The 142,950-nt window shown below is 40.4% G+C and overlaps 5 protein-coding genes and 1 long non-coding RNA gene across 15 annotated transcripts in view; 4 read left to right on the top strand and 2 right to left on the bottom strand.

Moving 5' to 3' along the window:
- Positions 1-11,934, top strand: part of LOC122177598 (OX-2 membrane glycoprotein-like) — a 14,860-nt gene extending 2,926 nt beyond the window's left edge. For all 7 annotated transcript variants that reach the window (XM_042867161.1, XM_042867159.1, XM_042867164.1 and 4 more), the window contains exons 3-6: positions 729-1,055; positions 1,685-1,951; positions 3,545-3,661; positions 9,924-11,934. In XM_042867161.1, coding sequence (XP_042723095.1) covers positions 729-1,055; positions 1,685-1,951; positions 3,545-3,657 — 707 coding nt within the window. In that variant the 3' untranslated portion in view covers positions 3,658-3,661; positions 9,924-11,934. The remainder of the gene's footprint in view (positions 1-728; positions 1,056-1,684; positions 1,952-3,544; positions 3,662-9,923) is intronic.
- A 23,191-nt stretch (positions 11,935-35,125) lies between these two features.
- Positions 35,126-47,342, bottom strand: LOC122177895. Its single transcript, XM_042867697.1, has 5 exons — positions 47,171-47,342; positions 38,692-38,727; positions 38,031-38,165; positions 37,095-37,141; positions 35,126-35,992 (listed from the first exon to the last, which is right to left on the bottom strand). Exons 1-5 carry the CDS (start codon positions 47,238-47,240, stop codon positions 35,666-35,668), a joined length of 615 nt encoding a protein of 204 aa, XP_042723631.1. The 5' UTR covers positions 47,241-47,342; the 3' UTR covers positions 35,126-35,665.
- LOC122177896 lies at positions 42,961-54,231 on the top strand. Its single transcript, XR_006178192.1, has 3 exons — positions 42,961-43,092; positions 44,428-44,472; positions 53,901-54,231. It is a non-coding gene; the product is annotated as an uncharacterized LOC122177896 (long non-coding RNA).
- Positions 54,232-54,635: 404 nt separating this feature from the next.
- CGGBP1 (CGG triplet repeat binding protein 1) lies at positions 54,636-61,100 on the bottom strand. 4 transcript variants are annotated; one of them, XM_042867693.1, is made up of 2 exons: positions 61,041-61,100; positions 54,636-58,825 (listed from the first exon to the last, which is right to left on the bottom strand). In XM_042867693.1, the coding sequence occupies exon 2, from the start codon at positions 58,794-58,796 to the stop codon at positions 58,293-58,295; it is 504 nt and encodes a 167-aa protein (XP_042723627.1). In that variant the 5' UTR covers positions 58,797-58,825; positions 61,041-61,100; the 3' UTR covers positions 54,636-58,292. The 4 variants fall into 4 exon arrangements, with proteins under 4 accessions (XP_042723627.1, XP_042723630.1, XP_042723628.1 ...); XM_042867696.1 differs by having other exon boundaries at positions 61,075-61,090; XM_042867694.1 differs by lacking the exon at positions 61,041-61,100 and adding an exon at positions 59,818-60,849.
- A 607-nt stretch (positions 61,101-61,707) lies between these two features.
- Positions 61,708-98,181, top strand: ZNF654 (zinc finger protein 654). The gene is made up of 9 exons (XM_042866981.1): positions 61,708-61,840; positions 71,152-71,297; positions 78,983-79,064; positions 81,669-81,804; positions 86,075-86,277; positions 87,035-87,174; positions 91,902-92,043; positions 93,384-95,682; positions 96,108-98,181. The coding sequence occupies exons 1-9, from the start codon at positions 61,709-61,711 to the stop codon at positions 96,113-96,115; spliced, it is 3,288 nt and encodes a 1,095-aa protein (XP_042722915.1). The 5' UTR covers position 61,708; the 3' UTR covers positions 96,116-98,181.
- A 2,212-nt stretch (positions 98,182-100,393) lies between these two features.
- On the top strand, positions 100,394-108,342 carry CUNH3orf38 (chromosome unknown C3orf38 homolog). Its single transcript, XM_042866982.1, has 3 exons — positions 100,394-100,604; positions 101,661-101,881; positions 106,907-108,342. Exons 1-3 carry the CDS (start codon positions 100,472-100,474, stop codon positions 107,504-107,506), a joined length of 954 nt encoding a protein of 317 aa, XP_042722916.1. The 5' UTR covers positions 100,394-100,471; the 3' UTR covers positions 107,507-108,342.
- Positions 108,343-142,950: the final 34,608 nt, after the last annotated feature.

Below are 142,950 nucleotides of genomic sequence, written 5' to 3'. Positions count from 1 at the left end.
AGTTGAATTTCGTTAAATCTGCCTACAGATGTTTGGAGAGTTGGTTTCTGACTCCTAAGCCTTCACCAGTCAGAGTAAAGAGCCAAAAGACATGAAATAAGATCACTGGTGCCATTTGACATGCATTAGACAGCTGAGGCGTAGGCAAGTGTGACATAAAGTCTGCTGGATTAGCATTTGGAAATTGGGACATACAGCATCCCATATCTATGGCACTATTTGAGAACCTTTGTTCACTAGAGTTCAGAGCTTCCCATACTGGAACAAATTACAAATTTCTTTTGGTCTCTCTCAAATACACTGCAAACTCTGAAGCTTTGTAGTCTAGAAATTGCCTTTAGCTAGATTTACCCTTCGGTTCTCTGAGAATGGACTTGCACGTGCTTCCTTTGTGTATTGAATCTTCCCCTGGCTTTTAAGAAGTAGAAATTGTTCGTGACTCCACTGAGACTGGGAAGGCATGAGTTGGTATAATAAAACTGAGGTGGGAGTATACAGGGATGGGTACAAAAACAGATATGTATTTTATGTAGCTTGGAATGCACCATATCTTCACCTGGTATAAATCAATGTAACTTGATCTCTGATTCTGGGCAGAGGAAGCTCACATAGAAATATGCTTTAGCTGATGGCATTGTTAATTCTGTGGGTAATCCCAGACTTAAAACAATATCAGGCTTCTGCATGCTTGTAATATTTGCCCATTTCACTATTTCATGTTGCTGCAGTGATTACGCAGACTGAGCAAAGAGCGGTGAAGGTGGGTGACAGCGTGACTCTCAGTTGTGCCCTGACAGAGCCTGAGGACATCGTGCAAGTGACATGGCAGAAAGACTCTGTAAAATCACAAAGTAACATAGCTACGTACAGCAAGTCAGCAGGATTAAAGATTCAGAAGCCCTACCAAGACCGGATGAATTTCACCAGCCTGTTGCTCAACAACACAAGCATCACTTTCTGGAGTGTGGGAATAGATGACACAGGGTGTTACCTGTGCTTGTTTAACACCTTCCCGTTAGGCTCCTTTTCGGGACGTTCTTGCCTTGAAGTCTACGGTGAGATTCTCTGCAAGGATGTGTCTCCAGTAGAAAGAGAGGGGTTTTCTCCTCAGCATTTCCTTGAGAGTACTTAGAAACCTGAGTGGTAGGAGTATCCCTCGGTGGGGAGCGGTTTAGAAGTAGAGCTTTATTGCTGTGAGCAAGACTTTTTTGGTGTTGTATTCAAGCCTATCGTGGTGGCTCTGGTGTTGGGCTGTCCTTGTTTGCTATTTTGTGAGCAACTGCTTAAAAAGTGAGAAATTGAATCTTTGTAAGCCCTAAGCAGTCCTATCTGGAATGTGAGTAGTCCAACACTGCTGCAGATTCCTTTGGGTATTGGCTACACCTCCAGCACTGCGAGCTTTCCTGAGCGTTAGCAGACAGGAGAACAGAAACGGCAAAAAAAAACTGTTTTTCTTAACAAATCATTGCCAAACCTAGACTTTCAGATAAGGTGAAACTTTTAGGGTATATCACTTCCAGGTAAGAGGGGGAGCATTGGGTCTTGGGGGTGATGGCCTAACAGTGTTGCTGTGCCATGAGGCAGTGTGAGAATCCTGTCAGCTTTGATAATAGTTCATCTGCCACTACTATTGCTGGCCAGGTGCTCTTTGTGATGATGGATTGTCTTGTTTGTGTCTTGGAAGGTCTCAATGGATCTATCCATTACAACATTTCAGAAGGTCATCTGATAGCCACCTGTAATGCTATTGGCCTACCAGAGCCCACCATTAGCTGGAACAGTGTGTTCAATTATACATCTACACAGGAGAAGTTCACGTACGATAATGGGGTCGTGTCCATCACCAGTCAACTGAAGGTCTATGACTCTCAGAACATCAGCAAGGAGGACTTGACCTGCAGAGTAAGCAACGAAAATGAAGAAATGGAATTGCCAATAAGTATGAAAAAAAGTAGGTGACTGAGGCCCTTGTTAGCATTCCCTCAGCCTCTGCACTTTGTGTGGTTGGATTGGAGTCTGCTGGGAAAGAGAGAGAGAGAGAGAGTGAAATGACTGTGTGCCAGAGGAGGAGGAAGGGAGCCCTACACTGCACTGTGGGTGGCTTAGATGTTGAAGTGGAAGTTTTGAAATTAATAACAAATTCTCTGTTAGCAACAATTAACCAAATGTTTCAGTTAAACTGATTACAGGTTTTGTTGATACTGCATTCACAGAACCTGTGCGTTATGTTTTAGCTTCTCTGACATTTTTGCTAAGAGACATGCTTATTGCAGTAATGATCAAGGAGAAATGGTATTCCCAGGCAGATAGGTAGGCGATCAGTTCAAGATGCTTATAGTGATGTTATAGGGCAATATTAAATGCAGCAGCGTAACTTCTGAATACTTGATAGCACTGTTTTAATTCTTCTTCCAACATTCTGTTCTGCTGGAAAGGTTTCAGCTCCAGCTCTATGGGTGAGAAGTAGGAGCATGAAAAGCTGAAGTGCCAGCCTCAGTTCACAGAGAAGTGTTAACATAGGTGGTTTAAAATCTGTGTGTGCCCAAATCCAGAGCCTCAAAGGAAAGACCACTTTTCTATTTTGGAAATTAGAAAAATAGGAAGGGCAGATTTGGACTGTGGGTTAGTTCCCGTATTACATGCTTGAGATAAGATTGTTGTATGAAAAATAATAAAGAATAGCATAGGACTGACTTCTAATCTTCTCTGAAATTTCAAAAGGAAATTAGTCCTTAATTCTGAGTGATTAATAAATTCTTTGTTGTGTCTTGAATGCAGTTATTTTGTTTTGGCTTTTTAAAAATTTGTACCTCTGAAAGCAGGAAACAGATATTGCTGTTATTCCTCACTAGGAGAGTGGGAAAGCCCAGCAATAGCTTGTTGCTTTAGTAATCTTTCATGGTTCAGAGGAGATATTCAAAAGAATAGCTCAACCTAGCTGTTTGAAGACTTAATATTTTTTGCTTGATTTGAATAGCTTTTAGTTCAGTGAGCTTTCTTACTGTTATCACTGAGCACTGAATTTGGGCTGTTGTTATTTTGATTAATAACAATCAGATCATGTGGCTGATACCTAACCAGAGAGGGGCATTTACACTAGAATGCTGTTTAGAACTTCTCACAGGCAGTAAAACACATCTGCCTTCTTTTCTGAAAGTTAGTTTGTCCTTTGCAGCAATGTTATATGTCTAATAGTGAAAGAAATCTTTTATTTTACTAACAAAACCTCAGATTCTGGATGAATAAAAGAAAACTTTCTAAAGTTTTAGGACGTGAAATTCTACTTGTATTCCAACTATCATATTGACGTTTTCTGGAAAGCATTGGGCAGTATATTCATCTTTGAAGACAGTGCATACTCTCTTCTAAGAAATTGCTGCTTGCGTATAGCTTAGCCACAGCTTTTGCAAAATCTTAATAAAGAACTGTTGTCATTGAACAGGCATTTCTCTTGGCTTTTTTTTTTCCTCATTTTCTTGGTTAAGTTAGCTTTGTTTCTTGTTTGTTTTCTGCATCTATTTATTTCTTTTGTTGCTCATTGCAGAAGAGGGATTCAGGTTCTTGGGTCTGGCTATTGCTGTGACTCTTTCACTTGTCATCTTGGTCCTGATTCTCATTGCACTGCGTTGGAGGAAGAAGATATGTAAGAGGAGCTGAAGTGGTGAGTTAACTGTGGCATGGAAACCAATGCTTTTCATAGAGCCATTATAAAGTCTGGCTGTCAGCAGGGAAAACTGAAATTTTGCTGAGCAATTGTTATGGACAGTGGGTGGTCATCTGCCAGACTTTACAGTGTGTTTACAATTTAATCAAATTTGCCTCAGTTGTATGTAATTTCAAGAGCTGCTTTTGCACTGTTACCACTGAAAACCAGTACAAGACTACAAGTTGGGGGGGGGGGGGGGGGGGCCGGCCATGGGCAGAGCAAGACATACTGACTATGTTTTGCTTTCTAATGGAAGTCTTTTCAAGTGTATTTCAACAATTTTCTTCATTGTTGTAGAGGGACAATAAAGAATTGAGCGCTTGTCTGCTCAGAATTTTTGGCAGGACACTGAGAATCCAGCTCATGAAGAGTTTTGTGCTCTCAGGGCATGGATATTTTCTACCGTAGCACCTTGATGCATTTTAAGACACAGTGTGGGACGATGGAAAAGTTAGCTCAAACTTGATGTGTGAATCTGATTCCTGAGTAAAGGAGATAATGCTGTGCCTGTAGGTGTGATGACCTTACAGTGAATCAACTCTAGGCATCGCTACTAATAACAGGATAGCAAGGGAGATATTACAGAAAGGGAAGAAAAGACTTCAAAAATCACATGAATTATGGTCATTGCTAATTTTGCTTTTGCATCACGAGATCAGAATGCTGTGCTTGGCTTTAAATTCTATGAGTATGTTTAGAAATACTTTGAGGAGCCAGCAGGCATTAACTGAGTTCATTCTGGAATGTTTAGACACGTGCTTGGTGATGATAATGTGATATAAGTTAAAGAAGTGTTTCCAGGGATGTCAGACCTGTCTATTTTGAACCTGAACCTATGGTGCTTACAGTGAGAAGGGGGTAACCTAGTAAACCTGCTACTGCCAGGGACACACAACTTTTTTGAGGAAAAAAGATAAATGAATACTTTTTAGACCCCTTGTACAACTTCCTAGTTTTATATGGTGTTTGAGCTCTACATCATTCCTATAAACAATTCAGATAAGATTTTCTGACCAATCTGGAAATGAAAGGGCAAAGAGTCGGCTCTGTATTTTGGTTTTGTTTTCAAGGGTTCAGAAAGAAAAGATGGGATGGTTGTAGAAAAGGTGTATCCCTGTTTTAGAAACACCACTTCCAAGCACCAGTGAGCTTGTAATCAAGCAGACCTAGGAGGAGACACTGTGAGGCAGGGTGACCTGACAGGGGGCTGTAGTCATCCTCTGGAGTAAGATCAAGGAGTGATGGCTCATGCCATATAAGGCCAACTTGTTACATACCTGCACCCTTATGCTGTGGCTGCAGCAGGTGGCTGAAGCAGGAGTGTGAGTTGGACCAGGTTGCTTGTGTTTAGATGAAGCTGAAGTTGCTAACTTACCTTCTGCTATGATTTTGGCCCTTAGATATTAGCAGTTCCCTTTGTGGTTCCAGTGGTGATGTGTAAGGGGACCACTGCAGCAGGCAGCATGGTTAGCTTCACCTCAGGTTCCCAATGCCCTACACCACCACAGGTTCCCTACCTACACCATCTGCTGTGCATCAGAGGGGAAACTTACTTCAGCATCATTTATCAATGGATGCAAGCTGGTTGTATTAGGGTTTATCAACTGCAGCAAGATTTGCGATCTTCATTTGTTGGTGTTCCTTCTCATTTATGATGGGTTTGGTTAACTCTAGTGCCAAGATGTAACTTATACAGTGGAGCTGGAAGTCTTACATTCTCTGTTCTTTTAAAGTACTGTGCCTTGTTTAGAGCGTTACCACTCACAGCTACCAGGTTGTAATGAGGAAATCCATTCCGTATTCTTACCTCAGCTCTCACTTCAGCCCCTTGTATGTTTTTGCACGGGCTTATTTTTTTCTTTGGTGGTCTGTGAGGTCTGTGTATGTTCCTAAAGCACAAAGATTTGTATGAAAGAAAGTGGCACCTTCCAGGTAGTAAGTTTTATCCTCTGTTATCCTCAGATGGTGTTGGAATGAGGAATAGTACTTACACACATAGTTCTGACCATGCTTCTGTTAACAGTCTAGCAGAGAGCTGAAGTAGCACTGTCTGGAGGATGCCAGTGTCTGGGGCTTCAATGCTTCTTTTCATTCTGCACTAGCTAAAAAACAAGGCCTTTCCAGTTTTATTAAGATGCCTTTTTTTGCTTTCCACTAGAACACTGACTTTTTATCTGTGTGGCTGGGGACTCCATCAAAGTTTCTCCTTTCTCTTTCTGCTTCTCTGAGAGGTTTTTTTGCTTCTTTTTTTTCTCCCTTCTCCCCATGGCAGACACTTGAGAATAGAGTGAAGAGATGAAGTTCAAATATGTCCCATCCCTCAGATAAGCCTTAGGTACCAGTTAGAAAGTACATATGTATTTTGGTTCTCTGCAGAAGCATCCTGAGTGAAACTTCTTCACAAATCCTTTCATGTTTCTGAGTAAGTGACTTTTTGACAGACAATGAGCAGCTTTGTGATAAGAATCAATGCCAGAGCGTTGGAGAGCTTGCGTCTTCACCCTTGGCTAAGCACAGAAGCAAACTAGATGTGCTGTTACTCTATAAAGGGCAAAGAGCAGGATGTGGTGAATCACCTTTCTGCAGATGGAATTCTGCTCACACTAGTGGTTTGTCACTGCCACACGTGTATGTTCAAAAAAAAAAAAAAAGCTGCACCTTTTCCTAAGTGATTCAGCTTACTGTAGAATGAACTGTAAAGCAGTGCAGTCAACAAACCAGCTCACTGGACTGAAGCAAAATAAAGGCTCTTAGACTCAGTAAATTCCTGTGGCTCACCTACCTCATGCATGTCTCAACCTGTATGCTTTCCTCAGCATCCGCTTGTTTTTCCAAGACCTGCTGGATGTTCACATTTCAGCCTGGCCAGCTGAAGCTTTACAGTCAGTTCTCAGGAGCTAGCAGTCTCTGGAGGGGATTAAATTCCATGCAAAGGGTTCTCCGGAGATTTGTGGCTTTCTGGGGCTAAGTCTGTTTCACATACGTCTGCAGATACCATCATTGTTGTTTTTTCTTTTAGCATTGGTATCTATGTAGGAAAATTTGAGCTCCATTGGGTTACAAATGCATGTTTTGCCACATACAGAGTTTTGGAAATAGTACATTTGTGTTTAAAAAGCCATAATAACAGGACAAGAATTCTTGGAGTTTGTTATTGAAAGGTATGATGACTTAAGAGGCTGAGCAGATTAGGAAGGCCTGGAAGAATAAAACATGAAGAGTCATAGAAGAAAAGGCTAGATCTGATTTAAAAATCTGTTCTGTAGAGAACTTTTGCATGGTAATGAGGTTCTCTGGTTTGGAAATTGAAACGTTGAAGTTTTCCTTTGTGTGAAAATCTTATGAAATTTATATTTCATACAATTATGTACTTTATTAAGTATTATAATCCTCATTTCAAAAGTAGTGCTGGTCTCCCCACTACAAGAAAGAAGTTGAGGTCCTGGAGTGTGTCCAGACAAGGGCAGCGAAGCTGATGAGGGGTCTGAAGCACGAGTCCGATGGGGATTAGCTGAGCAAGCTGTGATTATTCAGTCTGGAGAAAAGGAGGCTCGGAGGAGACTTTATTGGCCACTACAACAGCCTGAAAAGCTGTTGTGAGGTGGGAGTTGGCCTCTTCTCCCAGGTAACAGTGACAGGACAAGAGGTTATGGCCTTAAGTTGTGCCAGGGGAGGTTCAAGCTGGATGTTAGGAAACATTTCAGGAAGAGTGGTGAGGCATTGGCCCAGGCTGCCCAGGGAGGTGGAGGTGTCACTGTCTCTGGAGATATTCAAGAACTATGGATGCAGCACAGAGGGGCATGGTTAGGGAGGCATGGTGGTAGTGGGTTGGTGTTTGGTAATTGATTCTATGATTCTGTGACAAACCTTTGTGAGAATATGGCTAACAGATGTTGAAGAGATGCTTTGGCTTGAAATGCCTGGAATGTTACGTGAGCACTATAATACAGCGGAAATATCTTTGAAGCACCAACTATAAATTACTAACCTGAATAGGAATTAAAGGTTCCTTAATTATTATTTTTTTTAATTTCTGGAGTTGCTGAAAATGATACAGATTCAGCCTTGTTAAGCTGCCAATGGTATCTTTGCTGGTCAGATATAATACATAGTTAATAAAAAATCAAATTTTGGGGGCTGAAGGTATCCCAGAAGTCTGGGAAATATGGAAGTGTTGTGCATTGGATTCCAGTTATTCAGGAAACTTTCCAGCAACAAGCACTTGTACAGACTCGCTATTTTTCTGTCGTGTTTCTGTTTACAATAAAGAGAATTATTTTTGGAGTATTCTCAAGTACTTATTTTTGGGAGGGTTGTGTGTTGGCTTAAGGTTATGCAAGTTCTCATTTAATTGGTATGACTTGTTTGTTCAGTGTGCTTTGACTCACTGCTGTGCTTTTTTTTGTAAGAGTGGCAAACCTGATAGTTATGAACAACATGGGAAGAGGTTGGTCTTAGGAGACTTCTCTGAATAGTTTTCCTGAACTGACAGCTGAATATCAGTCTTTCAGAGGATGCACAGCCAGCTATGCCCATGGGAATGGTCTCTGGATACTGTGGCATTCCGGGGGGGAGGTTAGTCTATGGTCACATTGGTTCCCTCTCCTGTGGCTTCACTGTGAGCAAAGGATTCTATTTGCAGCTTCATTCCTTTTCACTTCTTAACACTAAATAAAAACACAAAACAAAAACCCCCAAAACCACAGCTTAAAAAAAATACAACCAAAATACAACGTAACCAAGAAGACTTAAATAGCCTTAAGAGAAAAACAAAAAGGGCCAATACAAACACTCATCAGCAGAGTGGTAATTTAGAGGCCATCATGTGCAGCTGCCCAGAAAGTTTCATGACATAGCTCCTGTTTGATAGTAAGTCATTTTAAAATTGTTCTGTTCACAAAAGCGCACCTGGCTGTACTTTCCAGTCTGCTCCATACAGAGAGCAGGCTGTGGATGCTCTTTGGAGCATCCCATCTTTTAATATTCTCTGCTTAAATCACTATGGGCAGGAGAGCTGATACTCTCTCTCTTTCCCATCGTGCTTTCCTGTAATGTGTTCCTTTTGCTGGAGGAGCACAATTTTCATCCTGTCTTCCATCGTGGAGAGCAGTGAGCAAGGAGACCTCTCAAAATTGTCTTGCCTCACTGGAGGAGAGGTGCTTTGGCATGTGCTGCTAAAAATGGCCCTCTGTCTGCAGAGGCCTTTGCTAGGTGTGACTACCAGAGTGTCTATTCCATGCACCATATCTGCTTTTACTTCCCCATGAAATGATTTCCCAGTCCTTCCTCCTTCTTTTATGCAAACAGTAGAGCATTGTGTATAACCAGAGAATGGCCAGCATTTGAAAAGGCTGATAAATAGCATTCCTGTGAAACATCATTTGGCTGCTTGAACTTCTTGTTCTTGGGGAATCAATTTTAAATTCTGAAATGTTTTTCCTTTTTTTTTTTTTAATAAAAAAAAAAAAAAAGCAATTTTAGCTGTAGACAGTGTTATTGGACAAGGAGGTGGAAACCTTTCTTAGTCCTCTACGCAGAAAGCAAGGATGGCAGGGCTTCTATGTTTCACGTCTCTACTAAATCTGTTAGCTGTCATTTTCTAAGTAGGTTGCTATGTTGTCTTGTCTTTTGGATACATTACTTGTCACTGAAATGAGAGCAAGTGGTAGGCTAGCCATAAGCCCAGTGTGTTTAAAAACTAAGTAGTTTTGCAAGTCTTTTCCATTGTGATTTTTCTAAGCGTTGTTATTATTACATGTGTTTAATAGAGCTGTCCTCTGATTCATAATCATAATATGTACTTCAGATCAATGTTTTGCAAAATCTGCAATATTGTTTGAATGGGTGTTCATAATTTTAGTTTAACAAAAAGGAAGTGTAATAATTCTACCTATTCCTTTGCAGTTGTATTTGTAGGAAATAGAAAATATTTTTTTTTTTCCCAGTACTTAGTTTTATAATATGCAAATTGATTTATACTAATCCTGGAAATTTATCATGCTGTACTTGCTGTGTCTTGCTTGGAAATGCTTGCTTATTTATGGTCTTCTGTTTAAACGTGTAGTAAGACCTTGCATTCAGGTGCCAGTGTGGTCCATCCAAAAAGGGTTGTGGCAGTTTTCCACTTTCAGAGTGATGCAAGCAAATGACTCTCAAGCCATACTTACTATGAGCCTCTCTGGTTCATCCTTTTTCAGCTTTTTTCTTTGTTTTCTAGGATTGCAGAGGATTTCCATTCATCTCCTGGATCATTACAGCCTAGCATCCTGAAGTCAACACTAAAAGCAGAGACTTGCATGACTGGAAGGTAGCAGCAATGAAAGGAAAACACATCAGGACCAAAGCTCTGAGCTCTCTACTCAGCATCTTCATTGCTGAAAGACTGGCAGGGTGTTTGATTTCTGATCTAAAGACTACATCACGAGGAAGAGGACCAGAGGGAATGCTTAGTCCTCTCTTCTGCTGCCAGACGATATCTGCTCTGCTTATGCTGTTCCTGGTACTGCTAGTCTGCAAATGTATTTGCTTTCTTCCCATGGAAGCTGTGAGCAATCTGGAGGTCCTCTTCAGTGTGTAACTGCTCTCAGTAAAGAGCTGGAGGGATTATTTTACTAATAGTTTTCTGCATTGTTACGCTTTGCGACTCAGCGATTCATCATTTTCTTCCTGCCGTCTCCTTTTCTTTCTTACCCAGCTAATGCAGCTCCTTGCTCTTCATTGAAAGTGTCAACAGCTGTATTTCTGAGCTACCTCTAGAAAGATCTGCTGCTGGAGGTCTCAAACCACACCAAATCTGCCAAAATTATTGGTAAAAGGTCAGAAGGATTCCAGTCAGGCGACAGATTAAAGGCAGTAGCAGTCATGGTTGGGAAAGAAGTGTTTTCAGTAATTTATTTTATATGGCTTTCTTTCAAATCCTGTTTTGGTTTGTTTGTTAGTTAGTTGATTATTTAATATGTAAATGAGGAGAAGATTGAAACAAAGCTCAGTAGTGGAACTACTGTCATACCTTCCTTTATGTCTGCTTTGCTGTCATTCTCTCTGCCTTCTCATGCAGTGCTGTTAATGCCCCAGCCTGTTGCTTGCTTGCTTGTCAAAAAGCATGGACTGGCCTTCTTGATCATCCTCGTGGTCATCTGATACGCTGCTCCATCTCTTGTCTCTGTCTATTCTTGTTGCTTGTATTTAAGCAAAGACAAATTGTTCTGTTTGCCAAAGGCAATTATTCCTTACGTAGACTTGTGTGGGATGTTACACCCTAAGCTAACTGTGCTATGGCACTGTGGATTTAGCAGGATCAATGGAAAGTTTTAACAGAAGCTGAATTTGTTGCTTTGCTATGATTTTGATGGCAGAGGAAGGCATTGTGTTCCTCTTAGAAACTGAGACCTGACTGCTTCTGCTGCAGGTAGAATCAGAGCCTCTCCAAGTTTTTTTGTTTTGTTTTGTTTTCCCCTCTGATTGCCAACCTGTGTCTGAAGGTCTGATCATTTCCAGGCTTGCTCCCATGTTTGCCTGTCTCACTTCCTCTCCCTGCTGCAGCATGGCTCTGGGAGCATCGAGCTCCCTGCACTGCCTTGCACCCGTCTGATTTGCAGGGTGTCAGCACTTAGGAATGCCTCTGCCTCCCTGGGCCTATCGTGTACCTCTGGCTGTGCCAACTTCATGGACCATGTCTCTGGCAGAATGGATGGATAAAGGGACTGCAGGGGTCCTCTATTAATTTCTCCTCTACTGATGAGCACTGACGTTTAAAGTCTTGCTCAGTCTTTGTTCTGTCTTAATATTTGTCTGTTCCTCAGGATCACTGCCAGTCTTTTGGGTTTAAGTAGTGTTTGTGCATCTGAACTGCTCTATCTCATGAGACATGTGGAGGTTAAGACTGTGCTTCCTCACACGTGTGTGGAATGGTTGGGGCTAGAAGGCTGTGGAGGGCAGCTCTGGAGGTGTCTGGCACAAACCCAAGTGCACAAGCCGGCTAAAAAGTCAACAGAGAAGTTTAGCAGGAGCTAAATTCTACATTTCAGAACAGAGTTATTATTCTGGCTGGACTTCTACAGAACAAATGACTTATAGAGTGGCTGCCTCTCTAGGGCCAAAAAAAAGTGTGTGGTTATGTCTGTGTGTATCACTGACCATGAGTGTTGATGTTGACGAGCTGCTGTGCAGGTGCAGTATGACTTATTTATCTGTATAAATAACTTCAATAAATTTACTTGGTAAAAATACTTGATCCAGTTCAAACACCAACTGCTCCATAATTTTCTGCTTATAGATTTGCAATACCTGAAATCTTCATTTTTAAATCCTAGATCTGCTGAGGTGTTGGTTGGCTCACCAGTTGGGCTGAGCTGTGCTCATGGGTGGGGTAGGAACTAAGCAATTGGGGCTGCAGGGTTAAATGACCTTAGGGAAACTAGACTAGCCACCCTGCACTTCACAAAAGTTAACAAATGCAGAACAGCAGCCTTCCTGAGGTAAACCCCAAGGTCGTGTATAAGATGCTTTTTTTGGCTGACAGCCCATTTCTCAGAACCTTGTGAGACATTTGCTTTTATTCTGAAGTCACAATGAATGTCATTCCTCCAGCTGTGTCCTCTCTTTGTGTGCTTTTGTCCCTGGCATGCAAAACGAAGCTACTATTCTAAGTCTTCAGTTGTGCTAACTGAAGGGACAGGAAGGAGCAGGCTGTGCTAGAGATAACAATGTGCATGTGTGACTGATGATGGAAACAGTAAAACCTTAGCAGGCAGAGCTTGGCTTCTAGGAAAGAGAGTTTGTGAAAAAAAAGTATTGCATTTGTTGAGAGTACTGGGCTTTTATTCTTGTTCTTGCACTGACCACCAGCCCGACATCAGGCCAGCTGCTTGAGGTGGCTGTACAACTGCATTTTGCCTGTATCCTAACATCATTTTTCACTGATCCATTTGCTTTGTAAGTGTGCTAGTAGCTGTCCTTCTCATTGTTCAACATAACAAGATGTTATGCTGAGCAGGAGGAAATGCAGGATAATTTTAGAAGCTAAGAGGATGTATGATTGTGTGTGTGTGTGTGTGTCTGGATTTCTTTTTTTAAGATAGGCTGAAGTTAGCAGGAAAGTTATGTGCATTCTTGCTCAGTGCCACTGATGAGCAGTGCTCAAAAGGGCTGTTGAGCTGAAAGATCTTAATGTGAATTTCTAACATTGTGTTTAGAGAGCCGTGTTCACTTCCTGCACATGGACAGACAGGCCATGGCTGTCTCCTCTTAGGGACCTTGTGCCGTTTTTTTTATTCTGAGTGAGATGTTACTATTTCCAAGGCTTTAATCTCATGCATCAGTCAAACATCAGTCTTCTGCAGATCTTTCTGTATAGGCAACCACATAATGGCTCACTGGTGTGTTGGAAGAAACTCACTTTGCTGGTTTTCCAGCAGTTGGAAACTCTATAGTGTGGTGTTGGTGCTTCCTGGCACCCAGTAGCTCTGCTTGTGAGAAGGAAGTATGACCCCCTGAATGCGCTGAACCAAGGGGTAAAGAGCAGGCCAGTAGCCCAGACTGCTAATCAGTTTCCTTAAGGAAATGGAGGAGTTGGATTTCCTTGTTAATTGCAGTTTAGTAAATCAATGCAAAACAATGTATTTCAATGTGGTAGTCTGATTAAAAAAAGGAAGTAGGGGTTTCCCGCTGCTGACTTACAAGGGGAGTTAAGCAGCGCAGGTCACTTTCTTGCTGTGTGAAGCATCTGCCAGGCAGGTTGCAGGCAGACTGGGTGGAAGCGGAGGTGACTGTCCCCACCCTGAGCAGCTTGAGCATCCTGTCAGGACTCATGGAAAAGAAGATGTGCTACTGTGGGCCTGTGGAGCACTGTGACCTGTGCTTTACTGGGGAGGAAAAGGGAAGCACGCACTCTCAACTATTGCACTGACGTTAAGCTTGATTTATGTCAAGCAGCTGGGGATTTCTGCTAACTGATTTTTACTTAGGGTGACATATACTGGCATAGTTCTGCCTTCCTTACTGGCAGCACAGAAGAAGATTAAAAAGTACAACATCCTCTCAGTATGGTTTGTTTCCTTTCTGCACTCACCAACAGAGAGCCAGTGCTCTTTGTGCCCTGCAGGCAATGCCAGGAAAATGCACCAAGCTTTGATGGATGCATTGCAGAGTATTTTCTCAGACATCTCAGAAGATATAGCAAGGAGAAATGCCTGAATGTGAGAGAAGCTTGGCATATCTTCATGGCCACTCTGAGCCATCCTATGGCTGCAGCTCACTGTGGTTTTGCAGTTGAGGTGATTAAAAATCAGTTTGGCACAAAGCTAAGGTAGCAAAAACTGATCCCTCCCACATCAAGCTTTTAAAGAAAGGAAGTGAGTGCTAAGTGAGGGAGAAGGACTGGCCTTAGCTGCTCTATTCCATGTGAAGTTTGTGCTCTCAGAGTCTTCAGACTGTGCTGTGCAGGACGAATCCGTGTAAGAAACTTCAATCTAATGTTGAATTTAGGCAGAATAAAATTCCTTGTTAAGCTTGGTGCTTAAAAATCAACATGGATATGTTGTTAAGTGTTTATTTTTATCATGTAAGCGACAGTGTGCAGAAAGGCTTCCCATCTATGGAAAAATCCCTATGTTCCCACAGGAATTGGAGCTGCGTTTCTGCCAGACAAAAATGTATTTTCCTCTGTCCTTTCCAAGACAGTGGTACTTGTCAATCTATTCAGTGCAAACAGTGGAGGGGCACAACTAGCCATAGAAAGCAACAAGCGCACCCCAGAAAATTGTTATGCTGAATGCAGGGGAAAGAGGGTCATTTGAGAAAATCAGGGCTGAAAGTCTCAAATGGTGTAAGTAACTGACTTCACTGATGAGGGCAGAGCTCTGGTTTCTTGGGAGTACTCCTCAGGATATTTCCTGTTGTCTTTAAAATTAAGTTTCTGCTGTGAGGTCTCTCTTCCTCAGTCTTTTTTGTATTAACTGAAATATCAGTATTTTAATAGAAGAAAGGAGATACTCCTAGAAACTGCACAATTGCCCCTTCCCTTCCCTTCATAACCTTCTGGGGAAATAAGTGGTAAATAAGAGGCATGAAATATTTGCTATTGTCTTAATCTGTTTCATGTGGATGTTATGATGATTTCTTCAACCCTACAATGATTTCTTGAACCCTTCATTTCTTCTTGGAGCCCTGGACAGCCTGGCTTAGTATTAAATGGGGAATTGGTGGCCCTGCATGTGGTGGGGGGGTTGGAGATCCATGATCATTGAAGTCCCTTCCAACCCTGGCCAACAGCAACTTTGACAAGTACTCTGCCGAGTGGATTTACACCACTCCTGGGATAGTGAAAGTGGACTTAACTCCATGCCCTTGCTTCATTTGTGTCTATCTTGTATAGAAAGGCTATTTTAATGGTGTATGTATAATCCAGTCCATTACAGAATGGATATGGGCAAGTACAGCTTTCATATGTTCATATGCTGATATATAATTACTAATCATTCCTCCTTTGGGAGGTAGTTTTCAGCTATGTTTGGAATTGACAAGCATTTGTGCTCTTTTGAGGAAATACTTAGGTTGGAGTACTTTCTCACAGAAGAAATGCCTCTGAACAAGCACTCTTGAGAAGTGGGGTTGTTAAATGCAGCCAATGTCCCAGAACACTGTCTGTCTTCGTTCAGATGTTGTATGACTTAGACGTTTAGAAATGATTCTTCTATTCTGGCATGCACATATATGGTATGTATCAGTGTATTTATTTTCAAAACAAAGCTTTTATAGTCATCTTTTTACAGTATAAATAATAAGTCAAAAAGAAAATAGTGCTTCGTCTTTGCTGCCAGAAGTTTGCTTCCAAAAATAGGGTAGAAGTGAAAAATTGCAAATTTTGCCTTTCCCACTGAAATGGTGGAGGGAGCCTTCAGTGTTATTAACAAATATTTTGTGGGAAGTATTTCAAGGTTTGATAGATCTTTAGTTCGAAGTGTTCTGTAATGTTTCAGTTTACCTTTATAAACTACTATGAAAATGTTTTGTGTTAAAGGATAGCTTACAAATAACACTAAATTGGCATTTTACATTACCACTTGGCTGCCTTGATGTGAAGGAAAGCAATTACAGTAATTAAAATGTCCAACAAACCAAATAAACTGTGCTGGGATTTCAGGTAGGTGTTGGATTTTATATGAATTTCTTTTTCCATTGGTATTTCCAAACCAGCAACTATTCAGAAATGGAGTAGCTGCAGTTTCTCTTATTTGTAAGGAAGAAGAATGATCTCAAAGGACAAGCAGAGCAGAAAACAGTCTTTACTTCTCATTCTTAACTTCAGAGCACTGGGTGGTAGTTCCCTCAGACTTAATAGAGGTATTTAGCCTGCCCTCCATTGCTGAGGTGCCAAAAAGTATTGGGCTATTGACAGAGATTACAGGAAGTAGCAAGCATGATTACAGGATTAATGAAGGATTATAGGATTACAGGGAGGTGTTTAACTTTGTCAAGAGAAGCTAAAGGGGCTGATTCTTTGTGTGATTTGACAGGAGTGCAGGTCAGAGGCCAGCTGCAGTTCAAGGCACTGTAGGAGAGCCTCTGTCCATGGAGACCCCACACGTGCACAGATTTGGCATGGGACCTTGGTGGGTTTTGTTTTGTATATGAATTCACCTGTTTCCGGGAGAGCTGAAATTAGACATTAGTGGAGAGGGTGGTCTAGCATCGTGACAGGCTGTGCAGAGAAATAAATGTTTCCTCATCCTTGGGGGTATTTAAGAGATGTGCTGATGTGGCACTAAGGGGTATGGTTTAGCAATGGGACTCAGGCTCTGGAGCATGTCCAGAGAAGAGTGATGAAGCTAGTGAATGGTCTGGAGCACAAGTCTTATGGGGAGTGAGTGAGGGAGCTGGGATTGTTCAGTCTGGAGAAGAGAAGGCTCGGGGAGACTTCATTGCTCTCTACAGTTAACCTGAAAGGAGGTTGTGGTGAGCTGGGAGTCGGCCTCTTCTCTTAGGTAACAGTGATGGGACGAGGTAATGGCCTTAAGTAGCATCAAGGGAGGTTCAAGTTGGATATAACGAAAAGCTTTTTCTCTGAAAGTGTGGTGAGGTACTGGAACAGGCTGGTGAGTCACTGTCCCTGGAGGTGCTCAAGAACCATGTCAGTGAGGCACTGCAGGACATAGTGGGCATGGTGGTGATGGGTTGATGGTTGTACTGCTTGAACTAAGTGGTCTTTTCCAGCCTTGATAATTCTATGGCTCTGTCCAATGCTGATGTTTTTGCTGATAGACCTTAAAAGAACTCCGACATGGCAGAACAGTTAATTAACTGTTGCTGCCTCTCAGTGTCCCTGCATGCTGGTTCTTGCTTCTGGTATTGATTCCAGACAAGTTGGTGTTTTTCTGCATTGCAGAAAAATGGCACAGTACCTTCTAGCACATGTAAATTTATCTTCCTGCTTCTCATCTGCACTCAGCTCCTTTTAGTGCTCTTAGTTGGGACCCTTTCCACATAATAGCTTCTAGGTTGCAGCTTTTACTTCTGGGACAGGTACAGTTACTTCCAAAAAGTAGATGATTTTTTTCCTCCTTCCCAAGTGCTAACTAATCACTCCTCTTCTAACGGCACATGCTACCTAAGTGGAAACAGAAAACCCTAAAAATCACACCAGGAGAAATTTTGCTCCCATTGCATCCATGACATTCATTGGCTCTAGCTGAATGTTTCTGGAGATCAAACAGTGGATGCGAGCACGGTGAGGTGATGGGTGGTTCGTTTCGGCAGTGGTCACCTCCACTGCTGCATGTTTTTATGAGCACTGCATGCAGGCTTTTGCTTATAGATGGTGAAAACACGTAGCTAATAGTGGTGACTGTGTTGAAAAAATAGTGTTTTGTAGCTTAGAATTTACTCTCTCAAATGGTTATTTTGCTCTTTGTATCTGTTGTAATTTCAGTGGAAACAAATAAGCCATTCTTTCAGAGCATCCTACGTATGACTGAAGTAGTGTACAGCAGGAAAAATAAAAAACCCTAAAAATCGTGTCTCTATGCCTTAACTCTAAAAATAAACGAACAACTCATTTGTCCCATGTGAGTAGGAATTAAAACTTCCCACTGAATCTTAATCTTGAGCTTATATTTTCTTTCTGCTTCATAATCTCCACAGAACAATCTGGCAGTGATCCTTGAGCTTCTTAGCTCCACATCCTGAGAAAGTTCAAACCACTTTCTTCGCACCGTGTTTTTTTCCCTTTCCAGCAGTCGGGCAGGAAGACGTTGAGGCCCACCAAACCACAGTTTGCCTTGCTCTTTATGAGCAATGCTGTTGATATAATGACCCAGCTCAGACAGGGAGGGTAAAGGCTGAACTGTTGCTTTATTTTAGTAGCAAAACTTATTCTAAATAGATGACTTCCATCCTTTGTTTCTCCTAAGGGTTTCTGGTAGCTGCTACTGATTTCCTACAGGAGGGCACTGCAGGAGGGAGGACAAGAGGTGGTAAACATGGGTGTAACTCAGTTGGAAACTGAGTTATTTCTCTTAATTTTTAACCTTCACTGCTTGAGTGTCTGAAGATTGTCACAGAAGAGCAAAATGTACCGCCTTGAGTTTTAGCTCACAAGAAACAATTAGGACAGAAGGGGAAGGAAAGCCATAATGTGCTGTTGGTGTAGGTGGGATGAGAACATACAGCAGCATTAACAGGGCAGATTCACAGATAGACACTCACTGGTTTTCTCTACTTCTGTGTATCTTGTATCTCCCCTGTTCTTGTGTCTTAACTTTTCTCACTACCCACATACTCATTCTTCTTTTTTTCCTTTCCACTTCTCTTTTCATTGCCTTCCTGGATGTTCACTTTCCATTGCCTTTGTACCGTCATGCTCAAAGGTTAGACATGGTGCAGTGGAAAGAAAAGCACATTCTGGCTCCAAATTAAATGCGTTTTGGCAGTACTGCTGGGATGCCTATGGATCTTTATGGACAGATTTCATACAGCTGTGACTGTGAATGGAAAGCAGTGCTTTGAACTGAAGAGGGGTGTAGAGGGTCAAAGGAAGGCCTCATGCTGTGTTTTCATCAATAGACAAATAGGCTGTGAAGGTGTGTCCTATAAACGTCATTGCTTTTGTGAACTTATCAGCTCACCCTTTAAATGAGGACTTGGGGGGGGGGGGGGAGAGTGGGTCAGAAAATATTTTTACAATTTGAAATCAAGGGCATCCTATTTTTCCAGTGCCTATTACTATAAACATGACAACTATAAAGGAAACAACTGCAGTCTGTACATCCTGATATTTCAACAGACAGTTTTATGAGTGACTCAAATTAAAAAGCGTGGCATTGCTTATTCATTCCACTGTCAATATCTTAAAGTATTCTACACTCAGTTCTGAGATTAATGTGATAAGCTGTGACTCTTCCTGTTATTTCTTCCAGTGCTTTTTTTTTTTTCCTCTCTTTTAATCTGAAATATATCTGTTTTGTCTTATTTTTGTACTGAGAGCCGTTTAAAGGCTTTGAAGATAAGGGAATATTTTGCACCAGCGCTCATTGGGGTTCAGGAGTATTCTGGAAAATAATTATTTATAGAAAACCAATTGATTTTTTTTCAGAAAGATCAAAGTGCTTTCAGAGATCTGCAATAGTGTCGCATTCTTTCGATTACGTGAGTGCAGCTGTGCTGAAGACCTGGAGCAGCAGTGTTGGCGCATGCACTGCAGCTACTCCCTTCCCTATTCTCATAGGAAGCTCCTGCATTGAGGTAGGCAGAGTTATTAGGTTTTCCAAAAGTTTCTTGACTTCTGACATCACTATCATCTATAGCGAGGGAGAGCTGCAGAATGGAGAGGATGGGTTACCTGGAGTCTGTATTGCAGCAGCCCTCTGCTGCCAGCTAAGCCTGAGTAGTCACTCACCTCAGTGGTGCCATCTGTTCTGCATTATGTGGTATAAAATGCAAGGTGTTCTGCCCTGCCAGCCTGAAGGAAGTTCTTAGTTCATAATAGTTGGTGATAATACCAGTCCTTAGGTTTTGTACTTCTGTGTACCAGGCCAGATTTTTCAGTTTTGTCCAGGAAGTTATTCAACAAGTTGCTCTCAAAGGTAGTCAACATCTAATTTGGGAGTTGTGCCTCCAGAAATATCAGGCTGATATTATCCAAGTGATATTTCAGGAAAGAATTTCAAACTGATGGATTACAGGAAACTGCATAGAGTGTTAGCATTTTACTGGATCATAAGGAGATGACAGATCAATGAGTCCCTGTTTTGTCAAAGTTACAGACACACAACTGTAGCTAAAAGTAGCTGCTCTACTGTTACTGTTTTTTGTCATCAGATGGGTTTAGATAAGATGTAAACTTGCTGCATATTACTCAGAAGACCATCAGCTGCCTGCTTCCAGGAATAGTGACAGACTGACAGTGGGACTGGCCCGTGTTAGGAGTGCTTCATACCCTCCATAGAGCCTGCTGATAGTGAGTAAAGCAGTTGGAAGGAGATCTGCCAGCGGCAATGTAATTAAACCAAATATTAAATGCCAAGAGAGTGACAGGATCTCTGGATTAGCTCCATATTTGCTACAATCCCTCTCTAATCAGCCACAACAAAGAGAAAGCAGAGTCTTACTTCTCTTGCTGAAAGATGCTGTCTTATTCCATAAGTCAAGTTGCAGAGACATCTGTAGATCCCATGGCTGTGGGAGCATGTACATAACATGTATCATCAAGTAGTCTCTCAGCTCTGGGGATAAAGGCCTGCGGTGACAGTTTAAGCTTTAGCCTTCCTGATGTTTCATTTTGTGTAGAGCTTGTGGTTGCTGGGTTTTAAACTGACATTTTTAGTTCAATAAGATTTCTGATTGGTTTGTTTGTTTGTTTTGTGTTTCTTTGTTTGTTTGTTTGTTTGTTTTAATGGGGTGGGACAAGGCTAAGTTAAGTGTTAATTCCTGGCATAAAACAGATCCATCTTACATTTTGTGGTATTATGTTACCTGGATCTATTGTTCAACTCATACAAAGATGAGGACAGACATTGGTGGAGGGACTATTGTAGTACTGCTGTATAGCTGTGCAGTATGGTTTAGACTGGATTTCAGAGGTTCTGAGCTGATCCTATGAGACTATACTCTAATTTGCCTGAAGTAAATGATTTTTTTGAAGACTTTCACTGTGTCTGCTTGCAGGAACACCTACTGGACACCTAGTGCCTCCTAAGCAAATTGATAACATTCACCTGCTTGCAGGAACACCTACTGGACACCTAGTGCCTCCTAAGCAAATTGATAACATTCACCTGCTTGCAGGAACCACTGTAGTAGGTCTTCCAGTTAGAGGCTAAAGTTCAAAAATACCAAGCTCAGGCAGGTTGGGTGTCAGTTCTTGGTTATGTCTTCTGTCCATTTGTTATTTACACAAAAGTACTTGCATGGAGTGCTTGCTGTACTACTGCCATACTGCCAAAATGGAAAGTTTTGAAAACTGATCTAATGCAAGAGAGGTAAAAATAAAAATAATTTAAAAAAAAAAAAAAAAATGCTTTTTAACTCCTGAGATTCATATGCAGGGTAGGGTTTTGTTTAAAAAGGATCTGAATTCAAACATCTGCTCAAGTTACAGACCCTAAGGAGCACAGGACTTTTACAGCAATTATACAACGTTTTGATGAACAGTGTAGAACTCTTTAGCAGTTTTGTTTAAAAATCTCTGGGGAAAAATATACATGTGTGTGATTACACAGATGAAGCAGAAGCTCTTTCCATGCTTGAATGGGAAGACGCAGGGAAGCAAGACCTCCTGCTGCCAAAGAGAAGAATTATCTTGCCTGTTGGCTGGAACTATCTTTGCCTGAGACATCTCTAGTGTTAAAATATTATTCATGAAATACTCACGTAAGTGTTAATGTGTTCAGCCTCAAAGAACCCCATTTTTTTAATATGGAAATGCATACCTGAGCTACCTCATGCAAACTGCATCGTGTTTACGTGATAAGAGTCTCTCTGACCCACAGAGATGTCATGTCTGTGGTAACAATGACAGAAAGTGTGCAAGAACTGAGTTGGAGAGGAATGAGTGGCATGCAATGCCCTAGCAGGGAGGAGGTAATGCATGGGAAAAGGGTGTGTGAAGTCCTTCTGCACTTGAGGGTTTGAACTAATTGCATAGAGGAAGGAAAGGGCTGAGGCATCACCAGTGGCATCTGCCCTTGGTATTAAAAAGCGGAAAGGAGGTCCTAAGAGAAGGAGGCTGCCCAGATAACAGGATAAATAATAGGAAAATCAGCTTTATACCTTTATGTAAACAGAGGTTAAGAAATAAATGATAGGCTCAATTACAAATGTTATCTATATCTGGCTTCCTTGGGTATGTGAATGAGCAAAGTCTCAGTCTGCATTTTTCCCCATGGGACTCTCCCTCATTCAAAGACTAGATGTAGATAGCACGCCTAGTTTTGTTTGTTTAAGATGTGGTTTTCAGTCATTTCCACTGCTCCCAATGCTTTTAAAGCCCATGCTTTCCGGTCCCCTGTTCCTCCTCTCCTTCCACTTCCTCCTCCCTCCTCTTCCTATCAAGGACAAACACAGATAGGTGTTTGCTGTGCTACTGTGAAGGACCTGAGGAAATGAGTAACGTGCAATCAGACTGAGAGGGCTTCCTACCTTTGTCTTCTCTTTCTTAATGGAGCATGAGCGACCATGGAGCAAGTTGGAGATTTTATTATGATGCAGAAATGGTATTTCTTGCTAACCAAACAGCCCAATGTGCCCTATCCTTTCCCTCAAGTTCTTGTTTGTTCCTTAACCAAGGTAACCACTCCTAAAATAACAGCTAGCTGATTTTGCGGGCTGAGTGCTGATGGGTGTGGAAAAAAACCTGCGAGCTTAAAAAGTAACTTTTTCAAATGAATTAATAAAGTATCTATTCAAATAGAGGCAAAATGAATTCCTACAATCTTTCAGAAATATTTTTATACTTAATGACCTAAAAGCTGGAACTGGAGGGGAAAAAAAAAAACAGAACTTTTTCATCAGAAAACATTTTTTTCTTCTTTCAACTTTCTGAGAGAAATTTTAATGTACACTCTATGGAAAAAAAAAAAGTCAAAATATCACTTATGATGATCACATTAAATGTTGTAGGCAGATGCCACTGACCTAAGCATCCTTTCTCCTATGGACTACTTCAGAGCATGAAATTTTCAAGACAGAGCTGCAAATGCCTTTTGTGTTTGTTTGGACAAAAATGCTATTTGTGTGCTGCTGAAGATTTTTCAAGCTCCCCCACACTGAGAAACTGAGCCCAGTTTAGCAGGCCAATATCAGACTGAGGTGCATCATTCAATCTCAAGCTCCAGGTATACGGTGACGCTTACCTGTGTCCCAGCTGCCTCATGCAAGTGACAGTGCCACCTGTCCTTTTGCGTCTCCATTCTCTGCCTGTGTCTGTTGGCAGGGCCCAAGCCTGTGGTTTCAAAGAAGTTAAGCAATTACTGTGAGGTGACACACTGTCCCCCGATGCCGTGATGATTACAGGGCATTGCTTCATGTGCATCATGCCCTGAATGCAGCCCTTTCATCTGCCACAGGTGCACCTTTCCTGTTGGAAATAAATATGCATTTACATACATATGCATTTACAACAAATACAGGGAAAGCGTAGATGAAATGGAAGAAGAAAAACTTTTTTTGTTTTTTTTTTTAAACTATGAATGTTAAAACCTCTATTTGGCACCTCAAAAGCTGTGTTGTTTTTCCTTGCTATCCCAAAGACCTTTGCAAGTTCTGGACAGTCTCAGAAGACACTAATGATGTTTATTTCTCCTTATCCTAATTATTCCTCTCTGGGGAAGTTCATAGGGTAGTGAAGACTCTGAGGAGGATTTGTTTGTCTTGGAAGTCCAGACATAGGGCCCAGTAATCCCATGACCTGTTCCCTGCTCTGATACCCTTCCCACTGTACTCAGCTCTGGTTGTTGATTCATGACCCTTGAGTAAACCTGAAGAAAGTCCAGAGTTGCACCAGTGCTGTGTGCTGGGTTGGGTAATTGAGTGAGAGTTCTTGAGTCTTCCAGAGAGTTCTACCTGCCATTGTCAACAGAGGTGCTGCTGGATGTGGCCACGTCAAGCCCGGCTGCCTTGGTTTCCTGGAGAGCAGTAGGTGTCAGCCAGCAGAGCCCAAATCTTGCATGGGGTCATGGCAGCTTTTCTGCATGTGCGATGTGCTCTAAGGTATCAAATGGCTCCTATAATGGAAAATTTGCTGCTGTACTGACATTCAAGCAGTGGTGGAGTAACCAGTAAGAAATCAAGTCCTAATTAAAAACCAGGAACTTGTTAAAACACTACCTGTGATAATATACAATTTTCCAAACAATTTTTTATGTATTTAAGTTAGAGACTAAGCCATTAGAGGGCATGTCTATGATTTTGAAATAGCAAAATAGAGAAAGAAAGAGTCAAAAATTAAAGATAATCTAATCTCATGCGGCTGTTAATCAGGAACACATAAACTGGTAATACTGCCCTCCTTTGGGAGGAATAGCTAGGAAGATGTCTGATTATGAAAAAACAAGTAAGGGAATGTTAGGAAGATTAATTTTTGACATCTTGTTAAAATATCCAGGCTTAAATTTATAAGCATTCCTCTTTTGTATTTGGGCAAATTGCATTTCTATGAGGCCCTGCCATAAAGTGTATTTATTTTTCTGTTCTTCAGAAGAAGACTGATAGTTAATTGCCGTAAGTATATTTTCTGCTTATGGAAAGTTGTACTTCATTGCACTGGCTGTCCTCTGAGTAAGGCATTTTATGAGAATCAGAGTAGTAAATTCAGGGTGGGATATTTCATGTTCCAGTCCTTCTCAGCTCTCCTGCTGATTTTAAATGCCCACTACAAACCAAAGGCTCAGCCTCTCTTTCCTGTGCTTGCACTGATCTGCTTGGTGTACCTTGAGTAAATATTCTTCTCTTCATATCCTTTCTTCCTTGTCTTTCACCTTTTTCACCTTTATCTCTGTAATTTGTAAAAAAAATAAAAATAAAAAATAATAAAAAAAAAAAGGCTTGTGTTAAGTGATCTTTTGACTCTGTGGATGTTGCTCTGATGGCTATGGCAGGAGCTCTGTGGCTAAGTTCAAGTTTTGGTATGGTTTGGTATGGTTTTCCTTTGCTCTCTACATTGACACTTGTGTGTTTCTCATGGTTCTCTTTCAGTGACTTTAACAGAGCTGCTTTAACAGTAAATCAGGCCTGGGAACGTAACCTTCCTGACCACACGTATATAGTGGAATTGTCCTTCTCCATGATGGAAAGGGGTTAATAGCAGTTGCAATGGCCTGTGTGGTATGTCTGCTCCACTTGCTTCCGCTACCCTGGAGTGCTCTTTATTTGGACAAACACAATACCATAAAAATATTCTTTTATCATTAATTTTCTTCCTTGTGGTTTATCCACCAGAAGTTCATCTCAGGAAAAGTTTATGCTGAAATATGTTGAGGACAAACTGTAACCGAACTCTTTTTTCTGTGTGACAAAAGAGAAAGCTGGGATCCAGTCTGTCACCACCACTAACCTTTGTACTCACTTTTATCTGCTGTGAAAACTGTTATGTCAGACACATCCTCCTTTTCCCTGTTTGTCTGAAAGTCTGTGATCGTGCTACCGAAATCAGCGGAACTGAAGCCTTAGGACTAGACTGAAGCTTTGCAGTCATACAAATTTTTGATTTCCCTTTACTGCTACCTTCATGCTCAGCAGGAAGAAAGTGACTCTGTTTTACATCACAGAGGGGATTCCTCCACTTTTCATGCTGGCTCCTTCCTCTCATCCATTGTACTCACCTGGGCACCACACCGCAGCACAGTTTCACTCCCTTGTGTCTGAGAGGCGGAAGCAGATACTTTGTGCAGTAGCTTATGGTAACTGTACTCTTAGTTTTTATTCACTGTTGTAGAAGGATGTCCACAAATTAATGTGAATTGAGGATCTTTAGTCCTGGATCTAGGCTCAATGGATCAAACTCAGAGCCAGCATATTGATCAGGTGAGCAGATATCCTTCTTAGACCTGCTTTGGTTTATCCAAGTAGAAGTACTTAGCTGCAGTTGGAAAGGAGGCCTGTGAACAGCAGAAAATAAGCATATAGCAGCAGACCAAAGGAAGTAAAATTCTCCCTGGTGAAACTCGTAGGAAAATCACTGAGTTCCTGTTCTGTGTGTGGGAAGGTTTTCTTCACATTCAAGGGGTAAATTACACTCTTTATGATGCAATTCATCCCATGCCCACTTAACAGTAAGTGAATTGGGACGTGATTCATTTTTCTTTCATGAGTCTTAAGGAAGCCTGTTACTGATTAGCTCATGTTGTGCTCCACTTCAAGTGTCTGCAATGGTCTGTATGCTGTAGGAAGGGTACAAGCTCTCTTGAGGAGTGCTTAATTATATCCTGTGTGGCAGATATAGATTTTTTTTTAATTAGTATTATTCATTGTTTTTTTTTAAGGAGAAAGAAGATGAGTAAAGGTGAGCACATTTTGAAGCCCTGTACTTGTCAGAGATGGATCTGAATGGGAGCAGGGAATACCCTGGACAGAACTGTACTCAGTTTTCCCTTCTAAGAAAACAAAAAAAAAAGTCTATTCTGCTAACAGCCGGTTTGTGACAGCTGACCAAAAGCATTTCTTGCAGTGAAGGCAGCTCATGGATAGGATAGGGGTTGGGACCTATGGCATCCAGCAAGTCACCAAAGTAAAAGATGTGCAGTTCACTTGGATTCCTGTGGCCAGGCCCAAGCAGGGATAGTGATAGTGATAGTGATGGTACAGTAGGCAATTTTTCTTCCTTGTGTAGGGATTCTCTGAGTCAGGAAAGGTAGAAGTTAACAGGGACATGGATAAGAAGAATCTTGCTCTTTTTCTGTTTTGAATATGAATTTTTAGTTGGCGTGGTCTTTCACTAACACCAGAGTAATTGAAGAACATATACTTTGAGAAAATATTTGAAACTCAATCCATACTGTAAAATGGATTGGTCACCACTGTCTGTGTTTGGTGTTCTACTGTGTCAAAAATTCAAATACAAATGTTACTCCAACATATAGTACTAAAAACTGATCTGAGTAAACTTTCTAGCCCAGAAACTTAACAGTTTTTTTGGGCTTTTCTCTTTGGACATGCAGTCCTGAAAGAGAAGAAGGCACAAAAGAGTGAGCAACTGAGGATGTAATTTAAGGAACATGGGTTCTGTTTTGTTCTTAATCAATGAAAGCCACTTTTGGTGGTGGCACGTCATCCTGTCTTCCAAAGAACTGCAAAAAAGCACTCACTCTTCCCCAAAAGATCAGGCTCTGTCCATGCATAGCTCCCATGCCCCACTTTAAGATAAGTGTCATGACTTTTTTGAGCAGTATGAGAACACAACGCCAGACTCAAGGAACACCCAAAATATCTTTCCCACCCACAGTCCCATCCAAAAAAAAAAAAAATAAAAAATAAAAAAAAAGAGGGAGAGAAAGAGGAAATTAATTTTGAGGGTTGCTGACTGTAGTGGGGGTTGCTCCTGTGCTTGGGTGGGAGTTGCACCGATTGAATTGAGGAAGACAAATGAGGACTGCTTGGCTGGCAGCGGGCACAAGGCTGGGAGAGATGGGGATCCAGCTGGACGCAGCTGGTGCTCAATCCCTGCCGCTTCCTGCCACCTAGTGGTTAGTCTTCTGCCAGTCTTCTACCCAGCAGTTTGTGGCATTAGAAAAGATGGTCGGAAGAGAGGCAGGATGTTGTGTGCTCCGGGGGGGAAATGGGCGAAGCCCTACAAGCACTCTGCTCTCTCCTAGCCAAACGACCCCAGCGCTCCTGCCCTTTTTAGTGAGAATTTACCCTCGCGTAACTATCTGGTGACAACTGTTGGTCTAGGATGGTGAACTTGGGTGCTATTGAGTATTATAGGAGAAAATCTGGCTCACAATTGCAGATGAGCAGGTTGGCCTAACACTTAGGTCTCCTATTTACCCATTCACTGGAACTGAATAAGTTGTTCTTTGTCTACACTTGTGGTACGCTGAATGGATTTCAAGTATTATTTTTTGTTTTTCGGGAAGAGCTTTCATCTGCATTCAGCCACTGACACTCAGTGCTGCCTATTCACCATATACAGAAAGCAATCCAGCCCAGTTTCAGTCTCCAGGGTGTTGTTTTTGCAAGCCATTTCATATTACCAGGGTTTTTAATGCTGTAAGAATGGTTCCCAGAGGAAATAAAGTGCTTAGACACACTCATCCAAAATTTCCACCCATGCAGAAAATGAAAGACAATAGTGTTCTTTACAAGCCAGGTACTTTCCACCTTACCCTTCACGGTAATGAAATAAAGCAAAAACAGGAGATTGACATGTCTTGTTAATTTGTATTGTCTTCTGCTCTCCCTGCCCTCCACTCCCAGTAAAATCAGCACATCTAGCAGCAGAGGTGTAGAAAGGCAGGTGGTTTCCCCTGCTCACTTCAAGGCAGCATCTGGCACCTCCCTGGGGACAGGACATCTGTCTATGAAGAGTCAGTATGCAGGTGTTCAAGGCACAGGTGTTTACTACACCTGCCAGGAAGTGGAGAGGATGTGTCCTTTTATGGCCAGAACAAAGACCTCTTGCCCATAGCAGCTCAGGACTGTCATAACTCCTGCCAAAATAAATGCATATTCTTTGAAAATTGGCTTTTCTCTGCGTGAAGGATTTTCACAACCCATACCTCCACTGATGTTATGGCTTTAAAATTGATCTTATATACTATAGTCAAAGCTTGCTAGCGTAATACCTGTTTTCTGGAGCAAGAATTCTGTTTCCAAATCTTTGAATTCACAGTCTTTTATCTAGCATGGATAAAACAATAAATAAGGAATTATTTGAGAGATGTTTGCAGATCCAGAGAAATAGGATCTTACAAGGTAGCAACTTTGGGTTTTCAGGTATTGTACCTGAAGAACATCATCAAACAATCTGAGAGCACAGAGAACAGAATCAAGATTGTTGGTGGGTCTGAGGATGGGCTGAAAGATCTGGAGTCATTTAGTTTAGAGTGAAACGTAATGTCTTCAAATGTGCATCTGTAGAGAGTATAGGAGTAAATATTCTCTACGCCAGCTTGAAATACAGTAAGAAGTAATGGCTTTAAGTTAACAAAAAATCTCTATTTGTTGTCATGATAAGATGCTGAAAAGATGAGCTTGAGTGACAAAGGAATGTCCATCACCAAAGGTCTTGAAAAATAAGTTAGAGAAAGCATTACTTGCAGTGTCTTTAGTATTGTGTCACGTCTTCTTTCCTACACTTTTTTTCTCTTTTCTTTTACTCTATAAATAAGTGATTTCCTTAATTTTACAGATGGAGATGTAAAGATGGAGTGTTAAAAAGCACCCAGCCCTGAGCATTCTCATGTGCTTCTGAAGTTGACTCCAGCTGAAGTGCTGACCAGAGGGCCTCTTGCCACTGAGATGTGAGATCCTAAGCATAGGCCTCAGTGACTTTCTCAAGAATAGATGTATCATATTTAGTGTAAGAGCCAAGAATGTGTGCACATGGCTTTCAGGAAGGCAGTTTTGTTTCATTATTGGAACTGATAGCCAGAAATTGTCTAATTTCCAGGCAGTTAATGCTCATATTTCCTATATATGAAATGAGTGCATTTTTGTACATGTCAGGCTATGTGTTACAAAAGTTACTTCAAGAATGAGCTACATTTCTTCTCTTTTTTACTAGGGAAAAAGTTCCCAGGGCTTTCTGTACTGGTGAAACATGCAGCTGTGCTAATTCTGATACCGAGTATTCTCTTACAAACAGATGCTGCAGAACTCATCAGAAGAGCAGAAAAGAAGACTTGCACCTCTGTGACACAGTTCAAATCTCTCCCTGTGCATTTATCAGCTTGCATATCTCTGTGAAACTCTGCACTTCAGCAAGGGCTTTATCACTAGGCAACTATTGCAAAGAAACATGAGTTCCATAGGATTTCAGGGAAGAGTTTTTCCTCTACTTTTGTTCACTTCTATTCTGAGTTTGCTTCCTGGCACCCTCTTCCTTAATGTGAGGTCAGCCAGAGTACTTTCGCAGTTTTTCTTGACTGTTTTGTCATTTGTTTCTGTTTCACAGGCTTACATCTCTGAAGTCTTTCCAAGAGAGAAGAGAAACCAAACTGGAAGATGAGAGCATTGCACAGGCACCGAATGCTGTTTCTGTTCAACCTTTTTGTTCGTCGAGAAAAGTGGGTGTCTAAAATCAAAGCACACATTACTTCCCATCACATACTTCCAGTGTGAGACCAGTGTTTTAGTAGAGTCTGCTGCCAGACTACAGAGAAAAGGAAACTTGGTGGATCACCGGGTTTTTCAGCCTCTGAACATGATAGCCAACCATTTGAGGCAACTGTGACGTCACCAGCTGGGGTGCTGATAGTGCCTCTGTAACCACAGTCCTCATTAGTTGAGTGTTCCTCTTGCTCTCCTACTGTGACAGAGGCTTCATGATTTTCTTGAGAAAATAGAGGATTTACTGAAGTTACCACTTCTTCCAGAAAACCCCGGCTGTCAATGACTAAGGCATGAACAAAGAAAGCTAAAAGCTGTTTTTTTATTTTATGTCATGTTATTAAGTGTAGAGGAAATGATATTTCCATAAAGTTTTAGCCTTTCTGCAGAATTTGTGAAAATGGTGTTATATCTGCAACATGAAGTTTAGGTGGGAGATTTCTTATTGATAAACAGCTTTAGAAAGGAAGAGAGTGATTTAGCAGGTGTCACCTCTGCTTCACCATCCTTACTGTAATCCACACATGCCAAAAAGTAGGTGAGTTGAGTTTCCCAGTGCACACTGAAAGTCAACAATGCCTTTTTAAATTATTTTTATATATATATTTTTAAACCAAGACTGAAATTGTTCTAGTGTAGGTTAGAGAACAGAAAACAAATGTGATCTGTTCAGTCTCTGAGACTACAGCCAGAAATCTGAGCAGTGGTTTTATGATTTTCCTAAGCTCTGTTTGAGGAACAGCTAACTGTAAGACATACACACTTACTCACAGGCAGGTATCAGATGAAGTAGCTCCACAGATTCTGGCCATACTGAAATGAATGATGCTGAGATCTGATGAAATATGTCACAGTTCCATCTTTCCATCATTAGATACATGTCAATGCATCTGGCTGCTTGCAGAAATGTTATGCATGCAGTAGATGTGCTTTCCTATGGATGCTACCCCAACTGGGGGGTGTGGGGGGTTGGCAAGTAGTCCACAGAAGATATTTTAAGCCACAATTTCAGATAGAAAGAAGTAAAGGATGCTCTCATCTGCAAAGAAAATTTGGTTTACCTGTAAGTAAAAGCCACTCGGATGCAAATTTACCTGCCACATCACTAACTTAAGGCAGAAATGTTACTCTAGAACTGGCGCAAAATGATCACTCCCAGATGAGGCTGATGACATTTCATGCCCAACATATTTTGTGCTCCAAATTTCAAGTGACCAAGTGAATCACCTCTCAATATGAAGACTAAAATCAATCATACAAAACATGTATAATTAACTATACAAGTTTGTGATAATATGAAGTCCTCTGTTTCACAAAACAAGATTCATAATAGTTAGAAGCTAAGTCTCTTAACAATGTTTCCAGTATTGATTTTTTTTCCCCATTTATTTAATCCTGCTACAGTAACTATAGAATCATAGAATCAGAGAATATCTTCAGCTGGAAGGGACCCATAAGGATCGCTGTCTCCAACTCCTGACTCCACATGTGACCACTCAAAATCCAAACCCAAGGTCTGAGAATGGTGTCCAGAATGGTGGCAGCTCTGAGCCATTCCCACTTGGCAGCCTGTTCCAGGGCCCCACCACCCTCTGGTGAAGAACCTGTCCCTAACTCCCACCTGACCCTCCCCTGATGCAGCTCCATGCCATTATAGCATGGAGATTCCTGGAGATGTGTGTACTTGTGGGAAGCGGGAAAGGGAATAAGAATTTGAAATTAGGGTTCAGGCTAGGGAGTGAATTGCTGCTGTTAGGAATGTAAAAAGGGCGTGGGAAGATCACCTATGTAAAACTGAAAGGATATGTATGATGTTGATGGCATGCCACTACCAACTGACCCTTGCGGTTGGAAATATTCAGCCTGAGGGCTTGGTTCAGCTGGTTCCTAAGCATTTTCTTTAGGCTTTTTTTTTTTTTTTTTTTTTTTTTTTTCATTGAAAATAGTAGTTGTTGCTTAAAACTCACCCAAAACCAAGGGTTGTTCACCTTGCAAATCACTGTCCGTACTGAGGGGATGAGGCTGGTTCCATATAAAGCTCTGTAGCCAGCTCTGCTGTCCTCTAAGCTCTGGTGGTCTTCCTTGGGAAACCTATTCTGTGCACCCTCTCCTGCCTCTCCTGCTTTCCAAGACCTCCTCCTGACTCATTCCTGGCACCATCTGAGCACTTCTTCCTGTATCTGGTTCCTGCTATCTTTGGGATAGCATTTTTGATCTGAAATGGACTACAAAAGCAGAGCTGTGGAGATCACAGAATGGGGAATCTGCTGCAAGGAGCAGGGTGGAGAGCAGGCTGGGCATGAAAATAAATACTTTCCTCTCCCCTCAACCTTTTTGTGCACATGGGCTGGTGGTGTGGGCTGGTGCCAAAGCTCAGCTCTAGGTCTGTGTTCCCTGTTCCTGACAAGGATGTGGGATAGAGGGAGACCCAGGAAACATTAGCACTTGTCTGGAAGGTGGGAAGGTCCTAGCTGACAGCAATGTCGCGGTGTGGAGCTTGGTGCTATATCTCAAAACATCCCACGTTGCCATCAGTCTGTGCAACCCCTCTTCTTCCAGAGGACGTGGCCTTAGCAGTGCTTGCAGTGCAGTCTCAGCATGCCCCAAGAGGAGTGACTCAGGAGAACCAAGGAACAAACACACTGTACACCTTGTTTCTTTGGGTTTGGGCAGACTTTTCTTTGGGCAGACTCCTATCATTTATAGACTCATAGAATCACAGAATGGCCTGGCTTGAAAAGGACCACAATGATCATCTAGTTTCAACCTCCCTGCCACGGACAGGGTTGTCAACCACTAGATCAGGCTGCCCTGAGCCACATCCAGCCTGCACACTCTTTTAGGGGGGTAACAGCAGGAAACCAAGTGATGCAAGGTGATGCCTTTTTCACAGAAGTGCAAACTTCAGATTTCATGTAACTATTGCTGTAACTCTTCTTTCTGCACTCACCTCACTGCCTGCTCACCTTACGATGCAAAATGGGCCTTGGGATATTTGTGGTGATGTGGGTGAAAATATTGCAAAAACAGATAATTAGAGAAGCGGGGCTTGGCAAGCTGTTGTTTGACCTGATAATATGGCAAAGTGTGTGGTTTGCCAAGAGCAGTCCCATCTGATAGACTTTAGGGACCAGGAGCTGACAACTTAGTAAGCCTCACATGATTACCTTTATTTTTGCCTCATAAACAAGCAAGATTCAGAGGTGGAGGGTATAAACAAAGAAAGTGAAACTAGGAGACTTGATGTGTTTACAGCCCAAGAGCCCACTCCTTCCATCAAGGCTTGTAAGGGTCTTATGTGCTATGCAGGTTACTTTGGGAGGTAGGAACTGGATACCACGGCTGCATCTGCCTCCCATACAAAAAGAATGCTGCTGGATCATGATGCAACATAGTAATTACTATGTGTAAGTAATAGACCTTCAGCTCCACCGACTTTACTCTTTTCCTTCCCTTTGGGTGTGTGGGTCTAACTGACAGACACCCAGCTTTGTATTCTTTGGGCTTCTTGTATGACTGTACCCATGCAACGTATTCAGTACAAAAATAGCAAAAGAGAATCAAGAAGTGGCAAATCACCTGGTAAAACTGGAGGTTATCAGACCATGTCTTACAGAGGGCGCACAGGTGTACATTCCCCATAAAGCAGGTTACAGCTATTTGTTTTCTGCAGTGTGCAAAGCCCATCCACTGGGCTTTAACACAACTGCTGTTAGGTGTGATGTCTCATGTGTAACATTACTGAGAGGGGCACTGGGTGATTGGGATGAACATGCAAGTCCTTTTATGAAATTACTGAATCATAGAATCATTAAGGTTGGAAAAGACTGCTGAGATCATCTTGTCCAACTGTCAACCCATCACCACCATGCCCACTAGCTGTGGTACACAGACCTTCTATCCACCGAGCAGTTTATCTGCACTGGGAAAAATATCAATTCTTCTATTTCTTTCAAAAGACTATGAAAACTGTTGACCTGATGGGATTATTTGTGCCTAAAGTGGCAGATGTCACACCTTAAATGGCAGTTTCAGTCAGCACCTTTTGTTTCTTTACTTCAAAAGACATAGACTTTCAGTGGTTTTGATTTAAAAAAAAAAAAAAAGCAACTGTAAGCTCCGGTGCTTTGCTTTTCTATACTGGCACATCTGATAGTGAGGTGGCGAGGTGCTTCCTGTTGATCTACAAAAATCTCATCTTCCAAACCAACCCTCGATCTCTGAGGACCTCTTCTTAAACCATGGTTTGGCCTTGATCTGAGAGTGGAACACAGCATGTTCAGATTTTTTTTTAGCATTGCAGCTGGTGGCTGTGCAGTATTTCTCACAGCTGTGCTTGGCCTCCTCTAGCTCTCAGTCACATGGGCATAGTTCTGGGGCAGAGTAGAGTGCATGATGGGTGGAAGACAAGTGTGCAACAAGCATAACAAATGATCTTCATTATCAACATAGCAGGGTTAACGTGTATCTGATAAAAACTTTGGTGTTAACTGGAACTGTGCCAGGGTAAGAGATGACGAAGCTTGACTTCCTTCCATTAACTGCAAAGAATCTGGTGCATTATATGCACACTGAGAACTGATCCTCTCTTCCTTTTCAACTGTGGTCTGAATTTTTAACCATGTTGAAGCCTCTCTGTTTGCTTCTGCAAATCTCTTGGTGCAGACAATGCTAAATGTAATTTTTCAGAGTATTGAGCTGCAGGAGCAGATGCATGATATCCAAACTACAATGAAATGAGTGCTGCAAAAGAACTGCATGAGCATTCTCCTCAAAATTCAAATGACACTTTGATCCTTACTTCCTCTTTATCTTCTTTCCCTGAGCTTGAAGCATAATCATGTTCTTGTGCCAGTGATGGGAGGAAAGCTTGGCCTGGCGCAGAACTCATGAACAGAATGTTTTTATTTTGACTATGGTCAGTCACTGCTCAGCATTTGTTATTTCCATAGACTCATCGTGGACAAAAGCAGTATGCATTAACTTAGCTTATCAATCATCACACCAGGAGGAAAAAAAGAGAACACTCTATGTATTTTCACACATTATTTGTGCGAAATATTTCTTAATATTTCTTATTTCTTAATAAAAGGACAACAACCTTTTATTTTCCATCTTATTGCCTGTTGCCCACAAGAAGCAAACAAGCAAAAGTATTTACATGATTTCAGTTAATAAGAGGATTATGTCTTCATGATGTTCAAGGAATTTTGCAAGGAGATAAACTGGAATGAGAAGGAGGATCTTGGTAAGGGTGTTCTTAGAACCTCAGAGAAAATTTCTCCCCCGCGTATTTTTAGTATTTACTTTGGAGGAATTAATTTGGCTCATTATCATCTTCCTCATGGATTCGTTTTACAAGTTTATGACCTGAGAAAGCCCTCCCTTCTCTTCCCCTTTGCCTCTGTTCAAACCACAACAAAAGGTCAGGCTGGAAGCAGAATCCTGAGCAAAGGAAGAACATGAAAGCTGGCTGTGTTTCCTTTAATTCCGCCATTTAAGAGACGAATACCCAGTGCAATTACCCAGCCATCTGCATGACACAGGCTGTGTTTTGAATTCCTGTCTGCAGTGGGGGAGCATTCACAGGTTCTTCTAAACAAAAGGAAAGTTTTCCTGCGAAAGAAAGGAAAGGTATTCTGGAGGGAAGATAAACCTGAGACTGCGCACAAAATGGCTGTTTGGTGAAGTCTGCCATGTTTATTTATTTACCTTAATAGAGGCATATTCTATAAATTCATTTTCTATAGGGAGTTTCCTTCTCTGGTATTTATTTGTAGAAGCAGAATGGTTTAGTGATGCATATATGAGGACATCTTGGTTTTCAAGTGAAGCTGGGATGGAAGGATCATTATGAGGTGAGTTAGATGCTGTCTCCTGAGCATTACAGTGAGGAACGCTGTCATAAATCTTGTTGACAGGCAAGAGCTGAGGTGGGCTACACATGGAGCAGTAAAGTGAGGAGCTTTCATCTGTAGCTGGAGTTGTCCCAGCAGCATGGGATGGAAAAGCTGATGGACTTCTGACCTGCAAAAGACAGAACAGGATACAGCTCTATGCATGTCTGGCTATGCCTGTGCTCCTGCTAGATAAGAAGTGGGTAGGATTCTGTTGGTCTTGTATTCCTTTAAAACTGCTTTTAAAGATGGGTGCATTGGACTCAACTGATCATTGGATTTTCTTTTGATCTTTGAAATAAGCTAGAAATCATACTCGTGTCTCCAGTCTTCCTCCACTTCCCTTCCCAAACTCAGTCGTGTCTTTCCTTGCATGATTTCAACTTAAGGCAAAACTGATTTATCCTCTTGAAAGCTCTTCTATGACACTCATTCAGCTCTTCTTTCTGAGCCTAGTAAATCCTCATTTTCCCCTCCAAACCCCAAAATATCTTTCTGATTGCCCTTATTTTCCTATTTCCAGATCTCTGACCTATTACTTTTTTTTTTTCTTTTCTTTAAATTATTCTCCAAATAAATCTCTCTTCTCCCAAATCTGCAAGTTCCTCTATAAATCTGTCTCTCTTTAAAGAAATCCTCTTTTGCCATCCATTTTTTCCAACCACTTAGAACATGCTGCTCTCAATTTTCTTTCCCCCACCTTGTCTTTCGGGAGCACTACAGTCCATTTGGTGCCTTTTGATCCCTACCACAGCCTTTTTTGTGAGTGACTGCTGCCAGTGCCTGTCGCATCTTTTGTGTTCTCCCTTCTGCTCATCTAATTTTCTCGGTACCTATTACAAGAATTGTCTGAATTTGTGCTAGCCACATAGTAAAGCCCTTCTTCTCAATCATTTTCCTGACCCTGCGGGTGACTTTTTGTCTTGTGCAGTCAGAACCAGGTGAACAGAGGTGCTTTAGATGCCTAAATTCCTACTGGAATGGTTTTACAAATTAATGCACTTTAAAAGGAGTTCAGATGCTTGAAGAACCTTTGTGGCAAAAACACTGAGTTCTTTCCCTTCAGCTCAGACAAGGTGATATCTCATGCCAGGGAAGCCATTCTTTCCAGGCACCACAACTAAATCTGTCTCCAATCCTACTCCACATTTTACACTATCCAAAAATTTATTTTCAGCATGTGGTTATACTGGACATTATCAGGTTTCAGTGTTGGCAGAATTTAAGCATACCCGGCTCTCTTGTCTCTGTGGTGTTGATGGAGTTCTCTTATGCTTTCCTAGGAAGAAAAAAAAAAAAAAGATGTTTCAATCAATCAGCATTGAGAAGATGCCTTTCTGCTCACAGAGGAGTATAGATTACCAAAGCAGCCCTTGCCTTATTGAGTGCCCCTCAAAGAATAAAAATCTATCTCCACAGTATATTTGGGAATTGTTTTACTGCCAAAAGATAATCAGCATAAAACGATGTTCTTATAGAATGTGTTTCTGTGTTCCTCAGAGCTTCTCTGAATAGGAGCAGTTAAATTCCTGCTGTACTTGTGGCTAGTTGTCTTATTTGCAGTGAAATGGCAAGAAAAGGTATGGAAAAATCCTTAAGCCATTCCATGAGAAAACAAATAATTGATTGCTTCACTTAATAAGATGTGGGGGACTCCAGGATCCCCTCTTGACTTAGAGCATGGCACCTGTGTAAGAGTTCCTGTAAAACATGAGAGATTAATATGGTAACTATTTGATAGCTCAGAGGGAAAAGTGGGAATATAAAATGCAACTGAATAGAATTTGACAGCATTTATGTGGCTAACAGCCTTACTCATTTATAACTTGATCATTCAAAAAAGAAACTACAAAAAAACAACCAACCAACCAAATTTAAAAAAAAAAAAAAAAAAAAAAAAAAAAAAGAGAGAGAGAAAAAATTCCAACGGTTATAAAATCTGTATATTTTATTTGCTTTTTACTTTCACACTTGTCTCTCTGGAAGGAAAAAAAAAAACACCATGAAATAAGTAGAACTTTTTGAAGATTCATTATTTTAACCAGCACACTTGACAAGGACAATTAATTGGGATAATTATTAGCAGATTTTCATTAAACCTTCAGTGAAACTTTAAGCTATGGAATCAGATACACAGTAAGAAAATATTGTATGTTAAAACTGCTCACCATAGTACCTCCTTAGACTCCAAAACACGCATATGAAGATGAATGGACAGCACAGACCCACGGGTACTGAAGCATAAATAATGTGCAATGTCTTGTTTTTTCCATGTTCTTTTGACTTAGTAGAGGCATCTAAAACTGCATTAACATGCATTAGCATAGAGTAATATTTGACTGGAGATTTTAGCATTTGTTCTTTCTGATGCAACTGGCTTCCTAATGTAATTAAAACATTCTTTAGCTTGGTACAGCATGTCATGAGATAACCATCTCCAGGGACATATTAGCAAGTATGAAGATACTCGAATGAAAACTGCGTGGAAAAGTGTTGCTGAGGAATGATAAATAGCACAAGGCCGACAGAAACAAACAAAGGGTCAGAATTAAAGCATAGCTATAAACATCCAATGCATTCTAAGATTAAGGTCTTTTTTCCTCTTCTTTTTCTGTAGTATTTGCACAGTATTCAAAAAGAACTAAAAAGCTTTCTGATTGATTTATATGTAAATCTAGAGTCTAGAAATGAATGTTGTTATGGATTATGCCCATGGCATCATTAGGAAGATGATCATTTTAGGGGTCTAGCTTTAATTTAAGACTGAAACTCATAGCAGTACTGGTTGTTTTGTTTCTGTTAAAGAGGAAATAAGAAATCAGAACTTACGTTTTGCTGAAGGTGTGGTGATGTTTGCAGACTTTTCTGAAAGAGAAAAATAAGACAGGGAAATGAAACTGCAACCAGACATTTTGCACTGCAGTTGTGTTCTCTGCTCCACACACTGAAGTGTCAACAAACCTCACCTTCAAACTAGTGATGGAAGAGGAAACTAAATTCAACAAACGAAAGCTGCAGTGATTTGTGGGAGGGGGAAATGAAGTGTTTGTCTTCCACTGCTGACAGAGTGGTTCTATGTTTCAGAACTCCTTGGTACTCATATAAATACATTAATAGAGCATGTACACTGAGGTCTATTTCACCATTTATTTATAGTATGATATTTGTGAATATGCCCTTCTAATACTCAAGAATCTCTGTTCTTCTTCCTTCAAATGAAATCTGTATCGTGGAATCTGGGAAAATACTTTGCCTTACAGCAGATTATAGCCATAAATTCTGTTTTTTCTATTTCTGCTGTGACTTTTCCTGTTGCAAAATGTAACAATGGTTACAAGTCCATTAACTTATCATGAGAAGATGTGGCAGCAGAACAGTTTTATAACTGTCTTAGCTGGACATTACAGATGTGCAGACTTCTTTCTACCAGCAGAGCAATGTTGAGAAGGGCAGATGTGGTTCAGACTTCACAACTGGCTAAGTTAATATGAAAGTATCACTTGTCCTTTACTCCTTGAGGGTACTTAAAGCACAGAGATCTTTTCTGTTCTTGAACTTCTTGGGTACAAAATTATACTTTCTCTGATCTAGCAGGTGGCAATTCACAGGGGGGCTGAAACTAGATCATCCAAGCCAAGCCATTCTACAATTCTATGACTCCCTATTGCAAGATCATTCTCAACAAGAGGCTTGAACTGCTTTGTTTTCTTTACTGTTGTGTTGCCTCACCGACTATGAATACATGCCTATTGGCATTCTGTTTAGTCATACAGCATATAACAAGCCTGTCCTCTCATGGTCTTTCTTCATTCCAGATGATAATTTTTAATTATTGAATAATTCACTAAAGGCCATTTAGTCTTTGCTTTTCAACTCCAGATCCTCCTTTTATTTTTCTCTTCTTCTCTTTCCCCATTACCAAGAGACAGGACTGAAGCATGAAGGTGGTAATTACCCACACAGCTGATTTTGGACTGTTACTATGCTACCAGAAAAACATGCTGGGAGAAGCCATCATCCATCATGAATGGATTTTCCTGTAAATGGAATACACTTGTTTAATAGTGATCTTTTTGAGACTCAATGGGACTCACTTTAAACAATAACAAAATCATAAAATCACGGACTTCTAGGAGTTGGAAAGACCTCTGGAGATCATTGGTTCTAACCCCTTCTGCTAAAGCAGATGCCTACAGCAGGTTGCACAGGAAAGTGTCCAGGTGGGTTTTGTATATCTCCAGAGAAAGAGACCAGACAACCTCTCTGGGCAGCCTGTGTCAGGGCTCCAACACCCTCACAGTAAAGAAGTTCTTCCTCATGTATGTATGGAACTTCCTGTGTTCCATTTCGTGCCCATTGCCCTAGTCCTGCCACTGGGCACTGCTGAAAGAGACTGGCCACATCCAGTTGACTCCTGCCCTTCAGATACTTATCAGCTGTGATGAGATCCCTTTCAGTCTTCTCCAGGTTGGATAGTCTCTCAGCCTTTCTTCTTAAGGGAGATGCTCCAGGCCCCTAATACTCTTTATGGCCTTTCACTGGACTCTCTCAGGAAGATCCCTGTCTGTCTTAAATGACGAGTCCAGAACTGGATGCAGTAATCCAGATGTAGCCTCACCATGGCAAAGCAGATGGGGAGAACCATCTCCCTCAGTCCGTTGTCCACATTTTTTAATGAACTCCAACTTTTAGAGTCCTACTGGTCTCACTATCATTCTGGCAATGAGGAAAATCTCCGGAGTGAAAATATTGGACTCAGGTCATGCTTCGGTATCATTCAGCAGCACTCATCCTTCCACCTCTGTCTTGAACAACAGTGTGACTGGCCTTTCCTCGCAGTAACAAACTAGACAGTGCATAACCAAGTGGTTACCAACACAAATTTTGCTCTCAGAGTTTCTTTGAACTTTAGTTTCAGCTAGACTATGACTGGCACCAAATCCAAGAAGAGAAGAAAAACATGAGGAAAAAATCATGATTTGTGTTGATTGATTATATATTCGTAAAGCCACTAATCACAGTTTCTTTTCTCTCTGATTTTTGCTAGGCTTTCTCTGTCTACTTTCAGGACTTATCTCTATATGGACACTAACAGCAGATAAATCAAGACTGCAGCTTCCTTCATTTTTAGGAGTTTTGTTAAAATTGACTTTCTCCCTCTGATACGAGTATCAGTTAATCTCTCAATCAAATCTGGATCTGTAGTTTAGACAGAAAATACATAAAATTTGCATAGAATATTTTCCTATGTCATCTTTGTCACAGACATTTTCTGTTACTTTTAGATTTATTTCAGATTATTGTTTACTTCACAATCATTAATAATTCACAGAAGTAAAGACTTCTGTTTGGTATTGATTTGTCATAACTGGAATAATGAAAATAATTATGTATATCTTATCTCTGTTTCTTCAGTTTTGTAAAGTTCTGCTAAACTCAGTGTTCAAGCTCCAATATATCAATTTTACTTTGGGTCTTATCATTGATGTCCTGACATCAATAAAGATTTTTGTTTCCTATGGTGCTTGATTTCTTTGGCTAAGTAATAAAAAGTATGTGATACCAAGAGCTTCCTACTTCCCTACCCTGCCTTATAGTACAGTGCTTATGTAATGAAGAGTGATTGCTTGCAAGTCCAGAGAAAGAAATCCTAAGTATGTCTTTATCTTCCAGTTGATGGGTATAGAAAAAACAAATAACCAAACTGTCTGTCAGTCTCATGAAGATAAAGAGAACGTAACAGTCTGGATGAATTCATCAGCAACAAATGACAGTAAACTTGTCTGATTTCCCCCTGTGACCAAGTAACAGACATCATGAAGAGTCAAGCAGCCCTCTCTCTCTCTCTCTCTCTCTCTCTCTCTCTGATATATTTTGACTTCTGTGGTATTTTTTGAGGCTGCCTTTGACAACTGTTGCCTAGATATGTTTTGATAACATGCTACAGTTGCACATACAATACTTGCAAAACTCTAAATAATTAGACCAGAACAAAGTAAAAATGAAAGGATATTCGTATCAGAGGTTATTGAATTGTTCTGAGTCCAGTTTTTGATTTTAACCAATGACTCAGTTGTAGAAAAAGAAGGTATCTATTAAATTTATACACATTAGAAAGCTGGCAGAAATTATATAAGCACTAAGGGACAGGTTTTGACTTATGTATGATCTTGATAAATTAGGTGTTTTGTAGAAAGACAGATGATAGTTCAAGAAGACAAGTGCAAAATACTAAACTTCTATGGCAAAGTGATAAGTAATGCAAAGACTGAGTAACAACAGCCATGTACTTAATCCTGTCAACATCAGATGAAGATTAGTGGTATGGGATCTTGGAAGCAAAAATGTCTTATCAGTGTTACTTCTTGTTCTGAAAAAATGATTGTCTTGCACTGGTCAGCTTAACGTAGAGTAACATTCAGCAGCAGACCCTCTCAGAGAGAACAGGGTTCTACTGTCTGTGCAGAAAGGCTGAAGTTACCTTCTGGCTTTAACTGGGGACTGGAATCACTTATGCATTTTCTTGCATTGATATCAGAAGAAATTTCCCTCCTTATGATCTCTTGCACTGCCGCCAGTTAAGTTGTAAGGAGCTAAGTCCACTGCTGTCAAAGGATTTCCTTCATGACAATGAGACTTTAAAAAAATCTTCCACTGCAATTGAACTTCACATTACTTTTGCTGATTTGGTACGTTTTCAAGAGTTCAAATGACATATGCTAGTCAGTTTCTCAGCTGGGTTAGCTTGATTAACGTTTCCTCTTTCTTTTTTTTTCTTCCCCAAATACCTATGCCAACATGTGCCAAAACTGTGTTCCTTCGTCATCTGATGGTGAGCATTCTTCATACTACTGTAATTACAACATAATCAGATTTGTTAAAATTGTATTTCCAGAGGAATATTCCCAGCCACTACTGGGTCTGAATCCAATTTTCTGTCTTTTTTCACAAACTGACCTGTGTAAAACATTTTTTAGTCTTCATTTCCAGCTGCTGCTGCTGCAGGTGAAAATGTTTGGCAACCTGCTGCCAATTAACCCTAGCAAATAAAGCCTCATCTCCCCTCCTCCTTAGAAGGACAAAACATGAAGTAGAGAGAGGGATGGAAAGAGAGTGGACTGAGAGCAGTGTAGTTGTATTCTTATGACAAGAGGCTTAGCTTACTGTAAATTGATATAGTTGTCATAGTTTATGTTTGTGAATCCCTTAGAAGCAGCCTGTGAATAGTAGGTAAACACTATTACTTCATTGAGTAAATTTTTTTTCTTTTTTTTTCTGTTAGTCAAAGAGGAATCTTTTGAACTTGTTAACCAAGCTACTGGTTACTTTTTAGTGCACATAAGAGTTTGTAGGCTGTCCTATAAAAGGGCTCCTCTTAGAAGGGTGAGATGATTGGGCTTTAGATTGCTTTTTTTCTTTTTTTTTTCCTTCCTTTCAGTTGCAAAGCAATGATTGGAGTATAAAAATAACTGCAATTTTTTTTTTTTTTTTTTTTTTTTGGTACTTCTGTGACTTGTTAATGATTGATATTTGAGCTATTTGGTTTTGTTTATAAACTTTTACTAGAAACAAACCTAGTACTTTACATATATTGTAAGCCATAAATTTGAGGACCTTCTAGAAAAGAATCTTTAAAAAGAAAAGAGGACACTCATTCAGCCTTTAGAAAACTCCTAGTTGGAATTGTTCTGAAGCTCGATAAAAATTAGGATAGCAAAAGAGTTTTTTTATAATCCACCATCAACAATTAACTGTGGGAATTCATAATGAATGTGCCCTAAAATATCCTGTTAGCTTTTCCTCTCTCACGAGTCATCCCATTTGTAATTAAAAACAAACAAACAAAAAAACCTTTAAGTAGATAAAAAGCAGTGGGGGAAAAAATTGTCTAAAACCAAAATTCTTGGGACTCTCTATACAGAGTAAGATATTTAATGGAGACTTTAAAATATCTTTCCTAGGTATAGCTCTAAGGACCACTGAAAATGAATAGGTCTCAGTGAAGATCTCGGATTTAAAAAATAATATAAAAACATTTCTTAGACTGTAAGGGATGTCTTTAACAGGCAGTGGGGGAGAAGGGAGAATCAACATTTAATTAGCAGATAACCTTTTGTTTTCTATTTATTGGTTGCTATTAGAAAGAAACACTCAATAAATCTCAGTAAATGAGAGTAGATGTGGCTCTGAATACTCTTCCCCTGACAATGTGATTATTTATTTATTTTTTTTATCTTGCTATGGGGTATGAGAAGTCAATCTCAGGGAGTTGTAATCTTCCCATTAAAGACTGCATGTGATTTCCAAAAGAAATTGAATTGTTCTTTCTGGAATACTGTTATGAGCTGAAACCAATTAGAAGGTTTGATATCATGTCTGAAATTCTCAGTGTTTTATATACGTGGGAGTTCATGATGAATATTTGAATGGGTGGTTTTTAAGAGGGTAAAAGAATCTGTAATATGAAAGTTCTATAGATCATTTTCAAGCTTACAGAACTTAGAAAGGTTCAGATTGAATAACAGCAAATTTTTTTTTGGATCGCTTCACTGCGCTTCTGGATAGACTGTGGCAAGCCAAGCTCAACTGTGCCTAGAACTAATTTTACAGGTAAGGAAAACTTTCTGTGTAGTGAACAACCATGATAATGTGCACTCTAAACTTATATAATAATGAAAGATGTGTGACAATAATGTAATTTTATAAAAAAACACTTTTTTTCTATTATTCTTATGGTCAAGGGGATGACATAGTAGTCATGGTATTATTTATTAAGCGAAACCAACAGGGATAATGAAGACACCTTTCTATTTATGTAACTCAACTCACCGGAGAAAAACAACAGCTAAAAATTGAGCTTTCTAATCTTTCGTTTCTAAAAGATGTCATTCACACCTCATCTAAGAATTTGAAAGAATTCCAGTAAATTAAGAATTACTAATTGAAATCTTGTTTTCTTCTTCGCCATTTTAAAGAGGACCAAGAGATGACATAGTATGCCATATGTAGGAATTAACAATAAAAAAACACAACAACAAGAAAAAAAACCTGTGATATATTTAAAATGAATTAATTTGTCATTTAGCTAATAGAAACTTAGTTTTGGCCCTTTTTGCTTATTTTTCCCCATGTTCTAAATACAGCCATTTACTTTTTATATTTGCTTTGCAAACAATAAAAAGCTGCTCAATTTTGTGAATGTTTCCTTTTCTTAGTGGTGATAACATTTGTGAAGCTGACCTGTGTGCCAAGGCAGCTGTCAGAACTGCATCTTTATTTATTTATCTAAAACAGTTCCTTGATGAAAGTTGTTATGTGATGTAAGAGCAGAGAATATGTCTTTATGTTTCAATGACTGAAACTTAAAGATGGCAAATTTCAGTATAGCTGAAATGTTAGAATGTGCCAGCTGTCCTGCAGGGAGGGCTAACAGCAAAGGTGATGTTTTAGGACCAGTGAATTTGTGTGCAGAGACTGGCTAGGCTTCTCAGGGTGGTGGAAGCCTTGCTAGGTTTTGGTTTGTTTTGATCAGTATGAAATACTGCATCAACTTTATATGTTCCAGACATCAACAACCACTGCCAGTGCAACTGGATGGGAATAGCCAATGTTGTCATGTTTCAAAAGAGCCAGGGTTTGACTGAGCTGAAATTACTGGGGCTGTAGAGAAGAGAAGGTCCATATGTAAACTTATCAAAAAACTTGTGTTTACCTCTTCTCTAATTTAGCAAAGATTTGTTTGCCATTAACTTGGTATACAAAATCTGTCAGCGTCAACTTTTGTTAGGAGTTTAGGAAAGTTTAGATAGATTGGCAGCAAGCAAAGCTTAAATAACTTGCCTTCAGCTTTCATCTTTAAAAAAAAAAAAAGTTGAACAAGCTTGGAAAACTTGTCTAAAATGTAAATACATTAAAAAAAAAAATATCAAGATTCTGTAGAGACTAGTGTTCAAAGACTTCTGCCTGTAATGCTTTTGTAAAAATGATTCCGATACTATATAGTAATGTAAGATTGTAGAAGGAAACAGTATTGCTCTCAGTCTCCCACATAATTTTGGTGTAGGTCAAAGAATAACCTGGTGAAATAGATTCTATGTAAGCAGGATTCATGCAGTAAGAAGTGCAATAAAATTAGTTTTAAAAACATTATCTAGGAACCTGGCAGATGAGTCTTGGGGTTCGCACACATAATAATGAGATGGACAATGGAGGAAGGTGTCTGTGAGAACCTGATAGCTCAGGCCGTCATAATGAAGTGAGCAGAAGTAGTAGTTATCTCTTACAAGCTGAGAGGACTTTTGCTGAATATGAAAAAGGTTGTTGCTGGATACTTCCCTTCAGAAGCTGTTTACGTTTGATTTTCAAATGACTGAAGAAATTTGGTAGCCTGGCTGAGCTCAGATAACATTCCAATTAAGAAACATCTGCATCTAATTGACCTGATGATTCATGTATTCTAAGCCAAGTATTTGAGTCTCCCTTTCAGGGTACTCTGAATAACCACTTAACTTTTCCTGTAAGTATTTTTGATGTATTTTGTTCGTAAAAACGTTGTCTGATGCTATAGATCTGCAGAATTGGTCATTCATGTCAACTAAGCTTCACATAGCCCATACTGAATTTGTTATTTTAGCAATGCCTTGTAACAAGTCTTATTTGGATAAATGTGTTGTTTGAAATACCTGAAATATACTGAGAGCAGATGAGAACATCCACTCCCATAGCTATTACCCTTAATGTAAGACTACCTTCCTTTCAATAACAACATTTATGTCTCCTGGATGAGAACAGCATGGAAGCTCTAAGAACCAAAATAAAGTCTGCAGTAAAATTAATAGTACGGGTGGATTGAGCACATTGTGCTTGCATCATTTTGAACTAGGAGGGCTTCTCTGTTTAAAAACTCTGGGGGTTCTAAATTGAAAACAGGCTGAAAACTAGTACTGAAATAAGCTAAATGAAGAAAGATGCATGTATTTATGCAGTAAGGACAATCTGACTGTAAACCAGGTTGCAGCTGGTAGAAATCCTAGATTTCAAGCAGAGGCTTTGAGTACTGTCACCCCGCTTGAGGGCAGAGCCCACAAAGAAAGATGTGTTTGGTCCTCAGGTGCTAGACCAGGTACCTAATATTTCTCAATTGTTGCCAGAATTATCCTATTTAATTACTTTAGGAGTGTCAGACATAGTTATAAAATAAGACATAAGTTATTTATAAGGTACACTAGGAATTGGTTTCTGTTTTTTTTTTTCTTCTCTCTCCCTTTCAGTGTTCAAACATACAATAAATAATAAAACCACAACTTACCAGAATCCTGATTGTTGCTCTGAGCCAGCCTTACTAGAAGGCTGCACAACAAGATCCACCTTATCAACATGACTGGAGGAGGCTTTGTTCTCAGGACATGGTAGAGGAGGGGTTCCTGTGGGTTTGAAAAGTGCAGCTCAGATGGCCTCTTGCATCCTGTTAGGTTCACACAGGAGACATATCTGAACTGATTTCCTTTTCTAGTTCTTCTGTTAAGATAACACTGAGAAAAGGGGCAGGGAAGCAAAGTATTATGCAAAAACATGGAGGGTTATGCCATAGCTTCATTGTAGCTGAAATGTGAACTGCTTGATTGTTTTGTGATATGTCAGAACTGCTCTGTAATTCAGAGTAAAACATATTTTACTTTGCAATAGAGCTGCACATTGTTTTGAGTAAGATTCTTCTGCATTTGAGATTTTGATTTTACAAGCAGCAGTGCGCCAAGAAAAGAATGCAAAATAGTATTTTTAAATTGTTTAGTTTTTATGTATTATTATAATCAACCTTAGTTACATAGAAGATTAAAATTAGGAAGCCAAACAAATCAGCTGTTTGCAGGCTGTTAGATAAAGATCTGTCGCAATTTTCATTAATTCACAGTAGTCTGCTCAATTCCAAATCTTAGCCTTCTTGTGACATAGAGACAAGAAATCTAGATTTGGATTTGGGCTATTCTTTTAAAGTACATATTATTATTATTTTTTTTTTTTTTTGCTCTCTGAATGTTTCTAAAATATCTGCTCCTCAAAAATCCTAACAGATGGAGAGATTCTTCATAAAATTAGAAGCAAACTAGAGTTAAACAGGAATTTTGTGCAGAGCAGCGATCACTTTTGCTTATAATGCAAATACAACAGTTACAGATAGAAACCAGGAAAGAAAAAAAATGCAGTTATGAAATTCTATCTTAAAATGTGTTTATCATAGAATGATTTGGTTTGGAACTGACCTTTGAGATCACTTCATTCCAGCCCTCCCTCCCACTAGAACAGGCTGCTCAAAGCCCCATCCAGCCTGTCCTTAAATGCCTCCAGGGAGGGAGCGTTCACAGCCCCACTGGGCAACCTGTTCCAGCATCTCACCACCCTCACAGCAAAGAATTTCTTCCTAATATCTAGTCTAAATCTACCCTCTTCAAGTTTAAAGTAATTTCCCCTTGTACTGTTGCTACATGCACTTAAAAAAATAGTCTCTCCCCAGCTTTCCTGTAGGCTCCCATCAGGTGCTGGAAGGCCGCTGTAAGGTCTCCTTGGAGCTGTCGTTTCTCCAGGCTAAAGAGCCCCAGCTCTCTCAGCCTGTCCTTGTAGGGGAGGTGCTCCAGTCCTCTGATCTTCCTCACGATCCTCCTCTGCACCCACTCCAACAGCTCCGTGTCTTTCTTGTGTTGGGGGTGTCAGAACTAGGCACAGTACTCCAGCTGGGGTTTCATGGGAGCAGAGTAGAGGGGTATGTTATACTTTAGCAAAAATCTAAGTGATATTTTGGAGAAAATAATGGAATAGCTTTCCAAAATTTAACTGTTAGAAGAGCCTAGCACAGTTCATAAGATTGGGAGTATCATAGAGATGTTTGTAAGGATATGGTCTTACAAATACTGTAAACCAGCATAACTGGAAAACAGTTAAGAAAGAAAATTGCTGGAGTCTAACTATCCACCCACTCACCAAACTTCCACTGAAGACAAAATACTCGAACTGCACGTTGTAATTCTGAGTTGTGAAGACACCTAGTGGTGGAGTCCATAGCCAGCATAGACAGTAAAACTGATCATTAAAGGGATGTGTTCTGAGCGCTGTAATTTCTGCTTGTGCTAATGTTGAGTTGCTCAAAGTTTATGCCAGGAACTTGTGCTATAGTAGTAGTTAATACGTAATCTTTGTATCCTCATTATAAAACCGAAATTTTAATGAGAGAGCGAAACAATGAGAGAGAGAACAATCACTCAAAAATAGGTAAATAGAGTTAAAATTTCATGTTTGTTCCTCCTGATTTGATGAGCACAAGGAAGGACCTTGGGAAATGGGGAGGGGTTTTGTTGCTGTGGTCAATATCGTCGTCTTATTACAAAACCCTAAAGCATTTCTAATGTCCTTTGACTCTTGTAAAAAAAAAAATTTATTTTTTTTTTTGGTGGGGGGAGAGGGAGGGGTCAATTGTGCTTTGGATAACTGGTGCATGTGATCAGATCCCTCATTACATTGTTTATATTGTTGGACATTAGGAAATACTGCTTCTCTGAGAGAGTGGTCAGGCACTGGAATGGGCTGCCCAGGGAGATGGTGGAGTCACCATCCCTGAATGTGTTCGAGGAATGTATAGATATGGTACTGAGGGACATGGGTTAGTGGGAAATACTGGTGGTAGGCGGATAGTCAGACTACATGATCTCAAAGTCTTTTCCAGCCTTGGAGATTCTATGATTTTATAACAATTTTGAGGAGCTTCCTTGACTTCCTCAAAAAGTGAGAATGTTATGAGGTCATTCCAAGCAAGGTGAAAGGAAGACTGGCAACTGGTTTGGACGGAGTCTTTTCTTCCTTACTTAGTTTAACAAAAAGTCAAACCTTTGACTGTTCTCTATGACATTTTGATATTAGCTTTCTAAACTCACAGTTTCTTGTTGGTAACTTTGTGAAAATGTTTGAACTTAAGATAGGAGCTGCCATCTGCAAGTATTATATAAAGGGATGGGGAGAAGAATAGGCCCTGCATAATCCACGATGAGATGGTTTTGGGCCTGCTTTGAAAGCTGGATGCTCACAAGTCCATGGGACCTGATGGGTTGTACCCTAGAGTGATGTGGGAGCTGGGGATGTTGTTGTCAAGCCACTCTCTATCATCCTTCAGCCATCCTGGCTACCTGGAAATGTTCTGGTGGACTAGAATCTGGCAGATATGACACCCATCTTCAAAACGGGCTGGCAAGATGATCCTGGTAGCTACAGACATATCAGTCTCACCTCAGTGCCGGGGAAGATTATAGAACAGATAATTGCAGGAGTCATCATGGATTAACTAAAGGTCAGCCAGGGGATCAGGCCCAGTCAGCATGGGTTTATGAATGGTAGATCCTTTTTGATAAACCTGATTTCGTTCTGTGACAGGGTGACCTGCTTAGTGGATGAAGGTAAGGCTCTCGTTGTGGTCTACCCGGACTTCAGTAAAGCCTTTGACACTGCCCCCACAACATCCTTGTGGAAAAGCTGGCTGCCCACAGTTTGGATGGATGTATGCTCAGCTGGGTAAAACACCAGAGTTTTGGTCAGTGGAGTTAAATCCAGTTGGCAGCTAGTCACGAGTGGTGTCCCTCAGCGCTTGGCACTGAGGCCACTTCTATTTAACATTTTTATTAATGATCTTGACAAGGGGATTGAGTGTAACCTCAGTAAGTTTGCAGATGACAGCAAGTTGGGAGGGAGCGTTAATCTGCCAGGGGGTAGGGAAGCCCTTCAGAGGGATTGAGATTCTCCTCTATTGGTTCTATTTGTTTGTTATATATTCTTTTAAGATCTTAAATGGTAACTTACATCCTAGCTTACAAATAAACAAAAATCTGTCCCTGAGTTTGAGACACTAAAACACAGTGTTCTGTTTTAAAAATGTTGTAAAGATTTTGCTGTATATAAAGCACTTCAAGTAAATGTAAAATAACTGGAACTTAAATATAAGAATAAAAGTAAACATGAATACAACTATTAATATATTTAAATATAAAATAACTATTTACCAAAGAAGGAAGGCACAGTCCTAAACTGACAGTTATGCATCTATTCAAGTCCTTACACATTCAGTTTAGGCTTGAGAGTGTTTGAAGGTGACAAAAAAGAGATGTCGCTAGATGGCACTGACTTCTACTATATGCAGTGTAGTAGCTTCTTTGCTACGTGCAAATCAGGCTGAATCCTTGCAGATACCAATTCTTTAAAGAACTAAGAGTTCAATACAAAGGCAACAACTAGCATAATCTGGTGTGTTGGGAAATATTTTAAGGAAGAGGTTCCAAAAGTATTGGAATAAAGTTAGTTCAGTCCCTGGAGAAGGCTCAAAGAGACCTTATCACTCTCTATGACATCCTGAAAGAAGGTTGTGATGAGGTGGGGGTTGGCCTCTTCTCCTGAGTGAGAGCAATAGGACAAGACGGAATGGCCTTATGTTGTGCTGGGGGACATTCAGGTTGGGTATTAAGAAAATTTTCTTGTCTGAAAGAAGGATGAAGCAATGCAACAAGCTGCCCAGGAAGATGGTGGGATTACTGTCTCTGGAGGTGTGCAAGGGTCAATGTGACACTGAAGGACATTGGCTAGTGGGCATGGTGGTGATGGGCTAGGTGATGTTAGTGGCGTTTTCCAACCTTGATGATTCTATGATCATCATATGACTACTGTTAACTTTGATGGACATAAGTGAGGGAAATATTTATGTAATGCTCCTTCTGTTCTGTCCCAGTTTCTTTCTAATGACAAGACAAAGCTGTGTGTTCTGAGGACTGTGTTTTCCCTGTTTCCAAGTTCTTAGGCATTGGCCTCTAACTGCATTAAGGTGGGAGGTGGTGGGCTCAAGTCTGCTGAAAATTACCCTCCTAACACTATGTGTAGCTTTATTGACTTGAATTTATTGAATAATCTAGTCTCTCGGCAAACATCTCTCCTCCAGAGACTTGCCTGTCAGTTGTGATCATACAGCTTGCAAAGTGTGCTGTCCCATGGACTATGGGGTGGTCCTGTGGCCTGTTCCCATCTTGTATTACTGTAACTCACTGATAAAGGAAGAGTCAGTTACTTCTTGTCTGTGCAAGCTCTTTCCTTTATCACAGTGAAGTTCTCTGCATCTCCCTACTTTTCCTAAGCAATTTCAGTTTAATCAGATGAGCTGAGTCTCGATAAATCCACCAGCATGTATCTTGCATCTGAAGTGCAGAATGAACATGGGCCTGTAAGTGCAACGAAATGTAGGTTAAAAGCCTGCTCAGGGTTTTACTGCGTATAAGCACTTAGCAAAGTGGCTATTCTAATTATTTGATTCGTTTTATGGCAATGATTGGCTTCAGAGATAAGGGGAGGGAGGAAGCAATTTAAGGCTAATTACAGAAGATTAAGGTAAAGAGGTCTCATTTACTGTAGTGAAATCTAATACTGAATATGGGAGCTGTTTTTTTACCCTAAAGGACAGAAAGAAAAATGCTTGAGACAAACTAATGTATAAGAAAATCTTAACAGCCTCAGAAGCTTACAATTCTTTTTTTCTTCAGCTTTGAACAGAATTGTTGAATGTACCCTATCTCTCTTCTGCATTGCTATAGAATACTCCACTAATGAACTGAAAAAATAAAAGAAAAAAAAAAGAAAAAAAGAAAAAAAGTAAAAAAAAGAAAAAAATAGATTATTTATTTTCCTCAGGGACACAGTGGTTCTCACTGAAGAGAAAGAACGAACAAGAGAGAAAGTATCTAAAGTGGAAGTAGGAACTTCCTAATGAATGTGTGCTCTTAGTTTAGTGTGCTCATGGAGCACACGAGGATATGAGAGTACTGATCTTTTCACTGCACTTAATCCTCAGTTTTAATGTCCTCTCCCTGTGCACTACTGAGCTAGAGAAGATGCCTCTAAATCATGAATATAAATTGCCTGTACTTGTTTGGAGTTCAGTTGAAGACAAGCTTTGCACACCTGTGATCTTATGTCCTCCTCCAGCTCTAGCAGAAATCTTCTAACCATATGCTATTTTACAAGACTAGACCTTCAAATTTTTCTGTTTTCTGAAGCTTAAAGTGAGCCATAGAAATGGGAGGATTAACAGCTTATCTCAAAGGGAAAAAAGGCTGAAATAGATATTCAGGAATTGTTAATTTTATACTTTTTCTATTTTACACTCGATATACAACACTTGGAATTGGTCAAGGCGAAGGGACAGTTGCTGTAGCTCTCTGTATCCTATCTCAGTCTGCATGTTTTACTTCTGGGATGTACTATCTGCTTTTGAAGATGAAAGAAGTAGATTTCTACCACTAGAAGGCCCACAAATTAGAAATTCTCTGTGGACTGAGGAAAGTTGAGGATGAACAGAAAAACTTCCTTAATTGACCTAAGCAGAACTTCCACAGACTGTTCATCATCCAGTCTCTGCTGTCCAGCCTAAGTCATTCCCAAATGCCAGACCTAATTAACAGTATAAATGTGTCCTGAAAGCAGTTGCTGTACTCTTAATCCTACTGCAGCTTGGATGTGGCTTTACACCATGTGACTAAGTTAGGAAGTTAAGATGTCATCATAAGAATTTAGAGTAGCTGCATTATTAAACTTTAAATACACACCCCATGTGATTCTGCAACAGCTTCCATACAGATTCCTACTGATGCTTTCCTATTGCATATATACATAACCTTCTTCCACAGAGGAATGTCCCAGGAAGAAAACTTTACCAAGCGGTATGTTTCTTTCTTTTGTGCTTTCCCATTTGATACGAGGGTAAAAAAAGCAACCTGACTTAGAGAGGTGATGCCTGAACATGGCTAAGAGTAAGAAATTCTTGATTAATAAATTCATAAATCAAGAGGCTGCAACAGCAGTTTATCATTGATCCATCATGAGATGCCAAGAGACAAGGACTTGGGAAAAGGAACTTGAAAATATTCAAATGTACACTGGATTATCTTGAAAGGTGAATGTTATTGCTTGAATTTCATGTAATCCGTAAAGGAGACAAGGATCTATTTTTGACCTTTTTGCAGATTGGAAGAAAAGGATTCTTCCAGGTTACAGAAGCCCTTCCTGAAAAGATCTGAAGGCAACTATATGACCCTACATCTACAGATTGCTTTCTGCAGCATCAAAATGCACAAGAATTACTTCGGTCAGCATTCACTTGCAACTGAAGGCACGATCACGGACTTTCTGACGCAATGGGAAGTCACATACTTGACTGGCAACAGAAATTCAGTATAGTCTTGAAACATACTTCATTGGGACTGTATAGTTCTTCCAACAGTCAAATAACTTCAAGATACAGTGATATTACTTGAAGGGTTGCCTATGTCACTGCTCTACCTCACATTTTTTTTCTGTCACCATCCATTTTCATTGCTTTGTGTTAATGTTATACTTCAACTGCCACTTCCTTATTTTCTTGCTGAAATAAGAGATAATGCATAAATTCTATGAAAAAGGAGTTCCTTTATTTTTAAAAAAAGGATCATTTTTTTCCATTACCAAGTGAAAACTTGACAAAGTAAAGTATTTCTCTTCCAATAGTATTTTAATATAAAAAATTCCTGTGGTCTTACTGTTCTAGCAGGAAATCCTGTGGCACTGCAGGAAACTGAAGCCAGGTAGATTCAGCCTCACTCCAGCATCTGATCGTCATTTTGTCGTCTCACTGAAAATAGTTCTGTGACCATTTACCAGAAGCAAAAAATTCTTACTGATAAAACAGCTGAAGACCAACAGCGTTATTTACAACGAGAATCTTTGTTTTTAAAAAATTTATTTTGAAAGTTAGATACAATCTTAAAATTGTACAAAGACAACAAGCACTCAAATTACACAAGAAGTTCGCAGTGAGTACAGTGTGAACACAACAGTGGTGAGTCTTGCCTTTCTTCATATGTAAATACCAATGGAGATAACCCTTACCAAACTTCCAGCTTTTTTTTTTCTCCTCTCCAGAACCCTTATGGTGCTGCAAAACTCAGTGGGGAGCACATCACCGTTCAGTTCAACAGAATTGATTAAAAAGGGCTCTAACTAAAAATAGTCCTTCTATCATGAGAATATCCCATACTTTGCAGAACCAAGTTTCTCTCTCAGTTGAAAAACCACTTTCCTTTTCATTATATCCTGTGTTTCATTCCCTGTAAGGACCTGCCAAATTAAAGGCTTGAAAAAGCTCAAAAATATTAGAACTCACGTTTTTCAAGAACATGCAAGCTGAAACTAATATGGTTTATATATGTAATTCACAGAACAGAGAATATTCCTTTTGTCCAGTATTTTACTCTTTGAAAGTGTTCTAAAAAATGCATTTCAGAGTCATTTTAGCTGTGAATTGGCTAAGCTAATGTACACACATGTACATTCTTTTTGAAATTACATGTAATTTCAAATATATTACTAAAAAATGCAGTGTTCCTGCAGAAAAAACAAACAAAACAAACAAAAAACCCCATGGAGACTGTTAAACAACACAACCACAGCCCCTGTTCCAGGAATTTGTTATTACTTAGTTTTAGAAATACCAGGAAATCTCTGCTGTAAATCTTCCTTAAAATCAATAGTAATTAAAAACAAGGTTATTTTTGTCCAGCTATAGCCACAACAGCAAAATTATGGTACAAACTTGACTGCTTGCAGGACTTGACTCCAAGACTTAGTGGAACCAATTTCATTTCAAAAGAAAACAATTGTAAATGTCTTGTTTGTGATTTGGGCTATATCCATGAATACAAACTTATTATTCTTTCTAGGTACCTGGAAGTGCTTTATTTTTCCATTGTTTTAACTTGCTGTAAGTATCTGTTGCAATGTTGATTTCATAAAGTTTCAAAAAACTTTTTTTTAAGTTATAAGAATCCTCTTACAGATTGCTGTGCGTTGGAATTCAGCCAGTTCCATTCAAAAATCCTGATGGTCAACTTTTTGTTATAAGTCTGTTACAGTTTACACTGAAAGGGATCCTCACTAGGCTCATACCCTCCGCAGTAATTCTGCATTAAAAATAAGTTGATATTAGATACTTTAGATACAAAAGTCACAGAATTGTATTCTATGCAAAGAGCCTAAATTTACAGACTGCTTCTTAAGTAGAAAGTAACCTTTTGATAAACTGGGTGACATAACATTGCTTTGCCTTAATGAATGAGTGACTGCTTCTAAACAAAAGCTGTAGCTATCACTAACTTTCATTTTTAAGGTTTTCTTTTTGTTTTGCTGTGGAAGAGTATACTTAATATTACCATATGTTTGTTTTTTCATTTCACTGCAACGAGACAGCAGCTGTAAAACAAACAAACAAACACTCTGAAAAACCATGACAAACAAACAAACAAAAAAACCCCACATTCTACTATGGTCAGGACAGAAAAGGCTCTTGGCAGTGTACCTTTCGCTTGGCTTTAGAAGATTTATAAAACAGTTCTAGCCCAAGGCAGTTTATGAGCTTAAGCAAAACCCAAGCTCTTGCAATAGCAAATGATATTTGGGAAGGCAAATTTTGATATACAGGATTAGAGGAAAACAAAACCAAACCATTATTATGTTATTTGTCTGAAGTCCTACACCAGCAGTTAATATCATTGACAGGACTGCTACAACTGCATGAAATCCCACTAATTTCAACAGGGACCAATGGTGCAGCACTGTACTGAGTATCCACGTACTGGCACATGCCTTCTGCTTTTCGTTTTTGTCCATTTACTCAAGCACTTCCCCTAGCAGAAGGCTAGAAGACACTGTTGTAACACTAATTGCATTTCTGCAGGAATTGTACAAAAAAAGCAGTTGTTACCAAGTATGTAAATCTCTTTTAATCCAGCAAAAGAGACTCTCCTCTAGAAATTAGCCACAGAAACAAACTAAGTAGGTTACTTAGTGTCTTTTAGCAAATACGTAGTATTGCTGTAAATATCCTGAATGAAAGAAATAGTGTGCTATTGTCAAACTTTACAGGGAAAGGAAGATGAACAGAAAACTGGCTCCACTTGAGGGAGTTAAAGCATGCTTGCATCACTATATCCACTGAGCAGAGCATTTCTATGCAACTTAGAAAATGCTTGACACCTCCTTAAATTCAGAGATCTAAAGAAAATCAAGCTCTTTTTACTATGCTCCACCATTCCATTAAAAACATTGCAGAGCAAGCACTTGCATCAAATTGACTATTTGGCATAGTAATTTGGATTAGCTTAGTAACAGTTTACTAGATTTGGGAGAGAGCAACATTACTGAGCTTCTTTAACTCACGTTTAAATTTTTGTCAGTTCAACAGGTGGCATCGTGGCACAGAATAAGAAATACACCTCAGGTATGTAATTCCATTACAGCTTCAAAGTATACAGGCTTTCCTAGCTGTTACAAATATTGAATAGCCTTTGCAGCAACTATTTTGAAAACTATTTTAATCATTTTACCTCCTTTCACTAAAAGGCTGAGGCGAGAAGTAAAGGACCTGCAGGGAGAGACGGAGAAGCCTCTTCCCCTGCACACTGTGAGAAGCGTGATCAACTCCACTATTTTGTTCCTCCTCCACCCCCAGTTTAAATTCAGCATCTTTTATCTTGCTGTAAGAAACAGGCATTCATTCCCCCTACTACTATGATCTTGGTCCAGTGTAAGATTTGTTTGCTAGCAGCTGTGCTGTAAACCACACGTAGTTATTAGTTCGTTCACTTAGCTTTCAAAGTTTGGCACTGAAACTGGAGGGAACATAGTAAACCAAGAAAAGGATGAGGAGATTTAAAAAAACCAGACATGGCAAATCTTCAGAACTTTTGGCTTTATAAGAATAATGGAGTTCAAAGGGTGGTACAAAAGGCCACCTATTTAATGAGTAATGAGTGCATCCACAGTTGCATCAAATAGAATTATTCTAGAAGAAAAATGTCTCTTCTTTTAAAACATAAGCCAACTTGACTAGGAAATTGCAATCATCCTCCCCAACAGATCACTTACGTTAACTAACCATTTTACAGCCTCTTCCATTTTTAACGTGCAGACTTCTTGGTCACTCACGGAGAAGATTCTGGACAAAGCAATCCAGCGATGCGATGAACAATTCCTACTGCATCCTCTTCCTCCTGTACTCAGATGCACAGTTAAGGTAAGGGACGTTCTCCACCCAAGTGCCTTTTTCTTAGCGTCAGTTACAGCTGGACTGAACACAGACGGGACGTACGCCAGGCATGTTCCCTGCACTCAGTGCGAGTCCTACATCAAAGCAGCTCTCGAGTCCACAGCAGGGTTAGCAACAGTCTCCGGCATACCACTTAGTTCACAAATAGATTGTCATTTCTACAATACAAGATAGCTTGCAAAACCAATATGTAACACTGTATATATGCATGAATATAAAAATAAACCACACCATCAATATGTAAAACTTCACAACGATGATTAAAACAGTCTTCTTCTCAGCGATCTTCAGTATTGATGAGTTGGTTCTCATTGTCGTACCCGTCGGGCAGGTACGCTTTCCTTAGCTGCTCTGACTTAGGTATCGAACTTCCGTTCTTGACATAGCGAGACAGGAAGGCTCGCACAGAAGGATGATCGGCCTTCTCAAGAGGAATATTAGCTTCCAGGCACATTTTCACAAAGTCCTGGATGACGTTGGTTTTCTCTGTCTGAGCAGTGCTGTTGCACTGCAGGGAGGCAGTCAGAGTCCTCTGCTTCTTCCTGATGTTCTGCTCTTCAAACTCCGCCTTCCGCTTTGTATGTGTTTTGGACTTGAGGTGGTCATTGATTGCCGATTTGCGGACGTGATTCAGAACCACGTTGCAGGAAGTGCAGAAGAGTTTTCCGCCGTCTTCATGCAGCTCGCTGCCAAACTCAGTTACCCGATCCTGAGGAGTTACATACAAAGCGGTCTTCGAGCGGTTACGTGACGGAGTGGACTTCACTCCAAACCGTTCCATTGTGGCCTTCGGTGAGCTTTACCTGAAAGCTGAAGAAAAATGCCATTAAGACACGGGAATGATTTCAATCAAGCCGTCTTGAGTGTTGACCATCCAGCATGGTGCTAACTGCCATCTAAAGGCCAATCGCATGTCGGATACATGCACAAAACTATTACTGAACGGTTCTGCATCTTGAAGTCTTCCTTTGAAGAAGGAAGTTCCGCACGGGGTCACAGTAAACTGCTTTTTAGTTTCTAAGCTGCAAAGCTCAATTGAACCCTTCAATCCATTCATCACTGAAAGTCACACAAAGTTGTTTTTTTTTTTTTCCCCACGAATGCAGTTTAATCTTGAAGATACACTTTGCCTTCTTAGTATTTTAAACATACTTGACAATTTATTAGCTATGGTGAGTCAGTATTTCTATTTCCTGAAAGTCGGCATTACCTGTGTTAGAAAAAACCTCAGGCAAGAAGGCCATCACTGTCAATTTATATAGACTTAAAAAATAAAGTGATCTGAGCTTTGCTGGCACTCATAACTCACTTGGAATACCTTTCACTTTTATCCCTGCCTCAAACCTCAGCTGGGCCTTAACTTATTCAGATTTTTTTTTGTGATTGCAATGAAAGTGCAACAAAAGCAGTCTGATGTGAACAGAAACCTGCATATACGTGTTTCAATTAAGAATAAAAGCCTGTTTTTTTTTTTTTTTTTTTTTTTTTTTTTTTTCCCATGGAGACAACTACTCTCAGAAAGGTAACTGATTATTCAGAGAAGACAGCAGGATTGTCTTTAGTATCACTTTAAAATTACATTACCAAAGCAAGCAATAATCTAGACAAGTGTACTAAAATCAATCAGGCTCTATTTCTCTTACTGTTGTTACATTTTCAACGTAAAAGACTGAAAAACTTCCCTATGTCCAGGTTGAGGATTTTGGAGTGTTTTTTTTTTTTTTGTTTGCTTGTTTTTGAGTAAAATGGCAATTCACAAATATTTTGAGGAAATCTAACAGGTTGCCTGGATATTTACTTACGGGGATGAATGCCTTGCAGGAATATTGCAATACCTCTGCTGACTACTACACAGAAAGACAGATCTGTGTAACTGTAGATGTGTCACTGTATTTACTTAGTTACATGCAGCTTGCTGTTGTAACATTTAAAAAATCTGCCTTTAAAAGCCACGGATTTCCCATGTAGCTGCAAGGCAAGCCAGTCCAACTTTAAGGACTGAACAGAGCTTGTGCTGCCCAGAATGCCTTTAACTTGCTCTGGAAATAGAGCCATCAAACAGAATTCAGTCTTGACAATTTCAGTCTTCAAAAAACACACTGTCACATGAGGAGCCGACATCCTTTTTGAACATGGGAGATGAAAATCTTGCCATTACATACTTTCCCAGTCCGTTTTCTGAACTATCATCTGCTACTTTCCAAAACTACAGGCTTGAATGATCCTGCACAACCCTACAGAGCGAGGTATTTTCTGTTGGGATCAATGGAACTTTTTTCTGCTTGTTACCTAATGGGTTCTCTATCCCCATGAGTTTCACAAGCAACTGAAAGCCTCCCAAAACCAAACTTTCAACAAGTCTTATCCCAATGTCAACTTGTTGCTCAGGACTTGGAAATGTCAAAACGAATCATACACAGCTTCTATCAGGATTGGAGGCAGTAATTCCGCGAGCTGGACAAGCGCCGAAAACACGGGCCGTTTTTCTCCCAGTCTCAAAGGTCTGGCAGGGATTGCTCAGAAGCAAGGCCGGCTCGCCGAGCGCGGGGACGAAGCACGGCTCCGAAGGTTGCGGGAGGGCTGATAAGCGAGCTCCGCTAATAGCTCACGCTGAGGCGGAACCACCGCACGTGCGCAGAGTCTTCGGGCGACTCCGAAGCGCACGTAAGGTGAGGAGGAGGAAGGTCTGCAGCGGTCCGATAGACGTAGCCGTCTCTTTGCCAAGCGAAGCAGCCCGCAAAGTCAGAGACGGGCGCGTCTGTTTCCCGGGGCAGCGTCCCCGTGCCGACGCGGAGTGCCTGCAGCCCGAATACGCGACGCGAGCCCGCGTGAGCCCTCCGCCCCTCGCCTCGGGAAGGCACCGCGCGGTGACAGCGAGCCGGGCCCTGCCTTCCGCCTACCCCAGCGCTCTCACGCCCTGTCGGCCGGGGACCGCCCGCCCCCCGGAGGCCGCTCGGTCCCCTCTAAGCCCGACCAGACGCAGACAGGTGTGGTCGTGCCGCCCCGCCCGGCCCGGAGCGCAGACCTGGAGGCGCCGCCTCCCCGCCGAGCGCCGTTACCCGCTGGGGCCGCGCGGTCTCCCCCCGCTCCGCGCGGCCTGCGCCGGACGCTCGCCGCCGCGCCGCAGCCAGACACAGCTACCCACCCTGGCGGCCGCGGTAGGCGGGACCTAGCAACCGGCCTAGCGACCGCCGCCCGACAGCGGCGGACGGGAGGAAAGCCGGTGCCGATTGGCTGCTCCCGAGGCGGCCGCGCGGAGACGGACGGCGCGCTAGCCCAATCGTGAGTTGGGGGCGGGCGTAAATACCGTGATTGAGGCGTACCGAGACCAATCGGAGCTCGCGAAGGCAATCTCCGCGTTTAGTGGACGGGCACTTCGGCCAGTAGCTGCGGAGGGGGGTGTGATGAGCGGGATGAGCAGCCAATGAGAAGGGCTGCGTAAAGTAACGAGGAGACTTTTGTCCCAATCACAAGACGCTCCGGCGGGGCCGGGCGGAAGGGAGGAGCCAGAAGTCAGGGGTCAGAGGCGAGCCGTCTCCGCGCTGGCCGTCGGGTGGCACGCCGGCCGGCCCAATAGGCGCGCGACGGGGGGGGCGTGGCCGGACGTGAGGCGGCGGGGCGGGGGCGGCCCCTTCCGGCGCGGCGGGGCGGGGGCAGGGGGGCGCTCGGTACGCGCAGGGCGGCCGGAGCAGCATGGCGGAAGACGAAAGCGACCAGGAGTCGGAGCGGCTCAGCGAGGAGCTGGAGGCCCTGGCGGCGCCAGGTCCGCCCGCCGGCCTGCCGGCCCTGCTCCACAGCCAGTATTACTGCCGCCGCTTCTGCCAGGTGAGCGCCGCCCCGCCCCCCCGCCGCTCCTCGCCCCTCCCCCCCGCGGGCGGCAGTGGGGCGGGCGGGGTGCGGGGCCCCCGGCGCCCCCCTCGCGGCGGCGGGAACGGGGCTGTGACCGAGAGGTGGCGGTGAGCGGAGCATAGTGGACTGCAGCGGAGGTGTCTCCCGGGGAGGGCGGCGGGGCTGGGCCACGTGTGGCAGGAGGAACGACGCCGGGAGGGTGGGGGAGGAGGAGGGGGCTGCCCCGGGGCTGTGTCCTTAAGGATGGACGAATTAGACCAGCATACTTCTTTTCCTTTTTATTTTTATTTCTTTAATTATTTCACAGAAAGCAGCGTATCTTCACGCAGGGCCACAGGCAGAAATTAATTCTGCGATTAATTCCGTGCTCTTTGCAACCTCTGTCGGGTTTGCTAACTAACGAGAGCCAACAGGTTGCTTTCCCTGCCCAGCGGGTGTTGATTGAAGCGTGAGTTGTTGTAGGTATATCCCAACCACAGCGCTTGAAGTTCTCAGAAACGCAGCCTAGGCTTTTTCTTTTTTCTGTTTTTTTTTTTTTTTTTTTTTTTTTTTTTTTTTTTTTGCGTGTAATTACTTCATTTTATGAACTTCTGGGCTGCTTACCTCACCGCTCTGCTGGTCTTGTTCCATTTACACAGTACTCCATTTCAACGAGAGTTTTCTTAGTGCTTCCTGACACTTGTTTTACACGTTGTTTATTACAGTATGTGTTTGAAAATAGCTCGAATAGGGCTGCTCAGTGAACACATAGGTTGTTTGCTGCTTGGGTTTATCTACAAGCTTTTGTATTCTGCTTCTGTTTGGTGACTGTATAAACTTAGTATGTCTGTGTGAGGATCGCTGAAGGCAGTCGAGAGATGTGATTGGTCTTAGAAGTATGGAATAAGCCATAGCTGGAAGAACAGACAGCTATATTTGATTGAATCCCGCTCAAACAAATCTTTTAATCTTCTGTCAGGACTGAAAGTTTCATCTTTAAAATGTTTTAGCTGCACTTACTATCTGTTGAAGTAATGATAACAAGGGAGTGAAGATGGAGCGATACTTGACATTAACACCAATCCTCTACTCCATACAAAGCTAGGAATGAGTAGGGAACAGGACAGGATGAGACCAGGGAAGGAGTTTCCCTGCAAAATGATTTTATCACAGTTATCAATGAAGAGCGTCTAAATCGTTTGACCTTGACTTCTCCTGGAATTTATTTTGTGTAGAAAAATTGCCAAGCCTTCTTCCTCGCTTTGCTTTTAGTTTATGAACTCTCCACGTGGGCAGCCAATGTTTAGAGTACATAAAGGATTCTGTTTCTTTTCTTCAATATTTTAAAACAATGCATAGTTTAAATAACGCTGTTGAAAGTGAGATAATATATTAACGTTTTGTCTCTAGGCATTTTCCTGGTGTAAATTTGGCCTGGTGATTAGCAGTTGCGTGCTGACTCAAAATACAGACTTCTACATTTCGTTCAAGCATATTTTTAATAAAGAACACTTCTACTGAGTTAATTATACAGACACAATATGTAATTGATGTAGCATACTGGTAGAAAGAACCAGTGACCTTTTGTGGTGTGATACCAGAGGAAGCTGAGTGCTCTGCAGTGGCTTGCTTACAGTTAGGCCTACAGTGGTGCAGTTGTTCCAGTGCATTTATACCTGTACAAACAGAGGTTCATAGGCCCACAGTCTTGCCGGTTAAGTGGTGAAGCATATTGCCATTTTTTCTTCAGAAAGTATCAGTGAACACATAAAGTTTAGGTCACCTCTTTCTTGGAACGTCTGTTATAAAAGATAATTTCTTCCTTAAAAACTGTGTCTCTTGGTTAGCGTGTCATGCATTCTTCATGCGTGCCTCTATTAGTGTTTTTTCTCTCTGGCTCTACTTTTTGTCCGACTGTATTGCTTTCTACTTTTCCATCTAGAACTTCTGAAGCCAGATCTTCTGGCTATTGTTCAAATCAAGTCTCTCCACCTTGTTCCATCCCACACTGATAACATAACTTTGCTTCTCTGTGTTTTTTGGCACTTTTGAATGCCCTGGTTTCCCTACAGTGTTCTTTTTTATGTCAGAAGTTGAACAGCAGTTGTAGAGAGAGTTGCTTAACAATGATGCCATACTTTTGAACTATCTGAATGAAACACCTATTTGTCCTTCAGAATAAATATAATACAGGGATATGTTGGATTGCATATAGTTACAGTGCTGTCTGAAGTGTGTGCACATCCACATTCCTCAGTAAGAGCTGCAGCAAAAGTGAAGCAAGGTCTAAACTCTTTTTAGCCTGTTGAGCTGTTTACTGTAGATGGGAGCAAAAACCTCTTGACTGTTTTTAGGGTAAGAGACTGGCAAGGACATTAAGAAGCATTGATGTGCATGTCTTTTATTCTAGAATTCTGTTAAAAAGTTAAAAGAGGGTTGGAAACAGGGTCAGTATGCTGGAGGCCTGGAGTATTGCAGCTGAACTTAGCTTTTAGACAGTAGATTAAAGAATGGTTGCAAAAGATGACTGGGCTGTCATGTCATTTTCTTCAATTTATGCATAATCATGATTTAGTGATGTAAGATCAACTCAGAGTGTGACGGCTGCAAAGCCATGTGTATTTTTTGGGATCTGTTGTGTTGTAATAACGCAATAATAACACCATTACATCCTGAACCTTCCAAGGCAAATTGGAATAAAATATTGTTTTAGATGATTATTTGAGGTTGATAACATGGGGAAATAAAATCAAGATTTCTGTGGCTGGAAATGAAAAGAGACAGATGGAAGGTGAAGTAAGTGTCCAGTTTATGTATCTGTGTTTCTTTCTAAAATTGCTGATTTGACATTTCTTCACATTTGTTAAGTTCACTGTGCACTGAAGCCACTTACGTGTTGGGAAAAAATAAGTCTACTGTTCCCAAATTTGGCAAGCAGGAGCCAAGGCATCTGTGACTATTTGTAGTTTTAAATTGAAAGATAGTATCTAATAGAACCCCCTCGGTCTGAACATCTGCAAGAGCTTCCTGAGCTTGGGCTTGTTGTGTCACATACAGAATTTGAAATTGTTTTGAGATTTTTCAGGGTGTCCCTGGGAGGTTCCCATGTGAGTGCATACAAATAAAATGAGGGGCAGACAAAGTAGTTCAGATTTTAGCTGTGTAGGAAGTGGTTCTATAATTAGAAGGGTGAATTTGATTTGAAAACAAACTTTAATGGGGAAACCTTAACAAGTGAGTATAGCTTACTTTGTTGCATTTGAAGTGGGTATAGTTTTATCAACTGCCTTGAATTTCTTTTATTCTTTTCAGTCTTTTCTCGTGTCATTAAGTACTATCAAAAATTACAAGTTACATCCAGCATTTCTGTAGTTGTCCACACGGCTGCATAACTGTACTGGATGTTATTTTTATGTTACTCCGTACAGACTCAAGCGCAGGATAATTCTGATCTAAAGTAATACTGCTGGAGCTAAACACTTCTTGATCTTCTCTTGCTGTGGCATCAGTTTACGGCCTTCCAGTGTGATCTGACTTCCTGAAATAATAACTGCCTGCTTGGCTTTTGTTAATCAGTGGTATCCTCAGTCACTGCTAGGAAAATAATTCTTGGGTTTACGTATTAGGAAGCTGAGAAATAAAACTTAGTAACTAACACTAGAGGTGATGATGGCTCCTAGATCTGTTTTAGTAGACAAAAAAATAAAAATAAAAATCCAGTAGTGTGTGGTTTAGGTGTTAATCATCTGTTCATGCTTTGGTGTGTATGTATTTGGTGTATGTATGTATTGCTTTGCATAAATGAAGGTAGAAAAATATACGCATCTTTGATAGTTCTTCTCATTTGGGGATTGATGCGTTCTCACTCTTCTTATGATGTGCACAAATTTGAAACTACTTGCCTTTGATTTTCACTTAAATCTTCAAGTCAATGTTTGTTCAGTTACTTTTATATTCTGTACAAAACAGAGCAACTTTAGGTCATGCGAAACTTGTCTTTTACTAGTTTTGTCACTACTGGGCTACATGTTTGGTATTCTTACATTTCTTTAAAGAGGAGCTACAAAAATCTTGGTCACATGAGTGCTGTTTGAAGCTTTTTTTCCTCTCTTGAAAGGAATAATTTGTAGTTTTGAACCAACTTTTTCTCTTGCAATGACTTCTGGTGTCATAATAAATATGTATATTTGTAGTTTATTGAATGAAAACGCTTGATACTTGTTGATGGCTTTGAGAGCACCTTTTACAGTCTCATTTGCTTTATTTGGTTGGCATTTTTAGGTGTATGGTTTTTCTTTAAATGTGAAATTACCAATTAAATGAAAACTTTTAAAGGGAAAGTAATGCAGTTTGTAATAGATGACTTTACATGTAACTCAAGGAATACCTAGACATTTAAGCTATTTACATTTGCAAATTAGCTTGTTCCTGTGTGGGTTTTTTGTTTGTTTGTTTTTTGTTGTTGTTTTTTTGCTGGATCTTTCTCCACTTGGCTAATGAAAAAAAGCAGATTCAATTTGCTGCCAGTTGCCTTCGTTTAGCTTTGTGCTGCTTGATATTCAAGGGAGATTCAGGCTTGAAAAGAAGTCCTTACAAATTAAGAGCGATAAGCACCGTTTCTTGCAAAGCTTAATGGCAATTGCAAGCTTTCAGTTCCCAGCTGCAGAGAATGGTACCAAGGGTTTGGTAGTGACACTTTTTCCTTTGACACTTGATGGGAAACTTGACAAGCCACCGTGGTACCTGTAGGATACCTGGCTGCTTTCTGTCAGCTTTTAGGGAGAATTCACGATAGTAGTTGATCAGCAGATTCTTCGTTTGCAGATTGTATTTGTGGACTGAAGGAGTCAGTGGGTGCTCTGGTCTTGCCATTAACATGAGGTTTTATTCGCATACTCGGTTCTCTATTCATTTGTTCATCTATTCATCTATTTAACGAATTATTTTCTCTTTAATGTTTGTGACTGCTTTATCTTGAGAGGTCACATCCTCTCTGTACATATTTACCCCTTCTGTCGGCCTTTGGGAGAAGGTTAGATTTCTGGGATTTTAGTGGTGTTCTCTTGCTTTTATTTCTTTGTATTTGCATACTATTCAAGGTCATGGTTGTGTTTTTCTCTTTTCACTTCTCTGGAAATTTGTATGACTTCACTGCAAGCTTATTTATATTGGTAGTTTTTCAGCTTTTAACACCTTGTCTGAAAGTTTAGCTTTTGTATGAAAAATAAGCTTCAGAGTTTTGCATGGAAAAGTCTGTCAAGATCCTTGTAACTTTTAAAATGCACCTTTGTACACTTAAAAAGAAGAATATTGGAAAGATACTTCTGTAGATTAGTGTGTATGGTAGATTATAGGCTGCTTGCTATTCAGGTCTTTTCAAATAATAAAAAGGGCAGAACATTATATAAGTATCATCATCATAATAATAAAACACATCTTTTTTGGTTGCAGTTCTTCAGATGACCGAATTAAATATTTGTGCTTTATTTGAGAGTCACCTTAGGTTGTATTTTGTTAATGTCATTTGTAACCTGAACTTAGGTATTCCTGTGTTGAGTTCACATGTACTCAGTCATCCCTTCCACATATAATAAAACTATTTCTATAAATCAGTTGGTTTTCTCTCTAGGGAAGACTCACTGAAATATATGAATAAATGTTACATCTTTCCAATAAAAACATTTCAACCATCAAGTAATATCTTTAACAGGTACGTTAACTGCAGTGCCAGTAGTCAAATTTACTTTGGTAGGATTAATAGTTTTTCACTGTAGTGCAAGTAGTAGACTCTGAATACATCTGGAAACTGGCTCGTTACATTTAGTTGACCAAAGAGTATATGGAGCTCTGCCTTAGGTCTTGTTCATACTCAAAGCAAACTCAGCCAGATACATGAAATTTCAGTAGCTGTGAGTGGGGGAAAGCATTTAGCTTTAAAGATAGAACTTTGGCAGAAACTTGTCTTACAGGATGTGTCATGCTGTTGCTTGGTGATGTTTTTTTCTTTTGCCACGAGTGTGATTATGTTTGGTTATTCCTTATGTAATATTCATGTGAATTGCTCTAAAGCCATTGCTTACATCCATTTTTTAGATACTGCTTTGAAATGATTTTCTGTGATATTTTAAGTAGTGATTTATGTAGCCTTGAAATCTTAAAATCTTTTCTACTCTATTTGAGTTATTGAATCTGGTTTTATAAGGACGCATTTATCCTGATGGTACGTGGGATATGTAAAAACATAGGGGCCATCAACTGAACAGAATAAAAAAGTTTTAATTGTTTCTTTCCTGATGTTCTGATAGAACACTAATTCTAATGTTACTTGTGCTTTAATAACACTCTTTTGGAACTGAACTCTCAATAGATGCCTTTTTTCAGCTCACTTAAGTCTCTTTGGAGTAGTGAAGCCACACAGCACACACAGTATCCCTTCAGAGAAGAGATCCATAGCTCCACATCACAGTGGGAAAACTCTCTCCTCGTACACGGTTCCTGCTTGCCAATCTGATTTGGTGCTCCCCCTCCACTTGTCACTTCTTTACAACTTCAAGTGCCCTGGTTTAATTCTTGATTCTTACGTGGAATTTATTCCACTCCTTAGTATTCGCTGTCTTGCTTTGGAGCTTCTCTGGTCCTTCCTTCTGCACCACCTTTTGAGATGGGAATGGGCAGGTACACCAAAACAGCACGGAACGTTAAAGATGTTGTGATGTACTGTGATTCTGAGCAGTTAGCTCTCTGCTTTGATTTTTTTTTTTTTGGCTTGTTTTCATTTTTCCCCAATGTATGGGAACTGTTGAGTCACAGCCTGAACTGCAGATTGATCATCTGGGGAGAGGTCTGGGTCAGCCCTGGGAGCACAGGTGAAGGCAATTCAGCTGTGTGACCAGAAGGTGTGGAACCTGGCTGCACCTCTCTTAGACCCCATTTAAGGGCTGGCTGCCAGAGGGAAGGGTCTTTCTGGAGATCTCTCCTTGGTGATGCTTTCCCCTGCAAACCTAGTATCTTCTGATACAGGTGAGCAATCTTCTTCCCTTCCCTTAAAGCACCTTTCTATCATGCTGATCCTTCTGTTATCATGTCTCTGTTGTAACATCTTTCCCATTGTACTGATCCAATTGCTACACCCAGGAACCACTGCTCCCTTGTCTAAGCTGAATTTCATCACTCCCTGTCATAAATCCTTTCTATGGTTATTTACAGTTTGTCCTTTACCGTACTGGGGAAGAAGTACCAAATGTGGCTGTCTCACTGATTGAAATAATTTACAAACATATCAGTACTATGGCTGTCAGGTTACAGTGCTGTAGAACACCCTGGTGGGAATTGAAACTTTTATTATTATTTTCTCTTACTTCATAGAGGCTAAAACCAGAAGAGTCTGTTTTCTTGGTCTGCTTTGATTTTTATAAGGATTTGTTATTTCTCATGCAGGGGACCTGCTTAGAAGTATTTCAGAGAGATCACAATAGGTGATGTCAGTTCAGTTTTCTGAAGTGCTTATTATTCCTTGTAACAGGGAGAGTGTTTATCCACGAGTCAGTTAATTCTCTTCCAATTGACCTAGATATTTGCTGCATTAAACTGATTCTGAAGTAGGAATTATTAAAATGGTTTTGGTAGAAAGGCAGAATATCATTTCAAAAATATAAATCAATCTCCACTGTTGTTAATGAAAATTAAAATAACAAGAAGACATAAAGTTGCTCCCATTGTCAATAGCTACTTTGGGAGCAGGTATAACCAGACTGTCAGAAATGGGTTGCTGGCCTGTTCATATTGTAGAGCCTTAAATTAAATTAGGTGTGTAGCTTTGGTGCTAAAATCTCATGCTAATCATCTTGACTTTGAAATCTTTTATTTAGCTGAATGGGCAGTGGGCAGGTCTGAGAGAGGGTCACAGACTTCAAGTCTAAAAGAAAACCTGCAGAATGTTACATTTGATTTTTTTGTTTTAAACTGTGCTTTATTAGCCAGACTGGCTCTTGAGTTAAGCTGCCCAGGTGTGTAATGAGGGCTGGCACTTCACAGCTTTTTTGGAGTCTGTTGCTTGTTTCTTGTGTGTACTAAGGAGTGCTTCAGCCTTTTGTCTCTGATAGCGCTGTGGTTCCCCACCAGCTTCTCACTTCCTGCAAATGTAGGCGATTGCAGTTAAGTTCCCTCAGTTAGAGAAGGGTATGCTGTACCTTAACCTAAAGCTAGTCCACATCCTTCTGCTTCTACTGAAGCTGTGCTGTTGTGATGGGAAAAAGGAGAGAGTGGTAGATGAGCAAAGGGAGCCTGGCTGTAATGCAGTGAGATGAGCAATGTGCCAAAGCGTGGAAGAAATATGCTTTATCTGTCTGCTCAGTGTTGCATATCTTATCTATTGCTTAAGGAGTAGAAAAGACCCAAAGCCCTCTAGCTCCTGCTTTCTATAGGGCAGCAGCACAGTGTCTGGTCTTCAGCCTTTACCAATCTGTGTTTTAATGCTGTGCTGAACTAAATGCTATCTTTTATACAGAGACTGTATGAAAGCAGATTGGGTGGAATTTAATGTGTTGATAATGCTGTAGAAATTTCAAGTGGTGTTGTCTTTGTTAAGCCACCTGATGTGGGTAATGTCAGAAATACAGGGGATTCCTGCATTTAATAACACAAGTAAGGTCAATTGCGTGACCAGCAAATGGTTGGATACATGTCTTCCTTAAAGCACCTATTTTCATCATCTTTTTCCATTCTAAATAGTGTAGTTTCATAACCGTAGATGAGGGTATAGTTAGCTGCAAGCTCTGTCATGCACATAAAAAGGGCCAAATTTATTTATTTGGTTATGTAAGAGAGAGTATCTCTGCCCTTTTCTGCTAAAGGGAAGGCTGGAAGTACACAGGGTGGTCGTTTTCCTCTCTGTTTAGAGTAGGCTGTCTGCATTGCTACAGATTCCATAACTCGTATTCACTTGCAAAATAAAAGCTTATGTTTCAATGCGCCTTCTATGTAGTACGGTGGTAACATAGTAGCAATACTGTAACTACTATGTTACTATATAAGATGGATGTTTTTCTTGGCCTTACTCTCTGTAAATGATCCCTTAAGTATTCTCAGTGTTATAATGTAAGTAATGAAGTTACTACTTCTTTAGTTGATAACCGAAGGTGCTCAGGATTCTATTTTAGTGGATTGAGTTTTTTTTGTTTTTTTGTTATTAACCCTACTTCTAAGGAAGGAGGGGAGATGAAGCAGGTACAGTACAAACTATGTATAGGTTCATGATTAAAGAGGATGTTTTTGGTTTGTAATATGGCTTTCAATGTTTTTGTCATTAGGTTGTTGAAGACTATGCTGGAAGATGGCAGGTTCCTCTGCCTCAGCTTCAGGTGCTTCAGACAGCTCTCTGTTGTTTCACATCTGCCTGTGTATCATTCCCAGCTGAATGTGAGCACGTACAATACGTATTGAGTAGCCTAGCTTTGTAAGTACATCATGTTTTTCTTACTATTTCCCTTACAATGTAGACTGTTAGTTCTGTACTTTGATAATAGCCAGTGGGGTTTCAGAGATCCTCAGTGCTTTTAAGGTTGATGTAATAAGCTAAGTATTTAAGACAAATTTCTTATACTGTTTAAGAAAGTAATGAATTTTAAAATGGATTTTTATGTTCAAGTTCTGAAAATACCTATAGGAATGATTTGCTGTGATTTTTGTCCTGTTATGTGTATGTTCAATTTGACAGAGAACTGCAGAGTGCTAGAATATCTTGCTGTGTGGTTTTCTGTGTGCAGTGCTGATTTTTCCCACGTGAAGACTGAAAGTGTGAGGGTAATGATAAGCAGAAAGAAAGAAAAAAAAATTGAATTTTTCAGATCTCAGAAACTGCAGTGCTGGACAGAAGATTAAAAAAAAAAAAACTACAACAAAAAAAAACCTTGATACTTAAGTGACTTTCTTGTACTTAGCTGAGATTCTATATACTTGATTTTTCTCATCAGCAGATGGAGATAAAAATCTGAGAGTTAGCTCTGTCTGCTGGTTCAGTTTGCTTGGATCAGATTTATCTGTCCAGCTTTCTTGTTGAGCAACATTTTCAAATATAGCTCTGTGTCTCAGTTCAAAAATTTATTTGGAAATGTCTCGCTTGTGCTTTGTCTAGTCTTCAGAGGCAAATGTTTTTGTAGCCTTTATCAGTTTACTTGGTGTGGTGGAACTGTCTACTGTTCTTGACCTATTAGTAAAGTAAAACTTAAAGCTTTATTCTTTGTGCTTGTCAGAATATCTGCTCTCTTCAAGTGTTGTGAAACTTTACTTGCGACTGAGTTTTCTTGGGGGAACTATTTGACGGTAGATTACTTATGGAATCAAAATATTATGATTTCTAAAACTGGAATGCTCAGAAAATGACTTAGCAGGTGAATCAAAAGATGGTGACCTCTCTTTTTCATTAGTTTTTAGGAAAAACTCATTTCACAAAGATCAAATTGTGCTTCTAAATACTTTCAGATAGCAGAGTGAGTTTGGAGGGAATTGGGAATGAGAAACTCAGATACTTGTTGTATTTGGATGGTGGCTATTCCTGATAATCTGTCTTGATTTTTGGAGCTGGATTTACTTATGTTTCTTTCAACTTCAGAATATTGACCTTATGTGTGGTTTGTAAAGAGACAGAGAGAAGACACAGAAAAAGCACCCTTGCTCTATGCTCTGCCACACTGCTTATCTTGCTGCATTACAGCCAGGCTCCCTTTGCTCATTTACTGGTCTCTTGTTTTTTATTCCATCGTATCAGCAGAGCTTCAATAGAAGCAGAGGAATGTGGACTAGCTTTAGGTTAGGTTTGGAGGACTCTTTTCAACCAAGTGTCCAACAGTCTTGCTACTGATATGATTGTAAGCTATTTCAATCAGCGAGACAGCCACATTTGATTATGGTACTACCTTTTCCCCAGTATCATAAAGGACAAAATGTAAATAACTGTATAAAGGATTTATGATAGGGAATGATGAAATTCAGCTTAGACAAGGGTGCGGTGGTACTTGGGGAAAATGAAGAGAAGCAAAAAAAAAAAAAAAACAACAAAAAACAAACAAACCAAAAACCACACAACAAAACAATGAAAATGTTCAGTGTGGTGGGCTTCAAACTGACAGGTACAGCCATGGAGCTGTGTTATGCTGAATGTTTTAATGAAAATGTCACTTCAGTGTGCATCACAGTGCTCAACGATGCAAAGTGTTAGGAGGCTAGTAAGATGGAACAAAGCAGAGAGCTAACTGCTCAGAATCACAGTACATCACAACATCTTTAACGTTCTGTGCTGTTTTGGCATACCTGCCCGTTCCCATCTCAAAAGGTGGTGCAGAAGGAAGGACCAGAAAAGCTCCGAAGCAAGACAGCAACTGCTAAGGGGTGGAATAAATTCCACGTAAGGATCAAGAATTAAACTGGGGCACTTGAAGTTGTAAAGAAGTGACAAGTGGAGGGGGAGCACCAAATCAGATTGGCAAGCAGGAACCATGTATGAGGAGAGAGTTTTCCCACTGTGATGTGGAGCTATGGATCTCTTCTCTGAAGGGATACTGTGTGTGCTGTGTGGCTTCACTACTCCAAAGAGACTTAAGAGAGCTGAAAAAAGGCATAATTACATAAGTAGTAGTATCCATCTGCTGCTTATGTAAGTATCTAGAGAGGTGAATGTTGCAGCGTTTGTTCATTTCTTTCCTTGGTCAGGCATATATGAACTTCTGATAAGATTCTGGTCCTAACGCTAGCCTTGTTCCTTTTACAAATTGTAGAATTGCTTAAGATGGAGGGGACTTTAAAGATTGTCTAGTTCCAATCCCCCTGCTGTGAACATGCTTGCCAGCTACAAGATCAGACTGCCCAGTATTCCAACCAACCTGGTGTTAACTGCCTCCAGAGATGGAGCATCCACAAACTCTCTGACCAACATGTTCCAGTGCCTTACTACTGAGTAAAAAATTTCTTTTTTTTTTAGTTTAAAGTCATTCCACCTTGTCCTATCCACTATAAGACTGTATAAAAAGTCGATCCCCTTCTTGCTTGTAAGCTGCCTTCAAGTACTGGAAGGCCACAATGAAGTCTCCCTGGATCCTTGTCTGCTCCAAGCTAAACAAGCCCAACTCCCTTAACCTTTCTTCATAGGGGAGGTGCTCCAGACCTCTGATCATCTTTGTGGCCTCCTGTGGACCAATTCCAGCAGGCCTACATCCTTCTTGTTCTGGAGCCCTAGGATGCGGTGCTCCAGGTTGGGCCTCAGAGGGGCAGATAAGGGGGGAAAATCACCGCTCTCTCCCTGCTGGCCACTCCTCTTTTGATGCAGCCCAGGATACTTATGGCCTTCTGGGCTGCAAGAGCACACTTGCTCATGCACTGCTGGCTCATTGTCCAGCTTTTCATTCATCAGGATCCCCAAGTCTTTCTCTACAAGGCTGCTGTCAGTGAGTTCTTCTTTCAGTCTCTTATTTTATCTAGGATTGCTTTGACCAGTGTGGGACAGCTTGCACTTGGACTTGTTAAACCTCATTAGATTTTCATTTGCCCACTTTTTGAGCATGTCCAAATCCCTCTGGATGATATCCCTCCCTTCTGTTGTGTCAACTGCATGACTCAGCTTGGTGTCATCAGCAAGCTTGCTGACGTTACGCTTTATCAGTGAGAAAGACAGTGGGATTAAGTTATTGAAGAGTACTTTTCCCAAAACAAACCCCTGGGGGATTCTACTTGTCATCAGCTACCACCTGGACGTAGAGCTGTTGACAACAACCCTCTGGCTAGGACTATCCAACCAATTGTCTATGCCTAGAATTCCAGCCTTCTAATCTATATCTCCAATTTTGAGATAAGGATGTGGTGCAGGACCATGTCAAAGGCTTGCACATGTCCAGGTAGATAACATCAGTTGCCCGTCTTTTGTTCACCAGTGCTGTCACTCCATCATAGAAGGCGACCAGATTGGTCAGGCATAGTCTGCCCTTGATGAAGCTGTGCTGGCTGGCACATATCACCTCCACGTCTCAAATACGCTTTAACATCCTTTCCAGTAGGATCTGCTCTATGATCTTCCCAGGCACAGATGTAAGGCTTGCTGGCATGTAGTTCTCCAGATCTTCCTTTCTTGATGTTTCCCTTTTTCCAGACACCGGGGACTTTGCCTGGCAGTCATGATTTTTCAAATATGATAGAGCCGCTTGACAACTACATCAGCCAGTTCCTTCAGAACCTTGGGATGAGTGTCATCTGGTCCTACAGACTTCTACACGTTTAGCTTCATGAGGTGATCTTGGTCTAAGAATGGAATAAGTCCAGGATGGATTTTGCTTCCCCAGTCCCTGCTTAGAAGCTCAGGGGCATGTGAGGCATAAGAAGCCTGACTGGCTGTGAAGGCTGAGGTAAGGAACTTATGTTTTTTTTTATTCTTCTCCGTGTTTGAGGAGGCTAGCTCTCCCTTTTTGTTTATCAGAAGGGTACATGCTCTCCTTTGCCTGTCCCTTCTGCACAATGTATCTGAAGAATCCCTCTTTGTCACATCCCTTGCCAAATTCAGTTCCATCTGCGCCTTGGCTTTCCCCATTCCGGATTCCATCCCTGCTCCCACTTACACTTTTTTTTTTTTTTTTTTTTGCATCTCAGTGTGACTAACAGGTCCTTGCTTAACCATGCTGGTTTCCTTCCTTGTCTGCCTGACTTCTTATTCTGGTGGATGGAGAGCTCTTCTGCAGTCAGAAAGGTATCTTTAAAGTGCTGCTAGCACTTCTGTTCCTCTGTCCCTTAGGATGGTTTCTCAGGGTATCTCATCTAGCAGTTCCTTAAAGAGTCTGAAGTGTGCTCTCCTGAAGTTTAGGATCCTGACTCCACTCTTTGTCAGGCCCATGTTCCTCAAGATCACAAACTCAACCAGGACATGGTTGCTGCAGCCCAGGCTGCCTCCAGTCATAACATCTTTTATGATCTCTTCTGCTTTGGTGAGCACCAGGCCCAGCAGCGCTTCACCTTTTGTGGGTTTATCTAATGCTTGCTCATTAACAATTTTCTGGTTCTTCAGGAGTCTCCTGGACTGCTTGCAGCTTACGGCATTCTTTTCCCAGCAGATATTTGAGTGGTTGAAGTCCCTCACCAAGATGAGAGCCTGTGAGTGTGACACCTCTTGCAGCTGAAGCAAAAAGGCCTCATCGACAGGCTCCCCTCAGTCAAGCTGCTTTAGTAGACTCCAAGCATCAGATGCCCTTTATTGGTCCAGTCCCTAAGTTTAACCCCCAAGTTCTCAACCTGTTGATGACTTTTTCTCAGGGGCAGCTCTTCATAGTCTATCCACTTCTTAACATAGAGGGCAACTCCCCCACCTCTTCTATCTCACCTTTCCATTCTAAAAATCTCACAGCCCTCAATCATAGTATTCCTGTTATGAGTCATCCTGCTGTATTTTTATGATAATAGCAATAAGATCATAGTTTTTCAATTGCAACATGGTTTCCCTTTCCTCTTGCTTTGGTGCAGAGGCACTTCAGCTGGGTTTTCGGCCTTATTATCTTCTTAGAACAGCCCTGCCAAAAACCTCTGGGAAAAATCTGAGGTTTTCCCTCGCTGTTTCCTAAACCAACAGTTTTCTTCCCTGATTCTTCTCTGTTCCTCAGCAGTACATTCCCTTCCCCCCCCACTACATCTAGTTTAAAGCCCTGGTGATGAACCCCACTAGCTTGCTGCCTAGTACATGCATTGTAAAATGCAGTGGGTTGAGGGCTCCTGCTAACACCTTGTCCCTCTAACTTAGCTATGGTAATCTGCACCTTGTTGTGGGCAAGCTTGCTATCAGTCCCTTTCCCCTTCAAACCTAGTTTAAAGCCCTTGTCAGCGAGTCCCGACAGCTCCTGGGATAGGGTTCTTTTCCCCCTGTGATCTAGATGAACACCACTAGCAGCCATTGGGCTGGGTGCCAAGTAAATCAATGGTTGAAAAATCAAAATTCCTACTGTGACATCAGCCTCTCAGCCATGTATTTTTCTGGTGGGTTTTCCTAGTCCTCTCAGTAATCCTCCCTGCCACTGAAGGGATAGAGAAAAGCATCACCTGTACTCCCGATCAGCAGTTGGGTTGCTTTTATCCAACAGAGAGTTGTGCAGAGGATAAAGTTGGATGTGGCAGTGTCTGAAAATTGTGCCCATAGCTTAGGGAAACTTACGCGGCCCTACTGGTTGCCTTTGCTGCACCAACAGCAATCACCAGATCCCAAGCTAGTTCAGGGGCTAGCTTGTGAGAGGACAGCATCTTCTCTCAAAAGCCACAGTCACTCACTGGGAATTGCTTGTTAACTACCCCATCACTCTCCCATCCTCACCATGCTGCTGAAGTACCAGAGGCAGCAGAGAAAAGAAGACCTTGCCAGCATCTCCTTGTATTTAGGTAGGCAGTTAGTCTGCAATCCACATGTAGAAGACTTGCAGCGATCCTCCCCAGACATGCTTGATTGAAGCTGGTCAGGAACAATTTAGACCTGCTAGTTTAGGTTCAGAGGAGGCCATAAAGATGATCTGAAGCCTGGAGCACCTCTCCTGTGAAGAGGAGGAGAATACACATCTCCAAGCAGACATCATAGTGGCCTTCCAGGACCTATGGGAAAGACATGGAGGGCCTCTTCATCAAGGAGTGTCTTGTTTGGAAAAGGGCTAATAATTTTGAGGTAAAAGAGGGTAGGTTTAGATCAAGATTAGGATGAAATGCTTTTCTGTGAGCTTGGTGAGCTGTGCCCAGAGGAGCTGTGGTGCCTCATCCCTGAAGGCATTCAGGTTCAGGTTGGATGTGGCCCTGGGCAGACTGAGCTCATGGTGGGCAGCCCTGCCTATAGGGTGGAGGTTGGAACTAATTATCTTTGAGGTCTCTTTCGATTCAAGCCATTATATGATTCTATGACTGTGATGCAGATGCGTTGATACGGAATAAAACTGTAGATTGCACTTTTTCAGTATTAGTTTCCTATGGTGTTTTTTTTTTTTATCAAGGCTTATTCTCTTTAAAACAGTTAAAATAATTAAAACAAATTAAATCTGATGCCTATGTCATTTGCTGTAAGTAGTTTTGTCATAACCAAATATTGTTTAAGTTCCAGTTGGTCTACTGTCCTGATCATGACATGACTCAAGTTTGACCTTTCCTAAGAGTCAGTATGCAGCAAAAATGTTATCAATGTGAAATGAGATACTGTGTTTCTAAATAAAGTACTTATTTGGGTATTGAATTTTTTTTTTCTTTTTTTTTTTTCTTTTTCCCATTCCATATCTCAGCTGAGATTCAAAGGCTTTGGAGATATGTCCCATCTCTGCACTTAATGAATTTGTTTTTCATATTTTCTAGGCCTGTTTTTGACATCTTTTTTCCTAGCCAGTGATAGACTTTGCTGCAGTATAATCTAAAGGCTGCCTAATTTTGTGACACTTTTCCATTATTCTCATAAAAATTCCCTTTGGAGTCTTTTGAAATTTTTAGAAAGCTCTTTTTGTGTTAATATTAAGATTCTTTGATCCACAGCATTTCTGAATATGAAGGGAAACTTTGCTTTAAATCTGTTCTTTAACTTCTTTTGGATCTGCCATATTAAAAATGAAAAGTGTTGAGGGTACACTTTCAAATGTATTGAAGTAGTAAGAGTCACTAAAATTTAGGAATAATTGCAGTGAATTTAATAGTCATGCAAAAGAGTTCCTTGTCCAACGGTTTGTGAATATCTTCCTTTTTGTTTAAAGAGATATTGCAACCAAAGACTGAATGCAGTAGTGAAGAAAGACTAACTTTTTAAGTGTTTTTCTGTTCTACTGTTGATTTGTGTTTGTAAAATAGCTTATCTTTAGCTGTTAATGTGTTATATTTGTGACCTGATGCTTGATGCAGAATGTGTTTGGGATGTGGAATCTTAACTGCTAAAATCAAGTGCAGGGTATTAGACATTGTGGAGTTATTGAAACATAGATAGTGACTAGAAAGTGTAGGCATTAGCCAAACGTTTTTACAGTGACTCTTTAGTGCTGACAAGAACCCTAAACTTAGCAAAATTCTGTTTTGTTGTAGTGCTATGGAAAATAGTAAACTTATACTAGTTTCTTGAATGAACGTTTTTAGTTTGCTTGACTTGTTGCTACTTCTGTTTTTTAGGAGTTTTTTTGAATTGCTGCTGTTCTTTGGAAAAGATGAGTTCTATGAAGATCCTTTGAAAGATATTTTAGGTTCAATCCAGGTAGTGTTGCCTACTTTACATAAACTTTTAATACCATTTTAGTACCTGTTAAGACAGTTTTTTGGTTGGGTGGGTTTTTTATGAATATATGACCTGAAGGAAAAATGCCATAGTTTGAAGAGGGGAAAAAAGAAGAGAGAAAAAAAAAAAAAAAAAAAAAAAAAAAAGACTTTTGAAAACAAATTAATTAAAAAGATATTTGAAGGAAAAGTCACTTATTCTTAATTTGTTATCATATTGCTATTTGAACCTTTCTGGACTAGGTAAATGTCTTTCTTTTTAATGCCTGTCTTTTGTTTGAAGACAGGTTCTATGCTTTTCTTGCATTGAAGGGAACTTGTTTGTGTCAAAGTACACCTTAATGTCATCCAGTGTTTCATGCCAGTCCGTGACACGAAACAGCAAGGTTCCCTCAGCAGTTTTAAACAGCAAGTTTGAAATTGAAGCTGTATTTCAGTGAACTTCTCAGGTTAGAGTGTGTGGCACTGTATAAAATGGCTATATTCTCAACTATGCTGGGGCAATTTTTTTGTATGGCTACTTACAGCTGTTTAAGAGAAATGTTCCTGGATTTAAAATTTAATCCTCCCAATTCCCACTTCCCCTCTCCTCCCCCACCTTTTTTTTCCTGCCCAATAAGGTGTTTTTCTCTGGGCCCTGTATGGGCTTTGAGAGTTGACTTCAGTGCATGGGAAAGAAAGCACTTGTGCTAATCATGAGAAAATAAATTTAATGATGTGGATTGAAAGGGTGGAAGACAGGGTTGCTTCTTTTGTTAACACTGATCAGGAAATTGTAGTTTGAGAAATAACTATCCTCCTGTAATTTTTATGCTAATACCTCTTTTCATTGCTGCTACAAATTAATGCCAGCTCTACTTAGCTAAGTTATCAAAACAGCAGCAATTATAAATTATCCTTGATTAGAATTAGAGGAAGAATGGGGTCAAGAAGTGGCTTAGCAGCCCCATGAGAGGACAGGGCTTCTTGCATGAGAGTAATAATGCATTTTGGTAGTGCAGTCATAAGGGCTTTTCAAAAACAGTCTATGAACAAGAAAGAATTTAGCAGTGTGATATATAGAAATTTATTTGTTGGACTTTTTCCTGATTTAATTTGAATTTTAAGCAATGAATGTATTTAAATAGATCTTTACTTGAAGAATTTTTGAATCTGTTGTATATAGGTTGCTCTGAAAGTAATGCCTCCTATTTATTTCCGTGGAAACTGTAACAGCTGCAAAGAGCACAATAGCACTAGTTGACAGAGCAAAGTCGCAGCTACAAAATGCTATCTTCTAAATTTGGCGCCACCCTTAGCTATGCATTTTTGTCACGGGTGAACAGGAGCCTGCATGCTGCACTTCTGTTTTAAATAAAAAAAAAAATATCTGTGTGATTATCTGGAATGTGACTTGTCTTTCTCGTTGCTATCGCCACTGCTGAAATGCACCATCCATCACTTCACCGTGATGACATCCAGTGTTCCGTCTCCATGAATGTTCAACAAGTGTCAATGGATGTTAGTGGGTGCCATTTTTTTCCTGCATGGAGGAATTCAGTGACACACCTTTGCTTCATCCACTGTGCAGTTTGTTGGACTGGTCCTTTGCTGCCATCTGTCGCACAGCAACAAAGTGTAAAGGAATATTGTTGGGAGGGTTCAACCTCCATTGCCATACCACCAATATCCACCACTGACGTTGTGGGCCAATGTAATAAAGAAAGAGACATTACTTTTGGAGCAGCCTTTGTATAATCAAACGAGTCGTGAAAGCCACTGTTTTGATTACTTAACCATTCTTATGCAGTCATACATATTCATCTGAATATTAAAAAAAGCAGTGAGGAGCTGAAACTAAAAGAATTTACAGGAAAAAGAATGTGGAGAAGATAATTGTATAGTTTATAGAAGCTATTCTTCAGTTGCATAATTATAGTCTTCTTAGCTCTTTGACAAAAAAAGACACCTTTTTGCTTTGATTTCAAAATTACATACTTTTTTCGTGTTATTGTTAATGAACAGTAGAATTCTAATTATGTTGACACTTTTACCAGTAAGTAACAATAGGAGGAAAACTTGTTATATATGAAAATCAAGGATTGTTAAACCAGACCATGTTATTTTTGGCAAGCATGATTTTTTTTTTTAACAGAAATCTGGATAAAAATGGGTGCCTGAGGACTGATGTTTCATATATCTTAATTCAATTTTTCTCTTAAAGCCTTAGAGTTTATGCTCCGTCCCTGTGTCACAGGTGCAGTGTCAGTGTGTCTAAATCTGTGCAGACTAGCATCAGGTGAAGACTTTTCCCACAGCATGCTGATATCTCTTAATTCAACAAAAGCAGTTTTCATTTTTATACAAATGGGAGACTCTTGCTTAGTGACATCAGAAAATATTCTGGCTTCCACAGTCTTACAGAATGTAAGTTGTTGCTTTCGGTCTTTGTGTAGACCTCATCATTATAAGACTTTGTGGACTTTGTCCGAGGAAGTATTGGAACGTGGTTGGGTTTTCTAGCTTTGTATCTTTTTAGGTGGCCTAACTGTATTTTTAGACAGTGCTTTTCATTTTTACAACTGTGTTTTCTTTTTACTTGTAGGAATGTCAGAACCTTCTAAATAAATACAGAAATATAAACCTGGAATTAGTGACTCGAATAATTCGAGATGGTGGACCTTGGGAGGACCCGATATTACAAGCCATTCTTAAAGCAAAGCCTGTATCACAGGAGTTAGGTACTCAATTTACCACATATTTTCTAGCACTAAGAAAAAGTTGTTAAGTTATGCCTGTTTGGTATTAGGTTAGATGTTGCCTGCTGGTATTGCGCACAATTTTTTTTCGGTAGTAAAATCTATCAGTCTTTTTATTTTTTGAAAGGAAACTAAATTTCTGTGATAATAGTTTCAATCTAGTTTAATAGTGTAGAGATCAAATTCATCAGATACAGGAGATTAGTGAGCAGTCCCTTATAAAATGTATTTACAAAGTCCAGTTGTGTTCTAACCTTGAAAGCGTGTTAAGACAAACTTGACTTCATTTAGGCTTCTGAAGCGTCATGATCAGGGGAGGTCCTGATGTGTAATTTTGTTTCATGGTACCCTAACTCATTTAATTTTTCTTTGAAGTTGTAAATACTTGGAGGTTTTATTGGCACTATTAGGAGTGGAACTTGTGACTACATCTTGTAGCTGTTTTCTGTTTGTGGTAGCATATGCAACAGTGTTGGGTTTAGAAAAAAGAATTGTTTTTTTTTTTTTTGTAGCCATAAAGGTAAAAATGGCTTATATTCTGTCTACAGTGAAAGCCTTTACTAGCCTCTTAGATAATGTTTTTGCTAACAGGAGGAGCTCTTGAAAGTTGTTTTCATTTGATAGCGATGGAAGATGCAGTTCTTCTCTTGTTACTGTGGTGCAATGAATGATTCAAATGAATTGCCTTGTTTATAAAAAACGTGTATGTTCCATAGAGGTAAGAAGAGAACTGTAAAGTCAGGACAGTTTGAGCTGTAGTCTTAACTACAGAAAGTGATTTGATGGCAAATTAATCTGATAAACTTGATTGTTGTTCTGTCTCTTGTAAAATAAGCACTTATTTTATTCTGTGTCTAATGACTGATTAGAAGCTTTGGTGGTTAAAATCTGAAGGTAGGTGTCAAATGGAAGAAAAGTTTGTAATCCTAAAAGATTAACATACATACATAGAACATCTCAGGGAAGAATGAAAGCATGTAAGACTTGATAGCAATTTGAAATATTTTGTTCAATATTCAAATATTCTAGCAAAGAATTATTTTAATCCTTTTTCTTACCGATTTCCTCGATCAGTATGGCACCTATGTATGATGAGTAACAGTTCAAGGATTTTTCCTTAGCTTTGCCTGGCAGAATAAGAATGAGACTGCCTATCATCATTAGATGATCATTTTATTTCCTTTTGTTGCAGGCTACATCTCCTTACCCTATGCTTAGGTATTCTTTCTCCTTGTATCTTCTGATATCTTCTTCTCATCTGTTATCACAAACACTTTATTTTAGATATTATCTTTCAAAAGCCTTTTTTTTTTTTTGGTCTCACTTTCTCTAAAATCTGATTCTCTTGAATACTTACACAAAGCAAGTACTCTTTGCTGCTTTGTAGGCTGGCGATGTTTGATGTATATTTTCATATTTGGCCATATAATTCCCTTGGGGATCACTGTTTTAAATGAAGAAAGCTGCTAGGAGATGAAAAGGCTGAATCATCAACCATCACTTGTGAAAGTCAGATGGACGAATAAACACGTACTGTGTAAACTACATAATCTTGTCCTGGCCTCGTTAGTTGCACACACAAGGTTAGGTCGAGACAAACCTTTCTGTGCCTGCCCTTACATGCACTGTAGTGTACTTGGAGGTGTTGAAGGTGTTGTACTACATACTGAAATGGCTGCAAAGGAAAGCAATCTTTTGCTTTAAATAAAAGCAGCAGGGTTTGATTTGAGTTGTAATTTTCTTGAACCTTGGGAGCAATAAACTTCTGATGGATGAGAGAATAAGAGAACCTAATGTGAACTTCTGAAAGAGAATACTGTAGGCAGAGGAACGTTCAGATGAAAGCAGTTAATTATTTTCTAAGCTGACGGCTGGCATCTGTTGCTCTAAAGCAAAGTGCTGCACATGCTGCCTGGACAAGAATAGATGATATTGTCTTCAAGCTGTTTTTAATGTACTGCAGGCATGCCTAAATGCTAATATAGTTAACAGTTGTTTTCTGCTTTGGAGAGTTAGAGGCATTGTAAATGTCCTCTTGGAGAAGGAGGGCATTCCATAACAGGGAGGGAGCAGAGCCCTGTCAGTTGTTTAGTGGAGCTCAGTCTGTTTAAAAGCAGTGTTAGTGTACAGGAGACCTTATTCACTGGGAATTCATGTCAGAAGTGGAATTCTCACTTACAAAGTGGAGTAGCATACTGAGCTAAGGATTTATCTCATAGAAAGTGAGAGTGATATAATAAGCAGTTTTGTAGTCTGCTGTCTTTACTTATTTGAAGGAAAAGGATGTTAGAGCCAGTTATGCATACAACATTTTCTTAAAATTACCAAATAATATGACCTAAACATTTCTGGATTAAGATATTTTGATGTCAGTATTCAATAATCTGTGGGATAATGTTTGTATATGAAACTGATAATTAGATTTGTTATCTGAAGTATATGAAGTCCAAAAAAGAGATGCCTTTACATGGCCTTAAGGATTATTCTGTTCCCTGCAGAACAGGGATGATCGCTGTTCCCTGCAGTTATATAACCACTGTTAGACAGTGGCTTTTCTTTCCACCTTCATCTTTATAATGTTTGTACCCCAAAGTGCTAATGGGTAGTGGGAATAAGGTCTATTATGGTAGAGCTTAGAGAATATCTATTAAGAAATCTGATCTAAAACCTTGCATCATGTTGGATTGCATACCTTAAATGCTCACTTGCATGTAGTGGCATTAACTTTGATAAAATACAAATGGCAGAGAAATCCTGCTTCTGAGCATAAAAGTGTGTTTTTCAAACCAAGGATCCTTTAAAAAATAATTCAGTGTAAATTAAAGCTTGTTGCACTGGTAATATTTTATTTTGGGAAATATCTTCTCTTGGCTGTTTAGATAGTGGTTTTCAGTAATCATTTATATATTTTTTTTAAATCTCTTGTCCCTTTGTCCATTTAGTTTGCTTATAACTTTCCTCATGCAGGTTCTTTTTAAGGTATAAACTTCCGATTTGTACTTTTAGCCTTAAGTTACTTTTTTTTATATATAGTTATGAAATACTGTGATAGTACAGGCTATGCACTAAAAATTGACTTTTCTGACTCTTTCTCTTTGATAAGTGGGCTGCTGAGAATGCAAGATTAGGCCATAATTTCCAAGATATTAAGAACAGCACACAGTTGACATCTCAGAGTGCCTTTGCTTGGGAAGATGCAAACAATTCTCAGAATAAAAACATTATAACTTCTCTATGCTTGAGTGGCATTTTAACTTTTAATGCTAGAATCTGTATGATCTTTTAAAATAGGAAACTAAAAGCCATTGTTTTATTAGACAGTAAGGAAGACCTTTTTCTCCCAGAGATGGTCAGGCACTGGAATGGCTGCCCAGGGAGGTGTTGGAGTCGCTGTCCCTGGCAGTGTTCAAGAGGCGTCTGGATGACGTGCTGCGTGATGTGGTTTAGTGCTTGTGGTGGCAACGGTGATGAGGACTAGATGATCTTGTAGGTCGTTCCCAACCTTGTGATTCTATGATTCTATTAATTTCTTTACTTTTCAGTTTAATTAAATGTTTGTTTGTTTCAGTTGACTCTGTTGATATTCTAGCTTCAGTGTAAGCTTCTAAGTATGAAGAAGCAATTTCTAGAGATCAAGGCTGTTTAAAAGTATCAGCATTTAAGTGTTAATTAAAACATAATACGTGTATTTCAAATTTAATTTTATTTTTTTAAAAAGCAGGATATTTAGAGAAAGGAAGGGTTTATATTCTACTTCTCTAAGCGAAACCAAAGGTTTAAAGCGTGTGGATTGTAGTTAATTTTTTCCATACTCTAAGCTCCTACATTTTAATGGGTAATGAGTATCCCAAGTTGTCTTAAATATTTATAGTTAATGTTGAAAGTGATGTAGATCCCATATTTCAGACAACAAGCCAATTCCAGTGCTGAGAAAGGAAAGATTTTTTTTTTCTTGAAAATGTTTGTATCTGCTGCTGAATTGTATGTGTTCTACTAATCAGTGTTAGCAATTTGAGATGATCTGTTATAGTCAAAACAAAAACAATTGTAATAAAAATAATGGTTTCTGCTTCCAAGTAAAAGGTAGATTCTTTATGATGGCATTTACTTAAATATTTGGTATCTTCTTTAACAGAGTTTTTTCTTTATATTATTTATTGACATTGCACTGTTAAAAAGAGAAATGAATTTAAGTATATTTGGTGTTTGGACTTTATGTTCTAATGACCTTTAATCTTTCTTTTCTGTACAGTTAACAAATATTTAAGCTCTGAAAATCCACTGTTCTTTGAACTGCGTGCCAGATACCTTATTGCCTGTGAACGCATCCCTGAGGCAATGGCTCTTATCAAATCTTGCATAAATCATCCAGATATCAGTAAAGATCTGTATTTCCATCAAGCGCTTTTCACCTGTCTTTATATGTCACCATTAGAAGATCAGCTATTCCAGGAGGTATTGTTTGTCAGTATTTTTTTTAATGAAGTGATAGTTGTTATGCACGGTGTCAAAAGGAGCACATGGAACTCTTTATTTTTGTAGAAAGAAATGTTATAAAATCAGCAATTACACTGGTGTTGCTTAACTTAGAGCTGGTTTAAGCTTCCAGAAGATAAATATAAGTGCCTAGAAATCCTGTTGACCTAAATACTTTTTTTTTTAGTCAAGTTTACTTACATACATATATTCCCTGTTTATCTTAAGTCACTAACATTATTTAACTTTAGTGTGTTAACTGTTATTTTATGGTTGACTATTATTCCATCAAAACCACTTCAGCACACTTGGTATCGATCTGATGTTTTGTGCACTGTACAGCTTTGTTAGCCTTAAAGTTTCTTTTATGTTGCCCCACTATGTAAAACGACAAATGTGGTTGTACTCATATCACTGAGAGCATTTTCTAGAAAACAATGTTTATCTTAACTTTTTTTTTTTTAAGGGAAAAAAACCAACCTACCATCATGCAAAAAAAGCTTTTGTGTAGTTTTTAATTTCTCTGATCAATTCTGACTTGCATTACTCTGAGAAATATGAAACAGCTCTAAATTTCTCCAAAGTCTCTATTCACAAGCTTAAAGAAAAGCTATTAAAAAAAAAAATAATAATAGTTACTGCAGCTTTTAGTGGCTTCTTTAATATAGCAAGGTCTGATAGGCTTTTATTTTGCGTTAGCAAATTTATCTAAATTGATTCTATTTTAATTATATAGCACTTGTTGAGGACTGATTGCAAGAGTGGAATTGAGATCATCTGCAACACTGAAAAAGAAGGGAAGACTACCTTAGCCTTACAACTATGTGAATCGTTCCTAGTCCCACAGCTCCAAAATGGAGACATGTATTGTATATGGTAAATACTTTATTTCTGGTGAAGCAGCTCAGCAGATAAGTGCTTATTGCTGAAATGAAATTCGTCTGACTTTGAAGTATAGCTCAAGTTTAAAATACCAGATAAAAACATTCTAACTTGGCCTGTGGATATTTCTTGTACTTCTGTTATTCCAGTTACCTTTTCATTGAGTCCTGTACAATGGTATTCTACCTAGTATGTTAACGCTTAACTGCTTCAAAAGAACAGAAAGATGAGCCTTCAGATTCTTTTGGCTGCAAATACATAAATACAATGTTTATTATTGGCAAAGTGCAATAGTATTCAGCGTAATGGCAATGCAGATATTTTCCTGTCCAGCTAGTTAGATGCCAGTTAATGCTTACAGTAACCAAACTGTAGTATGTCACGGTTGTATCTAAAAAGAGAATATATGATTCTGAAAATGTGCTATGGATTATGTAAACTTTTACCTCAAAAACAAAGCCATAATGTAATATAATTCCCTGAAAAAAGGCTTAAGAAAGAATGGCTTTGTATTCACTACTACAGCTTGATAGTTGAATCCTTTTGTTGCTATTAAGAGTTTTCTAAAGAAGGGTCAAAACAAATTTTATCATTCCCAGAACTGAAAGATGTCTGGGGCAGGTAATCCCTACGCTTAGTTTGAACTATTTCTTTACGTGAAGTAATGTCTGTGTGACTTAATAAAGTGTGCTTAATTTTTCTGATTATGTACTTGGAACAAAAAGGCTTAATCTGCAGATTTCAATCAAAGAAGGTGATTGATTTGCATACAAATTTTAATATGGAATCTATAAAGAATTTCCATGCTTCAGAGGTAGGGGAACTGAGAAGTAAAATATGTCTTTTCTTTTTTTAGCAGAAGTAATGAAGATCAGACATGATTGAACAAGTGTCTCTTCATCAATTTTACTTTAGCTACTGGATAAGTAGTTGATAACATTGAATCAAAACCTTCAGAAATCTGTTGGTACAAATTCATAATATACTGGCAATACCTAGTTATTCTGGCATTTTTTGTCCTGTTCAGTAAAAGCTGGTAGTGACTAGCCCTGTAGGACAGGTGAATTTAAATAAAGATAAGCATGTAGCTTGTCTGAACCCAGCACTGAAATCTCAAATGTAATTCAGTTATTGCTGATTGCTGCCCAAATGCTACATCTTCTGAATTCTTTCTTATTAGGAAATTTTTTAACATAACTTATCAGTTACATGGTTAATGCTTTCAGTTTCAGGAATTCACTCTTTTAAGAAATGCACAGTAAATATTGACATTAAACTTGATTTTTATGCCTTCTGCTGTCAGAAGAAACACATTAGCTGATTTTCAGATTTTACAGCATCAGTTTCAGAAATTCAAAACAAAATGTTGGTCCTTACTTTGGGTAAAGTGGATATCAATAATGAAATTCCTAACAAGAATAGGCTACAGTACTGTTAAAAATGTTTATCAAGAAATCAATCCTAGCTTCTTCTAGTGTTTTAATCTTCTGTTCAGAATATAAAACATAGTGATCTTACAGCAAGTTTAGAGCAGTTGTATCTATTCAGGCAGAATAACTGTTTGGTTCTTTACAGATGTTGAGTCATAATGATTGCATACCAAATAAGAGAAATCTGCATAGTGCTTAATGTAAACTGGGACAAAGCTTGTGAAGCAGTTAAGCATGACTGAACTGTCGTTCAAGTTTTGGAAAAAGTTGGAATCAGGTTATCCCGCATCGTGTGTTTTCCCCAGAGAAAGATATTCATGTCTTCAAGCACAGCGCAAGTCATTTTACCTCGTTTGGAATTGAAGGCCTTGCAGATCTAACAGCAATCACTGCTGGCAAAGATAAGATACCAAAATAGATTAGAGAGCTGAAAATAGCAGGTATATGCTGTTGCTTCTTGTGAAGTACTTTGAGCTGAAACCATTAGCTCTTGTATTATCTCAGACAAAGATGGACTTTAAACAGCTCTGTATACTGTTGTCTATATTGAGATTATCTGAATTATCATTGTTTTCCTGAGGTGAAAGCCTACATGTAAGCTGCTCAGAAAAAAAAACAAAACAAAACAAAACTGGGTAGGTCTTGCTTAGAATTATTTGTATACATGTATATGATTTGTTGATCAGAGATCAGTCTGTAATGACATGATTGGCTTTCTTAGATCATTTTTTGATACGTCTTCAGGAAGACAGAATTTTGTTTGGATAGGAATAGCAAAATGGCCTCCATTCTCTGCCAAGCAGTCTTTAAATGTTGTTCTGGCTGTTCACAAATAATTCATGTTCATTAAGTCAAGAAACTCTTTTCCACATATTCATTAAGTCTTTGGCCCTTAAGCAGTGTTAGTGATTTGGGTAACTGTTCAGCATGTACATTTTGGTAAAATATGCAATCTATACTCAAGGAAAGACAGACTTTCCACTTATCAACAGTAGAAAATGTTTTAGATTAGCTGAAGTAGAGCAGGCTCAACCTTCCTCTTACGTCACTATGGGAGCACTCAGTGCTTTTGTTACAACATGGTGAATTGGCTGCCTGGAATGCCCAGTTGCTATCTTAAAACAATTGAAGTTGCCGTAGGCATATCAATAACAGTTTAGGCATGGGCAATAGAACAAACTAGCTTATCTTACCTAGAAGTTTTGAGAATGTCATCAAGTGCTTATGCTATATTATATATCTAGTACACAAGCAAATAAAAAAAAAAAAAATCCTATCCTTGCCTACTTCGTAACATTGTTTGTGTTGTGGTCAGTGCCAAAGAAATATCCTCACTGCTGTTGACTTCGGTGTTAATTAAACTTGATATGAAAAGTATGTAATTAGTTGAAATGGAGTCCAATCAGAAGTTCAGGACTGCTTCAATCCACAACCATTATGAGAGTCAGAAATGTGCCTGAGAAGGAGAAGCCTTCATGTCTACACAGGAATAAGTCTAAAATATTCCTTATCGCAATCTAGCCAAACAATGGTAAAACTGATATAATGACTTGCTCTTAACCTATGGAGCTGTTCCTTCTTTCAGTTTTCTCTGTTTGTTTTTCAGTTCTTTTCTTGTGTCAGGCCTTCACGCTTGTCTGTACCAATCATATGCCACTTAAACCACTAGTCTATCTGAAAACCAATTCTGACTTTTCCCTGGGTTTAATGTTGAAATGGCTTACTGTGAGGTGGTATGAAGCAGAGAAAAGTCAAGAGCAGTAACTGCTATTCTGTTCAACATTAATAAACAGAGTTTAATTACTCTCAGCATCCTTAGCAAAAAAATTCTTTCTTTCTGGTACTTATGGTTGAGACTTACCTGATTTTTTTTTTTTTATTTAAATGAATGGCTTGGTCCACAAATACACTATTTTTAAACTTCTGTGTAAAGTTTGGAAAAAGACTTAAGAGCTTAAATTTCCAGCCGGGTAAAGGCAAAGGTGAACAGCCTGTATCTTTAGAAAACCTCTAAGACTAATTTTGTTGTAGAGCTGTTTGTAGTACTCACTTTTCACTGTTTTCCCCTGTGTAAGCCTTATCTTTTTGACCTCAGTCTTTCTGTTTTCTGATGAAAGAAAGTAATCAAGATCTCATATCTAGCTCAATTAACGCTTAACATGTCAAACAGAGTTATAGAGCTGTTCTAAATTTAAAAACAAAGTTAGTGTTCTGACATAGTCAGTTCTGTCATGTCACTTCTCTTCAGGCAGATGTTGACCTCTCTAAGTTTATCGTAAAATGTATCTGATTTATATCTGGCATACATTATGGACTCTTGTATATCAGCCAAGGATTTTGTCAGTGACTGTTTGCATCTCTTGAGGTAGGAGGCTGATAGAAGAAAGAAGTTATCTTCCTTCAGAAGATGAAAGACAGTTGCTCGCCTTTTTTCATCACAATATTACGATGGGAATTTCTGTGTAGTCTTATCTGCATCAGGTCCTGTGTAAAATCTTTGAGGTGCCAAATTTTCGTATGACTAAGAGTTAGATTTGATTGTGGAAGTCTCTGAATTAAAGAACATAGAATTTATTACAGGATGTAGAGTTCTGTTTTATATACTGAACACATTACCTGTGTAAGAGCTCTGCAGGGGTCTAGCACTGTGTTCTTACATTTCCTTGTATCAGTTAGAAATATTGTTTGACTTGAATGATAGAGATGTGTGAATAGTGATGGAGGCTGATGTTCCTCTGTAGCTGCTGTCGGTTAGGAAGATTGATGATGACAGCAGACAAGAAAAGAAAACTTATTGTAAATAACTAAAGAGAGCATTTCTTGTCAACAGTCTATGTTACTGACTGCATTTTGACAATAGTCTTGTTTTCCACATTTTGCATTCCACTTGTTTTCCTGAAGGACTCCTGATTGTTACAGTGAACATAATTTAATCTGAAAACACAGACTATGCAGCTTGATGTTTGCTGCTTGTGGTGTTAAGGGCTAGGTACTGTAGCATATGATTATACCGTGCAGTTCTCTGATACTATACTGAATATATTAATATTTTGTTGCATGACTTAATTGACTGAGTGATAGGAGATACCCTGAATGCTTTAACAAAGTAATTAAGTTCCGTTTTCCCTTGTGCACTTTGTATATAATTTTGTTAATTAGATTTGCTTTAAGTCCTCAAATACAAATTTGATTGCAGTGTATGCGACTTGTTGCTCTTTGTAACCTGTCATGCTTAGTGATAGGCTTCTTTAATACTCAACATAATCAAAGTATTGTGTTCTGTGCTTATAGGGACCTGATCTTCATTTGGAGTAAACTGCAGCTTAAATCTAACCCCTCAAAACAAGTATTTGTTGACCAGTGCTACCAACTTTTAAGGATTGCTACAAATGTCAGAGTAATTTTCCCTTTCATGAAAGTCATTAAGGATGAAGTAAGTTCAGTTTTTTGTTTACATCTTTACTCTTTCCCTCCATACTTTGTGTTACAAGTAAACAGAAGTAATATAGATGTTTCTGTAGAACGGGAAGAACGGGCAGGGAAGGGCATAGAATTAAAAGCTCTGTCAGGTTCTCAAATGTGTCCATATCAATTTTGTCTTTGATCTATTGAGTGTTTTCATGACTTCTTTCTGACTCAATTGTGTCAAGTAAGTTTTTCTTCCTTTTTGACTGCAGAAAATTTGAGGAATGGCGTTCTATATAAACATTTGGGGAAACTGCTTATAAATACATGGAATAAATGTGAAAGATGGGTGGCGGCTGTTTTTTCCCCCACTCTTTTTGTGTTTTTTTTTTTTTTCTTTTAGCCAGGAAATAGGACTTCTATGTCATTGTATCTGCCTTTCACTCTTGTTAAGTTCTGAATCCTTCCACAATTTCTCACCAAATGTGAAGTAATGCTTAAAATAGCAAAAATGAAGGAAGAGCTAAACTAAGATGAGAGAAAACATAGTTTTGCTTCAGAAAGATATGCTGTATTTCTTGCTTCACATGTTTTCTGCTCTTCATAAAGAACACCTGCAAAAAAAAAAAAAAAGAGAAAATGTAATGTGCAACCCTTTGTGCACAGGAGTGCCAGCTGATTCTAAACACATTGCTTTTTAACATTCACTTGATTGAACAGAGCTTCTCTATTCTGTTCCTTAAACATTTGCGTAAATGAATTATAAATTATTTTGTCAGGACTAATGCTTTGCAATTCTGAATGCAATGATTTGCTGTTGTTCAAGATTTTAATCGTAGTATGTGTTCTAAAATACTTCTAGTGACATGAATACCTTGACGTAGTAGTTTTAGGATGTTGCTTTTTTTTTTTTAACAGCCAAGATATAAATAAATATATTTTAACACACATGTATATTTGGGTGGATAGTAAGCTTTACTGAAACTCTTCTTACTAGTACACCATATGTTAGGTAGTATGTTTCTGACCATCCCTCGCAATTGTAAGCTTGAGGGGGACCCCCAGCCTTAAGCGTGGAAAGGGAATTCTGCACATTGGAAAGATATCTTGTCAATTCTGAAAATTCAGGCCTGTAAAATGCTCGAGTATGGGCTGTTACAGCTTTCTTGGTGGCCACTGTTGAAAATCAAAGGCAGTATTTTACAGCTTACACTTTGCTGTTGATATTTGGGCACTGTTTATTCTAGCTCTCCCTCACACTCATAGAGCCATAGGTCAGACTTCTTTAGATTTGACTTTCAATCTCTAGACTTCAATAAGCCCACAAGGAAAATTATGGTGCTATATACGATTGTTTCCTTTCTGCAGGTCGGTGAGGATGGTCTTCAGGTATGTGTTGAGATATGTGGATGTGCCCTACAGTTGGACCTCCGTGAAGATCCCACTATGAAAAGTCTTATTTACAAAGCAATTGCTCACTTTCTGCCGAATGACTTGGAGATCCTCAGAATTTGTGCGCTTTCGATCTTTTTTCTTGAGCGCACTTTGGAATCTTACTACACTGTTGAACATTTATATAAATGTGCAGATGAAGAATATAATGAATGCACTAGTTCTGTTCAAAACCGTGTACGTTTTGAATTGCTTCCTATTTTGAAAAAAGGTTTGTTTTTTGATCCTGAGTTTTGGAATTTCTTGATGATCAAGCAGAACTGTTTAGCATTACTGGAGGATAAAGCTTTTGCTGGCTTAAGTGAAACTACACTGGAAAACTCTACTGCAAATGTAGAGAAGATAACAGAGTATAGGGCTATGAGTGAGGAACGTGTCTGTTCAACAGATGTAAACAATGGGGAGCTTGACCCTGAAGACCTCTCTGAAGCCCAGTCCAAAAGTAATGCCAAAAAGAACCATGAAGCTCTTGAAGCATCTAAAATGTTAGATAATACTGTACCAAGGCACCGCTGTGTGATATGCAACAAGGAATTCTTTGGTGATCACATTGTGAAACATGCACAAGCTCACCAGAAAAAGGGCAGTTTTTCCTGTGTACTTTGCAACAGAAAATTCAGGCAAAAAGGACTTATGCTAAAGCACCTAAGGAATCATGTCAGAAAGATAGAAAGGCAACATCTTGCTGCAGTTCTTGAGGCCAGTAAGCAGGCTCCGGTTTGTAATGAACTAGAACGTTTTGATGTTTGTCCCTCTCTTGAAAATGGGAGTTCTGTTGGTTCTAAAGAGGATGAACGAGAGATTGCAGTAGTTCCAAGTGCAGACATAGGACAGGAGAAGGCTGAACAGGTATTCAATGCAGTGGAAAACCATCTAAGTGACCAGGATGATGTTACTGAAAATAGTAGTTGTGACAGCTGCTTTAATAATGCTCCTGATGCTTTAAGTACAGAAAGCTTGCCTGAAGATGATGAGAACTCCAGTAAAGAGTCACCTATTTTGCATAAAGTGAATGGAGCTTTCTCTCCTCAAAAATATTATGATGCTATGGATCAAGAAGGAAGCTTGAAGTGCCCTGCTAATGGTTGTGCTAGAGTGTTTAAAAAGATCCGATTTCTCAATAAACACGCAAGAAAAGCTCATCCAACTGATTTGAAGGTTCAGCAACATATAATGAAATGGAATAAAGGAAAATGTCGGTTCTGTCAGAGAAAATTTGCCGATTCCCAACATTTTATAGACCACCTGAAGAGACACGTGTATCCAAACGTTTACTTTTGTTTACACTTCAATTGTAATCAGAGATTTAAGCTGTCGACTGAGCTAGCAGAGCATACAAAAAGTCATAATGTTTTTAAAGCTCAGTGCAATTTTGCAGAGTGCTGTGAGCTATTTGAGGAGCTCCCTTTGCTGTATGAACATGAGGCTCAGCATTACTTAAGTAAAACATCAGAATGTTCAGAAGATGCCAGTGAAAAGGATTCTTCAGATGACCCTTCAGAACTTGGTAGTTGCCACGATGATGATGAATCTGTTAATGAAAATGAAACTGTAGATCTACCAATTCCAACTTGGAAGTCAAGGAAGGATTCTACAGAACCAAAGACATATATTCAAAGTATTGAGAAGAAAGCAAATAATGTAATGCAGAATGGAAATGAAAGTTCATCTGAGGGCACTGCAATGGTTTTGATAGACCAAAAGACACCTGTATTACAGCCAAATTCTGAAAACTGTAGTGTTAGTGACCAACTGGTCAATGGGCACAGTGACCCAAATCAAACACCATCAAAGTCGTCAGAAACACCTTTGGACAGAGTGGTAGATGAAACAAGGACAGAGAATGGGTCGGTGTTATCAGTTCTACAGAATTCTCACGATATGCCACAGAATAATGCTGCTGCCTCGCAACTACCTTCTAAACCAAATCAGACAACAGAAAACACTTCATATGGTGTCATCTTAACAAAACCATATGTTAGACCCTTGCCTCCAAGTTATCTTGATGAACGATACATTAGCATGCCAAAACGTAGAAAAATGTTGACTGATAAAGTAGATGCTCATTCAGAACAAGATAAATGTTGTAGTAAAACAACAGAAAGATTTAGATGTGGCAACTGCTTGACCATCTACTGTAATTCAGAAGCACTTGAGGCTCATCTTGCACAAAAGAAATGTCAGACGCTCTTTGGATTCGACTCAGATGATGAAAGTAAGTCTTACAGTTCTTCTGGGTTTATTTGTGTGGAGGCAAATACCAAACAGATAGTGGTTCTTGTAAACAGGCTGTCTGATGGACCAGGAATGACACATACCACTTGTAAGCAATTGTAGTATGACAGAATTTAAAGAGAGGAAGGTCACTCACATCAACAGTGACCTGAACTTTGAAACATAGTATTGCATAAATAGGAAGTTCAAATTACAAGTGTTGTCTACAATAAAAAGAGGTGATGAAAATTGGTAGGCATCTTTTATGGAAAAGATTTATTATAAAACAGAGAAGAGAATTTCAGTCTGTCTTTTTTTTGCAGGTTTGAAGCCACACGTGTAGGAAAATGTGAGCAGTGTTCCAAATGGAGCAATTATTTACACTGATAACGAAATGAGGATTAACCTATCTATTCTATTTTGCAGGTGCCTGAGATTCAACGTTGTGGGAAAATGTATCAAATGAGCAGTGGTGTAAGAAAACACTACATGAAGAAGCAGGAGTTTGTTTCCCAGTTGGCCTTAAATCATAAAGCATTCTCAAATTACTAGAGAAAACATGACCTTGATGAAGACAAAGCACATTTTCTAGGCAGAACTCACAGAGGAATTATGGGCGCTCCGCAGCTTTTGAATCCAGAAAGGTTACTACAAAATCCCCAAAGTACCAGTTATCCAAAAAGCCACATCCATTCCAAATACGTGATTGAAGCTTAGCAGCATGGTCTTTCTAGCACAAAGGTCTAAGGAAAACATTGCATACAGCTGGACAGGCAGAGAAAGCAGAGGCATTAATTACCTTATAGAAATAAAAACAGCTGGTTCTGTAAGCTGCTTTAGTTATGAAATACGGTTAGAAGCTCTTCATCCACTCAGCTTTGAAGTCGTTCAAGAATGTGTCACTTTATGATGAAGTGTATAAGAAGTGTACAGAGGAACTAAATGTTCTTTTTTCAGAGTTTGAGTATGTGATTCCATTATCTGCTAAAAGGTGTGGAGCTTATTTAATAAACTAGTACTTGGAATCCAAAAAGAGTAATGCAGAAAGAAATTAAGATGGATGGAAAGCTCTAACAGCAAAAAGAAAACCCAACTCTTGAAGTACAGAGCGCACAAGCAAAAAGTGTATTGGTGTGATATTAAGTTTTGCAAAGCAGAAATCAAATGCATGCAGGAGAAGGCCTTTACAAGTCTGTGGTTAAAATACATGTAGGTTGTCCCATAAAACATCTGTTTTACATACAGGAAGGCCAATACAAACAGTAAATGCACACGTTCTTTGAATATTAACAGAAGCAGAATGAAACAAATGCAGAGTGTGCAGAGGGGTAGGCGTGCACTGCAGAGGAGAGTTTAATTGATTTTATGCAAATACAGGGATCTTTCAGTTGTTGATACGACTGAAGAGAACTTGAAAAGTTTTCCTGTTTTTTTGGTTTTTTTTTAATGTTATTTCTTTATTTTTTAAAAAAGAAATAATGACAGATGAAACCAAGGGATGTGTTTCAAGTTAGGAAAAAGAGCAGGAAGAGCTTATTTCACACATGTGGTATTACCTAATGGTGGTAGGTCACAACTCAATATTGTAATAAATTACTTGCTGTCTAAAGAGAGGGAGAAAATGTGCATCAACTCAGCCTCAAGATACAGTACAAACGTATCTAGCAACATCTCTTGAGGAGATAGTCTTTCCCAGAAGTTAGTGAAGGAACTAAATTAATGTTAAGCACTTTATTCAGCAACTGACTGTTCATAAAAACGATCACAAAGTTTGTGATGGTGAGAATTTTGAGTCTTTCACCTGTCTAGATCCCAAAGAAAGATGGGATGTTTGGAAGCATAAGATGGACTGGATGATCTTTATGTTCCATTCCAAATCAGTTTATTTCATTCTATGAAACCAAAAAGATGCTGTTACAGTTTTTGATCTCCAGAGGTGTGGCAAACATGCACATTGTCTAATTAATGTGTTAATTTATCCTCTAATAACTGTTTTACAATATCTTGCCATAAAAGTTATTTTTGAAGTCATATTCCGTGTTGTTAGCTGGAAATATTTGTGTGATTATGCTCACAGAAGGTCCATTGATGAAAAATGCTGTGTACAAATGAAATCAGCACAGAAATGTAGGACAGTGAAGGCCAACTGTTCCTGCTCAGCCAGTTTGCTTCCTGAATAGCTCATCACAACATCTGTATCACTTAGTAAGATGATTGGCTTGCTTACATTGAGATGCATACAAATTAATGAGTAAAAAAAAAAAATGAGGTAAATGAAAGATTTGTTCATTGTAGTGATGGCTCACACTTGCAATCTTAAGGGTTTCACTGTAAAATAAGCTGTTAAATAGTTCTGGAACTTAATAGTTCAGTAATGCCTCTGCTAATAATCCTCTGTGAAGTTGCAGATATTTGCATTAATTCTGCTTCCTTTTTCCTTCCTGAAAGGTAAAAAGAACACAATCAGTTTTTGGGTTGTTTTTTTTTTTTTTTTTGGTAATTCTACTGGTTTGGCTCTTTTTTTTTTTTTTTTTTTTTTTTTTTTTGCCTTTCCTTTATTTGTATTAACATGAAAGGGTATAAAATTATGATCACAGCTGTGTACATTACATTGATATCAATGGCTGGCCCACTTTGAGAGATCTTTGTGACGTTTGAGGCACCAAAGAATTTTTTTTGCATTTGCAGAAAAGTGGTTTAAATGTGTCATTCATATATATTGCATACACACAGTCTATATATATTTACATATATAAATACATTTAAAAACTTCAAACACGAGGGACTGTTATCAGCAAAATGCACTTTCACATTTTTATTTTTTTGCTTCAAGCTACCAACTATGAGTAATTTTTAAGGACCCAGTTAGCATCTTGAATGTTCCCAGACTCCCCTTTCTTTGCTTAACATCTTGTGAAATTTGCTGAAGTGTATTTGGGGGGGAAAAAAAGAAAACTATTGCAGTTTTTAAAATCTGGGAACTCAATCAATAGATGTGACAAATGTTTGTGTAAAGTCCTTGAAGTGTACTTTTAATCTTTGGTGCTTTTTACATTTTCCTGGAGCTCCGTGTGTTTGCATATGCTTTAAAAACATGACTGAAACTTGTATTTTTTTCTTTTGGTTTAAAGTGTGTAGATAAATGCATCTATGTACGTGCATAAACTGTGACCATAATTTTTTGTACCTGTATTAAACTCATTTTTGTTCAAAGTCGCTTTTCTTGGACACCACCATTTGTTTATACCACGTGTTAAGAATATTCACATGGGAGAACTGGAAGACTGAATTCTTACATAGGTGAGCATTAGCTATCACCTAATGCCTATCAGAAATATCTTAAATTGACTTAAAGTGGCAAGTGGGTGGTAATTTTTTTCTTTTTAAGTAATGATTTTACTTCAGAAGACACTGTATTTGCTTCAGACTGTTCTCTAATACCTGTTGGTATTCCCAGATAGTTGCAGTATTCAGTTATGAGCAAAAAGGTCTTCTAATGTGTGTGGGATTCTACATGCTTCTTTAGGATTCTTTAGTATGTTGAGTATTATCCTATACTAAGCCTGCAACTTTTAGGACTGAAAAAGGCTCTGAGTCTAGAATTGAAAGGTTTAGTCCCAGACATTAAACATGTAATGGGAAATAATTCATCAGGATGTATTGCTTTGAGTCAGTAAATGCAGGAGTACATGTGTAATGTCAGCATGGACACTTAAAAAATTGCCTCAAGTTACACATGAACGTAGGAGCATTACTGGATCAAAGTTTGTGCATTTTATTGCTGATAACCAGGTTTTAATAACGTGGCTTCAATTTGGATTTAAACTTTCACTGTAAGAAATACAATAACCTGATGGCAGTTCACTGTAAAGGTCATGTAAGCTCTAATTCTCAGAGAGTTGCCACTTAGTGGGCACCTTTCACAAAAGGTATAATTATTGAAAGTGGTTGTATCTGTGGGGGAAAGGTCACTGGTACTTTGGTTATTTAGCCATATTCATTGAAACTATATAAATTGTATAGTTTGGATAATTTATAATATTAAACTCTGTGATTTTTTAATATCACACTGAAGGTTCAGCTGTACTCATTTCTTTTATTGTTTAACACCGGTGGTATGGACAGAAGGCTCAAAGGGGGCGGTAGTATTACTATTTTCTTAATTTATTTGGTACTGTATAACACCTTTCTGATTAAATGCAGCGTATGCATTTGGGGACTCTGTTAATTTGTAAAAGCTGTTACAGGTTCAGCAAGAAAGGAAATTTGTGCTTCCTTGTTGAATGTTAAATTATTTTACTTTGCATTTTATATGAGAGTACAAATTAAAAACTGAGCCATCAAACTGCAATAAATCAACAGTAGTGTTTCATTTTAAAAACTTTTTTGTACTGTACATAGATTTGTTCAATAAAACGTTGTCTTTGTTGTTGATAGCAAGCGATCTTGTCTTTTGGGGATCTGCTCTGTGAATACCACTGCAATGTCTGGTCGAGCAGCGAAAGCTTCGAGTTCACTCTGAACGTTATTAGGCACCAGCCCCACTGCGAATACGCAAGCCTCTTGCTAAATTCATTGCCGGCGGCTGGCCGACGAGCCTGAGCTCTGCTTGTGAGCAGGGGCGGAACCTAAGTGCCGGCCGCTGTTTCCGCCCGGTTTCTGTGGCCCAACGGACGCTGCTCCGCAGGGGGACTGCGTGGAGCCCCGTACGGGAAGTCGATGTCGCTCGGGCGCGCCGTCGCTAGAGCTTCGGCCGGGGAGCGGATCCAGCTCGGCGGCCGGGCCGGACGATGGCATCGCTGGGGCTGAGCGAGCGGGAGCAAGCCGGCTGCCGCGACATACTGGAGTTGCTTGAGACCGAGGAGCTGATGGCGCTGACGGACACCGTTACGAACCGTCTGATACATCCGGAGAACCGCCAAGGTGTGCGGATTCCCCTGCGGCGGGCAGCCTTCCTGCCCTCTCGCTCCCATCCCGGGGCGGGGAAACGGGCGCCTGGCCCCGTGCCTGAGCGCGGCGGCGGGGGTTACGGTCCGTGTGCCCGTGTGTTCGCTTTGGCCTCTGACCGGCGGCAGCACCCGACCAGCGGCGGAGGCGGAACGGGCCCGGGCCCTGCGGAACACTTGGAGCGCCTCGGGGGCTGCGTCCGTGCCTGCAGGTTTTCTCCAGCCTTCTTAATTTTTTTTTAATTATTATTTTTTTTAGTTAGTGATTTTTTGATAAAAGGGGCAGACATTCGGTTCTTCAGCTATGTTCCATTTTGTGTTTGAACGTAATGTTTGTTGATATATAAACTGAGAATCCAATCTCGGTTTGGGTGAGAACTGGCTGCCAGCAACGACTGTAAAAATACATTTCATCTTGAGTTCCTAATTCTGCCGCAGAACCTTGCAGCTGAGTGTTTGAATGCTGCATTTTGGTGCACTGTCATTGTATTGCTATGCATGATGCTTATGCACATGAGCTTCCTAATATGGCGTGAAGCAGCAAGCCCTAAGCACTCTGCCACATTAGAATCAAATCAACCTATTTTGAAGTTATGGGAAGCTGTGTCTCTGGGATTGTGGGTGAAATGCTTTGCGAACAGGAACCCTTACACTTCTGAAGGCACCTGGAGTTGAACAGCTCAACCTGAAAAATATTGGTAGTTTCATTTGGAAAAGAAAGATGCATTGTTTTCATCAAAACTAAATAATACATGGCTCCAAATGGTTAGCAGCAATTACAAGGTCAGTAGGTCTTCAGTAAAACCAGTGCTGGTTTTTGTACACGTTCCCCAAGGCTTCTGGTATCCTTTTGTAACGTGACTTGTATCTAGTTACTTCGGATTTCAGCTTACAAACAAATTTATAGCAATTTGTGTCTCACTTAGCATTAGGATATGTTGGGAGGTACCAATCAAGAGCTTAAGAAATAGCAGAGGTTTGCGTTTTAATTGCGAGTGTTACAACTGTTGACCTCCATTTCTTCACTTTGCAGAGGCCATTCAGGCCATCTTGATTTACAGCCAAAGTGCAGAAGAACTTTTGAAACGAAGAAAAGTATATCGAGAAATAATTTTTAAGTATTTGTCAGTACAAGGAATTGCAGTGCCACCTTCCTCCGAGAAACATCAACTCATTGCCTGTGTAAGGCAGTACTGGGGCGGGAAGCTCACATCATGTGTCTCAGAGTCAGGGGACAGAACAACACGTGCAGAGGTGAGTGCTACTTTCTGAAAGACCTCAGGATACAGAACAAAAAATACCAATGCTCTAATGCCGGTCCAAAGTGAGGCTTTTTGCATGTATCGGAGAAGGTGCTGAATTTCTTTTTTCTCTTTGCTTTTTTGCTCTAATTAAACAATTTAATGTGTCTGTGCCACTGTATCACTTGCCGAGCGTAGTATGAGTGCATTTGAACTCTAATGTGTGGGTTCTTCATAGAATATAGAATCATAGAATGGCCTGGATTGAAAAGGACCACAATGACCATCTGGTTTCAACCCCCCTGCTATGTGCAGGGTCACCAACCAGCAGACCAGGCTGCCCAGAGCCACATCCAGCCTGGCCTTGAATGCCTCTAGGGATGGGGCATCCACAGCCTCCTTGGGCAACCTGTTCCAGTGTGTCACTATCCTCTGTGTGAAAAACTTCCTCCTAATATCTAACCTAAACCTCCCCTGTCTCAGTTTAAAACCATTCCCGCTTGTCCTATTGATATCCTCCCTTGTAAACAGCTGTTGCCCCTCCTGTTTATATGCTCCCTGCAAGTATTCTTCATGCTTGTAAGTTGAACTGCAAGTTAAAAACAGGGCATGTTGACAGATAATTCTGTAGATTTGAGGATAACTCAAAGCAGTGTTAGTGGTGTGGAAACTCTGCATAGTCCCTTGCCAATTTTTAATGTGATGGATGTTCTCAGAAGTTTTACTGTGGGCTGGGGATTTTCAGTCTTCTGCCAGCCATGGCAAGGATTAGCATTTGTAAGGGCTTGTTAGAAAGGGCTCTAGATATGTTACTAGAGGCAGAGGCAGTGCGATCAAAACAGCATTGTCAGTAAGCAGTGCTTCTTCTTAGGTCTTGCAGTTAATGGAGTATAGAGTGCATTTTTGAGAATTTTGTGTCACTGAAATGTAGAGTTTGCAGCAGTGCCAGTTCTATGCCATTTTGCCTTCAATTTTAGTAACACTCAAGTTAATTTGAAGTTCATGTTACCACATTTGCCAACTCTCTGTTGAGCAATGAAATTTCATGGTTTTATTATTCCTGGATCTTTACCATGTAGTTTTCAATAGCCTTGCTCTCTCAAGTACTTTATGTCAGTGACATAATGAGCAACAGCCCCACCAGCTGGACTGTTGGAGCTCTGTAGCTGTTGATAATTCAATGCAGGGAGTTTCCTCTGGGGTTAGCTGATTAAAATGAAGATTTAGCTGAGAATTGCTTTTAAAACAGTGTTTTATGTGCGTGTTTGGAAAGAAAATGTTGCTTCTGCAAGAATGCTTCCAATTATTCAGCTATGGCAAAGTTTTGTCATTGAAGATAGGTAAATGAATTTCTCCAAAGCACTTGAAAACATTCATGAAGAAAGAGATGTTCAAGCGTTTTACTTATTGTGTACATATGATAGAATCATAGAAAGGCTTGGATTGGAATGGATCTGAAACATCTTTCTTTGCCTTTTTCTTTTCCTCTTAATCCTTTTGGTCCTCATTGTGCTGAAGACGTGAGTAGCAGAAACTTACGTAATAGAATTAGAAGTGAAGTTACAGTTTCCTGTTTGACAGTTACAGGATTTCTATATAGAAGCCTCCAAACCTTTCATACTTAATTCTAGGAACAGACTGATTGACAAACCCTACAAAACAACTTTACATTTAGTTCCTTTTCACCTTACACTTGGAGAGCGTGTGTCTCTACGTTAGGAAATTTGAATGATTTTTCTTAAGTAAAAAATGTTGTCTGTTGTAAAAGAGAGAAGAGAGTAAGTGAACTGCATATCTGTAGGAATTAAACAGACTCTTGGAACCGTACTTGAACATCCAGTTGTTGCCTTTCCTTTAGAAAGAACTGTGTTTATAACCAACTTAAAACTTAAATATTTAATTGGTAACCAACTTGTTGCCTATCTGCTCGCACTTCATTTTTACTTTTCTACCTGTACTTGAAGACATAAGAAAGAAGGACTGCAAAGAATGTTTTTTTATTTAAGCCTAGCCCATAATGGTGTTTAAAAAATACACTACTTACTGACAGAACTCTTGGAGTGGTTTTCTGCCCTCTTCTGGTTGGATTCCTAATTGATACTCAGGTTTGCTACTTGCTGAGAATTTTGCTTCAAAATTTTACACGCATTGCTTGACTGTCACTTTCAGCAACTCAGCATTAAACTCGGATATCACAGAATCACAGAATTGTAGGGGTTGGAAGGGACCTCCAGAGATCATCGAGTCCAACCCCCCTGCCAAAGCAGGTTCCCTACAGCAGGTCGCACAGGTAGGCATCCAGGCAGGTCTTGAACATCTCCAGAGAAGGAGACTCCACCACCTCCCTGGGCAGCCTGTTCCAGTGCTCCGTCACCTCACTGTAAAGAAGTTCTTGCGCATGTTTGTGCGGAACTTCCTATGCTGCAGTTTCCAGCTGTTTCCCCTTGTCCTGTCTCCACTCACCACTGAAAAGAGTCCGGCCTCACCATTCTGCCCCCCACACCTTAGATATTTATAGACCTGGATCAGGTCCCCTCTCAGTCTTCTTTTCTCAAGGCTGAACAGACCCAGTTCACTCAGCCTTTCCTTATAGGGGAGATGCTCCAGGCCCTTCACCATCTTCGTGGCCCTCCGCTGGACTCTTTCCAAGAGATCCCTTCTTTTTTGTACTGGGGAGCCCAGAACTGGACGCAGTACTCCAGATGAGGTCTTATCAGGGCAGAGTAGAGGGGGAGGATCACCTCCTTTGACCTGCTGGACACGCTCTTTTTAATGCACCCCAGTAAGCCATTGGCCTTTTTGGCCACAAGGGCACACTGCTGGCTCATGGCCAACCTGTCATCCACCAGGACACCCAGGTCCCTTTCTGCAGAGCTCCCCTCCAGCAGGTCATCCCCCAACCTGTACTGGTGCATGGAATTATTCCTCCCCAGATGCAAGACTCTACACTTGCTTTTGTTAAACCTCATCCGGTTTTTTTCTGCCCAGCTCTCCAGCCTATCCAGGTCTTGCTGAATGGCAACACAGCCTTCAGGCGTGTCAGCCAATCCTCCCAACTTCGTATCATCGGCAAACTTGCTGAGGGTGGCCATTATCCCCTCATCAAGGTCATTGATGAAGATGTTGAACAAGACCGGACCCAGCACAGACCCCTCAGGAACACCGCTGGTTACAGGCCTCCAACCGGACTCTGCACCACCAACAACGACCCTCTGTGCTCTGCCAGTCAGCCAGTTCTCAACCCACCTCACTGTCCACTCATCTATCCCACACTTCCTCAGCTTTGTTATAAGGATGTCGTGGGGGACAGTATCAAATGCCTTGCTGAAATCAAGGTAGACTACATCCACTGCTCTCCCCCTATCCACCCAGCCAGAGACAACATCATAGAAGGCTACCAGGTTGGTCAAGCACGACCTCCCCCTTGTGAACCCGTGCTGACTACTCCTGATAACCTCCTCTTCTTCCAGTTGTCTGGAGATGACATCCAGTACAAGCTGTTCCATCACCTTTCCAGGGACAGAGGTGAGGCTGACTGGCCTATAATTGCCTGGGTCTTCCTTCTTGCCTTTTTTGAAGACCGGATATTATTATGAAGTATTTTTTTATCCTTATGTCTTAGATGAATTTTAGGAGTGTCGTATTCTGTAAAACAAGGTAAAGGATAGCACACAGCTTGTTCATGATCCTTAGGGAACTGGAGGAAGGTGTATTTTGAGTAGCTTCATACATTCTTTCACTAGTCTGTTCTTCCCTGAGGCTTCTAAGCAAGTCAAGAATCTTGAACCTTTCCAGGTTATTCGTTGAAGGGTTTGCTGTCTGCTGGCAATGTTTAAAGCACTACTTTAAAATACTTTCTTAACAGACTCAGTGTCAAACAAAGAATTTTATTACACTTTGAGGGAAGGATTTTATGACTGACTGAATGGAGTTGCCTTAATTCCCAGAGCAGGTATATTGTTTGAAAGTCCCTGCAGCCCTCCTGTACTGTTTAAGTGATCCATTTTACCATTAGAAAAGCAACTGAAGTTCACAAAGACTTTTGCTTTTGTTTGTTTGTTTTTGTTTGCTTTGAAGAGCAGCCATGAAGAACAGAAAATAAGCCATGGTATTCTTTCATTTTTTTATTTTTTTTTTCTATTAGAAACATACTGAAGACTACAAACATGACGTAGAAAGTGACCAAACACATTTTGGATGATTTTGGCAGTCTCAGTACCACGCAAAGCTAAATTCAGGCATGTGATCTGGTGCTGAGAAAGTTCTGGAGCACATTAATTCTTTGAATTAATAAGGAAGAACCTGAATTGTTCATGTGTTTTGTTGGCAAACTCTGTTGGCCGTGCTAAAGCACAAGTATTGCTGCTGGCCGCAAATCAGAAGTATTCTGTCAGCTCCACGTAGTAAGATGTGCATTTTCAAAAGGTGACTTCTCCATAAGTATTTGTTCTTGTCAGTTGTCTGAAGGTGCAGAAAGCTCCACAATTCGCAAGCTTGAAAGGCAGGAAGAAACAAGAGCTGCAAGAGGTTCAAAACATTTCTCTGCCCTTTTTTTTTTGCTATCATAGCATCACAGAATGGCCTGGGTTGGAAGGGACAGCAAGGATCATGAAGCTTCAACGCCTTCGCCACATGCAGGGCCACCAACCTCCCCATGTAATACTAGGCCAGGCTCCCAGGGCCCTATCCAGTCTGGCCTTGAACACCTCCAGGGATGGGGCATCCACAACCTCTCTAGGCAGCCTGTTCCAGCACCTTGCACCTCCTGGTAGAGCCAGGATTTCTCTCTTGGATTATAAATAGCAGACTTGCAGAACTACATTTCAAAGAGCCTACTCTGATTCTTTATCCGATAGATGATTACTATCTTAAGAATTAATTTTCTTTTTCTTTGTTGTTTTCTTCAGCTAATCTATCTCAAAGACTTGAAGATTGATAATGTTTAAAGTAAGAATTTAAATGACTTTGAACTGTTCAGACTGGTAAACTCGCGTGGTAATACTAAATAGCACTAAGAAAATATTATTCTTAATTGCAGAGTCATGAAAAGAGGCAGAAGTCACAGGATGATGTTCGTAATCTAGGAGGAGAATTCTGCCAATGGTTCTTTGAACTCCTGAATTCTCAGCATCCTTTGGGAGTAAAATCTGAAGAAACGTGGGGACCACAGCATTTCTGGGAGAATGCCAAAATGAAGTTCTGTTACAACACAGTAGAAAAAAATGTGGAAGAATATGATGGTGCAGAAATGGTGAGCCTTCGTCTGCTCTCATTGGTTAAAGAAGAATATCTTCTATTCAACCCTAACTTGACTGCTGATGGACTGAAATGTGCCATGTCTCGCCATGGGTTAGTATTGGTAGCAGTGGCTGGCACAGTACATAGAAGCAATGTGTGTTTGGGTATCTTTGAACAAATTTTTGGACTCATTAGGTGTCCAATTAGAGGGAATACCTGGAAAATAAAAATTGTGGATCTTAAAATAGTTGGACAGAATGCTCTGGAGCCTGGAATGCAGATTGAAAAACCCGCCATCAAATACGAGTCAAATCAGCTGCAGGAGTGGTACGATGGGAAAGAACTGGCAGCGCTCGAACCTCACAAATATGAAGCAACGCTTTCAAAATTGGGTAACTGACTTACAGTGCTTAGTAGAAGATTGAAATGATTGCAGCAATGTGATTTTGTCTCTTTCTTGAGTCAGATTTGCTTGATGACAAATGGAAGTACAGAGTCTGAAGTATTCATACAGGCGATGGTTGGGGTACCATTTGGACAGCTAACAAACGTTTAAACATATTACTGTAGACTTTGTAACTATAGTTGGGAATGGAGTTACTTACAGAACGCGGGTACGTTTGATTATGGGAAGTTTTATGTCAAGTTGGATGACCTTGAGATCACAAGCTGGGAGTTGCTTCTTTTCAGGAAACCATTTTAAAGTCCTGTCTGAGTTATAAGAGGACGTCCTTCCCTCTGCCCTTTTGAAATCGGGGCTGGTGAATGTCTGGATGGTCTTTTAAAAGTCCCAAGAAAACCATCTGCTGATTTGGGAATTTTTGGAGGGAACGGGCAGAATGAAGCAAATGGAGATGCTGCCTATTCATTCTGAATGTGATTCCTTTCCCAGCCTGTAGTAGTAGCTCACCAGGACAATGCAGAGGTTAGCACTGTTGTATCCTTTATTTTCTTTCGCTTTACAGTTCCACCGTTGAGATGGTTTCCCAGGCATCTGTGTCTAGCACTGCCTCTCTTGGATCAAATGGTTGATGTTATGACTTACAGACTTAGTGTCTGAAGCAAATGCTTTGATAATTATTTTGTATATACTTGCAACAGAGTTTCTAATATAATAATTGTAATTTTTATATGTTTTCTCAAAATTGGAATTTCTGTCTATCCTAGCTCCTTTATTATATTGTCCAGACAATGGGAATTTACAAGTGGTGATATAAAATAAATAAAGGATCTAAATACTACTGAAATTATTGCCATTGTAGAGTTTGACTGCTTTTTACAATTTTTTTTTCTTTTCCTTTTTCTTAAGTGATTAATGGTGAAACTAGATAAAAACTTCTAGCATCTTATTTGGCTTATTTAGGAGTTTAGTTTTTATTTTATAGCTTCACCAGTGCAAGTAGTGAAAATGGAAATGTTCCATGTAGCCTGAGGACACTTCTTGTGTTTTTGATATGTTTGTCAGAGAAGACAAGTAGTGAAATTCTGGGTGGATGAAGGGAAGCATGAAGATTCAGGTATGGGATATACCAAGAAATACCCAGAACTGATTTTTACAGTCTGAATCTAAAATTGTTTTTAACACCAACATACAAACAAGAAATCGGAAATGATTTATTTTCTAAGCAAAAGTTCAAATACCGTGTTGGAACGTTCTTCCCCAATAAACAGCTGGGGTATGACTTACTCAGCTACTAATTTATAATAAATAAACATCAACCTAAAATTAAAATTCAGAAGAAATGGTTTCCTCGTGTCAAGAATTGCATTCTTTGCAGTATGAGGACAGAAGCCAACCCAGAGGCCTAAATGGGCACTTTTTCAACATTCAGTACGCAGATCTGTACTACAACAACATGTTTGGTCTTTTGCAGAATTGTAGTTTCTAGCTGGCCCAGTAACTGTAGTCAGTATGTTAAATATGAACATGATAAGGGTGTAGTGTTCATCACTGTTTTAAGTAGATTTGGTGTGAGCTGTCCCCTGCTCAGGTAAGTGTCCTCACTTCCTTCTTCTGTCAGTGTTACTGATAGTGCTTCCTCTGAACAAGAGGCAGTAAGGACTGGTCCCAGCTAAAACTAGCATCCTCAGTGACTCTTCTGGCTGATCAGCTGTGTGACACGGCTGGCCACACCAGTGCCCACAGGAAAGGAACAGAGGATTTCCTTTTTTGCACAGGAAACAGTACAGTGTCTGCTCTTTGTAGTCTCACCACCTGAGTATCTGGTAGGCACTGACACTTGGGCAGTGTTAAGTAATTGTGGCTTTGCAGTTGTTAACTGTGACTTTTCATCCTATGATACACCTTTTTTTTTCTTTTTTCTCCCAAGCCTGTTTTTCTCTTACAGAAGCATACTGTATCCCTTCTAAATGCACTTTGCCTTACTTGGAAAAAGGATACCAGGATGGTTCAGGCTTTCCATTTGGGAAGGAGACACAACTGTATGCATTATTCAATGTGGAGGTCTAAAATCACATACTGAACTGTTCTATCAATCTTCAGGCATCACACACTGCCATGTTTTTTAGCTTGTGACTGATTTCTTGATCTTTTAAATCTGAACTGAAGCAGACACTTCAGACTGTTATGCATGAAAAACTGGAGAGGTGACCTCTGTAAGGCAGTCAAGCTCTGTAAAGAGAAACAGGAAACTTTCAGAAAACTAAATAAAAATGCTAAGTGAAATATTTGTGTTATTTCTCCCGCAGCTTAACATTAACACAAACTGCTGTAAACAATTTTCTCCAGATAAATTTAATTTTAAACTGTCAGGCTCTTGTTTTGAGTCTCATTCTCCAACCCAGAACATGTGATCATCCCACCTTCTGTATAATGCTGATATCATTACAGAGAAGTTGACAATTGTAACACTGTTAAGAGTAGGGACTGTTTATCCACTAAAAGGTGAGAGGTAAATTCATTTAATCTGCCCATCAGTAAAGACTGATAGAATGCAGGTAAATAAGGCTATTTATATGGGCCTGTGTCTGGGAAGGCTGGAGGAAAAGAGTTGAGCAGCTGTGATGACAGCAGGTCTTGGAGTGCTTTGTTAATGGAGAAAGGGAAAACATTAAAGAGCAGGATTTTATTTACACTGACAGAATTTCTGCTAGTGTTAAACTCCTCAGTTTGAGTTTCAGCTCATGACTGATGTGAATTTCAGACTCTCTGCAAAGTTTAATAGCATGTATGTTACACAAGTAAATTTGGAATGCACAGTAATGCCAGTTAATTGCAAGGATCGTCTTTTTCAAGCTCATTCACAGCTGCTAGTACTAGAAAGGAATGACCTCTTACAGCTGTTGGGTTAATAAACAGTGCTGTAATCCTTCCCCTATCTCCAGGAAATCCAGAGGCTTGATTCAGTCGGGCTTTTCGCAGCAGGTATAATAGCATTTTGGTGACATCTGGTGGCAGATTCATTGTTTGCCTGTAGTTAGTACTTGAAAGCTGTGCAGCGATGCAGGCACAGCCACTTAAGGCTTGCTGTAGTGAGAGGAGAGGAACTCCTCTGAACAGTGCCTGTTTTATCCCTATGTGTTTTGGTGTTTCAGATGCTGAGCTGGGACTCGGTTGCCTTGACCAAAGAGAAGGCCTGAAGGCAATCATTGGCCCTTGATAAAAAGCAGATGTTTTGAAGTATTCAGCTCATCAGCCATGTCAAGTTGTGATACTCAGGAAACCTGTTGTTCTAGAGCTGGGAAGGGAAAAGTTATGGTGATAAGACTTCCTGGCAATAAGATTTCAGCTGACTTAACATGCATTTTTTTTTCACATCTGTTACACTGTTGTTTTTTTTTTTGTTGTTGTTTGTTTTTGTTTTGTTTTATTTTTTTAGAATGTCTTCCTCGAGTGCCTGGGATCTTGCAGGCAGCACAGCTGCTGTTTCTTAATATTGCCTGTGACTGCAAATCTTAATCACCTCTTGGAGCCAAGGGAAGGAAGATCACTCTCATTCAGAGGTAGTCTGTGAAGATCTTGTATTTGTGAAGAGGTTATGGTTCAAGCTGTATTGGCTTCAGTTGTAAAACTGAAGTAAAAAGCACCTAGAAATTCACTGTCATTAGTTGTTAAAGCAGCCATAGCTGTTTTTCATGTAGGCAGTTACTGAACAGGCCAGGCAGGTTTATGTAGTTGCTAGAGAAAGGGAGATTGGAACACAGCCTGAAGACAGATTCCCCTTCTGTATTTTGTCTGGATGGACTCAGCTCTGGGAGAGGCAGGCATTTGGCGCAAAGAGCAAGAGACATGTAACTCGTGCACACCCGCCAGTTCTCTGCGCTGTGAGAGCTTACTTGCAGGGGGAATAGCATCATGGTGCATGTGCAGCAGTAAATCACTCATTTTAAAACCTGTAAAAGCCAAAGCTTCTCGTCTAGATTAGGTTTTGGTGCTTTGCCAGTTTTCATAAGAGACTAGCAAGAGAAAGGAAACAGCATTTTTTAGTACCTTGACTGCAATTTAACAAAACAAAAGAAAGGCTCATCTCTTATCTCAGAGCTTTCTCCCTAGTGAGCTTATGAACCCCACCACATGCCCGAAGGGTTGCCTAAGAACCTCAAAAAGAAAAGCAGTTACGATGTTTAAAAATGGGCAGGAGCAACCTTCATGTGAGAAATGAGTGAGTAGACTTGTATTTCTTAACCAGGAGAGGTCATCAGTCTCGTGTTTTTCCTCTTCCTTTAATATGTCTTCTACACTTTTCCCACTGACTTTCTTTACCTCTCATTCTTGGCCAGATCGCAGTGCCTCCGCTGTCTTGACGGGCATTTTGGTCTTTGGGTATTTTGCCCAGAGAGGTTGTGGATGTTCCATCCCTGGAAGCGTTCAAGACCAGTTTGGATGGGGCCCTAGGCAGCCTGGTCTAGTGTCTGATCAGGAGGTTGGTGGCCCTGCCTGTGGCAGAATAGTTGGAACTTGATGATCCTTGAGGTCCCTTCCAACCCAAGCCATTCTGTGATTCTATGATGATTCTGTGATTCTATGATGATTCTGTGATTCTATGATGATTCTGTGATTCTATGATGATTCTGTGATTCTATGATGATTCTGTGATTCTATGATGATTCTGTGATTCTATGATGATTCTGTGATTGTGACTAGTTTGAAAAGATGCTGAGGATGCTTTCAACTACTTAAATGAGAGGGGAGGTTAGGGAAGAAGCTCCTGTAACAATAGATCATTGGCCTACTTATAACAGCCATATTTGCAGCTCTTTCTTCTCTCAAGTTATTCCTCAAAGATGTGGCCAAAGGATGTGGCCAGGTCAATCTCTGACAAGGAAACATTCTGTGACCATGCAGATCCCACCACAATGCAAATCTGTTCGTGTCACTAGCAAGGCACCAAGAAATCCTTCTGTGAGATGCCAGTTGTAACTAAGAAGCAGTGAACACATGATGGATTTGTTTCAGTTTGCATTGGAAATATGTAAAAAATATTTCAAGCTTGCATTCAAGCATCCTGGCTAACTCCAAGTGAGCAATTAAAATTACCATATTGTAATTCCAAGATAGATCATGTATTTGAACTTAGTGAATTGCAGAAGCTCACAAGCATATAGAAAAATGTTTTTGCATTTTGTCTTGAGAGTTATCATGGCTAATTTGTACCTAGAAGGTTATTTTAGATACCCTCCATTTTCCCACAATCATCTAGATAATGTGGATGAGATTTGCATTTACATTTCTGCCATTTCTCACAGTTGCTATTCTAAAGCAAACCATTTATAGCACTTAGTACTTCTACTGTAGGAAGCATTTTAGTTCATGTCAGGAGAGTGCTTTAGAAGCAAATATCATGACTGCAGCCACACACACAATCAGCAAGTTTTTGTTCTCATTACAAGGCATGCTTGAAGCATGTACTCCACTTCCCTTTTGCATGAAACCAAAGTAGAGGCAAGCTCCAGCACTGCACCTGAGGTGTGCTGCTCTGTGTGAAGCATTCAGTCCACAGCACCAGCATGGAGTTAGCTGGCAGCAAGCCCCCATGTATGAGTACTTTGTACGCTGCTGGCGTCTCAGCAACAGCTGTTTCATGCTCCTGTTGCACAGCACTGTTTGCTAATGTAAACACAGCTTAACGGTGTTGAAAATGGTATTATAGCCTTCTTAGGACTAAATTAAATTAGTTTCCAACAGAATACATTTTTAAAATGTGCGTGTATGTATATTTAACAAGTCTTTCTCTCACTTTATAACGTTCCCTCACTAGAATTGCATGTCGTGTGCAGTAATGGTCAGTTCTTCTTTAACAGCAATAAGCGTAAGACATCATGTCAGTTCTTGTTCATCTATTCCTTTCTCTCAGTTCATTAGTATTATTTATTGCATGGCCAGATTTTGGGTATTAACGAATTCTTCTCAAAGTTTGCATTTTTTATTGAAATAAATTGATCCTTTAATATCTCTTCAGCAATTATGGGTTTAGATGTAGTTACATAGTACTCTAGCTCTAACAAGATTAGTGGTGAGAAAATCCCATTCTGAAGATTAGTGTGATGTATTGAGCTGAACTTTAGGATTTTACTCTGGTGTTTTCATTGTGGAAGTTTATTAAAAGAAAACACTTCGTCTTCAATTACTTGTTAGATGACATGTATCTGAATAAGCTTAGATGAGTAGCTTTGTTTTTTTTTTTTTTTTTTTCTTCTGAAATTAGAAACTGCAAATGCTAGAAATGCTTTAAATGCTCATCTGTGGCACACAATGTAGCTGGGACAGACTGATAGAGACCAAACTGCAAAGTCTATAAGTTCTCTTTACTTCCATTGCAAAGGTAGGCAGATCTTCATCAGCCCCAGTTTCAGCAAGAATCATGCAATGTGCACACCCTTTATGGGTGGGGGGGGGGCAGTGGAGACTGATATAACTTGTTTTCACCTTGGGCACTGACTACGTGGCATACAGGAACAGGTTGAAACACTGCAAACCGGCTTTGTCAGTCGGCAGCTGATGCTATATAGTTCTGTTAGAATTGCACCTCTGTAAAAGATTCACAAGCAATGGAAGAAAAGCTGGGAGTCTTCCAAGGTGAGGACAAATGTGAGTCAGCTTTGTGTTTTGTGGACTGCTTCAATTTGAGGAATTTGTAGATAGCTGAATATACTACCAGCTAATGCAAAGTTCAGATCACTTATTTGGATGTTGAGAAGAAAGAAAACAAACAAAAAGCAGGTAAAGGACTCCCTTTCCTCCTCTCCCTTCCTTAGGGTCAGGTTCAGTCAAACACCATTTCTGTCCCCTTCCTACTTTCTGCATCCCCTGATTTGGCTGTCTGTCTGTGGGTCATGGTCCCTCAGCTGTGCCCTCTTTGGGCTCCTCCTTCTGAGCATGTGTCCAATGGTGTCCGCAATGATGCCTCCTACAGCATCTCCCAGGATGCAGCCCTGACAATTTCCACTCTTTTAAGTACTCGTGACCTGGGGTGCAGTGGGGGGTGCCTTGGCTGCCTGCAGACCTTACCCTACATGACAACTGGTGTTGGTGCTACTGAGCCTAAGACACAAGCTGGTAGATATGTAGAAAGTTTGTGCAGCACAAGTTTCCTTAGCTTTCTTGGTATGTGCCGAATCCTGTTAATGCGTATCTTGAAATGCACAGAAACACACTGATTTCCTGTGTCCTGAACAGCAGGAGCAGTGTGCTTTTTTGGAGGTTTAATCAATAACTATGCTGTGCTGCAGTCGCATACAGATGGTATGGTCACCTGGGTAGTGTTCTGGGTCAGCTGTGTGTTGTATGCATTTGTGCACAGAATGCCCAAAATCAGTGCTGTATTTTAGAAAGCACATCTCATGTCCTTTCGCCTCATGAACCACCCTATGGAAGGCCAGAGAGGATCAGAGTGCTTGCATTTTCCTGCCTACTTACACTAAGGAAGGCATTACAAATTAGGAGAAGGCTTAAAAACATGTGGCTCAAAAGAAAATTACCTTTACTGCCATGGTCTTCTTGCTCTCACCCTTTCACCGGCATACTGGGTACGTTTCCAGGTTTTCTGTGCATAGGGTATATATTTTTTGTTCAACACCTGAGAAAGCTTTCACTACAAAAGAAGGATGGATTAATCCTTGTGCCTGGAAATCCTGAGCTTTCTGCCTCACTTACGGACCTTTCTGCTCCCAGTGTCACCATAAGCCAGTGACACATTCCTTGACAAAACTTTAATACCTCCAGTGTGTCCCATGCCCAGTGTTTAGGTGTGTCTGAAGAAAATTTCTGCCTCTCTGATCCAACTTTGTGCTCTCTGTGAAGGAAGCACAGCTCTGCATCTCCTGCTGATGTGCACTGGGTACAGAGGGCAGCACCAGGAGCACGGAATTTCCTTTGTTGCACCATGGACTGTAGTTCATTTCAGCAAGAAAACGCCTTGGATATCTGTCCTGGATGTGTTTGGGGAAAAAAAAAAATAAATTCCTCTCACCTGTAAGGAGTGTTCTTTTGTATGAATGGCAGTAGCTGTTCAAGTCACCTGCTGCTCCTAAGTCTTCAATTTCTATTTTTAACCTGGCAAATCCTAACTAGGTTAGGTTGACTTGCCAGGTACAGAGGTGAGCACTGTAGGTACTGCTGTCTGCACAGAGCTGCTCTCTGCAGTGTTTCAGTTTTTGAACAAAAGTAAAATTAGACAAGAAAGGTACAGCTTCAGATTCCAGAAAGTAAAGGGCTGCTGGGTTGAACTTTGCTTTTTTTTTTTTTTTCAGGGTGTAGTTTGATCTCTACATGTAGAAGTTGTCAGATGAACTGTGTGCCCCCTAATGTATGGTATTTAATATATTTTAATTTCAAATTCTCATTTTCTTGAGGTCGTTCTTTTATTTAGGTATACATGCAGCTTGTTGTTCTGTTTGTCTTTTGTTTTCTTATGGACTTGCTTGCTGTCTACTTTTCCATCCCCAATCTTTTGCACTCCATGGAATATCTCAGCTGCTGAGTGCACACAGGCAATATCCTCAATGAACTATGCAAGCTCACTAGGGGATCATTTACTTTTTATTCCCAGAGATATATCGCACAACCTGAGGTGAACAGAATAGGAAATAAGTTGGCTTTCACATAGAGCTGGTGGTTGCTGGCTTGGCTGTTAAGTCAAGTGCTGCGTCCAAATGCTTTTCTTCTGATATTTAATGTACAATCAGAAGTTCCCCTCCATCTTCTCAAGTGAAATAGGGCATCACTTGTGTCACTTTCTTCTTGTAATTTCCCACCACTTTCAGCTGGGTATCTCACAGCGCTTTGGCCAGCCTTTCCTCAGATGCACCCCTGATAGGTGGGCTCGGTGGCCTGCAAGAGCTTTCCCACTGCAAGGAATCTGTTTTGTGGGGAAGTTTGCCAACCTACAAATGCTTGTTTCAATGCTGGAATGCAATCACTTGGTGCTGTCTGTATGACCAGGTCTTTCAGAACATATTACAAGGAGTCCATCCTCACAGGCTGCAGTGGAGAGGTTAGGCTGCTGCTGTGCCACTGCTGTGTGGGGGAAACTCAAACCCTGTGCTCTGTGGGTTCTGGTCACCCACAGGAGCAAAGAGCAGTGTATGCATCAGGTGGTGTGTTTTTTATGTCTTTACTACGCGTTGCCTAGTGGTGGGACCCTATAGGGATGCAGACTGCACCTGGCTCATGAGCACTGGTGCCTTTGGACAGCCCTGGCTGGAGGGAGAGTGAGGGCTGGACTGTTTTCTGAGGAAATGGACACTTTTCGGGTGAAGTGCTGTTGGAAGAGCTGTGATCTAGGAGTGCTGAGCTAAAATGGGAGCACTCAAATGTTTTGTTCCATTTCAATCTGAAAGGCCAGCCAGAGGAGAGGGCAGTTCCCAGCTCCACTGGTGAGTAGGGGCAGAGAAGAAAGGTCCCTTCTTCCACAGCTCCAAGTAAAACTGGGATCAGAAGGGCAAAACTGGCTTCTTCTGTAGCTCTCAGCAACAAGGGCTTTGGCTTTACTCTGGTCCAGCTTGCTTTCATATTTGCATGGAGAAGGGAAAAAAAGTTTTAATTTGCTGTCAGACTGTAGAGACAAGCTTGCAACAATCCTATTTTGACAGAAAATGTGTGGTGGTGTTGGGAGGAAAGCTTTTATAAAACTATAAAATCTCATGCCTGAAAAACGAGGCTTGGAAAACCAAACTGCAATCTGGCATGTGTGACTGCATGGAGGTAGCTGTAACTCATTAAGAAAAGAATTAGTGTGTAGGGTTATTAGCTGATACTAAAACAGCTCTGATAATTGAACACGTTCCTGTTGTTGTATTTGCCTGGTAACGCAGATGAATGAATTCTGGTGTTATCAAAGACCTGACACAAAATTTACACTGTAAATTGCCATGAGGGATAAACAGTCCTCCAACCTGCTCCCTTTTGTCAGCAGTTGGTGCTGGTGACAAAAGAATATCAAGAAATAATGCAGCCATTTGCCTGGTGACATCAGGCTTCTTTCTGTTTCTTGAAGCTCCTTCTAATGGCTGTAGTTTTGGTGGCATTGAAGATGGCTCCTGGGGTCAAAGTAATTGGGAGCAGTGGATTCGTACTGGGGGAGAAAATGATGGTGGAGCTGGAGCTCCCTCCTGTCACCCCATCGTATGGTAGGTGCTGTGCTGGCAGGCAGGAGGGATGGCTTTCTTAAGGAGAGTAACTCCCAGAGATAATTGGAAAAATACTGAGAGGTAAAGACAAGGATCCTGGCCTGTCTTCAGCTAGATACTTTTTCAGAGCCCTGCTTCACAACAGCTGTGGTTATAACACAGTTTTGCAGATCTAACACTTGCAAGATGTGGAAAATAAAATTCAGGATGAATTTTAAGAACGTAATAGAAATAGCTAGTGTGACAGATGTAGATTTAGGGTAGTCTGCACATTCGGAGGGATTTGTTTTTAATGTGAAGCATGTACCCTCACACTCCAGAACATGTGCTCCAGTTCACCGACAGATTCGCCTTGCGCGGTCCCGCTGGAACATTGGCACTCATGCCGTCTATAAACAGACAGTCCAGGTTTGTGTCTGTCAGAGCTGCACTCCATTTTATTTACCGCACAGTCTTTTGGGGTGGGAAGGAGGGGAATTAATCAGAAGAAGCATGTGGTTCTCCCTCCCTCCTGCTCTTTATTTATTTATTTTTGTACTTGAAAGCTTTCTGAGCTCTTTATTATTCCCAGAGTTCATTTTTCTTCTTCTTTTTCACTTGCTTTTCTTTTTTTTTTTTTTCTTTTTTTTCTTTTCTTTTTCTGAAAGCAGCTGATCTCAGCAGGTGAGGGACAGGACATGAAGCAGTTCAGAAGGCCACGGGGATGAGGAACCCTTGGGATTCCCCTGGCTGTTAGGCTGAAGTGAGCAGAGTGGGGGGGATCCCAGGGTGTGGGGCACCAAGCCATCTCCTCACCCAGCCATCTGCTAACTGTGCTGGCACTCTGCTGGGCTGATTGCTGATGGGAAGAGGCATATGATGTGGACTTGTAGGATGGTGGGGGGAACCTTGCCTTCATGTGTATCCGAGTGAGGTGTGTGTATTTGTAACTGACTGCCTTCTGTTTGGCAGATATTGTGAGGGCAGAAATCACAGTGCATATGATGTGATGGGATCATTAGTCTGCACTAGTTCATAAGTAAGAAAAAGCCCTACCTTTCTCTAAGGAATCCCTTAGAGAAAGAATCTTGAAATGGTTTGGCTTGGAAGGGACCTTAAAGCCCATCCAACCTCAACCACCTGCCATGCACAGGGCTGCTGCCCACCACATCAGGCTGCCCAGGGCCCCATCCAGCCTGGCCCTGAATGCCTCCAGAGACAGGACACCCACAGCTTCTCTGGGCAGCTGTTCCAGGGCCTCGCTGCTCTTTGAGTAAAGAACGCCCTCCTAACATCTAACCTTGTCTCCTTAACATCTTCCCTCTTTTAGTTAAAAACCATTAAGGCAGAAGTCTGGTCCTTCAGTCCATGTGAGCAATGTAACTGCTTGGCCAAACCAGCTTCCCAAAAAAGTGCACCTCATAACCTCTCCCAGGGTGGGTGAGCTACCATGCACAGCTCGTCGCTACCAGCACACAATAACGTGCTGCACGGCACAAGCTCGCTCCCAGAACGGGCACGGAGCTACCTGCAGAAAGCTTTCAATAACCCCTTGCACAAGGGGCAGCTCAGAGCCCGTCAGCACCAGGCGCTGAGCTGGAGAAGGGAAGCCCTCCCCCGGCTGGCTGCCGGATCGTTCCATGAAGGCGCGGCGCGGGCAGTGCCGGCAGCGGGCGCCGAGCGGCGGTGTTGTCCCGCGGCCGGGCCGCCATCACCGGGGCTGTGACACCTCCACAGCGCTGCCATTGCCGCACCGCGCCGCTCCACGGAGGCTTCCGACAGATCCCAACCCCGGTGTGTGAGGTAAGCTCAGGCGAGGAGCTGTGGACAGAAAAATGTAGGTGTATAATGTTCTCTCACCCTACAGGGAAAAAAATACATATATAGCAATTAACATATGGAACAACAAATTATATCTGCAATGCAATTACAGCATCCATCACCTATGGTTATTGATTCAACTGAGTTCTGTTCCATACATAAGAAGGGCAGGAAATGGCAGTGGGTGTTATCCATCCCCACGTGAGGGCAAGTGCTCTTAGAGCTGCCCCTGGCTGCTCTGCTTCCCCAAGTGATGGCACAGAGCAGAGGAGGATGCAAGCAGTATCTTCCCCTCGTGCAGAGCCTGTGACATGGGTCGGGACAAGCCCCCATATCCAACTAATGGCCCAGGCTGCTCACTGCTGATATTGCTGCTGAAACTGTCTCAGCAGTGTTGTTCTTTAGAAGAGCTTACCCCAGGCAAGGATGTCTGCAGCTCGTTGAGTCTCACCCAGGTCTGCTTTCCCTCCATGTGCAGTGCCTGGCACAGAGATGGGCAGTGACTCTTCACCTGAGAATTTTAAGCATAACTAACCAACCAAAAAGCCCGGCTCCATCCATTGGCAGCTCTGTTCAGTGAGTCACTGCTAAAAGTGGATAACTCACTTCACATCTTAACCCATCTGGACCTGACTCCCAGCTCTGCCATCACATCTTTCCCCACTACTGGGCTGACCCACCTGTGGCTGCCTGGTGCTACCTTCCCTCGAGGTCTCCTGTGCTGCAAAGCAATCTGTGCTACACTGCAGAGAAGTTACTGCCTGAAGCTTCAGCTGTAAGTTTGTGGTTTGTTTTTTGTTTTTTGGTTTTTTTTTTTCCCAGAGAAACAACATTGGTGCTGTTGGCACTCCACATCCTACTGCAAAGCCCTGCTGCGAAGATGACAAGCTTCAACCTGGGGCAAATCCATGGGAACGCAGCTGTGGGGCAGAGCCTTGTGCTTTCACGCTGCAAAAGGAGCATTTGCCAGAAGAGCAAGGAGCCTTCACCTTGGCTCCAACCCACAGGCTTTCTTCAGAATATTCCTTTCACATGGAAATTCTTGCCAAGTGAAGATTGCTGGCGCTGACTGGCATGTCAGCCGTGGCAAAAGACACTGGGGTTTTGTGTACCAGTTGGGTGTACATGACACGTAGAAAAGGAGAGAGCTTCTTTTTGTGTCGGCTGCTGCAATCAGTCGGCAGCACGCAGGGAGCCTTTGTGGAAGCGATGGTGGAGGGGATGTGTGTCAGAAAAGAAAGCTAGATTTATTAGCATTAATTCCAAATAATCAGTTTTCTGCTGAAGGCACAACCACTAATCTCAAATTTCTCTGCCTTGGAGTTGCTACTTGAGTCCCTCGCCTGCTCCACGCAAAGCCTTGGCCAAGAAAGAGCACCTGCATTACCTCTGCTGCACGTAATTTATTGAGCCAGTCTGACCACAATACCTTTTTTGTTTACCATCACCAGCAAGACAGAAGTCCTTCTCAGAGTGACGCCTCACATGTTGGCTTTCGGTTAGTGCTACCACTGCCACAGGCATCTCCAGAAATATGTTCCAGCAGAAGACCCATGCAGAAGAGTGGGAGGGCTTTTGATGTGCTTCTCTGGTACCCTCAGGGAAGGCTTAGACCTCAGACCTTACAGCCAGGCACCAAACAGTTGGAGCCTGTGCTATGACCACAAGGAAATGCCTGCTTTATGTGTCTTCAGCACTTCACAGAAGGCCTGAATCTTTTCTTGAAAACTCCAACTTATGTATCAAGGGAAGAAATGCAATCTATGCTGGCCCCTGTGCCTGGCCACAGCACACCTGGATGTGTGGAAGTGCTGCAGCATAATTACAGGGAAGCTAAGGGGGACCCACTTCCTTCCAGACCTCCTCAGAGGATCTGGGGTCTGGTATGGATGGCTGAGCTTTGCTCTCTGTGGATTCCTCTGTTATATTGTGCAGTCCCTTCCATCGGGTTCTCAAATGTGAGCTGGTGCAGCAGAGGCCTCTCCTCATCTTACCCGAAAGGCTTTTTGAGAACTTCATTTTTCTGAGTAATTTTCAAATTTTCAAAATTTGTTCATAAGCAATTTATAAAAGTCTGATTTTGTGTATGTTTTGCCTTTAGATTGATTCTTATCTCTCCTTGAAATGTCTATTTTATTTTAAACTTGTACTGAACCGAAAATAAATTCAGCCTTTTTAAAGAAAAAAAAAGGTATATGTTTTAGAGTTTCCTTTACTTCCTTCTTGAATGAAAAATGTTCTCATTTAAATTCTCTGGATGTCTGGAAACTGATAGAGAATGCAACCTGAGCTATTGAATTTGGTTGCACTTTAAATGTTTGTCAGCATCAGTTTTGGGTCTTTGCTACAGGCTCTGTAGTCTCCATGGGCGCTGGGTAACAAGAGAACTCACCGCACCTGAAACCTTGGTGATAAGAAAAGGCAAACGCTGTAGGCGCAGCTCTTCTCTATTTCCCAAACTCTTCCTTATAGCTCTCTGCTGTCCTCACTTGCAGGTTGACGGCCTGATCCTATTCTCCGTCATTTGTGTTTCCCTTCCTCTCTGTTGCTCACCTTGTTGCAAGGATGCAAATATCTCTTTGCTACTTCTCACTGTTCATTGGGAGGTATTTGGGCCTCCTCCAGCTGTTTTTCTTTCTTTTTTTTTTTTTTTTTTTTTTTTAATTGGAACAAGTTTGCCTGAGGGTAAAAAGAAGGAAAGGGAGAAAGAAGAAGCAAGTGGGGAGAAAGCCATAGCTTGGAAGGGCATAGTACAGCTGGGAGGGAAAAAGTTTCCTTGCAAACAAGGGCAGAGCAAATGAGGAGGGAAAATGGAAAGGAGCTAAAGACAGGTGAAAGAAGTTTAAGAAACACCAATTAGTTAATGCTTGTGAAGTGCAAAGTTACATGTATATGCTAATTGTATGGGAACTGCTGAGCTATGGCCTGAACCTCTGATTGATCACCTGAGGTGAGCCATGAGTCAGCCAGAGGAGCACAGGTGAAGGCAATTCTCCTGTGCTGCTGGAAGGGGTGCAGCCTGGCTGCACCTCTCCTAGACCTATTTAAGAGCTGGCTACCAGAAGGGAAGGATCTCTTCTGGAGATCTGCTCTGTTGGAGTTTTATGGGTGAGCCCAGGATAGGGGCAAGCCTTCTATTTATTCTCTTTTGTTATCATAGTCTACTTTGCCTAACTCTTTTGTTTATTTTGTGATTATAACATCTTAATATTCTTTGATTATACACTAATCTACTAATTATTATTTTGTGAAATGTTTTGGTTTATGCAATCATGTCTTTTTAATCACGGCTGATATCAATAGCAGTGAATGATGGGGTTGTAATATAAAAATTAAGCAGCAGTTAAGTTCAAGTTCTTTTTTTTTTTTTTTTTTTTTTTCTCTCACAGAAGAGGACGTGGTTTTCTGCATACTTACTTTGAGTTCATCAGAAGTTGCCCTATTTGAACAGAAGGTCAAACAGCGGATGGAGTCCGCCTGTCCCCAGCATGCCCTCTGCAATGGTGGAAAGAAGGCTGAAACAGTGAGTGAGGCCCCTTGCGAAGGGCGCCAGGGTTATTTCTGCACTGTTTTATAGTAGAGAACGATGACTGAGGGCATAGGTGAAAATTACAGAGTAGGGGATGTTTGTGGGTTGAACTCTCCAACACCCTTGTCTCATGATACATGTCTCACTTCAAGTGGTATAAAATCTTGTCCTACATGGCTTGCATGAATTGAATCTCGACTGGGGGAAGAGAAACTTATGGTGGGAATGTTTCTGCAGAGCCCTTGTGTCAATGATTTGCAGGCTGGTTCCGCCCAGTTCTGTGACTAGCAGGGTGGAGGGATTTGTGAATCCACGCCTCTGGAGAAAAGGAAACGGGGGATCCCAAATAATTAAAAACAGAGGCAACGATCTGAGGAGAAACGAACTAATTTACTAAGTAAGATATCAGAATGCAAGATAACATACTATAATACAGTATAATTAGAATTGAAGCTAATAAATCAGATATAATGAGAGAGAGTATCTGAAGGCCTTACATTAATGCTGAGGTGAGGCTGTGGTGGGGTCAAGGAGCAAGAAGGAGAGCCAAAAAGGGGAAAAAGAGGAGGTCCTGTGACCTTGCCAGGGGTTTATATCTCCTCTCTGAATGGAAAGTCCTCTGAGTCGTGTAGTTCTTCTGGGACAGGTGCCTGGAACTGGAATTAATGCACTACATGATGTTATGATGTGGAATACCAATAACCAAAAATGATTAAACCATGACACCTTGTAACTACTAGTGCACACTGAACTGACCCCTTTGTGTTTCATCTGTGTTCATCAGTCTTTTGAGTGTGTGGTGGGTCTGGTTATCAGAACGGCTGTAGTGGCTGCAGTCATGGCCAGGGAAAAGCACTGACGCTAGAAAGAGCCTATGTGGTCATTTCAGAGGTAGAAAGTCTGACTAGAACTGCTCTGTAGCAAGGAGTTGAAATAAAACTTCAAGGGATGGCTTAGTGAGCTGACGACTGCATTTGTTGGAGTGCTGAATGTGTTTCTTGCTGAGCTGGTCTTCATTGTCATGGTGAAGCTCTTCCCTTGGGGAAGAGGTCTGATGATGAGCAGATGTAGTAACTTTGTTCTTCCCCTATCTGCAGGGGAAAAAAATGGTATCTGAACAGTGGCTAGTGACACTGAGCTGAGGTACTCTGAAATTACTAAAAATTACAGGCAGAAAACTTGGTTTTGAAGTCTTACTCAATTCTAATGTATTCTAAACTCAGAATTCTGTGTTTAGAATTGTCTTTAGAATTGCCTGAGTTTGAGACCTTGGGGAGATGCCTACCTGGGAGTAATGAAGGTAAAGGCTGCTGTGGGACTTCTTAATTCAATAAAGCTCTGCATTCATTAGCTAGTGAATGCTTAGTTTTCTGCTATTGTCACAATATTGCTGGGCATGAGGCATTCTTGGCTATGTGCTTTGTTTGGAAATAAATATAGCCCCTTTTTATGCTTGTGCATTTATACGGCTGCTGACCTTTCTAAAACCTTAATGTCTCTTGTGTATGATCTATGAGAAGTGCATTTCTAGTATCTTGGCGCTCTCTCTATGCTCTCATCCTTTAGTTTCTCTACTCCATTTGTAACTTTAAATTATTAGTGGTATTGCTCAAGATCAAAACAATCTGTGTTTTAAATAGGAAAAGAACTGGGAAGCACTTCATTGTGCAAAAGAAAGGTGAGAGAAGTCAGAGATGAATTTTGCACTCTAACAGAATAGTTAGAATCTTTCATTTACTAGTCTAATCTCCATCTACTTCTTTTCTGCTTAAAACTGTGAAAACAGTGACTGAAGTGCATGTATTTTTTTATAGTAGATGCAATATAGCTTTTTGTATACATGAGTGAAATCCCCTTCAGGGTTATATGTTGCCCGTAAGAACATTGAGGCTGATCGTCTTAGCTAGGTTCTGGGCTTTGTTTTTACTGATATATCATGGCAAGGTGAATATAGCAGTGTAAAGTAGAAATTGGGATAAGGGTGGCATACAAATGGTAATAGGAAAACTGTCTTCTGTTTGTAGCAAATAGATTTAAACAAACCATTTATACAGTCTTGGAAATCGTGGTGTCTTTCCCTGCCCCTAAAGAAAATTTACATCTGTGAGGAAAAATCCTAAATGTGTCAAAGTGAAGCAATGAACCGTGGATAACATTGTTTTCAGATGTGCAGTGCTGACGGGAATATGTTGAGCTTTCATCTCTTCTGGGGGAAAATGTGGATGATTGACACTATTTCCAGGGAGGAGAGATGGAGAATGAAATATTCCTCTTTGGAAAAATCAGATGTGGGACTCCGTAATGCAGCAAGCCTTCTGCTGGGGATAGGAACTTTTCCCACAGCCTTTGTGCATCTTTGTGTTCATGGGCAAAGAAGGGTGTGTGAGGAGTCAAACCAAAAGCACAGGATAGCCTCCCATGTCTGGAAGGGTTACAATGCTGCAATTCCTGGCCAGAAAACGAGGAGTGAGGAGCGGCTGAGGGAAGTGGGATTAGTTAGTCTGGAGAAGAGGAGGTTGAAGGAGACCTTACTGTTCTCTACAACTGCCTGAAAGGATGTGATGAAGTAGAGGTTGGCTGCTTCTTACACATAACTAACGATAGGATGAGAGGTAGTGGCCTCAAGTTGTTCTGGGGGATGTTCAGGTTGGATGTTAGGAAGCATTTCTTCTGAGAAGGGGTAGTAGGCAGTGGCACAGGCTGCACAGGTAAGTGGTGGAGTCACCATCCCTGAAGAAGTTTAAGAACTCTGTGGGTGTAACACTCTGGGACAGTTAGTGGGCATGGTGGTGATTGGACTAGATGGTTTTAGAAGTCTTTTCCTACCTTAATGATTCTATAATTCACTGATATCTTTTTAATCTGCCTGGTTGCCTAACAGAGTTGACCCCTCAGTTCTGAGTCTGTCAAATAAACATCAGCTGAACTTTGTGTTTTTATCTTCTTTGGCTGTAAAATATAATTACTGAGTGTCCAGTGGCTTAGGCTTCTTGGACACTGATGCAATGGAAACAGTAACTGATAGTTTGGTCTCAATGAGGTAGCAATATGGTGAAATGCCAACACCTGTATTATTTTTGTTATATACTGATACAGGGTGCGGTGGGTTTAGTAGTTGTATTTTGAGTGTTTTGTTCCATGAGAAAGAATTTACATGATCCTAGTTGTTATTGATGGCTGTTAGAGGTCAGTAGGTCAGCACTTGTAGTTTCTTTGGCTGATACCTGAGCCCAGAAGAGAATCCACTAACTGAAAATCGCTATTATTGTATTTGAAAGACTGTTTTCTTCTGCCCTTCTGCCCCTGTAGCCAAGTCAATATAGGGCAATTAAGAAGCTGAGCAGAAAAGGCTACTGGGAAAAAGGGGTGATATTGGGAAATCTACACCAATACCTGAACAAGTACATTAATGGGAAATGGAGTACAGGAGCTTAACCTAAGCAATCTATCAGATAAACCTTTGGGATGGGCTCACTGGTGTCACAAGTTACCTGCCCTACATAATATGACCTATATAGTAAAAACCAAGCCAACTTAATTATGCTCACTTGCGTATATATGATGTGGAGAAAGCTGTATTTATATGGTCTTTTTGTTTTGTGTGTTTTTTTTTTCCCTCCCCAGTAAGTTCTATTTGTGAGAGATAACCTGGAGTGTTTCTGTTAGTATTATTTTGGAAAAAGATCTTGCATTTCTTTGAGGAACAACTTAAATGAAAAATTGAGAATTTATGTGTACTGTTACAGAAAAGAGGCTAATTTATGGTCAGATTTAAGGAAGGTGCAATATGCTTCAAAACAAAGTTTCATTCTCTTTGCTTACTGTACCTTTTCCTTTCACCTCCTACCTCTTACCTGCAAAGCTGATTGGCCTTAGAGCGTGGGGTGGCTTCCAGCAGGACATTGCTGCTGAGTCCCAAGACAGCCATGCTGAGGTCCTTCAGGCTGCTGGAACTGAAGTCTGGGTGACTCCTGACCTTGAGCAGCTCTTTCAAACCTCTCCTAAGGAGGACCGAGATGTTCTAAGGCAATGGGCTCACAAAGGTAGATGTCAGCTGTGCATGTGAAACTGTGTTATCTCATTCACTCCAACCATCCTCCCGCTGTTCTTTAGGAAAGCTAAATACTGAGGTAACAGCAAAACCTGTAGGATTTCAATTTTGGAGATGGTTTGGATACTATGCTCGAGAACAATACTTTTTTGACTCCTGTTCTTCCTGTTGTCTCTTAAGAAATTATTTTCCAACTCAAAGTGTTCATTTATAGATAGAAAGACACGCCCTGATTCATTTTTAAAATAGAAATGAATATACCTAGATCGTGCTTTGGAACGGATGTGCTCCAACAATTTTACTGTCTGCTTTAATTCTATGCAGCAATTTTCAGGAAACACTTATTTAAAAAAAAAAACAAACTTTTTTTGTTTGTTTTTACTTTTAGCCATTTTTATGGCAAGATACTTAAAAATAAGGGTAAAAGAAAACAGAAAGGCCAAATCTATGTGGTTTTTTTTTTTTGACAGTTTCACCACTGGCTTTGTTGGAACTGGTGTTTTAACTGAGCATTTCTTCTCAAGTGTAAGGATTCTTTCTCCAAGTATCTTCTTGCTGTAATCACAGAATCATAGAATCTCTCAGGTTGGTGAAGACCTTAAAGATCATAAAGTCCAACTGCAACCTAACCATACTATCTGAACTCTAACAATCCTCTGCTAAATCATGTCCCTGAGCACCACATCCAAATGGTTTTTAAACACATCCAGGGATAGTGACTCAACTGCCTTCCTGGGGAACCTATTCCAGTGCTTAACAACCCTTCTGTAAAGAAGTGTTTCCTGATATCCAACCTAAACTTACCCTGGTGCAACTTGAGGCCATTTCCCTTTGTCCTGTCACCAGTGAGAAGGTAAGCACCTTTCAGATGTTGGAAGAGAGCAATAAAAAACCCTCAGCCTCCTTTCCTTCAGACTAAACAGTCCCAGTTCCTTCAGTCAATCCTCTGAGGAATGAAGGAAACAGAATTATTCTGTTTTTAGTGGCAGTATAACAATTGCAGGACAAAAAGAAGTGCAGAGTTACTACAGACAGCTGGTGTTGTTTTTGTTTTTTTTTTTCCCCCCTCAATATTTCATTCTCAGAATGCATTTTTTTAAATTAAAAAATACTTAAACCTGAATCAGGCTTCTTTTTAGAGTCTGCCAGTGATCCATGGAGCTGGTCTTTTCTCTGTCTGAACTGCCAACAAACTCTGTCAGCTCAGACATGCATTTTAACTAATTTCAAGTGATCTGTGTGTTCTGCCTGAACTCATTCTACTTCCTCCAGGTAGGACGGCAGAAAAGTTAATAACTCAGCACAATCTGCCTAGTGCAGAATAAATAAAATAGCATCAGGAGAGGGTGTTTGCCAACAACTGCTGCTCATGAAGCATTTAGTGGATTACTTGGATTCATTCTTTTAGCTTAACTTTTTGCAGAGGATTTCATGTACTTGTTCTAAATCCAGCAACAGCAGGACCTGTGAGTTGGCCTCTAATGGAGTTTGAAAGCACTGTTTGGAGGCCTTAGGCCTCTTCTAAAAATTTGTTACAAGTGTTAGGGCAGTTTGATTTTTATGCTAGTAATTATTTTTTTTTTAATTGAAAGTATGTATTTAGTTATGTTGGTATAGTTCTTAATACATGTTCATTAGATAATTGTCAGAATGGTGCTAGAAAGACATCTAGTCCTGGAGCCATCTCCATCAAGGTCATGTGCACTTTGTCCCATTGTGACAACAAATTTTGCTGTATTTACTTATCAAAGCTTTATTTATACTAATTGTCCCATAACTGCAAAAAGCCCAATAGCTCTAGTCTCTTGGGTAGGCTCAATGGATGCTCAGTCAAGATCCTTTCATGGCTGAGACCTGCCTTTTAAGTAAGAAATGAATCCCTAGGATGATCAGATATGCACGAAATTCAAGCAAGGTACAAAATACCTCAAACATCTGAACCTTATTCTTAAATACTTTTTGAAAGAAGGAAATGATCAAGGTCTAAGCCATCCCAAAAGCTGAGCGTGGGTCACTACTGAGAAGTTAATTGTGAAAATCAGGATGAGAACTTACAGATAATGAAGCAGGAAGCAGGTTCCTGGCACCTACAAATCCAGCAAGGAGACAAATGTCTGGGCAAATGTCAGGAAATTAGGAAGTATTTTAACAGCTCATGGAAATGAGTGCTCAGCTGATCATCAGTGATTTGTATGATTTACTATGCTTTTTTACTTCCAGTCCATTGCTGTTGCATGCAACTCTCTCCTAAGCCATTCCTAATATGCCATCTTGTATGCTTGACAAACTTTTTTCTTGCGGCCATATTGCATAAACAGCTCCTGCATAATTTGCTGTATGCCGTTATCTTTAGATATGAGCCATGCAGTGCAGCACAAAATAAAAATGTTAACTCACCCTCGCTTTCATAATGAAACAACTTTTTGGTCTTCCTGGTGTCTAACATCTTTTCTATATAATAGGTTTCTTTAATGTGAAAGCTACATTCTTCTGGAGCAGAACAATGAGGGAGAAGGGATCTTGGGAGTAAGACAAAGAACCGTCATACCTGTGTGTATCAAATAATAAAACAAGTTAATAAATTGGTAAAAGATGCATGTTTTTCAGTCGAAGTCTGATTTTATTGTTCACTGCTTAAGTCACTGTAGCATCGTCTAGTGATGTTAGATGATGAAAGCCAAGTCAGTGTGGACCTAATCATAAAATTGTAACATTATTAATGGCTGTAGGATGTTGTTAGTGTTCTGCAGAATGTGAAAAATAGGCAGAATGTCTTTGGATGTGAATGATAGTTCCCTGAGTTTTGATGTTATTCGCTTAAATTTGGTAGTTTTTGTATGGTACCTATCAGTCTTTCTCGGCTGTGCAGGGAATGAATCTTTGAGCTTTGTATTTGGAGAGTAATAATAGAATTACTAGCAATTCCTATTCAGGAGTTGCATAGAAAGCCCCAGGCAAACCAGGAATTAAATAGAAATACCAGTAACTTAAAAAAGAGAAAAGGGGAGAAAAAAAAAAAAAAAAAAGACCACATGCATGAAATAACAATCTCTAAAGCCATATGTTCCAGAGCATAAGAATAAGAAAGAAGGTTGCCTAGTGAGGAGGGAAAAATACAAATAATAATAATAAAAAAATCAGACTCTTCCATAGATCAGAGGTGAAAGCTGAAGAGGGATCTCATTATTCTCTCTTCTAAAAGAAGAGAAAATTGAGGGACAGCAGCCTTGATCTTATTGAGAAGAAGATTGAAGTGAAAGACAAGGTTGGTTGTTCTCACTTCAGGAGGGTCTGAAAGCTGAAATAGCAAAATCAATTTACTATCGTTACTGTAACAATTAAACTGACGTGATGAAAAGATGGAGGAGGAGGAGGATGGCTCAGATAATCCACCCCCATAAAATATCTGTGCGTGCAGGTGGCAAGTGTCAGAGCTGCCAAGGGTAGAGCTGCCATGACTGTCTTGTCTCTAACGTGACAGGCAGCTGCCTCCTCCCTGCTCTCCATCCTCTCCCTGGCTCCCTGCAGTAGCAACTGTGCTGGTGTCTACGAATGCATGCTGCACTCAGCCTGGCAGCACCTCCTCTTGTGGCAAATTGTGTTTTCTCTTAACCCCCCCCCAGTTCTGTTTTTTTGGTTGTCCCTCAAACCGGAGTGTTTTTGCTGGTTTTGTCTGCCATACTGCTCGTGTTTGTACAATATAATAAGACATCTGCTGCCCACCAGCACTCGTCTGCGCCTCGGTGGAGCGCTGCAGTTGACTGCTATCCTATTTATATTAATTGAACATGCCGTATTCTGCATACGCCACTGATTACCCTCATTTATTTCGTCTCCTAAAGACCCAAGGATTTCTGCTGCTCACCCTTACAGCATTGTTTTACTCATTTGGCTCCAATTAGCCTCAGCTAATGAAAATACATTATACTGAACCTCTTGTTAGCCGCTGCTGTTTCCAATGACATAATTTGTGAGTTTTGAGCCATTTCAAGTGGAGACATAAGGAATTACGTTACGTTAGTTTCTTCAGTGGGGTGGAGAAATATTAATTGTAGGCACTTGGGCTCTTTCCTTTAAAGAATACCGGTGATTTTTACTTACCTAATAAATGTTGACATAATCAGGGAGCTATCAGCACCATATGTTGGCCTTTTGTGAGATGCAGATTGCCCTGCCCGGCTGAGTAAGGAAACACTGCAGTGTTAATGCTGTGTCTTGGTATATTTTTAAAGCATCACTCAGCACAGGCATAGTGCCTGTGAGAAAGAGCTGAAACCTGTTTTTAAAAACAGGTGGCTGTTTCCCCAGTCATTCAGGTGAGGTTATCCTTAATGATAAACAGATGCCAAAACCAGAATGTGCAACTGTGCTCAGCTACAGTGCTGTTAGCAGAGCTCTGCCCTGGGGGCTCCTGCAGTGGGGTGAGAGGAGCTGGGTGTAGCAGCTGTCTGCTTGCTGCGGGTGGGATCTCCTTCCTGCCTTCCCTTTATGTGTTCAAATATTGGGCTCTACTGATTCTGCCATACTTGAGTATGAGCTTCAATGAGTACTGAGCTTCAAATCTGATGGAGAGGTACGCTTCTACCCTTCAAAGGGAAGGTGTGTCTCTCTTGCTCCAAAGCACCAAGGAATTAAATAAAGAGTTAATTTGGGAAAATGTATCAAGCTGTGAAATTGGCTTCATAGATGTGACATGTGCTGCCAAAAGGCAGTGCTTTGGTGTATCTGGCCTAAGCTAGGTTTTGGTGAAGCACGCTTTCAGCCCTGAAGGCTATGTGCAATCTGCCTAGCTTCTTCAATAGCTACAACATCAGTGGGGAAGTTTTACAAGGTCTCCCTCTGTTTGTTTTTTTTTTTTTTAATCTTCTTTGGAGGATGTTCTTTGGTTTGGACTTCTCTGACTTTTCTGAGGGTACTTTATGGTTCTGCTTTTGATAGAAAGCACAAATGGCCTAAGGGGATCTGAGGGGTAAGGCTGTCCTGCCTCAGGGGTGTTTTTCCACTGTCATTCCTCAAAGCGTGGAGAAAAGGAGGTTGTCCAGGGCATAAGTAGCTGTTAAAAAGGAAGGGTGGATTTCAGTGGGGGGGACGTATGGGGAGGAATTATAAACTGTGGCATGATTTAAGCAACTGCCTGGTAGTGTTACACATAGGCGTCTTTGTTTGAGGCAGCAGTTGGCTGTCTGACAAGGACTGGGTGGATCAATTCTTCTCCATTAACCACTCCACTTTGCTCAGCACTGGTGCCGTGCTGGGCAGGCCTCTACCGCCACAGAGAAAGATCAGTTTCCCCCAACCTGAGGTCTCCTGTTTCCCCCATTAAGCGCAATCAATCAGCCCACCCTGGCTCTACGTGACCAAGGAAGCTGTGCAGGATGGCAGTGGTCTGGCAGGCTGAGCACCAGGCTGTGTGGCAGCACAATACTCCTGCCCTGTACGGACTGCAGCTAGCACAAGTGTGTGAGATATGGCTATTGAGTGGGCAGGACAGGCAATCAGCAGGACCAGGTGCTTGGTTTGGCTCTTGTCACTATCTTTTGTCTTTGGATTTTTTTTATATCTTTCTGAATTTTTTGGAATAGGATTGATGGGTTGGAGAAGGCTGATGTGTTGCTCTCAATCCTTTAAATTTTCTGTGAGTGCTCATAAAAAAGTAAGATGGATCCTTCTCATATATTCTGTTCCTGGATTTGTACCAGCAAAGCGAAGAATGGTTTAGGAAGCTGTTCCCTTTATGTACTCTGAAAGATATTTACTTCATTAGTTAATACTCTTTATGGTGGCTGACATGGGAAGAAGATGAGCTGGCTGAGGAAATTTTCTGTGCAAGCCTGTTCCTTCCCTACCAAGTAGCTTAGCCAATTTTTGTACTAACCGCTGGCATTTCTCTCACATGCATCAGAAACCCAGGGAAATGCAAGTCTGTAGTGTCCCTGAAGGTAACAAAACAACATTTTTCAGAGGATGGAAGACTAGTTAGGGAACAGTCCTAACTTCAATCCCTCATGTGGCTTATGTTCTTTTTCAGAAAGAACTTTGAAAGAGAATTAAGTGATTCAAACATTGAACGTTTCTCCTTAAATAAGCTTCAGAAGGAAGAGACCTAGACAAAAAAAAAAAACTTCATAAAAATCACAAGATAACATACAGAACTAAAATATTGAGTATGACAGCAAAATGTCTGTGTTTTAATTAAGCTTTCCATCGGTTGTAGTTATGTCCTGCACCTTGTCTAGCTTATTATGGAGCTTGCATTTTGTTAATATTCAGCCAATTTCTTACTCAGTGAAGACTTGGACTTGTAATCTGCGCAGCCCTTCAGCTGCTGCCTTGCCGCAGAGGAGCTTTGCTAAGAAGGCTGTTCCACTGCTCAGCATATTTTGTCCTCAGCCACTACCTCCACCTATAGCTGCTGAGCATGGCAGGGCCCACGTGTTGACTGTGAAGAGCTGCCTGGTGCAATTCCTCCTGCCTCCTCCAGCACGATTAATAGAATGGCCCTACCTGTGATGACACATAGCCCTTGCCTTGTGTTCTTCCATCAGAGCTCCCTGGTTCTACTGTGTGTATGCTTAGGGGAAGGTGCTGAGTGTGTTCCAGAATGCAGATGTCTGTTTTCTCTGGTGCTGGTCCTGCAGCACTTTGCTATAATGGATGCACTTGTGTTTTCCCGAGAGTTAAAGGAAGGAGTTAAGCTAATAATCTGTCCAGGGTGGCAAGATGGGCTTTAGGGATAACACTACATTTTGTTCTGTCTTGTGGATCTGTGTCTCCTTGTAGAGGTACTGTCAGCCAGGCCTGAGGGTGGTGACCCAGGGCTGCGGTGCAGGTTGGAGATGCAGACTGGGGTTAAAGACAGGGTGAGCGAGGGGAGACAGTCCTCACTGCCTTGCATGTGGCTCCTGCAGACCACAGCATGGCGGAGAGCTCCTGGGACAAGTCTGGCTTCAAGACTATCCTGTGCAGGTGATCTTTTGCTTTTCTGAGATTAAAAAGCAATAAATGACTAGAACTGTGAGAAAGAGGGAAGGGAGAAGGTGATCGAGGAAGTTTTGTGTGTGGAGGGGGTCGGGAGCCAGAAGGGCTTATGCTGGCAACACAATTCTGAGCATATAGAGCAAGGAAACCTACTTGAAAAATGACTTTTCAAATGAGAAGTGTTCTTTAAATAAGAAAGCTGTAGGTGACTGCTCTTCTCCATTAGGATGTGACACAGTTGTCATCTTGCAAACATTATCTGTGATGTTCAGAGTTCCACAGCTCAATTTTTTTTTTTCTTTCTTTTTAAGAAGGAAGATAGAGTGCAGTAGGAAAAATAGAAATTATTTGGCAACATTTGACTAATATGTACCTTACTTTTAAATAAATCCACCATGACACAGAGTGAGAGCTGAGCAGGGAGGTTGGTAGGAGGACAGCCTTATTGATCATATTATGAATAGTGTTGTGCTAATGTTGCAGAGGCAATATCCGAAGAGTTATAGTATTTGGCTTGATGTGAAAGACGTGTGTTTGTGTGTGTGTGTGTATGTCAATTCATGTTTTGGTGAATTCTTCTTGCCATGTTTTGATGTGAACGTTAAAACATTATGGCCAGGTTAAATCCAAACTGACTGTAGTGCTTTGCTGAGAGGTAGATCCAGCCTTATTAAATCCCACCACTTCTAGTGTTTTAGGTGTTATTTGATTGCCTTTATTGACCTTGGAAGGGCATGATAAACAATTGTACTACATCTGCCTGAATATGATGGCTGAAGAAGCAGGTTTAAAGTTGACATGAATAAAAGACACAGCCAGCTGTGAAAGCTGTAGCTGACATCTGTCCAGGAGCCTGCGGTTTGATGACAGCATGTCCATGCATCTAGGCCATGACCTGATGTCTGTGCAGTAGTGCCACACAGCAGTTGGTAATTCTGAGTGCAAATCTAAGACTGTATTCTCTCTTCTCCTTATTAAGGATGATGGCAATATCATTTCCATGTTAATTACCCAAACTTACAGCCAGTGTATCTGGAGGGAAATCTAGGAGTATAGCGGAGTTTACTTGCTAAAATATGGCCTTAATTGCCTTCATTTGAAAGAGGATTGAATAATTTCACTAAATTTTAGTGCAAATGTCCTGGGTTTGCCTCCTCAGTTAGGTGGTTTTACACCCCTTCCCCTATTTTTAATTGAGGCTCACTCTGAGCATACTTTACATTTGGTATAGGAAGAAAAACTTTTGACGAGTTTATTTTTTCAGAGCTCTAGTGTCACTGTTCTTACTGGATTGATAATCTTAATGGGATATGCTTGGAATGGTTCCAAATCCTAATTTTGGAAATTGAATTGTTTTAGTGATTAAACAAAGTAACTGAGGGCATCACCCTATTAAATAAGATATTTCATGCATGTGATTAATTGTAATCTCAATATAAATCCTTTTGATTTAGAGATTAATGTTGATTCTTTGCTTTGAATTTACTGTCCATTTGTTTTGTTAATTAAAATTAAAGGTAGAAGACAGATAGCTGAGGAACCTCTTCAGGATGTTGATGTTCACTTTGTTAAATAGAACATTTTTCATTAGGAGTCTCAGAACTAATAGGCTTGGTATAACCATATTAACCCTCAGACAATAGAGGATAGATTGTATGGGTTTTCTATTGCTGGCTAAGCTTTCCATGCTTCAGATTGCTTAAAAAATATTAGTAGCTGATATTCTGGCTTGAATGCAGTCTTTTTCAAAATTAAAAGATAGCATTTGAAAAATAGCTTCTTCTTTTAAGAAACAAAATTTCTCCATCATAGAAGAGCATGTATTTTAAATTATATCATGTTCTAAAGTCAAGATAAAGTAGTGTGTGGGGATAAAAGCAGCATCTCCTCCTCGGCACTTCCATTCATGTGGGGCATCTACCACCTGGTCCTGGTCCACCTGGATGCAGTATCATATCAAGTTTTATAAATGTTTATCTTTTCATTACTCAGCTGTTAACCTAAATTCACTGAAGTGTGTTAATGTACTCTGCGTGTGTTATCTCTGAGCTTGGGTATAAAAGCCAGGAACAGTACAGGGTGATATTAATGGAATATGTGTGTTTCCACTCAACGTCAGGCAAAACGTTGCCTCAGTGTATACGCAATGCTTCATAATATACAAAGAAACCATAGAAAAGATTTGTCTTGGTCATGTGGGGAAAGTATAGAATAGGTCGTTTAACATTATAAGCTTTTTAGTGCAAGGACATTGTGGGCTTTTTGTGGAAACGCATATTACTGATAAAGGCACAAAGCTGCTTTGTATTAATGACGTGTGTCATGATACAACGTGATGATCTTAATTCATCTTAATAAGAATGCAAATTATTGTGACAGCACGGCATTATTGGAAATCACTTGAGATCAAATAATGATGAGCAATTCCCATATGTCACCACTCTCATGCCTAATAGCGGCTTACAGCCGTAACATCTCATGCTTGATTTCTAAGTATTGAGACAGATTGATAGAGGTGCAAGACTGGAGAGAACCTGGAGGAAAAAAAAAAAAAAAAAAAAAAAAAGTAGTCCACAAAAGAGCAATCAAGTGTACTGAAACAATCCTTGATGGATGTTTGATCTGACTTTTTAGCTTTCTCTTGTTTTGATGGTGTTCCATCCCGGCATCCGCTTTGTCTATCTTGTGTTGTAGTAGAAAGCTGTTCTGCACTCAAATACGTAGACTGTGTGTCCTGAAAAGTCTTTTGCATGATGCAACTCCTTAGGAGCTGTTCAGAAATGATGCAGTGTTATGTTTGTCATGAACTGTTGTACGTTCAGAATTGTGAAGATGCTATCCCATAGTAGAAATGTGAAAGATGGCCACAACAGGCTTCTCTAAGACTGATTTGTATGCTGAAATCCACAGCAAAACCTTCCCTAGTTCCAGAGTGATGGAAAGGTGGCAGGAGGATGGGGGCTGAGGTCTGTTGAGTGTTGTTGTCAACCATGCTGATGTTATGCCACAGCCCCTTAGTGGCCTAGGGGCCTCAGTCCATTGTGGCTCGCAGCAAGGCTTTATGTGTACCTTCCTGGGTGAAAAAGAATAAATGGCACAGGTTCTTCAGAAGGAGAGCCTTTTATAATTCTTTATCAAGTACAGAAGAAAGACTAATATTCAGTGTAAAATAAGTTTTAATGCATTTTCAAAATAATGAATTAAAGTTAGCATGTTTTGATGAAATATTTTATCAAAAAAGATGGACAATTACAATATGTGTAAAGAGACTAGCCACCATTTTGATAATCAGAGTTTAAAATTTATTAAATTGTGAATGGTTAGAAATTCTGTTCCACTGCACGTCTGGCATTACTCATGCAGTAAATATTGTTAAGCATGCTTAAAGCATAAACTCAGTCCTGTATTTTCTATCTACTGTCATGAAAGTATATTTCCCTTATGAAAACTGAAGCTAAAGTTAAGCTTAAGTAAACTTAAACTAAAGTTTCCAACACCAAGTACAGGCAAAACCCTCTGTCATTTCCATTTTGCAGAGTGTAACGTCTGTTGAAAACTTAAGGAGTATTTTCAGAAATCCTTACAGGATATTCTCTGGGCATGCAGTGCATAAACACAGTAACAGGTAAACTGTTCAGTGAGGCTCACGATTCAAAGCAACTTCTTGCTGTCTTGAACCATGCTTTCTCACGTGTCCCCTGTGACCGTAACTTTCTTAAAGAACTGTTGCTGGTTGTAGTTTACCTTCCAGCTCCATTTAAAACTTTCTTCTTTGTTTTCCAGATGTGCACTATACTGTGTGTTTATGAGGCAAGCAGGGCTTGGGCCCCAGTTCTGAGCACAGTCAGGAGATTGCCTGGTGTCCTTTTCAGTTGTGCAAACACAGCTGGATGGGAGATGGCAGTTAAGCATTTCCTCTCTGTGATTTGGGTTCCCAGAGAAGTCAAAGATAATGATAGGGGAATGCTGTCCTAATTTAGGTTTTATTGGAGCAAACCTACCACTTCCTCACCACTACAGAGATGTGCGCTCTTACAGGTCCGAGCAGTATGAAATTTCCTAATTATCCTGTGTCAGTGGAGAACTTCCCGTGGAGATCAAGTAGACGCTGAGAACCCTGAGAATTACCTATTTATCCTTTTATATGCTTTGTATAAGAGCAGAGAGGGAGGAAAGACTGGAAATGAGACTTTTATCCTATTGTCACAATTAATTTAGGAATGCAAAGTCATCCACCTTATGAATGGTTGGGACAAATGAATCAGTCATTCTTTGTCTAAATGGTGTGCCTCCATGACAAACAGGAGACTGCCTGTGGAAACTGGACACTTTTGATCATATCTCATCTACAAGTTTTGATAAAGTGACGGTGGTTTCTGGGCAGTTGACTGTTCTCATGCAAGCAGGAGGTGCTCTTTCCTTATCAAAAATAGCTGCTGTGCACAACCCCCTGGGCTCTTCCTGTCCTCCTTTGTTTTGTAAAGATTCTCTCACCTGCTCTGGAGATTGCTGCCTGCAGCTTTTAATGTATTTGAGGAGAATTTTGTCCAAGTCTGATAGCTTGAGTAAAATTTGGCCAGCCCAGCCATTGTTCTGCTGTGGTGTGTGCTCCTCCTTCCGTTTGTTACCCCTAGAGTCTGAAGGTGCTGCTTTCACTTTTGGGGAAATCTTTGACACAAGGGAGCTTCATCTTTTTCTCTTTGGGAAGAAGCTGTTGCTTTCCTTTGTTACTTCTTGTAAGCTGATGAAGTGGTTCTTGCTGTGTTTTGTCCATTTCTAGTTATCTTTGTATCTTGTCTTTAATGCACTTTGATTGATGTTGGTTCTTTTGTATTCCTTGGTCATGTATACTTGCTTTTGACGTATGATTTATGTTCCTTTCTGTTTTCAAGTGCTGAAATAACTTCTGGCCTGCCTTGGTGGTCTTGCTATGCATTCTGTTCCTCTCTGTATCAGAAGAGATGTTTTGCTTAAAATAATCATGTATGTATATGTGCCTACTTTTTTATTGCTCTAATCTAAAGTGTTATTTATTATCCCCATATGTGAAATTCTCCACTGGTATTCCTGTTAGTCAGGAGAAGAGCTGAAATAGATTCCCTTCAGTATTTCCTCTGCAGTTTTTGGAGGGAGTAAACAGAAGGCGATTCCTTCAAGGGTTACTCCATGGAATTCCAATCTGTCTGTGAGGCACTGTGCTGCGTTGCCAACATAACGTAGCTGAAGTTCTCTACCCTGTGCACCAGTGAATGGTGGCTTCCTTTCTGCTGTGCTTTTTGATCTAATCTTTGAGCTATACACAATAAGACTACAGCAAAGACATCACAATTCTTTCTCCTGGTTTCATTTTTATATATATCCTTGAAACTTAACTGAATATTCTTCTGCATTCTTCCTCAAAAATAATCTGCGCTCAGCTTAATAGAGTTTGTCCAAGAATATCTCCTGTAGTACTTGTTCAAATATTAGATTCTAATTCTTCCCTTCTTTGTCAGACTTAGAGTTACTATATAGACATTAAATAAGTGTCACGAAGTTGCTCACTGCTGCATCATCTGATAGACCCTATTACAGTTTCTTATCACTTCCTCAGATTTCAGCCCTCTGGGCCAGATCATTGCTTTTTGAACATAAGAATTTCGGTATCCGCTGTTGTTCAATCTAGCTTAAAATCTTTCCCACTTGATAGGCAAGCCGTTATTTCCTATCATACTCTTCTTATCTCTTCAGAAACACTTCTTCGTGGGATCACATCCCCTAGTTGAAGAAGCCAAGGATGTCTTGCTGGTGCCATCTGTACAGCTATGCATTTGTTTTCGAGAGGCATCTGTCTCTGTCAGTAACAACCCATGGGCTTCACGCCTGGCCTCCACCCAGCCTCCATCAGTCGTAGCTGAGAGGGTGACTTGTACCCTCCAGCTCCTCTCTGCTGGGAGTCAACAGGATATTGGGAAAGAAGAGGATGGGCTGTGCGTGTGGGAGGGAAGAGCTTGCTGTAAGTGTGGCTTCAAAGACTTCTGTTCGGTATTAAAATTTGTAAATGGAGGCAGTGTGGAATTAGTACAATGTAATTAGAAAAAGTTTATCGGTCGGAATATCAAGTCGGAAAGGAAATTAAACTCTTTTAAGCTGCCTTAATGTGGAATTCCTAATTGCTGGCCAGTGCTTATTCAGAACAGAAATCCTTCTTCGTGTCACTTTTCTTATACAGTGGTGGCAGCACATAGAATAGTAAAGCAGCATTTTCAATCAATTAAACACAGTGTATTTATTTTACGTATGTACATACCTATAGTTTTCCCAATGTTACTGCTTATTAAACTGCAATCTATCATCATAATTTCTCAATGACTTGTAAATTAACCTTATGCTCTCTGTAAATACTCAGTTCTCCATATAACAATCAGAAGAAAGCCTGGAAAAAGCTATGAATAATGCAGCATTTAATGCAAAATATGCAGAGGAGATAATTGGTGAAATGACCTTTCATTTGTGGCAGTAACTTTGTACTTCTGCTATAGCTCTCCCTCTTCCTCCACTCTCTGCCCCCAACTACACACATCTTTTTGAGCTTATTGTTTTGAATAATAACGCTTATTGATTGGCAGATATCTCACTTGAAGGAAACCATTTTTAGGAGCTATTCCCTGCAAGTACATTTCTGCCTGGAGTGGAAATGCCTGAGACAGCTTGTCAGTCGGTGAGCTAAGGCCATGATAAACACCTCTGTGATGGCCCAAGCTGACTATTTTGGAGCTGTGACTGCGGCATAAGTGTGCTCTGGGACACTGCCGCATCACTCCTGAATGTTGAAATGTCTCTTTGAGTAGGAACCAATGGTCTTTATGATTTTTTTAGGGATTACTATGTACTGCCAGAAACTTGGATTTTCCACGGCTGTCAGTGAAGTGCCTGAGACAAGGAATCATATCCCAAGTCCAAAGGCTTCTGCACAGTCACAGTGTGCAGACTGGGGGAAGGCGTCAGTTGGGTGAGCTGAGCAACGCAAAGTATGTTTGGAAATGGCTTTCAGCCACTGAAGCTCAGGGATTTAGCCTGTCATGTGTGCCCTCCTGTGCCAGCTGCTCCATCACGTAATGGTACTTGTGAGAGGGGAAGCAGACAGGTCTGTGCTTGGTGCAGAAGTGGGATGATTTGCCTGGGAGGCAGAACAGAAGGCTGGGATGTTGTGTTTGATTTTCTAGAAGAAAGGAGGAGGCATCCTCCCCTCCCTGGTTAGTTTAGTGCCATCAGCTGAATTCATCATGGTGAGATCTGCTAATTCACAGGACATCTTAATACTGAAATTAATGCTGGATGAGTGGGGTGTTTGTCTGAGGGAAGGCAATTCCACATACCCCAGTTTTCTTGCAGATGTTGTGCCACAACATCCCAACAGCCAGAACCCAGAGGGTGATTGCGTGGCAGTGCTCCTTGCAGCCTGGCCTGGCACCCTCTTGGCGTCAACCCCAGCTGCTGCTGTTGGAGGAGAGGGGTGCTGTTCTGTACACACCTTTCTGCTGTGCTCTGTGCTGGCAGCAGTCACTGTGCTTGGACAAATGTGACCCAGCAATGCTTACCGACCAGCTCTAATGAAATGTATTGAGACCTTTATGTAAAAGCATCTCTGTGAACACAAGCTTAGGAAATTATGCATCTCATAGGCAATTAGTGCATTCAAATGAGCTGAGACTTTTCTTGCCTTTTGTACTTGAGGAAATGCTTTGGATGCTACAGCTTGGGCAGTCAGAGCTTAATTACATTGTTTAATTCCTATCTGAATGTACATAAGTGGAAAGCATATTTCTGAGCTGCTTGCACTTTGCTTTAGTGCTGTAGGAAGCTGAACTTTAAGTACAATTCTGGAAATGAATGTCTGAGCACTGAATTCTGTAAGAACTCAGAAGAAGATTACTTGTAAGGAGAAATAGGGCTGAACTCACAGAAAACTCCTCTGTAAAGGTTTTTCAAATCAGCTCGCCTGATATCAGTTCTTTCCTTTATTGGGATGGAACGTAAAATGTTTGTTTTCAGCACATTCAGACATATTCCAACATATCTCAGCACCAGACTGCTGTCCTGTTGTTATTGTTCTATTACTTTATACCTATATGCATTTTTTCTGTATGTTAAAATAATCTGTGCTGAAGAGACAGTTTGTGTTTCACAGTGGAAAGGGGAGACCCAAAAGCTTCCTTAAAGTCATTTTCCTGTTTATGTTACATCTAGATCGCTCTTGGAATGGCCTGAGTGACCGCTTGCATTCCAGAAGCAGCAAAGCATTAAGGCCTTGGTGCCAGCAAGGGTGTATGGTGCCATGGAGATTTATGTCAACTGCTTATTTGGTCTCAGAAGTGCATTAAATGAGAGTGGAAAGGGATCTTGGCTTACACCATTTAAAATACTCTGGAGCTGGGAACTGTTTGTTCTTGCTTGTGAAACACCACTCACTGGAGTAATCTGTCAATTTCTGTGCAGGTCTTTGGAGGAGGGGGCTTGTCACTGATAAACCGAGCCAACACCTAACGAGTTCTAACTTGGAGAAAATGGGATCTGATAAGGTTATGGTGTTTCACATTTCTAGCAATGTTGATATGGTGTGCATTCTGCAGATACAGCCAGGATACTCTTTAGAAAAGCAAGATGGATGAGATTTTAAGGTTTGTTTGTTTTTTAATCAAGTCTCTGTTCTTAATATTTCTCATTTTGTGAGAGTGGTATCAAATGTTTCCTTGTTGTTCTTGCACTATGTAGGTAGCTAAAAACAAGATAAAAAAAAAAAAAACAAAAAAAAAAACAAGCAAGTTTGTGATCCTTTTTAGTCATTTATCAGCCACACCTCCCTTGAATTATCTGATATTACTGTGGTACGCCTTCTCCAGAGATTTCCAAGACATTC

Source organism: Lagopus leucura, unplaced genomic scaffold, assembly GCF_019238085.1.
Source record: "Lagopus leucura isolate 7727_CA_CO unplaced genomic scaffold, USGS_WTPT01 Super-Scaffold_100001, whole genome shotgun sequence".
NCBI classification, from domain to species: Eukaryota; Metazoa; Chordata; class Aves; order Galliformes; family Phasianidae; genus Lagopus; species Lagopus leucura.
Note: the sequence above shows the minus strand (reverse complement) of the source record. Positions and strands in the feature narration are given on the sequence as shown.

Bases quoted from the DNA above. Each gene is read 5' to 3' on its own strand.
- LOC122177895 (XM_042867697.1), bottom strand. From the start codon at position 47,240: ATGTTGATAAGGTGGATCTTGTTGTGCAGCCTTCTAGTAAGGCTGGCT. The intron at 38,166-38,691 runs GTAAGTTCTGAT...ATGTTAATGCAG, and splicing joins CACCACACCTTCAGCAAAAC to TTTTAGATGCCTCTACTAAG. The intron at 37,142-38,030 runs GTGAGCAGTTTT...TTTTCTTCCTAG, and splicing joins GAGTCTAAGGAGGTACTATG to GAAAGCATAAGAGAACTCCA.
- CGGBP1 (XM_042867693.1), bottom strand. From the start codon at position 58,796: ATGGAACGGTTTGGAGTGAAGTCCACTCCGTCACGTAACCGCTCGAAG.
- ZNF654 (XM_042866981.1), top strand. From the start codon at position 61,709: ATGGCGGAAGACGAAAGCGACCAGGAGTCGGAGCGGCTCAGCGAGGAG. The intron at 81,805-86,074 runs GTACTCAATTTA...TTTTCTGTACAG, and splicing joins GCCTGTATCACAGGAGTTAG to TTAACAAATATTTAAGCTCT. The intron at 92,044-93,383 runs GTAAGTTCAGTT...TCCTTTCTGCAG, and splicing joins TGAAAGTCATTAAGGATGAA to GTCGGTGAGGATGGTCTTCA.
- CUNH3orf38 (XM_042866982.1), top strand. From the start codon at position 100,472: ATGGCATCGCTGGGGCTGAGCGAGCGGGAGCAAGCCGGCTGCCGCGAC. The intron at 100,605-101,660 runs GTGTGCGGATTC...TTCACTTTGCAG, and splicing joins ACATCCGGAGAACCGCCAAG to AGGCCATTCAGGCCATCTTG. The intron at 101,882-106,906 runs GTGAGTGCTACT...TCTTAATTGCAG, and splicing joins ACAGAACAACACGTGCAGAG to AGTCATGAAAAGAGGCAGAA.